Consider the following 144,179-nt stretch of genomic DNA (forward strand, 5'->3'; position numbering starts at 1 on the left):
TGAATTCCCTTCCCAGTTTAATGTTTCTTCAGAAACTTCTATGCAACAGAAGAAAACTATGCCAGAAGGGGAAGTTCTGTGTATTAGTGTCCAAGGAACCACTTTTATTCTCCAAGTAGCCAAAATGAGTAATAAAAATCAAGCATGAGTAGTAATATTTGTCATGCACCCTTTTTGTCCATTGCTAAAATAAAAGAGATCTCATTGAACTCAGATTAGGAAATAATTCTTCCTAAACACATAACTCATGAATTATTTATTGGATTTTCTTCTGTGTTTAATTTCCATTGCATGGCAATGAGTAACAGTATAAACCAAATAGAAAGTCAGTTCACATTGCAGATTCCATTTTTAGATGGGCATGAAGATTTCAAATTCTTTTATTCAATAAACCGGCTCAGTCACTGGAAAAAATTAAATTGAAATATCTGCCTGTATCAATCTCTCTACCAGCATATGGCCCCTTCAGGGCCAAATTATTATAGGCCACTCACATGCAGCCCTATAAATAACTCCTAGTTATGTGGTGGAATTTATACTTCATTGAACATGACTCTGCCTCTTTATCAATAATAATATCTTTATATTATTTCAAAATGTCTTAATATCTTGCCTTTTCTAAAAAGGATTGAAACTCTTTGTGATTTAGGACCTTAAACCATTTTGTGGACATCGAATTATTTTTTCTTTTTTCATTCAGCTTTTCCTTTTAATCAACAATGCATATCTGAAATATCAAGATAAATTCTCAGTTGGCCTAGCTATGTCTGGGTTTTTTTCACCCTCATTTACCCTTCACACCACAGCCAGATTAATTTTCCTAAAACACCTTGCTAGATCAAAGCCAAAGTCCTTAGCTGTGCTTAATATCCTTAAGCCTGATTTTGTCTCTCATGGCTTTCCTCCTCCCTGCTTTCCATTTTTTTTGGGCCTCTACGTGTCCCTCAATCTGTCTTGCACCCCTGAATTTATCTGGAATGTCATCCTATTCTCTTTCAAGTTCATCCTGTCTATATGAATTGCTTTTGATCCAACTCAAACCTGATAAACAAGATGGTGAGTGGGATTTTTCCTATTATTCTGAATTTATACCTGTGAACTAAAATAAAATTTTAAGGCTCACCCCCCCCCACTGGCTGACTGAGTGGACCCTCCTGTGGCCAAAAGAATGTCCTAAAACTAAATTATTTGCCAGGAGGAAGGAGGTCAGACATGCCTTTTCATACCACCTCCCCCCCCCCCCAACGGCTCTTAGAGACATCCTTTGTAACCCATTAACAGGCCTAAGGGTATGCAAGACAAACCTGCAGGTCCTCAATTGACACAACAAATCTATATCCTGTGGCTGGTCTCTGATTGACAGACCTCATTATCTTAAAACATTCCAAACGTTTTGACAAAGCTTCATGTCTTTAACCAATTACAAGCCAAAAAATCTTCAAACCCATCTATAACCTGTAATGTAATCTATAATCTATAACCCCCTTTGAGATGGCCCACCTTTTCAGCCCAAACCAATGTATTCCTCCCACCTATTGATTTATGATTTTACCTGTAACAGCTGTCTCCCTGAAATGTCTAAAACCAAACTGTAACACAGCCACACCGAGTCTGCCTTGAGCAAGGCTCCAGGTCATGGTCCTCAATGTCGGCTCAGAGTAAATCTCTTTAAAATTGTTTTATAGAGCTTGGCTTTTTTCCCCCCATTGACATACCAAAGGCCCAAAGCTGAGAATATAAGGAATGAAATAATTCACTTCTAAGATCAAAGAGATGCTAATAAGCCACTAGTAGTTTGCCTCCTTAAAAGAAAACCTTGCAAAAGAAGCAGGAACCAGATGTGCTACATTAACCACCTACCCTGTATGAGTTGATAGAAGAATAGGAATGAGAGGGAGAAAGTTGTGTGCTTTGAGGGTGCACAGTACTCATAACCACTCTTGAACACCAATACTGGAACATTTTTCCAACTGGAAAGTTATGAGAACTGGTGAAGGTTCTTTAAGGGAATTGCTAACCAGCAAAACAGGAGAACATGTGACAACAGTTACTGGAAAGAAAGAAAGTTACCTTTTATTTATGCCTCCAATGAATTGACACTTCTAAGAAACCAGTTACAAATATCCAAAAAAACCTGATTGGCTCAATCATTCAACAAATATTTATTAATTGCATCCCATGTGTCAGTCACTGTGTTAGGCACAAGGGATATATCTTTGACAAATCTTAAGCTAAGTCCCTTCCCTCCAGGAACTTGTAAGAGTCCATGAGTAGCGCTGGCTTCAGGCATGGTGCTCAGTGTCATCACAATTCTTTTTCCCCATCTCAGATTTTCTTTCCTTTGTGTAGACTTAAATCTTGGGCAGTCTCTTCCCTCTGGAAGGCAATGTGTAACAATCCTAATGGAAAGAGAGCCTCTTTCTCCTAGTTATTCTAGCAAAGTGCCAGGCGGCCTTATTGACTTGGCTTGGGACAGATACACATCTCTGAACCTGACTGGTGGGTCTCTTATTAGTAAGGCCACCACAAATATTTGTGCAGGTTGTTCATTGCAAAAGAGGATAAGCAGGGGCTGAAATCCAGCTAAAGCCATACCAAGACTTACCATGGTAGAGAACTATGTCTGCCAGGAGAGGGGGGCCTTTTTCTGATTCACTAAGACACAACAGTGATCTTGGCCATGTGTTCACCCTGGAGCAAAGGTGAGATGGACTTATTCCCACATGCACAACATGGCCTGAGGATGGGGAAAGGGCAGTCGGGATGCCATGGCCCAAAGTCAGAAACCTATATGCTGGGCAGGCAGACAACAGCTATCTACTTCATTCCTTAAAAGCATCGAAAGGCAAGGTGGTAAAGTGGACAGGACCTTGGACTTTGTGTTGAAAGGACTAGGTTCTAATCCTTGTCTTGGAAACTATGGGACATTGGGAAAATCACTTAACTAGTCCTCTAAAAGTTTGTTTCCTTTTTTTTTTATAAAATGGAGAAAATTATTATCCTACTTCCCCTACAGATTCATTGAGAGGGGGAGAAAAGTTAATGTATAAGAATATTGTTTGGAAACTCTAAGTTTTTTACACCTGGAAGGTATTATTATTTATTGTATCCTCCCAGATAGCACCTAGGTCATTGCTCTCCCACGTTGAAGGTGCTCAATGGGTGCTTATTAATTGGCTGGTCCATGATATGGAAGCTTATATTATTCTGAGTACTTTTGCAAAATCTTATACAAGCAAAATGTTTTGGCAAAATGTTCATTCGACATTAAAATTCAAATATTCCAGGAACCTGTGAAGCAAGCTGTCTTTTGACCTCATTATCCAGTCTCAATTTAAATACTGCTTCCTTGGGGAAAATTTCATGGGACCATCCCCCAACCCTTAATCAGGGCAAGCCTCCAACCTGCCTCACAACACTTAACACTGTCTTCCAACAATTGTGAAATTCTGTTTCATGTCTCTCTTTCTGGACCGACTGGGGACTCCACTGGCTGGGCACCCTGGCTGTCTTGTTTGCTGTTGTATCACCTTGGACATGGTACATCGTAGGAAATCAAGAAATACCCAATGAATGAGTAAATTTGTAGGATTCAATGGAACAAGGTCGAGTGGACTAGGAAACATACATCTAATTGTCCCTTTCTGTTCTCCTAATGTCTTTCTCCAAGCCCTCCACCGACCACATCCTCATGACTTCTACAACCTGTGCTAAGTAGAGAAAGAACGGGCAGTTGATTGAATGAATGTGCCCATCTAATCAATGGTTATTTGGAAATACAGTCCATTCACTCTGACCTATGTAAGCAATGTCTCAAAAATGCAGAGCAAATATAGTAATTTCAAGACTCTGTAATCGTAAATTTATTCTAGAATTATAGTTCTCAATGTCATACCCTTTCATATCCTGGTATGCCCTAATACTCCTATCTGACTTGAAACCATGACAGAACTAGGCAGTCATTCCCGGAAGCATATATATTACTCCCAAGCCAGAAATCAGATTAAAGTGGTTCAGAGGGGAAAGGAGATGTTAGAGACAAATCATTCTCTCTTCTTCCCCACCTCCACCCTGAATTTCATTTATATAATGCGGCTCTTAGCACAAATGAAATGAGTCAGCGTCAGGGAAGACAAACTGAAATATGACTTCCATATCAAGGGCAGTTATTTTTTTTTCTGTCAGCCTGCAGTGGACAAGTGATTTTCTAAGTAATAGAGATTAAAAAAAAAAAAATAGAGGCCAGTATCCAGTTAGATCATAAATACCTGTTGTGTGCAGAATTTTTCTTTATTTTTAATTGTGGTAAAATACATATAACATTTACCACCTTAACCAGTTTCAAGTGTACAAGTCAGCAATATGAGTGCAATTAATCGTGCAGTATTTACCTTTTTGTGATTGGCTTATTTCACTTAGCATAACGTCCTCAAGGTTCATTCATGTTCATTCATGTTCATTCATGGAGCATGTGTCAGAGTTTGTTTCCTTTTTAAGGCTGAATAATATGCCATTGTACGTATATACTACATTTTGTTTATCTGTTCACCCACTGATGGACACTCAGGTTGCTTCCTCATTTTAGCTATCGTGATTATTGCTGCTATGCACAGGGGTATACACATATCTCTTTAAGACACTGTTTTTGATTCTTTTGGGTAAATACCCACAAGTAGAATTGCAGGATTATATCATAATTCTATTTTTAATTTTTTGAATAACTGCTATCCTGTTTTCCATAGCAGCTACATCATTTTACATTCCCTTCCTACCAAATTTTACAGATTGAGTTTCAAAGAAACTTAGGGCTTACTTTTCCTGCTCGGTGGCATGCTTCCCAGGGATTCTTGTGGCGCTTTCTCTGTAGGTCCTCTGTGACACCTGCTGCTTTTCCACTTGCAGTGTAGTCGTCTTATCTTCCCCATTTGCCAGCACCCTGAGAATAGGAAGGATCTAGATTGAATTCATCTCTAAAGACAGGTACCTGGGTGAGTCTTCTAGCTCTCCTGGTTGCCTGTACATAGTATCTCAGCAAGTTATTACATCTCTTGTAGGTTTCTGATAAATATGGAGAACAACACCTCTCAATAGGTCACTAAGAAGATGAATCTAGATAATGTATTAATATCTTGAATGCTTAGCACAGCAGCATGGTACATGCTATTAACAATTATTTTATGAAGCAGGACAGCATAGTGGCGAAAGTGTGGGCTTTTAACCTCTATAAGCTTCTGTTTGTTTCCTCATTTGTAAAATGGGTTGTCCTGAAGCTAAAAGGAGGTGACCTATGAAAGGTTCATGCAGTGTCACATAGCAATTTGCAAGGACTCAATAAATGGCAGTTACCTTTATTTTAACCAGTTTATTGATCCATCTTAATTCAGTATTGATCCATTATGTTTTTCCTAACAGCACATTCAAATGTGCCCTGTCAAATCACTCTGGTTCATCCCTTACATTTTGAGCAGATCCCATAATCTTCCAGCCACTTTGATACTCTAAAGCTCAGTTTCTGCGGTCCAATTCTGTGAGCTCAATCCTATGTAAATTCCACTTCTTCTTCCCTTTTCCCCAACCCTGCCCCAGCACAGGACAGGCCTATTACTGAAGGGGCTCAGAGGGAGACCCCTCGGTCTGCTCTTTCATGATCACACAGCCTGGGAGGGAGGTGGGAGGTGTGGTCTTGTTCTGAGATCCTCTGCACCACCGCCCTCTTGCCAAGGCTTAATCGCTGTTGAGGGTTGGGCTGGAGTATAGGGGAGTCAGAGGCCTCCTCCTGTGAGCAGCCTTTGGCTTGGTGCTGGGAAGTGCTCCTTCTTCCTGCTTTGGTGTGGTGTGTGCTTGTCCTGAGCCATTTTTAGCACCACCCTGACCTTCCATTGTTCCAGGGGTTCCTTGGAGAGGAGTGCTTGATGCTTTCTGTCTCTACACCCTTTCCAGGAGGGGTGACTCAGCTTGCCCAGGGACCTTATATGCAACTCCCAGCTCCTGCCTCTCCCTCTTACCTCTGAGCTCCTTCTGATGGAGCCCATGGTGACCTTTCCCGGCCCTAAAGTCTGATTGAGACTCGGGTATCCCCCAGCCTTTCCTGAGCCATACCACATCACGGTTCCTTCTCATCTCTTGGTCCAGTCTGCTCCAGAAACCTCCAAGCACGGTGGAGTCCCCATCTCAACATTCACATACTTTCCCAAACTTGGGGGTGGGGACAATATCTGTCAGGATTTAGGGTCTCCCAGTAACTCTCTAGTTACCTTTCTACAGTGGAAGCTCCAAGAAAACTCTGAAGGTCCCCAGCTTCCCAGAGTCTCTGAAAGGGAGGGAGCACTCCTCCCATCCCACTTGCCCTAGAAGTTTCTGCCCTCCCCCACCCCCACTCCCTACTACTTGACTTTGCACTGGGGGGCTCGCAAGGCAGGTGGTAGTGAAGGGAACTGTGGAGAGGGAAGGGGGTAACATCTCACCAGGAATTCCCAGCTGGTCTTACTGTCCCTGCCTTGCCCTCTCTGTGTTCTGCTTTTATAGACTACTTGTGGGGGGAGGTGCAGAGGGAAAGAGGGCAGGCTGGGAGAGTCAGGATGATGGTTCAGAGTCAGGATGATGGTAACAGGGCCTAATACACTGTTCCTTTATAACCCATGTTGGCTTCTCTGGCAGAAACTTCCAGTCGCCTAGCTCACAGCAACCTCAAACTCCTGGACTCAAGCTATCCTGCTGCCTCAGCCTCCCGAGTAGCTGAACTACAGGCATGTGCCACCATGCTGAGCTAATTTTTTCTATATATTTTTAGGTGGCCAATTAATTTCTTCCTATTTTTAGTAGAGACAGGGTCTCACTCTTGCTCAGGCTGGTCTTGAACTCCTGAGCTCAAATGATCCGCCCACCTCGGCCTCCCAGAGTGCTAAGATTACAGGCGTGAGCCACCATGACCAGCCATATATGTTTATTTTCAATAAAAAGATTTAAAAAGAGAAGAGTTGACATAAATAATAATATTAATAAAAAAAAGTTAGTACATGGATATGAGAAAAATTATAATGGCTGTGTATGAATAAACTATGTTTGGTAATTAAGGGATTGGATGGGCCATGCAGCTCTATGATGCTAGGATTCAGTGAGGTGCTAAATGATTAGCACAGACAGGGACTACTGTGGAGCTGGCGAACACAAACAGAGAGAGAAGGGGAGGTGGTACTCAGCAGAGGCTAGGAGGACAAGCTCTGCAGTTCAAATGCCTGGAATAGAATCCTTGCTCTGTAACCTTGGACAAGTCACTTAACCTCGCTTCACTCAACTATCACGTCTGTAAAATGGGAATAATAAGGACACCTATTTGCATGCCTCTCTCCTAGCTTCTGGTAATAGAAGACAAGCCTTGCCCTTCCTTGGCTTGTAGATGCATCACTCCAATCTCTGCTTTTTTCTTCACGTGGCATTCCCTCTCTGTGTGTGTCTCTGTTTTCTTATAAGGAAATTTATATGGGATTACAAGTCTTCCCTAATGACCCCATCTTCATTGGTTACATTAACCAATAGGACAAAGACCCTATTTTCAAATGAAGTTACATCCACATGTACCATGGGTTAGGACTTCAACATTTTTTAGTTGAACATATTTTCAACCCATACATGTAAAAAAGTTAAAACAATAATATAATGTATACCCATAAACCCACCACCAGATTCAATCATTGTTAACATTTTGCCAGTTTTGCTTTTTCTATCAATTTTTTTTTTTGCTGTACCAGCTCATCCCTAAATACTTCTTCATGCATCTCCTCAAATTAAAGTGATTCTTCTACATAACCACATGACCATTATCATACCTGTAAAATTAACAATTCCCTATCAACCAACAAACAATTGCAGTAGATTGTGTTATGGTTCAAAATTATTCATTTTCCCCTTTCCTGGAGGTGGATAGTAGCCTGCCCTATAACCTTTGCACTTGGCCATATTGCTTCAGCAAACATAGTGTGAGCAGCAGGAGGCATGCTACACAGTGCAAATGCTTTTCAGTCATTTCCTGGGGTTTGGAATAAGAAGACACAAGGATCAAAACAACTACCTGGAATATAACCATAGTCAGCCAGCAATACCAGTGACTTGAGCAAGAAATAAACTTTTGTTTTATAAACCACTAAAACTTAGGATTATTTGTAATTGCTGATTTCCCCAGTGAATTTAGAGCTGTTTTTAATGGTTTTTAGACCAGTTTCCAGTCAAGATTTTTGAATTGTATTTGGTTGTTATGTCTCTTAAATCTCTTATTCTACAACAGTCCCCCACCAATCTTTTCCTAGATATTCTTTCCTCCCTCCCTTCCTTGTCCTCCTTTTTTTTTTCTTCTTGATAAAATTTACTTTTTGAAGAAGCCAAGTCATTCATCTTATATAATATCCCATATTCTGAATTTGTCTGATCATTTTCTTTTGGTGTGTTTTAACATTCCCTCCAAGCTAGTACTTTTCAGTCTTGACTGCACATAGATATCACCTTGGGAGCTGGAAAACACACTAATGCTCAGATCCCCCCTGCCGAAGTTCTGATTTAATAGCTTGGGTTCAGCCTGGGCATTGGAAATTTTAAAATATTCTGAGTTTATTTTAATGTGTGGGGAAGGTTGTAACTCATTGATTTAATAGATCAGTTTTAACCCATGATGTTGCGTTTGTCATGCTGCATCACATCAGGAGTTCCTATAGATTTAGGTCATATCACTATTAGTTGTACTGAATTTGATGACTAGCTTAAGGTAGTGACAGAGCTCTCCTTTGTAACTGTATGTTTTTCTCTTTGTAATTAGCATATAATTTGTGGGACAATCTCATAACATTTTGGGAATACCCTTTTTCCCATAAATCTAATAAGTACTGGTTTTAGCATCCATTAGTGACCCTTGCTTGAATCAATACTTTCAGAGATGTTTACAAAAAGCTGACTTTCTAAGTCTATCATTCTGCATTTAAAACTAGTCAGCATTCTTTTATAAAGAGCTTTCCCTCATGAAATGGGGATGGACTATAGTTCCACATAAAAAGGCAAGGTAAATGCCTAATTCTTTCCCTTGAATAACCAATTTTCAGAATAGGAAGTTAGTGTAACAACTATCTCCAACGGTAGCAAAAGAGCTTAGAAATCGTGAATTCATATTAAGTAATTTTTAAAAATTCTAATGAACCCTAATGAATATAGCGTTCCAAAACGAGGTAGGATTTGATTGTCTCCTGGTCAATCAAGGGAGGAGGCTGTGGAAGTTAAAGGTGAGGAATGATAACTTACAGAAAGCTGACATCAAAGCAACCGGAAGAAAGGAAGGATGGAGGATGTCATGGATTTATGTCCTGGCTCTGCCACATATGTGACCTTATATAAATTACTTTTCTTTTTTGAGTCTCAGATTTCCCTTGTCAAGTGGAGATACCAATTCCTCCCATGCTTCCCTCTGAAGTTATTGTGAGCATCAAAGAAGATGATGACTACCATTTGTGGTACTATTATGGAGATATATACACATACAGGTGTAGATATGTGAATCTTGAGTGGATATACAAGAAACTGGTAACAATAATTGTCTAAGGCACATGAAGTTAGGAGTTAGTGAGAGATTTTTCACCACATATCTTTTTATATTGTTTGAATATTTTTCTTGAGGATGAAAAAACAATGTAAGTAAGTAATGAATTTGAAAGAGCTTTATAAATCACAAAGCAGCACACCAATATTAGGGGTTTGTTGTTAATATTAGCCACCAGCAACAAGAAATCAAAACTGGGTCTTTGATTATTTAATAGTGTAAAAGTTGAGTAAGTTCATTTATTATGCCCATCGTTGGAATATTGAGTCCGTTTTTATTTTAAAAAACACACTTTGGAATAATCAATGACATTGGAAAATACTCAAGCTGAGTGGAAAAAATATAACAATTGTATAGGTGAATGATCCCAATTTTGTGTGTTCCCTGTGTAAAAACACACATGCACGAAGAGAGAAGAGATGGGAAGGAACCATCCACAATGCTTTGATGGGAATATAAAGCGTCACTTTTATTAGTCACTTTAGTGGCACATTAGTGGCACATTAGTGTCACTTTATTTAGTGACAAATTAGTGTCACTTTATTAGCATATAAAATGTCACTTTTCTTAATTACATTTTCGGTATATTCCACATTTTCTACAATGAATTAATAAATGCTACTTGGAAAGAAAAAGTTACAGTTACACTTTCTAACTTCGTCAGAAAGAATTTTTTAAAACTTCGTTGAGAGTGATTTGTAGCAGGACGGGAGGAGAAAGAAGAGCAAGCGTGGGAAGAGCACGGGAAAGAACGGAAACCGGCCGTCGTCCCCGCGTGGAATAAGAGCTCCAAGGAGAGGCGAGAGGGAATGCAGACCTCCCTACGGCTAGAGCGGCCACGATGGAAAGAGAAACTTCCGGGGCGGGGCTCCCCGTCCCTTCCTTTCCGCGGGGTTGGGGGGGGAATGTGGGCCGCTTGCAACATTAAGGTTCGCGATTGCTTGGCTGCAGCTTCCGTCGTTCTGAGACGGTGTCTAAGGGTGGAGGCGACCATGGCAAAAAGCAAATTCGAGTATGTCAGGGAATTCGAGGCTGACGACACCTGCCTGCCCCACTGCTGGGTGGTAGTGCGACTGGACGGCAGGAATTTCCATCGGTGAGCAAGGTTGGCTCGGGGCCGCGTGGTGCGCCCGCACTTCCGGGGACTCCCGGGCCTACTGTCGCAATTCTCCACCCCGCTCACGGTTACCGGGGCAACGCGGCAGCCAATGAGTGCGCGGCACTGAGCGTCACCGTATTCTGTCGGCTATCACTGTGCTTGAACGCGAGCTGGTCAGAGTAGTTAATTTGGGGGTGGGGTGGGGTGAGGAAGGGATGCTTCTCTGGTGAGGAGCGGGCCTGTAGTGCTCGTATTAAGTGAGCAGAGACCTGTTAGCAAGGATCCGGTGGAAAAAAGTCACTCCCCGGTGCTGTACTTAAGCTCTAGTTGGTTGCCCGGCTATGTCCAGCTATTCTGCTAGCCATCTTTTCACGCTTACTGCTCAGAGGTCTGTGTAAATCTTGCTATGGGCAACACTTTACAGTATTGTCCATTTTTCATTATCAGTCACAGACCACATGGACTGGATTCAAGAAAGAGTCGGAAAAAAGGGAGAAAGAAATGTAACAGAAAAAAGGAATTACTCTGAAACTATGTATATTCCTCAGTTTTTTAAAAGATAGGAATTTAATTTTTGAAAAGAGCTGCATTTTTAGTAAGGATTATTGTAACGTTTATTGAGCACTTACTAGGAGCCAGGCATAATTACATTTGTTTTCTTCTCCCTAACTTTCAGGACAACCTGATGAGGTAAATACTCTTTATCCTCATTTCACAGAAAGGGGAATTAAGGCTTAGCAATTATGTCCCTTCTCAGTTGGTCAGGGCAAGAACTGGAGTTCTTAAGAAAATGAATTAGGTTGCAGCTAGTGGAGTGTTTGGGTTCACAGTGCTGGTACAGTAACTTTATCTTTGAACAGTCTCTGTGATCTGTACTGTTAATGACAAACTGTCTTCCATCCATTCCCTACTCCCTCTTCTCCTTCTCCTATGAAGGTTTGCTGATAAGCACAGCTTTGCAAAACCTAATGACAGCCGTGCTCTCCACCTGATGACCAAATGTGCCCAGACCGTAATGGAAGAACTGGAGGATATTGTGATTGCATATGGACAGAGTGATGAATACAGCTTTGTGTTCAAGCGGAAAAGCAATTGGTTTAAAAGAAGAGCCAGGTAATTCCACGACCTAGTTCCATTCTTCAGAATATTTCCTACCAGCCTCTGCTTTTCTGTTTATCTTAATAGCAGACTTAAAGACCAAATATGATGTCTGCAGTGTTAGCAGAGTGCATGTGTATTTCCTGATTAGACTGTTGTACTTCCACCTGATATCTGAGCATTACATATGCATCTTTATCAGATTCTTTCGCCTTCATACCCATACCCCATCAACTAAGTTTCTAGACTGACTTAGCATTGAACATTAAAACAAGAAACAGAGACCATAAGAATGTAATATTAATGATTCATAGGTTGGCTTTAGCCAGTGACAGTCTCTACATGCATCGCAATATTATTTAAACTTTTAATTAAGGAGTATGTTAGTATAAAATAGACAAATCTGATACTTGCTTTGGCAGTATTTTAAAACTGTTTACAGGAAACAAAATCATATAATGAATTGGTATGTTTTTAAGTCTTCTTCCAAGACTAAAAACAAAACTCTTGAACCATAAATTCATATCACATCCTACAGAGAAAAATTTGGTATTGGTAAATTACTTAATAGGACTGGAAGGCGAGGCAGGCTGCATTCAAAATACATAACTGAAATCTTGAAAAGTTTTTCTTAGCCAAATGCATTTTATCTCTTCTTTTGCTGAACAGTTTGTGTAATCTCTCTGTTGCACCCACAGGCCCTATCTTGGTGTTCAATTAATATGGTGTGTTTTCTCTTTTCTTGCTCCACCCAATGTGCCTTACATTTGCAAGTAAGTTCATGACTCACGTGGCCTCCCAGTTCGCCTCCAGCTATGTGTTTTATTGGCGGGATTACTTTAAGGACCAGCCTCTTCTGTATCCCCCAGGCTTTGATGGAAGAGTTGTGGTGTATCCCAGCAATCAGACCTTAAGGGACTACCTCAGCTGGCGGCAAGCAGATTGTAAGTGGCACCAAATAAACAGATGTGCTAATACTGGATCTACGTTTCTACTTAGTATTAGACAGGGCCTGTGCAGAGGCAGCTGTCTTTACACACAAAGATATACACTTGCACAAGCCAGTGTGCCAGTCTCTGCCATTCCCTGTTGCTCCCTGGGGTCCCCCACTGCTTTATACATTGATGTTCATGCCAGGCTCAGTGGGTGTTTGAGTTGTGACCACTACCATATTGGTAGTTAAACCACCAATTCCATGCATTGAAGATGTTGATCTGATACAAGTTTGGCTCACATGTGTTCTTTGTTGTTTTTTTTTTTTTGAGACAGAGTCTCACTCTGTTGCCCAGGCTAGAGTGAGTGCTGTGGCGTCAGCCTAGCTCACAGCAACCTCAAACTCTTGGGCTCAAGCAATTCTACCACCTTAGCCTCCCGAGTAGCTGGGACTGCAGGCATACACCACCATGCCCGGCTAATTTTTTCTATATATATTAGTTGGCCAATTAATTTCTTTCTATTTATAGTAGAGACGAGGTCTGGCTCTTGCTCAGTTTGTTTTCGAACTCCTGACCTCGAGCAATCCACCCGCCTCGGCCTCCCAGAGGGCTAGGATCACAGGTGTGAGCCACCGTGCCCGGCCTCACATGTATTTTGTATGGAATGCAGTATTTAAATTTTTTTTTTTGGATTAGTTAAAAATATTTAAAAATTGGGAGATTTCATGTAAAAACTCCCTATCTCTGGGTTTTTTGGAAAAATCAGAAAATGTGCTAATACTGGATCTACATTTCTACTTAGTATTGGACAGGGCCTGTGCAGAGGCAGCTGTCTTTACACACAAAGATACACACTTGCACAAGCCAGTGTGCCAGTCTCTGCCATTCCCTGTTGCTCCCTGGGGTCCCCCACTGCTTTATACATTGATGTTCATGCCAGGCTCAGTGGGTGTTTGAGTTGTGACCACCACCATATGTTACTGTGATGATGTTTGTGAGGCTTTTACTCGTTTGGCATATTTTGATTTTGCCAGAGGAACTGGAAGAGAGACTGGAATAATATAAATAAAATAAAATAACTTTGAAAGTATTCCTAAGATCAGTGTACAGGTTAACAGATTTATGTAAAGCATAACTGAAATGATCAAATAAAGCTGTTGTTAGGACGTAAGTTTTTTCTGCCTACCCCTTTCTCTGTGTTCCCTGTGTAAGACTTTGGGCAAGTCACCAAATGTTTCTAAGATCTCTTTAAGAGGAGAGGGGCAGGGCTCTAAGTGTGAATATTGAATAAAGGTTTTATATTTATATATATATAATACACACATGTATTATATATATATAAATATTGTTATTTTGTTCTTCTCACAGGTCACATCAATAATCTTTATAATACAGTTTTCTGGACACTCATACAACAGTCTGGGCTAACACCAGTACAAGCCCAAGAGAGATTACAGGTATAACGATCTTACTACATTAATTCTTAGCTAGGGACAGTTTGCTCTAGGTTCTCCCATAACATTTTTTTAATGTTCCCTTTGCATTCTTTTTTAGCTCCCTTTACAGCTTTTTTTTTTTAAAAGATATAAAAAATCATAATAGTAGCAGCTCTGCTCTTGCCTGCTCTGTAAACCTGGATGAGTTACTACTTCTCCCTGAGCCGTTGTGTCCTCAGTTGGAAAATGGAAGTAATGACAGTGGCTCCACATTCCCACATGCCGAGGCGTACCTGGAACTGTGTGTTGGCCGCCTCGTGTAGGAAGGGCACGTGCTCTTGTTTGTCAGTCCTACCAGCCTGTTTCCTCATTGTCACTCCCTACTGGACGCCTATAGTTTCTTGGGTTTGTTGACCCCTGTGTGTGGTAAGAGTCCATACTCTGCAGGGCAAATAACCTTACTCATATCATGTTTCTGTTTAATTTTATCCACTCTGCCTCAGTTCTTTATAGGTAAAATGTAGAAAACAGTAGTCCCTACCTCATAGGTTTATGGTGAGAATTCAATGTCATGATACATGTAAAACACCTAGAATAATATGAAGTACATTGTAAGTGCTTAATAAATACTGGTTTTATTAGATAACAGTAATAAACACGTGTAACATGTAGAATGACTAACTCTGAAATGAGGTAATGTGTTGTAACCGTTCCTAATATTAATACAATGCCTGATACATTCTAATTACTAAGTAAATGGTTGCCATTTTTAATAATAATAATGATGAAGATTTATATATAGCAATAATAGGAATACCAGTGGGTATATCCAGGTTTGGGAGAGCCAAGTTCAGATTTTGATTCTTAGGAGAATAAGGACAACCTTCAACCTTGAGCAGTTTGTATAATCTTTTTAAGCTTCAGCTTTCTCATCTCTAAAATGGAGATAGTTGTGATAATCCCATAAGAAACATAAAGTACCTTGTACATGATAGGTATTCAGTTACTATTAGTTCCTCCCACTCCTTCACAATCTTGCCTAGTGAAGCCAGTGTTTGCTACAGAAGAGGATTTTATGAATGTAGACATCTAAAGATTTGAATTGCTCTTAAAATGAAAATTCATTAGTGCTTCTAAGATGTTTGATAAAATCATCCCATTTCTCGATTTGTTTGTGAAAGTTTAGATAGCAGATCAAATGGATGGTAATGCCAGGGGAGAAAGAAGACACTCAAAGCTTTTTATGTTTCTCTTTTTATTTCCTCAGGGAACTCTTGCAGCAGAAAAGAATGAGATTTTGTTTTCTGAATTCAACATCAACTACAATAATGAGCCGCCCATGTATAGAAAAGGGACTGTGTTAATATGGCAGAAGGTAAGGTTGTTACACTCAAATCAAAATGGAAGTCAGGAAAAAAGAGGGCCTGTGCCCATCCCAAGCATTGTCCTGCCTGCGACCTGTATGCTAAAGTGACTTTAGTCGCTAACACAAACTAGCACCTTTCCAAAAGGAGATGCTGTAGATAGATTCTTATTTTGGGTGCTCATTTTGTCGGTCCGTAGTGGTCTGGAATTTCCTATATGTAAGTAGAATTACAGAATATATTATTTTTCTGTGTCATAAGCTCTCCCTGTATCAAATAAAACCCTTTCAGAAGGGTATATATAGTACAAATAGGAGGAGTTTTGCATTCACAGAACATTTAAAAAATACTTCCCCCCATGCTGGGTAATACCATTAAGTGGTCCATCCATTGCATGACAACTATAAAATGAGGCACTAGGAGATGCTGTATATGATATTTGTAAATTACTTTCAGAAATTTCATGAGATTCCCCAGACATTCATACTTAGCCTTAATATTCTATAAGTCTGTACATTTACCTAAATGTTTAATTCTACCAATATTTTCTCTCTGTTCCAGCTCTTAAGCATAATAATTTCTCTAAATTTATTTCCTTCAATGTAAAGTAGCTTTTTTCTGAAATGAAGGTTTTCAAGTACTAAAGCCTACCTTTGAGAGCTAGTCATTCCACTGGCAATTTCACCTTCCTTATTAGTATTTTCAAAACACACTTGTTCTTTGGCACAAACTTAGATACTAGCTAATGCAAGTGGGAGAAGAGAAATACCTTTAATTCTATAGTTATTGCGAATGAGGAACGGAATGTCAAATCTCTTTGTTCCTAAGATTTCTTTTCAGAATATAGTAATGTAACCTTTTTTTAAAGTATTTTTAATTATAAAGAACTTCATGCACATATATGTATATACTTTAAAAAATCTGGCAGTCACAGGTATATAAAGTAAAAAAGTGAACTTCCCACACATCTTCCTCTTTTCTCCCAATCCTACTCTTGAGTTAACAATTATCACTACTTTCCTTTCACCTGTAGGTGGATGAAGTCATGACAAAAGAAGTTAAGCTGCCAGCAGAGATGGAAGGAAAAAAGATGGCAGTGACCCGGACCAGGACTAAGCCAGTGCCCTTGCATTGTGATATCATTGGGGATGCTTTCTGGAAGGAACATCTGGAGATCCTAGATGAAGAAAGCTGACCCTTTGCTCTTTAGTTCTGGTGTGCTTAACCATCCAAGCCCACCTCCACCAAGTCTCCTTGCCTTCAGTGGCCCTAACATCCCTACTGCCCAGAACACTGTGCCAGGAATGGCATGGAGTTGGGAGGGGAACAGGGAAAGAGGGGTTGGATGGGGGCGGTGTATCTTGTTCTGCTTAAGCAGAACACCTTTTTTTTTTTTTTTTTTTTTAAACAGTGTTGGAACATGGTTCCTTTGGTAGAAGTACATTTTTTAAAAAATCGTGGTACTATTTTTATAAAGCAAGAGCTGTTTCATGCCTTGCAGAATGAATCATTTTTAGATTGTGACATAAATCTTATAAAAACCCGTCAGCTCTTTCCACCTATGATAAAAGAGGAGACCAAACTTTATCACCCACCTGTTCTTAGCTAGAGGACCCAGTGACCTTGAAAATCTCACCTTTGCCACTCATCTACTTGTGTTCACCTTAGGCAGAGCTGAAGATAAATATGGGTTAATGCCTGCATGATGCCTCTGAATTCAGGAATTACAGGGAAAATCAGAGCTTTGTGCCAGTCTCCAGGATGGCAACTTTGGTTGAACAAATGGGTAGTGGTTTGCATGTCCTCGGGTACACATTCTGTGGATTGATTTAGTGGAGTTGTCAGGATGATGATGATCATCATCTTCCTGGGGACATGGTTTCCAAGGCCACTGTGAGAAGAAAGAATTATGTGTATATATGAGAGAGAAAACGTGAAAATGAGTGAGGATGGAGAACCATTTACTCCATGTCCTCCTAGATACTTTAGTTTTAAAAGTCATTTTCCTGTGGACTTTCTGAAAAAGATTTTCAGGTAGCCTCTATATAATCAGAACAATGACATTTGAGTTCAAGAGCAGAGGGTTCAACATGCCCCTGGGGGTCACAGGTAGCAGGTGTCAAAGTCATAATAAAGCCACCTGCTGCTGGGTCAGTGGAGGTGGGTGAGGAACAGTAGATGTCTTTGTTCCTCTTTGCCAAGGTGTTAGCCTCTGAAGGGGGAGTTAGTGGGAGTAGGTGGTGAGAGAACTCCCATTTCCTCTTGTCCGTGTTTCATATTTTAGAGGAAAAAGATTATCTGGCTCTATTAAGAATTCATTAAGAGAGACAGCCCATGTCCCAGTGCCTGGCCTTGCATTGCAGAATTTACAGCCAAGAAGAAAATGTATTTTTGAAAGGGCGACGGCTGGCCTCATCCTTCACAAATTGACACCCCATCTGTTGGTGCCATTTTTTTCCTTCCCGTTCTCCCAACTCTTCTGGAATAGGAGATACGGTTTTTGTTTGGTAATTGCTAAAATCTCCGAGAAAAAAAAAAAGTGTCAACTCCCTTGGTCTACTTTTTTGTTTATTTTTCTTATACAAATACAGTATATGAATCAAAATTTTGTGTATGTCTTTGGGTAAACCAGTATACACCATACCCTCATCACAGCAGTGGTCCACAGACTTCTGGATGCAAAATTATCTTAGAATGCTTGTTTTAAAATGCCAATTTCAGACTCTATGAGGAATTGGGGCTCAGCAATCTGATTTTTAACCCCAAAGGCTTCTGATGCACAGAGTTGTCAACATACAGCACCTTGGACGAGGCCCTCAGTATACTGTGATAGGTGAGCCAAGGCAATAAGATGATATTGCTCTTGATGGGCAAATTTAACTTAGTGGTAAGCTGGTAGCATTTTATATCAAAACTGTAGACATTAAAGTGCAAGTTCTCAAGACAAAACCATCCAGAAGAACTTTGTGCTTTCTGTGCATATTATGTGATACTGTAGGGCCTATCACTCAGTTTTGTCATAAGATATAAGGATAAGTACTTGTTTGTTGACTTGCTGGCAGTTCTGCAGCTTTGAGATTTTTGTTGAGGTGGAGGGTTTTGAACAAAGTGATAAACTGGGTTTAATAGTGTGCCATAATTAAACCTGTAACGCTATTACTTAGAAGCCATTCCTTGTTACTATAGTATGTATTCATTCCAAGGTACATGTCACAGTTGTATATTAATTTTCATCTTGCCCTCTAGGTACTTTATAGTATTCTCTTGGGCTTCCTTTCCAAGTCGTAAGGGAACTAAGATGTATGCAAAAGTAACTAGTGCAGAGTTAATACTAGCTGATGGCCCTCTGGGAGAGGTGGCAATTAGGAAGGTGATAATGTGCAGTCAATAGGTGAATGGCTATGCTGGACAAGGAGGTATATCTGGGCTTTCAGTCTAGAGTAGACTGTCGTAATAGTAATACCAAAACCAAACAGTATTTTGCTGAAATGAGGCTATAAAGGAACAAGTGATACGATCAGGCTTGTGAATCTTCTGGCATCCAAGAACTGGCTCCTTGTTTCCTCCAATTGTTTAGCCAGGCTTAGAAAATCAGTGATGTAATGAATTTTCTTTGACACTAAGGTCTCTTCAGTCTCAGTGGAAATTAATTTATGCATAGGGTGTAGGAAGTGGAGAACCGGGATCCACCCATCCTTCGTAGTTCTATTGTACACTTAACCATTATTGGCTAACACGCATCTATTATGTGCTCTATATGCAACATCTCTTAATCCTTAGGACAATTCTATGATGTAGGTACCATTTTGGTTTTTTTTTTTTTTTTTTTACTATTTCAGATGAGACAATAAAGGCCCAGAGAAGCTAAATAATTTGAGCCAAGTAGGCTAAGCCCCCTACTACCTCCGCCCGGTACTATTCTACATGAAAGCAAATTGAGACGTTCTGTGCCCTCTTCCCGCCAGCTCCAGCTAGGAATCGGTCAGAGAGCAGGGAAACACCTGGGGATGTTAAAGTGCTGATCCTGGGTCCACACCTGGGAAATCCGGAGTATTAACAAACACCCTAAGTGATGATAGTACAGAGAAACGCTGAATTGCAGCCCATTAACCATCAGCTACAGTGTTGTTAACCTGTCACCTGCGTGCGCCCGGGCCGGTCCGAGACGCGCGCCACGCCCCCGGGCAGGGGCAGAGCGCGGACAGATGCTGCCCCCCGGCGGCCGCGCCGGCGCAGTGCGGCCCTCCGCGCGGCTGCGCAGTGCCGCCCTCTGGCGGCTCCGCTGCTTCTTCCCATCGGCCTCGGCTTGCGGGCCTTTCAAACATGGAGGAGCGGGAGCGGGGGGCGAGGTCGGCTCGCGCCGGGAGCCCCGCGCGCCCGCCCAGCCCGCGGCTGGACGTCAGCTCTGACAGCTTCGACCCGCTGCTGGCCCTGTACGCGCCCCGCCTGCCTCCCATCCCCTACCCCAACGCCCCCTGCTTCAACAACCTGGCCGAGTACGAGAGCTTCCTCCGCACCGGCGTCCGGGCCGGCGGGCGCGGGCGGGCTCGGGGCGCGGCCGCGGGCTCGGGGGGCCCCGGCGCCGCTGCCGGGCCGGCGGGCAGGACCCGGCGCCGCGCGGACGCCCCCGCCCCAGACCCCGAGCGCATCCAGCGCCTCCGCCGCCTCATGGTGGTCAAAGAGGAAGGGGACGGGGCCGCCGGGGCGCGCCGGCGGGGTCCGGGCCGGAGCAGGAAGCCGCGCAACGTGCTCACGCGAATGCCCCGTGAGTCGGCGGGCCGGGCGGGCCGGCGGGGAGGGCGGGCCGGGCGCCCGGAAGCCGGCGGCCGAGGGGGCGTTCGCCGGTGGCGGCGGGTTGGCGCGGGTCTGCTCGTATCGGGAGGGTCTCGGCGGAGATCTGCTCGAGTAATGCGGGTGACGAGGGCGCGGGGAGGGTCGCAGAGAGTAAGGACGGGGAGCAATAGGGGAGAGTGGTGAGGCTGCGTTGGTGATAAGGTGCCGTGGGGTAACTAATGGGGCCCATGGCACTGTCTGCAGAGGTGGCGAACCTGCAGAGAGGGTCTGCGGAAGTGATGGCGATCTGGAGAAGTGGAGGGGCTCGGAGACGCTTACAGAGTTTGGGGGACATAGGGAGTTCTGCAGAGGTGGTGAGAGGTCTCGGGGACCACAAATGGAGGTAAAGGGGGGCGAGGGCATACAGGAGTTGTTGGGGAGAACACAGCCAATGTTAGGGAAAGGACAGTGGGATTTGAGCATGATCTGATGGAGCTAGGTGGATCTGTTCACATAGGGACATAATGTCATCACCCCTGCACATTAAGTGACAGCTCCTTCTCGCGTGCAATAAGCAGGAGAAGGGCTGCAAGGAAGTCTTTATACACATATGTTCACATTACTAAATCATAGGTGCTGGAATGTAGCAGGCACAAAATGCCACTAAAACACAGACGCTACAGCCGCTCTGCCTGGCTGGGTGCAGGACTGTGTCTGTCAGGCTCGTATCACCATATGCACAGGTTATTTTAAGTTCTGAAGGTGTAAATGGCACAAGGGAATTTCTTGGAGCCTCCTAATAGATCCTTAGAGTAAAGCTGTAAACAGCAGAGGTGCTGATGTGTGAGTTAGGTCTTGTATAAATGGAATAAAAGCAGCCCAGGGTTATATCTTTTGTCATCTGGCAACCAGGTCTGACATCTGCCCTGTGAACACAATGACCTACTTAGCCATTCAGAGCATCTGTATCCTGATAATTAAATTGCTACGTTTTTGAAATCACTGCTTGGAATGGAGGGGCGTGCTAAGCAAGGGACTATTTTGCTGTATTCCTAAAAAATTGTTTATTAAGAGAGAAACATCCTGAAAAGCTGTGTGCCGTCATGGGTGCCTTTGTTGGATGATTTGCCTTGCCATGGCATCCCTGCCCAAGCTAGGATTTACCTAGCTTGCTTGCCCAGCAGTAACACAAAGACAGGATGCATATTCCTAAAATGAGAGCAGTTTGGGGGATCTTATTTTGTCTGCACATTTTGCCACTGTTGGGTCTCTGAAATGCAGTACGAGTCTCAGATTATAACATTTATTTCTATCGTACCAGTTACTGCTTTGCTACCGAGACTGTCAAGGGAAAGAAATATTCCTATGTGGTGGGTGGTTTTAGCTTTACTATGGAACACTTTACTGTATTAGTATGATAGAGTGCGTGGAGACCAGCTTTGTCAACTGCTTATGATTAAATATTCACCCGGAACCACGATCTTAGAGGATGTGCACCACGCACTGAAAATTTTAATCACGACACTGGAAATAGTTGGGTGTACGTGATAGAGATGGGTTGACATCACAAAGAGTTGGTGACCTTCAGAAGGCAAGAAAACACCAGAAACATGGGTGAGGATTAGATTTATTCAAGAAAGAGTTCCTGTGAGAGATACGTTTTAGGTTTTTGAAGTTAAGGAAGGGCATGGTTGAAGATAATAACTTTTAAAATGAAGCTATTAAGGGGTAATTTATATACAGCAAAATCCACCCTTTTTAAGTGAGTTTTGAGAAATGTATAGAGTCTGCCTAGATTTGAACACTGGCTCCTCCATCTTCTAATCGTTTTGCTTTAGGCAAGTTACTTAAACTCCTTTGGGCCTCAGTTTCTTCATCTATAGAATGAGGTTAATAATAGTATGTACCTGTCATTGTGAGGATAAAATTGGTTAACGTATGTAAATCATTCATAACAGTATTCCCTAGCATATAAGAAAGTTTTCCATGACTGGTAAATGTCACTGTTGTGGGTTGTTGGTTATAGACTATCAAAATTAAAATCCCTAGGTCAGAATGCATATGACCTGCCTGTATTGAGTGTTTACTAGATAAATGCCCTTGAGCAAATTACTTACAGCTTTCTGAGCCTCAGCTTTCTCCAAGGTGAAAGAATAGTACCTATTTATTAGGGTTGTTAGGCGAATAAAATAAAATATGTAAAGTTACTACAAGGCCTGGCTCATACAAAAGGCCCAATAATGGGTGCTAACGATAATGATGATGTTGTGGATATGAGTGAGGAGAGCTAGAAAACCGAGTAAACCTGATAAAATAAATCTGATAAGGCTCTACACTAGATTGTGTTGTGGAGAGAAAAAGGAAAGGGCAGGTTTTAGTAATCAAGAATCTATTGTCTGTACCTGGATGTCTAGATTTCTGGAAAAAGAAAGAAAAAAATGTAGAAAAAATATTTAATTAAAAAAAAAAAGAATCTATTGTCTATAAACTTAGTGATGGCCACAGCAGGGAGAAGGAAGAGTGGAGCTGTCTTTGGAAGGGTGTGGCCCCAAGAATAATGGCAGCAGAGAAGAGGATTTGGAAGAGTAACTTTCTTCAAAGAGAAGGCATAAGTTATTCTTCTCATATTACATTTTAGAAGCCCCGCTCATATCTATTTAGAGTTTGTCACAGAGGTGGCTAGAAAGCGAATGTGCATTCTGATTCAGTATGGGGAGCTCATTTTTGCCTTGGCAGTTTGCCCTGGTAGGTGGTGCTAGTGTTGTATTTTTGATCATGTAGGAGAGAAATGCTGCCTGGAATTATACCTTAGTAAATCTTTGGAAGAAACAAATCAAGAGAAAGGTACAGATGTGAGAGTTGAAAGACCCAAGTTTGCCAATTATTTAATTAGAAGAAGGGATTATTAAGATGCATGCTTGCCCCTTCTCTCTGATTTGGGGGTGCAGAGGAAGAAGTAATGCCCTTGCTTTTTCTCAATTAGAATGGTCTTTCCATTCTTTGTGTGAATACATATGTTTGGGGGACAGGAGGCAGTGTGTATGTGTGGGCAAAGGGAATAATCCAGGCTTTGTGATCAGTTTCTAAGAAAATGAATTATAGAGACTTATTCCTGAATTATTTTTTATTTTTTTATTCTATTTATTTTTTTATATGCAGGGTCTTGCTCTCACCCAGGCTAGAGTGCAGTGGAGTCATCATAGCTCACTGTAACCTCAAACTCCTAGGTTCAAGCTATCCTCCTGCCAAAGCCTCCTGAGTAGCTGGGACTACAGGCATATACCATCATACCCGGCTAATTTTTCTATTTTTTGTAGAGATGGGGTCTCACTTTTGCTCAGGCTCAGAACTCCTGAGCTCAAGCAATCCTTCTGCCTCAGCCTCCCAAAGTGCTAGCATTACAGGCGTGAGCCACTTTGTCCAGCCTTATTCCTGAAATTAATCTACAATTTAATCTACCCTCATTTTATGAATGAAGAAACTTAGACTTGTAAAGAAAAAGTTACTCACCAAGGTCACACAACTAGTTATAATGACCTGAAAAGTTGTTTACAGTGCTGGATTTAATACAGCCTATAACAGCACATTTACAGATATATGTGTGCCTATATACACACACCCTTGTATATCAGAGATTCAAAGGACTTTACAATATTGCTAGAAGAGGGAAATAATGAAGGTCAGACCAAGGTTCTCATGTTCCTTTCCAGGGCCATTGTTTCTGCCACCCTGCCTCCAATTGTGCCTTATTGCTGAATCTTCAATCTGACGTGAACTACTTCTCATCTGCTAAATCGTTTTCTTCCAAGAGTATTTTCCTTTATTAATTGATCACAGCCATCATTTATAAGCCAGCCCATGAATGACAGATAAGGTGGCCAAGAGGAACCATCTTAGTTATACAAACTGACGGGCAGGACTGTTCTCTCTTATGCCACTAGAAACAAAGCAGAGAAAGATTTTTTTATTAGTTTACTGTCAGTGGCAAATGTTCTCTATAGAATTTTGCCATGCAATCATGGGAAAGATAGGCTGTGTATGCGTGAGAGTTTGTGTGTATGTGTAGTTTTCTTTTGGGAGGTTTTATCTTCTACAGCTAGCATAGTATGAGATCTAAGTTAACATGAGATAAGAAAAATAAAATTCCCCTCTGCTCCCAAGCTCTGTGGAGAGAATCCCTTGTAATAAAAGCTTATAGTCCCAGTATTCTTCCTGTGACTCATTAATACTGCTCTTTTCACATGATGCTTATTAGCAATCTCATAGGAGTCAGATGCTCAGTCGTTTACACCATCAAGGCTTAGAATACAACCACTACTTTTCCTGCTAGTGTCAAGACGATGCACGTTGGCACTAGTGACTCCAGAGAGCCTGTGCATGGAGTACTCAGATTGGTGGGGGCCCAAGGACATTCTCTCTGAGAGGATGGCACATGTTAAGGGCACATGTGTTACACCGTTAGTTTCCTTCAAACATGAACAAGGTTTTTGGTTCTTGGGAAGGCTTAAATTGGATATGTGATTCATGAGTTGTCTTAAGGAACAGAATTGAGAAGCATCTGGCTGCTGGATGTGTATATTTAATATGGTATTTTTTTGCCCCAAAAAGTTTTAAAATCACGGGGCATCTTAGAATCAGTGACATCATAAAATAAAAGGTATATAGATAGTAAAACATTTGGATGATATCCACACATAGGGTGTATCCACATTCTGTTGAAATCCAGTCTCATTCCAGCGTGTTGACTGTACTCACCATGTTGTCCATTGCCTTCCTGTTTCGATAGTGAGGTTGTCACCACGGCATGTTGCCTTGTATTGCTGGATGTGATTGGGTGGTCTGGGCTGTTAATTCTGGCAGTGGGGGCAGATGTCCATGCAGTACTGATTGTTCTCTTGTTTCAGTGCATGAAGGCAGCCCTCTGGGTGAACTCCATCGCTGCATCCGGGAGGGGGTGAAGGTGAATGTTCACATCCGCACTTTCAAGGGACTTCGGGGCGTCTGTACAGGCTTCCTCGTTGCATTTGACAAGTTCTGGAATATGGTAAGTAAGCCTTTCTCAAGGGGCCGTAAAACCTTCTAGAGATTAAATCTTGTATATATTTAAGGGATCTGAGTAACCTTATTAAGCAAAACCTACAGAATAACTTCTCAGAAGAATAGAATCTTTGCATACTCTTGTCATGGGCAACAACAAAAAAAGGTCTTTTTATAGCTTTCTTTCCCTTAAGGCAGTGGCCCTCAACGGTGGCAATTTTGCTCTTTCTTTCCTTCCAGGGACATTTGGCAATGTCTGGGGACATTTTTATGATTGTCACCACTGTGGGAGGGGATGCTACTGGCATTTAGTGGGTAGAAACCAGGCATGCTGCTAAACATCCTATAATATACAAGACAATCCCCCAACAACAAAGAATTATCCAGCCCAAAATGTTGTTAGTGTCAAGGGTGAGAAACCCAGCCTTAAGGAATAAATATTTAATCTATTTCATAATTTTAAATTGATTTTCTACCATCCATTCTTTCATTCATTTATTTATTCACTTCCCACTTTGGCTGAATTAAGTGCTAGGTAGAGAAGTTTCAGAAGAAACTTTCACTCTGAAGTGTTTGGGAAGATAGATGAGGATAGAGGTGAAGTAGACATTGATAAGCAAAGCACTTTGCATGATTCTTTATGAAGGAGTGTCCCATACCCCCTCAGCCTTCTAGAGGCTTACTGTCTCTTTTCTAGACAGTCATAGGAGGGAAGGGGTATGTTACAGCACAGCTATAATATGAGGTAGTTAAAAACCACCAGGGCTTTCTAGTGTTGCTTTTCTATGTGGTCTTTCATCTCCAACTTTCGTTTTCCATTGCTCTATCCCGTCTGCTCATTCTTCTGGATAATAACAATAGTTGCCAACGTTATTGAGCACCCTGGATGTGCCAGATACCGTACTAGGTGCTTTATATATTATCTCAATGGACGAGTGTAGGTGTTATTACTGTTCCATTTCACAAATGAAGAAATTTGAGTCTAGAGAGATTGGAAGACTGGTCCCAGATCACACTGTTAGTAAGTGGAGGTGTCGACTTTATCCTGGATGTTTGTGACTCTAAGAATATGCTTTCAGCCATTCTGGAATTTGAATCCTAGCTTCAAATCCTGTTAATTCCTGTCATAAGACATAGAAACCAAGGCGGGCAAAGCAGCAGCAGCAGAGTGGTGTTTCTCAAAGTGTAGTCTGACACCATCCTGTGTCACGATCACCTGGGGCTTCAAGTGAAAACAAGAGGTCCTGGGCTTCATCCCAGATCTACTGCACCAGAATCCATAGGACAACAGCCTTGGATTTATATTTTCATAAACTTCCTAGATATTTATGCACACTGAAATTTAAGGACTTGTACCATGCAGTCACAAAAGGCCTTACCATCCATAACAGAAACCCACCTTATATGGTACTAACAGCTTGAAAATCCTATAGAGAAGGCATCACCATTTTCTTCTGCCCAATAGCTGAGTCACCAAAGTTACTTGAGTTCTGCTTTGATTAAATGTTAGTCTGCCTTTTTTTTCCCCCCTGAAAAAGCTATAAAAATAATACTTTTCATCTTTTCTTTTCCCCCTTTGGGCTATTCCTCTAGGCACTTACTGATGTGGACGAGACATACCGAAAACCTGTTCTAGGCAAAGCGTATGAACGGGATTCTTCATTGACTCTCACTAGGGTAGGAGTTTCCCCTGACCTACTGAGTACCCATCATATTTTCCAGCTTAGGAATTAAGATCCCTGAGCCCAGTGACCAGGATTTCCTAAAGGGAAATCCCTATTCCTATAACCAGGTATTGCCTGTACCAAGGTCTTCAGTCAGTCTCTCTTCTTATGCTTCCAGCCAATCGCAAATGAGTCTGCTTCTAACCTGCATTTTATTTGAGTAGCAAGTTACCTCTTTTTTTTTTTTTTTCTTTTTTTTTGAGACAGGGTCTCACTCTGTCATCCTGGGTAGAATGCAGTGGTGTCATCGTAGCTCACTGCAATCTCAAACGCCTGGGCTCAAGTGATCCTCCTGCCTCAGCCTCCGGAGTAGCTGGGACTACAGGCGCATGCCACCATGCCTGGCACATTTTTCTATTTTTAGTAGAGACAGGATCTTGTTCTCACTCAGGCTGGTCTCAAATCCTGAGCTCAGGCCATCTTCCTGCCTCAGCCTTCCAGAGTGCCAGGATTACAGGCGTGAGCCACCGCACCTGGCCATCTCTTACAAGACTTAAAAGTCTTTCTGCTTTATACCACAGAAATAAGCTAGATGCCTTTTCTCTTGACATTTTTTTTTCTCTCTCTCTTTCTTTCTTTTTTTGAGGCAGAGTCTCCCTCTGTTGCCCGGGCTAAAGTGCCATGGCATCAGCCTAGCTCACAGCAACCTCAAACTCCTGGGCTCAGGCAATCCTCCTGCCTTAGCCTCCCGAGTAGTTGGGACTACAGGCATGCACCACCATGCCTGGCTAATTTTTTCTATATATTTTATTTGGCCAATTAATTTTCTTTCTATTTTTAGTATAGACAGGGTCTCGCTCTTGCTCAGGGTGGTTTCAAACTCCTGACCTTGAGCAATCCACCCACCCCGGCCTCCCAGAGTGCTAGGATTACAGGCATGAGCCACTGCGCCCAGCCTTGACATATTTTTTTATTTATCTGCATTATGGCTATAAAATTCATTACTAACTTTCAAAAAATGGTAAAGCAAGGAGTCCACAAAGCATAATGTAGGAATCTGGTCCTTTTCTGTATTTTGAAACAGGGATGTTGAAGGCTAAAGAGAAGACTAATATTTGTCCTTGTTTTCCTTATAGCTATTCGATCGGCTGAAACTTCAGGATTCCTCCAAGAAGGAAGCAGATTCTAAGTCTGCAGTTGAAGACTCCACTCTGTCCAGATACTCCCAGACATCCACGTGGAAGGTGGCTTCCGTGTGGGGAAGAGAAGACACCGACCGGGGCTCACGCAAGCGTTCCCGCTCTGTCCCTTCTTCCCTGCAGGCCTCTGCACGGGAGGAGTCCAGGTCAGAGCTGTCAGGGAGGACTACACGGACAGAAGGGTCCAGTGTGGGAGGTACCATATCCAGGGCTACCACCCTTTCCAGGGGCCAGACCCGTAAGAAAAAACGCAAGCCCAAAGTGGATTACCAGCAGGTATTCACTCGACACATAAATCAGATTTTCATTCGAGGTGAGAATGTCCTGCTGGTTCATCTTGCACAGTGACCAGCTCAGCCTCACTGGAGCTTTGGGTTTTAGAGGTAAAGTGCATGAATTGCTGCTATGCTGTATCCTAGTGTCCCAGTGAAACTCTGATTTGGAATGATTCCCCCTGGCCCTGCATGTGCAGAGGACGGAGCAGGCTCAGCCCTCTGGAAGATGAACTCAAGGGGAGGACAGGTGTTGGGAGAGTGAGTGTCTGTATTAATATTTATTATCTGTGAATATCTGCACAGTCTAGGAAAGGTACCAACTTATGCAGCAGTGAAATTTGGATAGCTGGGATCCTCAAAGCAGCCAGCAACGAATGCTCTGTTTTGATTCCTCTCCTTATTAGGGAAAGCAATTCAGAACCTCTTCAGTCTTCCCCTTATCAGAGGTACCCTCTGCAAATGGCATGCCAGATGGGATTATAAGATGCTTGTACGGTGGCTTCTTGTCCTTCTCTCTAACTTCTGTGGCATGGTGCTAGCGCATGTACCCTGTGGTATTGCCCCTCTGTCCGTAGTGTGAACTGTCCTGTGAGCATTATGGCAAGAGACTTTGACTTTCGTGTCTGGCTTCCAAGAGTTCTGCATGAACTCAGTAATACACACAGCACGTGGCTGAAAGTCCCCTTCCTAGGCGGGGCCAGCCTTGTGTAGGATTTCTTCCAGAATGGTTTTACCATGAAATGGGTTGTAGTTTTATTCCCTTTTGTCAGGCCAAAGAAGTCCTTACAAAGTACAGTGGGGACGTGTCTAAAGGGACACTCGTCACAGCCTGGCTCGAGTAACAGGAACACCGTAGTTCCCACGGATGCTTCTCTACTTGAATCATATTCTGTGCTTTTTTTAATCACCAGTGCAGAATAGTCTTGACACAGACTGTTAGGCAATATTGATTTTTTTGTTTTGTTTTTATTTGGTTTTATCTAAGATAACTTATGTTCAACATGAGAATAAGAAATAGGTAACTAGTTAAAATGTATGCAAAGAAAATTTTCCCCTGCTGTATTTGTTGTGTAATTTAAGCCTTCTGAGAAGCGGAGTGAATAAAGTTTAGGGAGCTGGGCCGCCCGGCCCTGCTGCTGGCTTGCCCACTGGCTCGTCCTGCCGTGGAAAGTGAGCAGACTTCACCCCTCTGTGCCTCAGCTTTTCCCCATCAGACACCTACCTCACAGGGGCATTGAGTCAAAGAATTTTAGGAAGGCATTTTACAGTCTAAGCATGTTTAAGTGCCATGAGTAATTTTTACTAACTCTCTTTCGTAGCTTTGTAAGAATTCTGTGTCTTATGAGCAAGGCAGGTGCTACATAAGAAAGTAATCGTCACAGGTGTCATAATTATGATCTTGTAACTATCATCAGAAGGCAGTAGTATCTTCAGGAACTGTTTTCTGTATTCCATTCCTTCCCCCTAAGGGGCACTGGAGGTTCTCAGCAGAGTATCTTCAGTAAAAGGAAAGTTGTCATTTTTTGCTTCTCCCTCCAAATCCCAGCCCCACCCTTTTCCAGTCATTATCAGCAAGAATCCCCTAAACTTTTCAAGGGGTTTATATGATAGTACTAAATAGAGTGAGCATCTAAAAATGGCCAACCATCCCCAAAGGGGAAATTGTGGAATTTGTTTTTTTAATTTTTGTTTACTTGTTTTCATTTTTAAATGCATTTTAAAGTATACTCTAGAGTCAGATCAGATGCACTAAAGTTTATAGTGGTTCCATGTTACAAACGCAAATGAACAATTATCTTTGGCATCTTCCAGTCTAAATTATTTTCTAAGTAGTGTGTTGGAAATCTGAGTTCCCAAATTAATAGTGTCCTGTGTTTAGTCATCAGGCCATGTTGCCTATATGTCTTTACCAGTCTCCCTGTGTGGCTGTCCTCATCTGTCCTCCTGTCTCTCAGTTAGAAGCAGTAATGGATACTATATTTTCCCAATAATGTAGAAATTTGAAATCAAAAGGAATATAATCAGTTTCCATTCATTCCAGCGACAATTCTGGCTATGAAAATTATTTCTAAACTGCGTATGATCTATTTTATGTACAATCTGCCCCTATTTATTTGTTTGGTTTGGACAGTGATTCTGGAATGAATACTATCTAGTAGATGTGCTGTAGTGTACAAAGCATGATCGTTATTACTGCCTTTTATTGTTGGAGAAAATTTTTTAAGGAAAAAAAGATAGTTTCAATAATGTATGTGCTATTCAAAAAATGTGATTATTTAGGACATTATTGTAAGTTGCTATGGAAATAACTGAAGTCTTCCTCAGGAGAAGGAAGGCAAAGGGGGAAGTAATGGGAGAGTCCCAGCAGCCCCCACCAACTCATCAGAAAGGCGCCCTATGCAACAAGACTAGTTTCTGGTATTCTCCAGGGATTTGTGCTTAGGAAACTTAACAAGAATAGTACTTATTTTTGAACATCCACCTTTTGTTCTTCAAAGAAATCTCTAGGCAGGGGAATATGTTATCACGACAATTCACAGAACATACCTATGCATTTGAAGTCAATACCTACCTTTGTTAGATGATAAAAAAGTGATTAAGAAATGGAAGAAATGGTTTTACATCCAGAACAATTTCATGTGTCATTTTTTGTACATAGGGGTGATTCTTTTCTCTACCATTAGTAGAACTTGCACTTTAGGTAGTTCTGATATTCGGGAAGTATTTGTGCTTCCTTTCAGGGACCATCTTACGACCAGAGGCAGGCTGTCTGTGAGATGGTTAGCCAGAGTTAACGTCTGAGACAGGTTTGGCTTTAGACCAGTCAGTACCTTGCTCTTTGTGCATGGTGCATGTCAAGTCAGAAAACCTAGAAAACGTAGCATTAAAATCTAGGTGCATAGAAATGCTTGTTATGAGCTGTTAGTGGATCAAGTGCAGCTCCATCTCTCCTTGTAGTGAACAAGCCCAGGAGCATGTTTAGAGATTGCCAGGTGATGAGAGCTATGAGCTGTCCTTAATTTCAGAAGCCTTACAGAAATCTAGGTGTACCACTTCTACCCCTTGAGAAAAAAGAAATAGAAACCCTAACTTGATGCAGAATGGATATTTATAGTTCTGTTTGCACTATTTTCATGGCAGCTGACATGGGCAAATTATGAAAGAGTCAGTTCTATAAATTGCTTCTTTAAATTTTCTCTAAAATTTTGCCTTTAGGAAAAAATTAAAATTATTCAATGACAGCTAGCTGTCACTGGTGCTGCCCCATAGCTTTCCAATCTTTAATGTATTTTTTATGAATGAAGTGGTTGCTGTAGGAAGGTCGGTCATCACGTAAGAGAAGAGTATCATGGTATAAATATAATGCTTTCACAGTTGTTTTAATTTTTCTTTTCCTGTGCCAGATATAGAATGCAGTCGACCCCTTTTCAGTAATTTATGTTCACCAGTCTGTTTTTCTTCTCCCAGAAGGCTTTTCTTAGGGGTTGTAAAGCAAGAAAGTCTTACCTGGGTTTGTGTTGCAAAGGTGGGCAGCCTCATTACTTTCTGGCAAATGGAGTTGATGGATTTAAGATAAGCCTTTGGGGTTCCTTTCAGTTTTCTGGGCTCTGAGGAAGGGTTGGGCCTCCTTTACTCTCAGTGTTTTGAGTATTTTTCAAATGTTTGTAAGTTCTCTTGCACTCTAATAAAAATGAAAGCTCTCTGTCAAGAAATGGCTTTGGATGGTTTGAAGATCTAGGGGAAGAAAAATAAGTACACCTGAGACCTTCAGTTGGTCTTTTATTTATTTAGAATAAAAAGTAGTTTGATAAGCTACCAGAGTTAGTGCTTCTTTCAAAACACTCTCTGAAAAGATAGCAACTATCCCTTAGGAAAGCTATAAAAGCTATTCCCAGTGCGTTGCAATTGCTTTTGATTTGTAGTCCTTTGGAGCAAATGTCTGATGTTATGTCTGATGTTATGTTTTTAGAGCTGTGAAAAAAAACGTCTGAAAAATTTTGAGGGGTATTTTTAAATGATGATTAGCTGGCTGAATTATGTGTGAACTAGGTTCTAGGGCAGCTGTCCACGTTTTTCCTATTGTCCTGACAGTAAAGCTGATAGGAAGCCATGTCTTGAAAACTGATCTGCCTATTTCATACTGACATCTAAAGACGTCAGCCTTCTGTTTGGCAACCCTGGGGCTACTCCTCTGCACCGTAACTTACTAATGTATTTTGAGACAAGGCTAAACCTGGATCACTCTATGTATCTATAGTTTCATTACTCATATATCAGCTGCTAAAAGAAAAACCGTGACTTGTAATCTCGTCTCTAAACTACTCCTAATTGTTAACTGAAACCCTTCCTGTTTATGGAAGATTGCTGCTAGTAACGTCAGTTTGCAGTGTTCTGCTGTAGATATGTGTCATACGGGAGTCTGAAAACTGGAATAAATATGATTGTATTCATGTACTTACTGACTGCTTTGCCTCTGATTTTGGGGGGTGGCAGGGAGGAGGCACCTTACCAAGTGAAGACACTGATCTAGAAAATTTAAACATTTCAAGCCTTCTGCAAGCTCATTATTATAACCTTGGGCTTTTTCTTTACCAAAGTGCACACATCTAGGTCACCATCCTTGAGGTAGATTTTTTTCTTCCAAGTTTATTTGAAGTTCCTGCTTAGAAAAGGAACTTGGCCCATCTTATGAATTATCTCTTCTAAGCCACAAGCAATTGTCATTGCCCTGTGAATTTTTATTTTTATTTATTTTTTATTGTTTTAGAGATAGAGTCTCGCCCTGTCACCCAGGCCGGATGATAGCTCACTGTAATCTCAAACTCCTGTTACTTTGTATGTTTATTCTCCCTAATAGCTGGTTGGCATTAGTCCACTCTCTTCACAATCTGTTGAATCACCATTGATTCTGCTCCCCTCTGAGTCTTTTACTGCATTTGGCAAAGTGATCCTCCCATGCGTCCACAAATATGTGAATTTGCCACCAGCTTTCCTCTAGGCATGCACAAGAAGTGGAGTTGCCTAAGGATTTGCCACATTGATGATTTGATCTCTTCCGTGCGCTTCCAGAACTGAGTCACCCGGTAAGGTAGACAAATAAAAATCACATTGATTCCTAGAGGCGGAGACCTCAAGTTAACCCAGTTCCCCCACTTTAAAGGATACATTAACTTGAGCTCACCTGACATATGTGACATTTCTAACCATCACAGTGGAGGAGGAAGAAGGACCCACACGCTCTAGGTCTGGTCCTTGCTTGTTTTCTATCTCCGAGACTTCTGATGAAATGAGAATGCCCTCATTAATCAAAATAAAGGCTGAAGAGTCAGCTAGCTTGACATTTTAAATGTACAGTGACAGATATTGGCAGGGGAGTGGAGGACAGTGGAATAAGACACGCTGTCTGGCCGGGCGTGGTGGCTCATGCCTGTAATCCTAGCACTCTGGGAGGCCCAGGCCGGTGGATCGCTCAAGGTCAGGAGTTCGAAACCATCCTGAGCAAGAGCGAGACCCCCATCTCTACTAAAAATAGAAAGAAATTAATTGGCCAACTAAAAATATATAGAAAAAATTAGTCGGGCATGGTGGCACATGCCTGTAGTCCCAGCTACTCGGGAGGCTGAGGCAAGAGGATCGCTTGAGCCCAGGAGATTGAGGTTGCTGTGAGCCAGGCTGACGCCACAGCACTCTAGCCAGGGCAACAGAGTGAGACTCTGTCTCAAAAAATAAAATAAATTTAAAAAAAGATGTCTATATCCCTCTTTTCCTATTTCCTGTGCTTCCTGGATAGGAGTGGCAAGGAGTTCTCTCCTTCAGTCTGCTCAGTGACCACTAGGTGGCAGTGGGTTAAAGAAAACTGCCTAATGAGAGGTCCCAGAAGGACCTGAGGCTCCAGGTCTCCAGTTACTGCTGCAATTTATCCTTAAATGCTCACCAGTCTGGGCTGAGTTAATCAAGTAAAAACAAGCTGTAATCAGCCTAAACGGCAATAGACACGCTTCTTTTTTCAATACTGAATTTACCTAGTTTGAAGCCCAGGAAGGCTGACCGGTGGCATTCAGGTAGGGAATGTGCTGGGGAGGGTGCAGAAGAGAGAGATTTCCCAGTGTCTGCTGTTTAAGGGAGTCTGTCTCCATTCTCACATCATGGGGCTCCCCGTTTCTTCTCAGAATGCTGTTAACTCCGTCCAGCCTCTTCCCACCTGCTGGCGAGGGGTCGCCCCAAGAAAACCATCTTGAAGCCCTTGTTTCTCAGCAACTTCGAAATAGTTCAGTTCCCCCCAGCGTTGATGCCCGAAAGCCCATTTGGGAGAAGGGTTGCAGCTGTCTTAGGACTCTATGACCACAGTGGAGCCTCCACTCCAAGACTGTTTAAGTGAATATGCTCGAGAGTGAGGGGAAGGTTTGTAACAGACAAGCCTGTTGTCTCAGGCTGGGACGCTGGGGACAGAAGGGGTGGGGTGGGCAGAGCTAGCCAGTCTCCTTGCGCGTCATGTCAAGGCCTTCCGAAGTCCTTCCCTCCCCAGCTCAAGCATAATTCTCCAGCAGTCTATGGTGAAGAGGAATACCATTTGTGAAATAATAACTGACCACTAGTCTCGAAATGAATAACTGAAAATAAAGTTGTAATAGAAAGCTTTATCTCACGTCTTTTTGGTCCTTGGCAACTTATACCACATTTCACTCAATCAGGCCTTGTGAAGGGGCAGAGGATAGATCATGCAATAAGAAATACTGCCATTCTGAACATTTCAGCCCTAAGCTAAGAATATTACTTGAATTACTGTGTTCAGATACTACTATGAGAGGAAGATTTTTATCCCTGCTATATATATAAGGGAGAACGACAGCTCAAAGAGGTTAAGTAATTTGCCAACATCTCTCTTCTAATCCAGGGTGGATTCAGAATTCTATCTGGCTCTCCCTTGACTCTTACATTTATTGCTAGCTGACTGCGCCTTAAAAATATTAAATTTCTCAGGCATTAACCAGGAAATCTTGAGGGTAAAGCTGAGCTGTCTGTCCCCTTAAACTCATCAGAAATCAGAATTAAGATGCGGCTTGGTGGTTTGCTTCAAGTGTCTAATCTCTTCTGACTCACACTGTCCTTTGGCTGGGTGGGAGTGGACACATGCACACAGGGCTTGGTGGCTTGTAGAGAGAACCAGGGAGGTGGGTACCCCCAGGGGCAGCAGGCCAGCTGCGGCTCTGGGAAAAGTAGCTGCCACGTGAATGCTAGGAGGTATTTTGCCCACTAGTTAGTCTGGCCCTGGAAGGGGATATTGATCCATTAGCCTCATTAGAAAGAAGATGGGGTAACTAGTGGTCATTCCAGCTCTCCAGTATGCATTGAGAAAAGTCACCATCCCTTTCTTTCCAATATTGCCCGGTGCTTGGGAAGGAAGCTTTCTCTTGGCCTTATCTACACATTCAACTAATTAAAGAAACTCCTCTCAAGGCTAAACTATGGAGGTGCCAAAGCTACAGAAAATGAAGATCACTTGAAGGCCTGTAGTCTCTCTCCTGAGATCTAAAAACAGGCACATGCCAAAAGGTTAGGCAAGCTGTCCATCGTATAAAATTGCCCTTTAACTTGATGTGTTAATTTCCAGAATATGGCAATCCTGGGAGGATCCTTGGTTCTTTTTACTACTTACATCTGAGCCTTGGCTTTCTGATCTCTAAAATAGGCATGATACCACCTGCCTCCTAGTTTTGTTGATGGAAAGTGCTTGGCCCACACAGCAAGCCAAGTCAATGTCATTTACGCTTGGTGAACTTGCTGTGCATCGCCAGCGGCTTTCTTAACGTCCCTGGGCTTCCAGTCTGTGTCCTGAGACTGGACCTGGCAAACAAATGGACGGAGCGGAATGTTGTTTTCCTCCTTTTTTTTTTCCCCAGCACACAGGTGTTTGAAAGATTGTTCCTAGGCTTCCTGAGTTCTCCAGGCGTCCTCAGTTGGCTCTCCATGGGTTAAAACTTCCGAATGTCATCAAGTTCTCCACTGCTGGGAGAGCTGTGTGCTCCCCCAGGAACAACATTAGGCTCCACGGGACATTCATTAGTTGGGGTTATGAGGGGGCCACGGGGCACTGGAATGGTAATTTCCTACATGGGACCCCAGTGACCCAGCGCGAGCTAGCTCAGCTGGTCTGAGCATGTGGCTAATGAGGGAAGGGTCACGGTTTCTCTCCTGTGTGGGCCAATTAGTGTCACGTGGAAGATGCGCTCCTCGGGCGTCAGGCTGCAGCTTACACGTGTGTGGCACTGGTCACCAGGGTGGCTGCGTAGCTATCATCACCATCAGAAACCCAACCCTACATCTTCTTTCCTATTATCCCACAGCTTATTGTTTCCAAAACTTGGGTCATTTACACAGGACCGTCACGATTTTTGCCCAAGAAGACCAGTGCATTTTTATGTGTTCAATATCATTCTATAAATTGACTCACTTTTAAATTTACACTTAAAAGGAAGCTGTGTATCACTACCATCAATGGAAAATCGGTAAATTTGCCCTGAATAGAAAGTCCACATTAAAATAAATATATATGGCTGTTGAAATGAAAGTGTTTTGTCTTCGTGTCATCTGCAAATAGATCCTATGCCACAGCGATCAATGTACTTACTGTGTTAATAAACGTTGCATGTATAGAATCTGCATGTGCTCTAAAACATGCATGCAGTTTGGTACCATCGGCAAAAACAGTATCATAAAACACCTGCTTTAGTGGGAAGAGTTGGGATCCGTGACTGGGGAGATTCACACTTGATGAAATTATTATTCTTGCAGGAATTTCAACACCAAGGGCCTTTCTAATAGCCTTAAATATGTGGCAATAAAACCTAAACTCTGAACAAATCTAGAGTTTAATTTACATCTAGCTTTTGCTCAACAGCCATGGCTTTTGTTCACACTCTCCACTGGCACTATCATTAACAAGGTGCTTCTTACCATCATTATCACCGGTTTTATGATAAACAAAGCACAAACATGCAAAGCAGCTGTGTTCGCGCTGCACAACAACTTCCTTCCCCTCCAGTCATGAGCCAGTGCCCGCCGGCCAGTTCCTTACGGAGATCAAGATAGAACCAATAGCGCTGTTGGTAATAAAAATGTATTATCTGATTACTAGAACTTGTTACATCCAACCCAGTTTCGAAAATGTGCATGGGAGGACAGATACACGTGAAAACACACACCACACTCGGGCCTCCTCGAGATTGACAGAGAGCCTAGCCACTTCCATTATTTTAGGTTTCCAATACAGTAAAAAAAAAAAAAAAAATGCAATGCCAAAGCAGAGTTGTAAAAGTGCTGGTGTATTTTTAAAATCTAAGTTGAACGATGGACGGCTCCCAATCCTCTCTGTGTGCCCGTGATTGGGTGTGCAGCCCCATTTGAGGGCGAGCCGCAGCGGGTGTATACGAGATCTCTGTGAACGTGAGCTCCAACACGTCCTCCCTCCCCTCCCCCGGGCCCAGAGATGAGCCCCCCGCCAGGAGCTTTGCCTTTTACACGGACCTGGGCTCAAATATTCCACAAAGCGGAACAGAACATTTTGGCGACGTGGACACACAGAGTCGTCTGGGCTGTAGGAGGGCCAGGAGGTGAATTGGCGACGCCTCCCTTCTCGTGTCTCCCTTACCTTGTGGATTCTCCCAGCAGCCACTCCTGTCATTTCGTTGCCGCTTGGGTTATCCCACTTTTCTAGCTTTCTCATCGTCTTTGGAAAGCCACTAATTGGTAGCAAGAGGACCCGGCTATTTTATAAGAGCCAGAAGACTTTCTCAGACTGTAAAAATCAAAATGTTAAGCAGCAGGAAAGTAGTTACAGCTTTTCTTCCATTGCTGGCAAACCCGATGACTACTTTAACCACAAGGACCACGGTGACTGCTGCGCACGCGCGACACACACACACACACACACACACACACACACACACACACACACGGTGACGAGCGTCTAAAGGACTGCACGACATTGACATCTACAATGTTCTTATAGCACGATACTTGCTGGAACTGTAAGATTGTGTAATTAGGGAGAGTTGTGTGTGTGTTTATGTAAAATGGTATAAACATAGTGTCTACTGAAAAATAATCCATTAGGATTCTGTCGGTATGGCTTTGTTCTAAGACTGACACACACATACTTGTGATCTTTGCCTCTGAGTCTGAAAAGTGGCGAGTTAATTTGGTATTCTGTGGGAGGACTCTGAGACCTGGTGCTGTGGCCTCTTCTCTACTATTGCCACAGGTCCAACTGTGCCTTGGCCCAGTCTCCTCTCTCCTGTCCCCTCCTCTGGCCCCAGAGCCAATCTAAGCATGTCTGTTGCACCACAAAAAGTGTTTTGGCAGGAGCTGCCTGCCCCTCCTCTGGGAGTCATTTGTCTTTACTGGCTTAGCACTGTTTTTACTTATATTTAAATAAAGTAGGTAAAAACATATCTAGACACACATCTATATATGCCATTGTAATAGAGACCAGAGTGAAGTTACGATACCAAACCAAGAATGATACAAAAAGCCCAACTCAAAAAATGGTTGGGAGAAACTTTTAAACCTCACATGCTGGTCGAGGAGCCCAGGATTGTGAACGTTTCCATCTAGTTCTACCTTCTGTTTCAGTCCCCACATATAACACTCCATGGTCATCCCTCATACCAACCTCTCTTGTATGGAGTAGACATCCAAAATCCAATACTTACTCTTCATTTTGAAACACACTTTAGCCAGGACCTGGTTGACCTATCCTAGAGGTCCCAGAGATCTCACCAGAAAGGGACATGCTTGAGGGTACACCCTACACTGCCCAAGTGGTAAGCCATGGCACCCTGAGTTATGTTATTGATGCCTCAGCTCTCAGGGCAGCTGGAACCTCTGCATCAGTCACTTCCAGCCACAAACATCAACAGCTTCCTCAGGGGCCATCAAGAGTGACCAAATGGAGCAAAGCACAAAGGTGTGGCCCACGGTCCCGTGAACATCAAAACTGATGGGCCCAGTGACTTCCACATTGTTATGTTCCATGTCAATGAGTTGAGTGCAGCTGCTAAGAAGTTGTTTCGTGTCTCAGATGCCAGTGGTAGCACGTGCCACTGTCCATCATGAGCAAGGGTACAGGGGACCTACCGAAGGAGTTCGTGTTCCAGTTGTCCAAGATGCCAGGATCAGCTACATACATTTCAGGACCCAGTAAAAAGGGAAAATGCAAGGCCCTTTGTTCAAAAATTATTAAGAATTGATTTCAAGATGGCAGCATCAGAATATTAAACTGAGCACGGAGTCCTTCCAAGTGTGGGGCCCTGTGCAATTGTACAGGCTGCGTGTTCCTGCAAAAAGCTCAGCACCAGGCCAAAGAAGAGCCGGTTGGAAGTTCAGCAGCACCAACGAGGGGCAGGGTTCTTGGTAGGCACAGCACTGAATCTGCCTTCGCATATATTGGATTCTTGCAGCTGGTTGTGACTGACATGTCCTTTTTGTGGTGTCCAAACTGGCTGTGATTAGTAGTCACTGTACCATGCGTGAGTAGACCACGAATTAAAACATTGTCATTATTTTGAAATACTTTGAGAAAGTTGCGTAAGATTTGAAAATCATTCACACGTTTGCAAGAAATTACAACATTGCAATTGTCAATGAAAGAAAAGGAAGAACTATCCAGTTCTTTTTAAATGTGACTCAGATGTAAAACTTGGAATGGTTTCAAAGACACTTTTAATTTTTTCATATCACTTGTGTGAACAAAGTTGATCATTAGTGATGACTATCAAGAACTTGAAGAGACTGTTGTTAAAAAATCTTGATGGGATTTTTAAAAGTCTGATCGGGAATTGCTATTTCAAGCATAAGACTTGATATTAAAAAGCTATGTTCATAAATGCAAATGCAAATTTCTCATTAAAAACCGAAGACGTTCTTGTTTGGGGATTTTGTAAAAATTTAGTATTTAATGTCGTCCTGAAATTTTGAACTTTATTTTCTTATAGAATATGAAGAATAATGAAGGCTTTGCCAAGTCCCATACAGATACCCCAAATCCCTTCCAATGTATCCCAGTGTGTAATTTAAAATATCAGTTTCCATGTGTGCTGTGAAGCAAAGATGTTGGAAACAGTACTCTTGACAGCAGCTGTCTTAGGGAATCTGAGGACTATAAAGACACTCAACTGCTTTTGTCCTCTGGTGGTGGGAGAGGCTGTTGGGGTTTAGAATTGGGGTATCAAGCCACAACTCTAACAGTCCAATTGTGGTCACAACTAATAGTACTTCATAGAGCTGTTGAAATGATTATATGAGATACTGCATGAAAAGCACTTCGAATATTGCATGGCACATAGGAAATGTTCAATGAATGATGGTTACTATTACCTGGATAGCTAAAAAGATGACAAATTCTGTTGATTCTGTGTCCACCATGCCTCAGCTCTGCTTGTGACTTTATTTTCCGTTCTTCCTATTCTACCCCCCCATAACTGAACATTTTATTACTGTTCGCCTAGAGTTATATTAGCTTCTTAATTTATCTTTTTGCTTCTAGTGTCTTCATTTTTGGACCCATTGGGTTCAATTAAGATGCTTTATGTTTCAAGTCACAGAGTACCCAATTAAAACTTATTATTTCATTTAAGACATCCAAAGTTTTCATAGTTGGTTCAGCAACCAAACAATATCAGGGTTCAGGTTTAGGGACGTGTGTGTGTGTGTGTGGTGTTTTTTTTTTTTTTGAGACAGAGTCTCGCTTTGTTGCCCAGGCTAGAGTGAGTGCCGTGGCGTCAGCCTAGCTCACAGCAACCTCAAACTCCTGGGCTTGAGTGATCCTTCTGCCTCAGCCTCCCAGGTAGCTGGGACTACAGGCATGCGCCACCATGCCCGGCTAATTTTTTATATATATATATCAGTTGGCCAATTAATTTCTTTCTATTTATAGTAGAGATGGGGTCTCGCTCTTGCTCAGGCTGGTTTTGAACTCCTGACCTTGAGCAATCCGCCCGCCTCGGCCTCCCAAGAGCTAGGATTACAGGCGTGAGCCACAGCGCCCGGCCCGTGTGTGGTGTTTTGTTTGTTAGTTTTACCTTCCTCCCTCATGGTCTCAATATAGCTGCTATAGCTCCAAGCATCCACTCTTGATGACACCCAAAGACACGAAGGAAAAGAGTGTTTTCTCCTTGTGTATCTTTTTTTTTTTAACCAGGAAGAAACATTCTTCCAGAAAGCCTCCTAGAGTTCCTCAGAACACATCCACCTTCCACCAATCAGAGGCAAAGGGGAACAGGATTACAACAACTGGTTTAGACTCTTCACCATTCATGCCTGTTTGGCTGACAGCACTAGCCCTATAGCCAAAGAACATTAGGAATCTCATACCCAGAAGGCATGATGGCTGTTGGGTAAACAACCAACCACTTCACCCAGTTCTTCCTATACACCACTGGCAGATTCATCTAACATGTCCTACTTGAACAAGAGTCCTCCATGGCCTACTGGGTAAAATCCCTGTTCCTTCCCCTGGAATTAAGTGTTCAGTTGCTGATCTAGCCAACTAGGTCAGATTTTGCCAGCAGAATCCTCTTAGAGCATCTTATTCTTTTCCTTCATAGCCCCTTATCACCTTTTGGAGTTCTCCATGAATTGGGGAACTACATGATAAGCATCTCTGTCCAACTCTAGGACGTCACTTCCGTTAGGACTGTGTCTGTTTTGCTCATCGTTATACCCAACACCCAGCATAGTATCTGGACGCAGCAGGTTTTCATAAATATTTGTTGGATGGGGAAATGTATATACCTGTCACACGGAGCAAGCAGCAATTTCAACAGTTAGATATTTAATTTGGCAAAAGCAGGTTTCTATGTAGCTATCAAAAGAGGTTGAAAGAATTCGGTACCTCAACATCACCAACATTTTGTTAAAGGACTAATTGCCAAGCCCCCTGTGCACGTGGGACCATTAGTAATTCTGTAGCTATGCAAATTAAAACAGTGATGTATGATTTATAGCTTTAATAACATTCTGAAGGCTCTTAAATTTTAATCACTTGCAACATCCTTTTTAATATTCAATTACTTTATTAACTAATTAGGTCACTTGCTGAAAAAGCACATAAAGCTGGTGCTATTTTAATATCAGCTGAGCCTCACAAAATACCTTTGAAATGGTGCAAATGGTTTATTTATTTTAAACAGATCATTAAGATGCTATAATTAATAAACCAATTACGAAAAAAGGCCCGATAGTGATAGATGCACAGGCACAATGGCAGTGTCCAATGGATTAGTCATTTTTATATACATACATCAAGGGGCAAAACTTAAATGAAAACCCACTGCAAAAAGTGCTTTCCTGAATAATTAATTTGTACAATGACTGATAATCTTATCACAGCAAACCTAACTTGAGGCTCGCTCATTACGCAAACCTGGAATGTGTACTTTCGTTTCATCTAATGACAGTCCGGATGGAAAATCCACGGCAAGCTCAACTTGGTATTCCTTGATTACTTCCAAGGGCCTTAATTTGCAGACAGAGGTGGGTGCTTCACTACTTATCAGTGCGTTGGAGTGAGGCGAGCCTCCCAGGAGAGACTCGGAAGGAGACCCCTACTGGGTCAGCAGCTTCCCTGCTTATTGATTTGTCAGCGCTGTGTTAAGGTCTTCAAAGCGAACAATGTGAACAAAGAGAGCTGAGGCCAATTCTGCAGGGATTGTTCACCCAATATTCTCAAAATAATCTGTGGATCGTAGCTCTAACCCTGCAGTGCTAATAATGCACAGAGATGCTGGGACTATTGTGGCAGGTGGCAAGGGGGGACAGTTTTCAGCCTGGGAGTAGAATTTTATTTCTGGGATTGGGGTGAGGTAAGAAGAACTCAATCCTTTTGTTGGTCTGGGAAAGAATATCGTCAAATCCTAGAAGCCAGGTCATTTTGCTGGCTAACAATACTAAAACTTAAAAAACATAATGTCTACCATTTATTGAAGGCTTACCAGATACTATGTTGATTACCTGTATTATCTCCTCGAATATCCTTACAAATATCAAAATCCACTGAGTAACTCTCTCTAGGGTTCCTTCCAGTTCTAAATCCTGTAATTTTTTCGGCCCCTATCTGTGTCTTATATATTTCAGGGTATTTGTTCCATCAACACCGATTTTACTAAGCCCCTTCTAGAATCAGGCACTGTTCCAGGCACCAGAGACGCTGGATGAACAGGACACCCAAGTTCCCCACTCTCATGGCCTTTACATTGTATTGGACAGGCCATCCACAAGGAAACAAAATTTAAATAAGAACTTTAGATAATGCAAAGAGCCATGAGAAATAAAAAGAAGCAGGAGACTGGGATAGAAGCTGTTTGGGGCAGCTGTCTGTGAGTGAGCCACAGGGAAGGTCTCTCTGAGAAAATGACATTCGCAAATGGACAGGAGGGTCTCCAACAAGTAAAAGCTTGTTCTTCCCCAAGTTGTACCAGTTATTTTCTGCTGTGTGTCCTTTTCAAGTGAGTGAGTGGGGAAGGCAGCTGGGGGGAAAGAGATAGGGAGGCTGGGTGTGGTGAGAGTGGTGGGTAAGCAAGAGGGGAAAAAAAATGGGAGATGGCATCATTATGTCACCATCATTTTTGTTATTGTCATTTTACGAATGTGGGCACTTGCTTGCCATCAGACTACGACACGAACTTGTGTGCATTTTGCTGTGAGCATGTGTCCAGGTAAGTGAGAAACTGCAGAGAGAGCAATTTCTCATCCCTTACTTCGTTCCTGCCACTGTCATGGTCTGCAAGTGGCAACAGCGATGTTTTATGTATTTCCAATCTGTTTTAGCACCTTCGTGATGTGTTGATGGAACTTTAAAATATTCATAAATTTCCTCATTGTCCCAGGGATGCTAAGTTCTTTGGAAGAGCAACCTAGCCCAAACAATAAATCCGATGTGTGCGTTGCTCAAGTATGTAGAAAAGTATCGTTCTGCCTGGGTCACTAAGGGAAAACACCAGAAAGAGCCCCTATAACCTGCTAATTGTGAACTAAACAGTGTTCTGGCAAAGGGTGCCCCTTCCCTTCCTAGACCCTTTGTCTGGTAGGCTCTTGGGACTTCTTTTTATACCTGTGGGGACCAACATATACCCAATTCCAAGCACAAGCTGAATTATGTCTCAGAGGTGTGTTAAGAACATCCTTTTCAAATGAGACAAGAAAAGGTTAAATATAAGCAGGCCCTTATATTAATGAATAACTACTTTGGTGAATGAAGTCCCATTAAATTCAAATAAATACAATTGGCCCTCCATATCTGTGTGTTCTGCAACTACAGATTCAACCCACCACAGATTGAAAATATTCAGGAAAAAAAAGAACAATAAAAATATAACAATAAAAATACAGTATAACAACTATTTACATAGCATTTACACTGTGTTAGGTATCGTAAGTGATCTAGAGATGATTTAAAGTACACAGGAGGATGTGTGTAGGTTTTATGCATAGACCATGCCATTTTCTATCAGGGACTTGAACATCTGTGGGTTTTAGAACCTGCAAGGGGTCCTAGAACCACCCCACCCCCCATGGATACTGAGGGACTATGGTGGTTCTTTCCTTCTTTACCAACCAAAATGGATCCAAACCATGAATCTAAGTGAAAGGGGTGTATTAGTGATTCTCTAGTATTAAGGAATGAGGGTGTACACATATCTGTCCAAGTCCCTGCTTTCAATTCTTTTGGGTATACACCCAGAAGTGGAATTGCTGGATCATATGGTAATTCTACTTTTAATTCTTGAAGAATCATGATTTGGCTCATTTTTGACTTCTGTTCTCCTTACCTTGATATAGGGCCTTTAATCAGATTGCATTATTTCCTCTTGGCCTTCTCAAGAGCAAAGTCCAGTAAGACCTTAGACTTCATTCTTTTCAATTTGTTTTCTTATTTCATGGCTGGAAAATAAACAAAAATGCACATTATGGGAATAAGTTTAAAAAATGGGAATTAAGGCCCACCTACTCCCCACAAAAGGAAAGCAATTTATAATAAATGTGATGCTCTATCACAAGCTGGGAATTCTGGTTGTCTCTGGAAGAACCCATGGCATCAGATACATTTGTGAAAGCACGTGAGCCTCAGTTTTGAGTGACTCCTTTGTTAAATAAAACATCACCTTGAATTCCTTACACAGAGATCATTTCATACTTGTAGATATGTATGATCCATTTCCTCCCAAAACTATGTAAAAAATTACCACCACAGCTCCCACCTTTTCTAATATGCTTGTATTACAGATGGAAGGCCAAACACCAAAATCTTAAAATGATGGATTGGCTCATGACAGAGGTAAGTGGTTTTGTAGGGAAGAAAGGATTGTATCATTCATGTAAACATGACATTATTCTGCACAACAATCCAGGAGGAAATCATATACTTGGATGTGCAATAATATTCTTTAATCCTTAGCAGGTGCAGGGACATTTATTTGAAGGAATTCCAATGCCTTACTTACTCAGGCAGACAATAGAACTCGGATCATTTTCAATACAAGTATGATGGAAAAAATGGTTTTTTAAGAAAAGTTCTGGAGATGGATGGCAGTGATGTGAATGTATTAATGCCACTGAAGTGCATGCTTAGAAATGGTTAAAATGGTAAATTGTATGTTATTTTAGCACATTTATTTGCATACATTTACCACATTATACACTTAAAATACAGTATGTGTATTTTATCACAATTTCAAAGGATAAACCAGGTAACATACAGAAGGTAGTTGAATGAACTCCCTGAGGTTTGAATTTCCAGTCTGGCTTCTTACTCTTAAAATTCTCCCCAAACATATCTGTGAGCACTTTGATGAGAGCAGTGACGGGTATGTGCCTAGTTGTGAAAGTGAGGGCTCTTCTAGGTCTAATCTTCTCCCACGTAGGATGTAATCTCCAACAAGGATCCTATGAATATGTCCCTCGAGATGTCTCAGCCAAGACACTGGTCATAATCACGCCACAGTTAGATGGGTGCATTGTTCCTCCAGGGGTCCCATTCAGAATGGTCATCAACACCAGCGTGGCTCCCCACACGAGAAATGACAAGTTTCCTCAGAAAGACCCAATAAATAATGTTCCCAAATTTCCTGAAAACACAGACGTTTCCTCCTGAGAAGTTTCGTTCTCTAATTCTCTGGACATCCATCTTGATCCTGACTTTCCCATCTGGAGATGACTCCTTTGTTTTAAGGAGCCTCAGTGAACATGAGGCTTAGTCAAACAGAAGGGAAGACATTTTGGAAACGCAGACACTGTAAGCCCCAAATCAGGCACTCAGGAAAAAGAGGTTGCACCTCGGAAATGTGGCCACCAGTTTGGGAAGAGTGTTGGCACAAGCGAAGAGATACAAAGACAAGAGGAGCTAACAGTTGATTGTTAACCTCCCAAACTCAATTCAATGTGACAGTGACACTTCACAGCACATTGCGTCCAATCTCATTTGAAGCTGACAAAGATTGTTTCTGCTTTACATCTATTGGTTTATTAATGGTCTACAGCCTCTTAAGCAGATGCATATTCATTAGGTAGCCAGCTGTTAGGAGGTTCCCAGATGTCGAATGTAACTGTGTCTTGGAACATATTTTTTTTTTCCTTATCATGAAACAAAGTAATTGAGGCCTTATTAAAGAACCAGTTAATTACTAAAGCGGTACCTTATGCCACCCTTTTTATCATTCATATCTGAGAACTCTAGGGACTTCTGAAAAATTGGGTGAAGAGACAATATTTAAGAGCCAACCTTTATTGTATATTTTTATATATAGGCAGATACCGTATGTATAGAGACACACATACATATATTTCCACACTGGAGGAATTAAAAGTATATGTAAGGTTTTTGACTAACACATTTTCAGCTGCAGTGTCCTTTCCTTGGCTCATTGCAGGAATTAGGTCTAAAGGACAAGACTGATAAACCTAGTAAATTAATTAAAATTAAGGCACCTTAATAATATTTCTTTAATTTTATTACTTTCCTGTAAAAGAGGACTTGAAAAATGGTTCTTTGTGTAACCTATGCCTCAAATCTCATTTTGTATTTTCCAGTAAATATCTTATTTTTTTTCCCTCGTCAAAAATAAAGAAGTTCAACTATTGGCAATCAAAGAAGAATTTTCAAAATGCCAGGTATCTCCAAATGTCCTTTAAAACCTTATTTTGAAGATGTCAATTCAGATAATCCCTTAAGAGCGCCTTAAATCTAGCAATTCCATTTCGGCTTTCAGGGGTGGTTGGGAATCTCAATTCTACTTCTTGAGCACAAGAATCGCAGGAGCAAATGAAGAATTGTCAAGAGCAGGCAGTCTTCAGAAAACGGAGCAGTCAGTGTGCTTTGGGAAACGGATTCCTCAACCTTGCAACCCACCGTTAGCCTTCGGCTTGCTCTTAACACAGCTTTTGATCCCTTGAGGTGCCTTTGTGTCACACTTACTCCAAATCTGCTGGATTTTTCTGCTTTCAAGATTTGGCTAATGTTGTATGCTAAGTTTTATCACCACTTCTACAAAACAAACAAAAAGGTTTCCCCTTCAGAAGAGATCAGTTTTGATTTGCTCTGTGGCTTATCTCCTGCTGTTGACCTTTAGACAATGCAAATAGATTACATAAACATTTCAAAATGTTAGTATTAGTTAACAACCATTACTAGCTGTCTGCTATGGGCGGAGCATTGCATAGTGTCTGGGGTCAACTGTGGTCAGAGCTCAGGGATACACAAGCAAAAGCTGACACCCTACCTGTATGGCAAACTCTAAAGTCAAAGGTCTGAAATGTTCTTTGAGGGGTAATGAGGAATAGTGGGAGGAAACCGAATTTGGATTGTAAGGCCCTGTCCTGGGAGACTCGGCCTTCCTAATGACCTCGATGTCTCAGAGCCTCAGTTTCTTCATCTGTAACAAGGGGCTAATAACTGTCTTGCCTTCTTAGCTTAGGGTTATTGCGAAGATCAGGGATGAAACGACCGTGAATCCACTGTGTAAGCTGTAACATGCAATGGCAAGTTATTACTGTTTAAAATATTCAATTTAAGCCGGGCGCGGTGGCTCACGCCTGTAATCCTAGCACTCTGGGAGGCTGAGGCGGGCGGATTGCTCAAGGTCAGGAGTTCGAAACCAGCCTGAGACCCTGTCTCTACTAAAAATAGAAAGAAATTAATTGACCAACTAAAAATATATATACAAAAAATTAGCCGGGCATGGTGGCGCATGCCTGTAGTCCCAGCTACTCAGGAGGCTGAGGCAGCAGGATTGCTTGAGACCAGGAGATTGAGGTTGCTGTGAACTAGGCTGATGTCACAGCACTCACTCTAGCCTAGACAACGAAGTGAGACTCTGTCTCAAAAAAAAACCAAAAAAAACCAAAAACAAAACCATTAAAATATGCAATTTACATTTATAAATGGCCCCTTGATATACAAACGATTTATATCTTTCACATATAACTATTACTGCATTTCGGCTTCAACAGTAAATACCAAACCATTGCCATACAATTTTCCACTCCAGTTTCTTAAAGTCCAAATGTGACGAGCCCTGTGTGACAACCATGGCAAGGAAAGCAATCGGAGCCTTGAGAATATTCCATTTCTGGTGGTGATAGTCCCCTCCCAGGAACTTTTCAAGAAAGTGAAGCAATTACTGATTCTCAGCATCCTAAACACCAATTGTAGCATGGTCCTTTCCTGTCTCCCCAAGTCTACTCCTTCTATGTGAAGCTCCAGTCACACCCACTAAACTTGTGGTGGTTCTTTCTCCACGTGGAGTCTTCATGTGTGTAGTTCTCCATGGCCGAATGACCCTTCCTCTCGCTTAGCATGGCTGCCTCCTTCTCATCATTCTTCAGATATCTGTGTAAAAGCTCCCTGCTGGGAGAGGACTTCCCAAGTGACTATGCAAATTAGGCCGCTCCTATTCTTTAATAAACAGCACCTTGACCATCTCCTCCGAAACACTCAACACTTGCCCACACTTGCAACGTGGTGAATTTACAGGTAAGTTTCTGTTGCAGTTATCGTAACACATAACCTGAGCTAGTGGGGTCCTCTCTGGTCTAGCGCCCCATCATTAATATTGTCACATTGCAATCTCACTTCCTAGCTGGGAAGGTTTGGGGTATCAATACAATGACCATGACACTTTTGATATTGTTTTCCTCGATTGAATTTTTATAAATGAAAAGCAGAATTATCGTGAAAAAGAAATCTGCGAACACTGCAGCTCAGTCCACTATCCATATTTCAGCTGCATTTAAAAAAAGAAAATACAGTTTAATAAAACTGGTTTCTAAATTGCCAGAAACAATCACATCTTCAACACTTCATTAACAAATGTTAATTGTGCCTACTCTTACCTACTGGTTTCCAAACAAAGCACTTCTGAGATGAGGAATTCTGTCTGAAATCTCCTTCCTCTTTCCATGACAAAAACCCCGCCAAATGGACTGACTGAAAGCTGGCCCTGGCAATCAGTCACTGGAAACCAACAGTCTCTGTTTCGGGGAACCTGCAAAACAATCTTCCCAAAGCTTCTTTTGGCTATTCTGCTTCTGACTCTCCTGTTCTGTATCTACCACACGGAGGTCTTTCCTAGGCCAGGAAGTCTGTTGATGTATATAAGGTGCGCCGCCCAGAGCTTGTTCGTATTGCCAATCTGCGAACTGGATGGAAACCTTGCTAGAATATTCCTCCAATCTTCGGGATCAGACTCATCTAGGATTAATAAGGAACACTATGAACGTGGATGCACTATTTTTACCTACGGTCATATCCTTCTGTGAACTATCTGCCAGTGAACACAAAGTATGCAAAGCTGCCCCCTTGAGAACAGGTCAGAGGCCTTTAGGTTTGACCCATTTTGCTCTGTCTTCTCGAAGATCGGAAATGGAGGTTTAAAAGACTGACAACTCACCAAACAGCCAGTCTCTCAGTCTATTTTTTTTCCTCAAAAACCCAAAGTGGGTAAGCAACTTACTCTTCATAATTATAAAAGCTACTGGATATGCACTGTGTATTGGAAGACATAACCTCAAAAACTGAGCAAAGGCTATGGTGTCAGTAATTTTTAATGTCCAGCATTCAGAGAGCAATCTCATATGACAGGCGTTTTGCTCCTGACTGGTGAAAGGCTAAACTAAGTTCTCTGTAACTCAAGAAGATCACTTTATAATAAGAATAAATCAGGCAAATGGATACATAGTATACGAGGGAATAATCTCACCTGATAATTCTTTATAGCTACAGTTGCCAAGTACAGTCTGAGGACCACTGAGGATCCCTGAGACCCACTCCCTGAAGCTGCAGGGTCCACCTTTTCCAAACTCCTATCTCTGAGGCCGGACTTGTTTCGTAAACTTTCACCAAAATAGCAGATCACAGCAGACTGAATGCAGAAGCAGATTAAGAGAGCCCAGCTATATTTTATTAAGCCAGGTATTAAAAAGATTTGCAAAAATGTAAAACAATGCCACTCTTCTCAAAAATTTTTATTTTGGAAAATATAGCTTATAAAGTTGCAGTTTATGTTAACACGTAATGGGTTTGTTATTGTAAAATCAGTATTTTTAAAGCTTTGCAGTTTTCATTTCACATACAGTAAATGTCAACAGATATAACCCACATAAACAAACGTGCTTTGGGGTTCTCAGCTCTTAAGGGGGTAGAGAGGGTCCTGGGGCCAAACTGCTCCATACCCCAACTATAAACACTCTTTTACCTCATTACAAAATAGGGAAAAGTGTGCTTGGAGTATTTAAAGAACACAACTGCAAGATACATGATTAAGAAAAATCAAATGGAAAGGAAAAGTAGGATTTCATAGTTCAGAACTCAGTTATTTAAAATGACTTTTTTAAAAAAAAGTAGGAAATGAAAGCCGTTTTGGCCCATCAGGACTTCAAATACCTTCCAAATCCCCAGGAAGCTAGGCACTGAATGAGCCAAGCGCTGATTCCCCCTCACTGGGGTAAAGCAAGCCCGGTGTAGAAGGGTCCGAGAGCTGCTCAGGTCTATGGGAAACAAGTATCAGCAAGGCTGCCGTTAATAAAGAAGGAAGGCACATAAGAATTAAGGTCCTACTGAGTTGAAAGTAAACAAAAAATCCCCTTTTATGGATTTTTTTTTTAAGTCTTTATATCTGATTGCTTATCTGGGTATTAGAGGAATAGCAAGACCTTAGTCAACAAAACTGCAAGAAGCCAATCAATAAAAAAAAAAAAATGCGATCTGTACAGCTTGAAGAGGCTGAGAACATTCTAATGAGAGTTATTTGTGTGGCAAATCCTATAGCAAGAGCTCACTTTACTAGCTCTCCCCCTCATGTCTGCACTAATGTAGTAAGTAGAAGTGAGTCAATACATTCACAAAACAATTCATTTACAATTTCCTTGACAGTTAAAAAAAAAAAGAAAGCCGAGTTAAATTCATGTAGATAATAAAGTCTTCAATTAGAAACCAACTTAATGGAATAGTCTTTCAGGCTTCTTAACTATACTCTGCTTTTAGGAATAAAACAGGAATATGTACTTGAACTTGCTGTGTCAATTAGATGATATTCACGTTAAGTGTTCAGCACACAGTGATAGTACAAAGAAAGTTGTTGCTACGTAGGCATTTACATTAAAAAAAGGGAGGCAAAGAAACATTTATAGCAAGCACGTGTCAGTGCTAGTGGATCTCACTCATCAATTTTATTTAATTATCGACATTTCAAGACAAGTTCATTTTAGAAAAAATATATTAGGGCCCAGAGAGATAGGGAAATGGATCAAGGTCACACAGCGAGTGAGTGAAATGGGATTTCATCTCTCTGCTTCCAAGCACGTGTTCTTTCCACGATGCAATGCCGTCTCCCAGGAGAGCTGAACCAATATGGCCAGTTTTTATCAGAAATCCACTTAAAATAGGTACATTCCATGCTTAGCACAGATTCAGTTTTATTTCCTAATATCTCAGCCAGACAACTACACCATGATGCATGACTTCATGAGACAACATGAAGTTCAGAAAGAATGTAAATCTTTAATTCATCTGCTAAATACTACTACTGTTTCATAAATATATGAGGGAAAAAAGTATTAACCCTTCCCTCCACATATAAGTGGCTATATACATCTATAAATATATATATACAACACATACTATAGGCCCCACCCCAAAACCAATAGTATTATGGGTATCATTCAGGCAATTTATTTTAAACAAAAAAGGAAACATCTAACCAAAGTACTCTACAAGAACAGTGTGTACATTTACGGTGCTTGAAGATATCAGAAAAGTAAAAATAAAAAAAATCTAGAGGGAAACAAAAATGAATCTGCAGTGGCTATGTAGGCTTACTCACCAGATGTAAATTGCTAGAATGGTAACATTTCCCTTACAATACTGGGCAGGATAAAAAATAGATACTAACAGAAAGGCTCTGGTTTAAAAGGGTAAAGGGTAGACGCAGGGGTCCTCAAACTTTTTAAACAGGGGGCCAGTTCACTGTCCCTCAGACCGTTGGAGAGTGCAGCGCACGTTCCACACATGCGCACTGTGGGCCCTGGATGAGTCGGCTGCTAAGCAGGACAGGCAGCGGTGGCAAAAACACACCTGGCGGGCCGGATACACGTCCTCAGTGGGCCCCATGTGGTCCACGAGCGGGCTGTAGTTTGAGGACCCCTGGTAGAGGATAGGTAGATGGGAACGAGTATTTTCTTGTCAACTTCAATCGATTTTGGGGTATTCTTGCCTTTCTTCGAAGTTATCACTTAGTAATTCCTTCAGTGACAAATCACGTAATTGGGCAGACCCTTAGTGAAGCCACTGTTTTTCTCTTTCATGGGCTCAGAAACAAAAAATACTGATAACAAACTGTAACGTTGAGGTTCAATAAAAAGGAGATACAATGTAGAAAGGAGCATGATACAGAAAATGCTTTAGAGATAAATCTTAGAAAAAAGTTTAAACACAGGTTTAGATACAAAATATTTACTTCCTCTAAGAACCATATTTATATGAGAAGGTGGAGATTTCCTTCTTAATTTAAAGAAAAAATTTATTTAAGATTATAGGTTTTAAATATCAGGAAAGATATTCTACTATGCTGCCACCAGAGGTTGGTTTGATTGCTCTGAAGTAACAACACTTGAAAGCTCCTATTCTTTGAAACTAATTTAAACACATTGAATTGTTGAAAGATTAAAAACCGCAGTCAGCTAATTACACTCCCTCTCATCTCTTATTCAGCAAATGAATCACTTTTCATTACCACTTAGCTGAAGTACATGAATTTCTGCCTAATTAGAAATGTTGTAGATGGAACATTAGCAAGAATGGAGCAGGTCAGGTTATCTTTGCTGCTTCATTTTTAATTCCTAACAGTAGAGTATGATAGGGAAAGAATAGAGAAGTCATTAAATAATTTTAAATTATTTATAAAAATTACTTTGCCCAAATCATAATTATTTTTTCCCCAAATGGTCTCAAATGTCTAACAGAATGAAAGAAAATGCAGCTCAACATTGATTTTAATGAACATTTTAATGTTATGTATAACAGAACATTATGAATACAATGGAAACAAAGTTTTATCAATTTAATAAAAAAATTTTCAACATAAAGTGGGGAGGTAATAATCTGATATCTATATTATAATATTTATTTTGAAAAATATTCCCAGCTTGAGGGTGAGACAATTAATTTTGCATTCCAAACTCTAGAATCATGATTTTCATGTGAGCTTAATGCAGAATTACAGCAGAAAAACAAAAACATTTTAATTAATTTCCTTTATTTGTCATTAAATCAATAAAATCTTTGACTGCTACAGGTCTCCTTTAATAATATATATTTGACTCCTCTCTATTGGAACCATATTGCTAATGCCATATTATATACACTCAAAACCAAAACAAAACAAATACTGTATAAAATCTAAAAGTGAACATTCAGTTCTAGCATTTATATTTAACTTAAGGTTTTAATGGATTTTTACCTTTTCAGACACCAAAAAAAGAAATAGTAATAAAATAAATATTTTTCTTTTTTGACTGTTCCTGACTTAAATGATGGCTACAGGGATAAACACGGAAGGAAAGCCTTGCCAAGTTGATCACTGCAAATTGTAAATAATGACTGCTGAAAACAAACAAAAATACTGAGGTTTTTTTTTTTCTTTTAAAGGAAACCATAGAGCAGTCCTGAAAAAAATATTTTTTCCATTTTGCACAGGATAATTATAGCAGAAGACATGGGGAAAGTCCCATAGCTATCACCAATTGCTTAAAGAGATTTTGTTACAATAAAAATTTGGATAGTATAATAGCAGTGTTGCTGGAACATTAGCAAAAGTATATATACATTCCAGTTACCTTTGATTTAGCCATAATCACATATGTATGCCTTTTTTGGACAAAAATATATATTTTTATAAAAAACTGATCATCCAACTTTAATGATTTTATATATGGACTCAAGAGTGGTAGTAAAAGGAACAGACCCAATTATGACAAGGCGATTCAGGGACAGAAAAATCAAGTTCCTCAGGAAAAGAAAGTATAAAATTAGAGATTCAAACACATTTATTCAGCCCTATTCCAGTTTTCCCACAAATTATGTTATTAAATGGGTTCTTCAATTTATAAAGGCTTTCAATGGTCTCACCACCCCATTGTGGTCTATTCTCACTGGAAAAAAAGATTCTGACTGCCTCATCTGAAGCGCTCTTGCCTGGCCTTCTAAAATACTAGATATTTCACTTTTATAAAACAGCCTTTTTGGTTCTTTATGTAGATTTATTTTAATTAATTGATAAAGGGGAGCTGATTAGCATTTTCCATCCCGACATCACCTATCTGCACAGCTAAAAATTCTTCATTCAATCTGCTTCTTTACAATCTCTTATTTGCTAAAGTTGGCGAAATTTGCAAAGGCATCTTGCTTGGGTTGCACAGTTCCAGAAGTCATGGCTATGTTGGGCATGCCCATTCCCATCGTGCCTGTCAAGCCCATCCCAGCAGCTGACATCCCTATGTTCATGTTCATGCCCATCATGCTCTGGTTCATCATCGGAGTATTTCCAAGAGGGGCCATTCCCATGGTGCCAGTCATCACATTGGGCATGCTCATAGGCATGGGTCCCCCCATCAAAGTGTTAGTTTGGGGCCGGACAGGAAGCATGTTTGATGGAGAACTGAGGTTCACGGCGCCAAAACTTTGAGTCATCACATTCATAGGCTGTTGCATATCTACCAGAAGAAAACAGACAACTTTACCACAATGAATTCTTAGATTCATAAAGCAGAAAACAAATACAATCTTCCTGACTATCAATACCTTTAGCCCCAGCAAAATTCCTTTATAGTCATTTCATAAGAGAAGTCAATTAATTTGCACTGGTTACTTTTGAGAAATATTCAGTGGCTCTTGGCCCCTGGTTTTCCAGAGATATAGAAGCAGTGGGAGTGGGCTAAGGGAAAAACATGAGGCAGTTTAAAATATTCTTAAGAATTCTATCGTTAAAGCCTACATAACAAGTTGTCAAGAGCTAATGTATATCAAAGCCTTTAAAAAGTTTGTATCTTTTGACTTACTCTGTTTTTAGAACATTACATTAAGAAAAAAAAAAACCCTTAAGTACAAAGGTTTATGCAAAATCCTGAAGTTATTTATAACAACTAAAGGCTGGAAACAATTTAAATAATTGGCAAGAGGAACAGCACACTAATATGATAGATAACTACGAAGATCTAAAAATCATTTTTTCCTAAGAATACTCAACACAGGAAAAATGATAATAATTTAATGTTTTTTTTTCATTTCTTTTCTTTTTTTCCTGAGACAGAGTCTCACTTTGTTACCTGGGCTAGAGTGCAGTGGCACAATCTAGCTCACTGCAACCTCAAACTCCTGAGAGCTCAAGTGATCTTTCTGCCTCAGTCCCTCAAGTAGCGGGGACACAGGTGCATGCCACCATGTCCAGCTAATTTTTTCTATTTGTAGTAGAGATGGCGTCTCACTCTTGTTCAGGCTGGTCTCAAACTCTGGCCTCAAGCAATCCTCCCACCTCAGCCTCCCAAAGTGCTAGGATTGCAGGAGTGACTCACCTCACCTGGCCTCATAATTTAATGTTGAATGAGAATAGCAAGAAATAAAATACAGACAGAATGATGTCAAGTGTTAAAAATATGCTTAGAAAAGACTGAAATAAATATGTATTAATTATCCCTAGCCTGTGGAATTCAGATGATTTTTGTTTCTTCATATTTGCCTATATTTAAAAAAATTTATGTAGCAAATATTTTTATTTTAGTAATCAGGGCCCCAAAACTCACAATACAATAAATGTTATCATGCCGAGAGTAGAATACAAAGTAATTCAACGTGCCAGAAGGGCTATGAAGTGAGTATTACGAGAAAAGATCCTAGTTAACTGTTAGTTATAGCTCATGTCATGCATTTTATCTCATAGTCTGTAGTCTTGGCATTAGGGCAAAAGATTACAAGTACACAAAAAAGTGGGACTTCTTGAGGTAACTTACTCTGTTGCTGAATCATCGTATTAAGTGATGGCTGCTGGGGTTTGGAAGGCTGCATACCAGGTAGTAAGTTGTCTAGGCTGATGTTTACACTGGGGTCAGACCAAGTAGAGGGCAGGGTTTTGTTGACTGATTTCTGGACCATATCTGTATTCTGATTATAGAGAGGATTAGGCTTCTGCAGCACTGTGCTAACATTTTGCAAAGGCTGAAAAATAGAAGAATGCTCTAAAAATTAAGCATCTGTTCTATAAAGATTTATCAGATGGCAATTTAATCACAGTAATGAACTTCTGAAACCAAAAAGAACCACAAATGTTCTATGCAAAAGTCTTTAATACTCTGAATCATAAGCTTCCCAGAGAGGTTCCTCTAAAGTTTCAATCAGGTTTGAGGTGGAAAAAACCAACAACATATTCCTGGATGTGTATTATAGTAAAACAAAAAACAAAAACCAAAAACAAAAACAAACAAACAAACAAACAAAAACCAACAACATGTCTACACTAACAGTTATTCTCCCACCACCCAAAGTCTAGAAGCCACTATCCCTAGCAAATGCCCAGGGCAACTACCACCTTCAGGTTAGTACAGCTTTAAGGAGATAATACAAGTGGAATTTTATTCTTATAAAACAAAATTCAGGATATGACTTCTCATGTTATAAAAAGGCCGAACCATCAAATAGCAGATTATAGTTCACACATTCTGATTGACGTTTCCCTGCTCTGTGTACACTTCTGCCTAAAGTGAACAATACTAGAACTTGATGGACCAATTAAGGAGAAAAAAGAAATTCAGGAGAAAGAAGCAGAGGTTCCTGGTGGTTATTAAGAATAACTGTGAAAAGGACAGAAAAAAGGAATAGGAACATGAAGAATAAGTATAAATGTAGCAATGCAAAGAAACACAATAGTTACAATTAAGACCACAAATAAAGTAGAATGACTTTATAAATCTTAAATTGTACGTTAGGCCTAATTTCTGTTATACAAAGCAGTCACCTTTCTGCTTCTTTCTTCTCTTCCTTCATCCTAACACCTCAGAGAGGAGAATCTACATATTAAAATCAGTAATTAGCATCATCAACAAATATTCTTAATAGCCTGAGTCAAAAATAGCAAGTTTCCGGTACAACTGAGACATATATTTTCCAAACCTGAACTTGTTCAAATTCTATACTAGGTAATTAGGACTTAAGAATAAAAAAGTGAATGAAGAAACTCCAATTTTAATTGTTTTCCTTTATGAAAAGGAGAGTTGAAAGAAGAGTCTCTATAATATAGAGTGGGCCCAGAAAGGGGAAGAACAGTTACTATTTGAAAGAACAATTTTCCATATCAGCAATGACTGTTGACTACCAATGAGTGATATTTCTTTAAGGGCATGACCAGAAACTTTACTGAGTGAATGGTTAACATGGGTGAAGCAGTATCTCTATTTCTTTTTCTTAAAAAACAATTTTAAAAACTATTAAATACCAATTTATTATAATTCAATACATTTTTAGCATGTCCCTCCTCTGAATAAGGCACCATGCTTGGCTTTACAGTGACTAGAAGATGGGTGAGAAGGCCTTGCCCTCTAGAGCTGAATGACTGTACTAGGGGAAAGAGTGTAAAGTAAGTACAATGTGCTAAAGTGGTACACACATGGGTTGCTTACTTTCTGTTTTATGCTAGTCTATCATTAGAAGAGTTAGGGTACCTCAAACATTATGAACCACAATTTCCAAGGGAAGCAGACAACTTACCTGTGATCTTGACATGGGCAAACCAAGCCCTACAGCATTAGTGCTCATCATAGAGAAATTCATACTCTGGGAAGATGTCATGGTTGCCTGGGATGAGCCCATAAGATCAAACAGGTCTGAAGAATTTGAGGCAGCTGGAGATGGGCCTAAAGCTGGTTGTGAGCCACTAACAAGTTCTACAGCTGGCTGTGAGGCACTGCCAAAAAGCTCGCCACTGGAAGCAACAGGGCCAGATGGGGCTTGGTTGAAGGCACTCCAGTCACCAAAGTCTCCATTCCCACTTGTTGCTGTTACTAAGACAGAAAGAACTGTAAGAGTAAGAAACTTTCTGAAACGCAGAGAACAAATGTAACAATCTATGAACTGAAACAAATTAGAGTTGATCTGAGTCCATCCAGATTAACATCTGCAGGTACCATCTCCATCTGGACGTTATTCTTTCTCATGAATATTACACAAGAGTTAACAAGGTGGCAAAGAAAAAAAAACCCTCCTAAATATAAAGTAAAACCCGTCTCTTGGCAGGTCTGTAGGTGACACATAGAAATTACCATAAAAACTTCCCTTCAGCCAAGTCTGTATATCAAATATGCTTCCACCTGAACAAATATGATCTAGCCTGGGACTCTGAAAAGCAAGAAGAAAACTCTAAATTGGTTAAACTTTTGCTGGGAGCTCCAGAATCCTCATGTGAGGAGATATTCAGTAAAAACAGAGAACTCAACTCATTTAGTTCATTCATTATTTGGAAAGAATCAGGAGAAATCAAACTACAATTGTCACATGTAATTTTTAAACCCCTAAATTCATGAGATTAAATTTATTTTTTTTAAAAAACCCACAAAAACCAGAAAAGCATGGAGGAAAAAGACCTAATAAAATTAAGGGTAGGGTCAGTAAACATCTTTAACAAGTTCTCACTCATTTTGGCCATGCTTCCATTACCAACATAATGGCTACAGCCCCGACATAACTTGAGTACGGTTCAATATATTTAAATTAAAAGAGGAAAAGGAAACTCATGCTAATATTAAAAAACAAAACCAGGGGAAAGGGCATTTATTGAAACCTTAAAATCTGTACCCCCATAATATGCCGAAATAAAAAAACAAAAAAAAAAACAAAACCAACCAAGAAAACAAAACCCTATCTATCACTATAAAGTATAATTACAACAAATTTAAGGTTGAATGAATTCAATATAAAACTCAATGATTTCTATATTTTAATTTGATATGTAATTTATAAATTAAATATAATTTAATTTGAATATTTAACATTCAAATTATTTGCATAACAGGCAACTTATACATACATGAAAACTGAGAATTAATTGATAGACTGTACTGGTTAAGAGCATGGATTTTGTATCTTATTAGTTTTGTAACCCTAAGCAAATTAGCCTCTCTGTGTCTCACTTGTAAAATTTAAGTTGTGAGAATTAAATAATTTAACATGTAGTAAGTGCCATTTAAAGTTTGTTATTGTTACTTTGAATTAATTGTGAAAGCCCAGGTGAGAGCCACAGCACTGCACTCTTTCCTTTAGGTATGCTATACAAAAGTGTAAGTCAAGCTTTGGTAAATTCTGTATTCATAATAATAACTATGTGGAACATAATGATTATAAAGGCAAGTGATATTTTTGTAAAAAAAAAATTTCACTAGGCTACACATATATCTAAGTAAATAAACCTTTCCTTAAGAAAGGGACAAACAGATAAATATGAATAAATGGAAATTGAAAAAGCAAAAGGTGAAGAAAGAGCTACAAAAAAACCTGTCAGCTGAAAGCGAATAGTATGTATTTCCAAGTTAATTAACACCAGCTCTTTGCACTCCATGTTCATTTACAACTTGGAAATACATTTTGTCTAGCCTAAAAGGTAACCAATCACTGCAATACAGTGTCTCATTATGCTAAATATCAAAAGAGAATAACATGAAGTCTTTAAAATTATATTCTTCTATAATTATATTAAAATATAAGCACCCTCAAAAGGGAAAATAATTCTAATTCACTTAGAAACCCCATGCTCTACCAACAGTTTAATATAAAAACTGGGCTAATATTTATTACCTCAGGGTTTTACTAAAACACGTCTTTGATCTTCTTTATGAAAGAGACTGCATTAAGAGTTTTACAATTCTATATATTAAACAATTTAAATTAAATTAAGCAAGGCTACTGGATAAAGGTAAATTTCATGCTGATTTTCTATTTGCTTGATCTATTAAGTAGAATATGAATGGGAACTGGGGCAAAATGTGTTACCCCATCTGAAAACTTCGTATCTGAGATGATTAATCATGGAAGGAAGAGATTTCTAGTGGGGCATATATTGTTTAGAAATGATTAATCATTGTTACAACAGTTTCAGCCTCCTGCGTAATGGTGATCAGGTTATATTAATCACATGCATACAGATGAAGAGATGTATTACTTAGGCAATATTAACATATTCAAATTATTTGCATAGTAGGCAACTTTACATACATAAAAACTTTGAGAATTACATAAGGAGTATATAAAATTAGAACAATGTTTATCTTCCACTTTGATTTGCCTCAAGTAAGGTATCAACCCTTAGAAGGCATAAGCATACTTTCAAAATGAAGCAGTTAATTACTCAATAATTCTGGTTTCTGGGAAGTACTTAGAATTTACCAAAGTAGGCTGTCAATATAACCCCCAACTACATTAAAAGTTTTACATCTTTCTTCCCATCTCCTCACAAACCTAAACCAGACATTACTAAATATAAATTTTAATTTAGTTTAATATAACAGCAATAGATTTTACTTTTAATGAATAACACTAATTCAGTTAAATTACATTCTCTCTCCTCATGTTTAAGATAGCTAATTTTTAACTACATGTCTCAAACTTCAGACTGACCAAATTTTATAAAACAAACACAACCCATTTACTACCTAAAAAAGAAAAAGAAGACACTTAATAATGAACTTAGCTCCCTATTCTACATCCTTCTACAGACATTACTTTATCCTCATAAAGAACTGTGAAAAAGTAGCATTATTTCTAGTTTTAGAAAGTTGGAGGCTTTCTGAAAGTTAAAAAGCTACCATACTATATGGTAGAGGTAATAAACAAAAATATTAATTCAAAAAGGAAAGAAGACAAGCCCTTCACCTCAATCCTTGATGTTTAAGTCTACATTCTACTTCAATGTTTGTATTTTTAAAAAATTTCTATTTAACACAGAGTGAGAAAGATTTGTCTGAGGTTCAATTGCTCAACTGTTTTAGGGTATGTCAAAATGAAGTTCAGTTATTTTTCACAAAAATGCTCTTAAGATATCTAAATTACAAAGGAATGAATCTTTGTACGATGGTTTTCCCAATTGCAATGTCCCCAACTTTCATTCGTGAAAATCATATAAGCCAAAAACTAAACATAAACCATATTCTTGCTAATACAAGATTACTTATACTGATTCACAGCCCCTACCTCCAAAAGCTAAACGAGTCACTTATGAATACAATTTTCTATAGGTAGTACCTGTGTAGCCTGCAACCATATATTAATTCATTTGGCACATTTAAGACACTTGCCTAATAAAACACCTTGTGAACAAACTCTTTAGGAATTATAAATGATAAGTACTATAAAGAGAAGAAAAAAGACAAAAGATGCCAATTTGAGGGGCAAGGAGTTTTTTGTTTTGATAATGTTTACACCTTCTGGCCAATCAAATTGCATCATACCTTGGGGAGGGAAATTATTGCCTGATGCAGCAGCTGAGCCAAAGTCAGCAAATCCCCCGAATAAATCAGATGATCCTCCTAGAAGTTAAGAATGAGGAAAAAGTTAAACTGTTAGAACTAGAAAACAACTGTAAATGATTTCAGGAAGCCATTTTAAGCACGACACAAAAAATAACCAATATCAGAGGCCCCACATTCTTCATAAAAGCTTAAATTTGCTGACCTAGATTTTCATGTCACTATTTTCCCTGTAAGCTACCACAGACTCTTATGATCCTTAGTTCTATATGTAATAAATGACACTACATCTGTGGTTAAAGTTATCTCTCGCTAATATTTCATGAACATAATGTGGACATACGGTTTATCCAGCTGGTGATACTCTTTATAAGAATCTTCAATGGATGCTAAAACCTGACTATAAACATTGCTAGGGAATAAGACATTCACAAGACAAACAAATGAAATGCATAATCCTTGATAGGACATGGGATTTTAAAAAAATGTGCTATCCTGACAGAATCAAGACACTGTGGAAATCTGAATATGGTCATATATTAGACATAAATATTGTTTTAATGTTGAATCTTAAGTATAACTATATTATGATTATAAAGGAAAATATCCTTGTAAGGAGATATATGAAGAAATATTTTTGGGGAAAAATATCATGGTGTTTCCAACTTCCTCACAAACAGTACAGAATAAACCAATCACACAATAAATAAACAAAAAAGAACTAGAAAGTGAGAGACAAATAAAATAGGACAAATTTTCTGTTTAAAATAAAAAATTAGAAGAACAAATCTGAAGTTGATTTGTGTAAAAATCAACTTAAATGGATATAGAGGAAAAAAAATCAATGATTATGGTGGACTATTTATTCTCCTATTGTTTACTCCATGAGAGAGAGTAAGTACTTGTATTTTAAATGCATGGAAAAATAATAGCTTCTTGCTACTTCTAGCTTGTTGTTTTTTAAAGGGGTTAGATCCAAATCATAAGTCTGCAAATCAATCTGTGTGCATATTATCACATTCTCATACTAATTTTTATTTGTAAACACTACATGGGTAAGGATATTTACTTTGATCAACAATTTGAGCAATAACATTATTTAAAGCTTTAATATTCCATTTTCTCCAGCTCAATTATCAATGAAACAGCCAAAGATCTAAAAACCTTAAATAGTTGTCCTTATTTTTGTCTGTCCTTAAAGATTTCACCTCTTAAGAGTCACAACCTTAGAAGTTTACAGCAGCAGTTCAATTATGGTGCTTTTAGTGTTATGTGAACATTATATAGGTTACATCACAGATGCTTAGCCTGCAGTGCTTAGAAACTAGCCAGGTGGGACTGAAACATCTGGGCTGCACTCAAACACCACCAGGGACAGCTTCCAACATCTGGTGCCATTTCTGAATTGTCTTATCGCTGCAAGACATTCTGCCCCATCTGCTACACTCAACTGGGTTAATTAAACTAGAACCATCTCCCCTTCTTAATAAATGGCCAGCAGTAATAAAAGGAACAAATCAGTTTCTGATACATGTGTACCTGGTATTTCTTTTTAATGCACATTTACTGTAGTCAACTATCAGCAGGCATAATTCCTCATTCCTTTACCACATTATAGATGCACATGTTCACATATATTTAAATATCCTCACTCACCAAGAAATAATGCCAACCAAAGCAAAGGTTCTCCTGTTCTACTAACACTACAGCTTATAGTCAAATTCTACATCAGCTAAAAGATAGTATCCCAATGATTTGGTTTTTCTTCTGTAAAGTACATATATTGTGATAAAATGTGACAAGGAGCAGAAAAAATCAATGAGCTACAGTTTTAAACTATATAAACAAGCACATATATTAGTAAAAAACTAGCACAGAAATGAATGTTCCTATTCATAAGTTGTTCTCTGTGATGTTCCTTCAAGTTAAAAATATTGGTCAATTGGACTGAGGAGATCTTTTGGAAAAAAAAAAAATATTGGTCAAAATATACTGTTGGGTAATACAATGATAGATAATCGATTACATCATTAATGGATTTGAAAATTGGGGATCATTTTAACTTCCTTCACACAACCAGGGAATAAGCATCAATATGTAATTTATTATGCCAAACAAGTTAGAGATATTCAATTCTTATACAGTCTAGGCTACAAAGAAAATTCATGTTGAAGATAAAAGCACTGAATGCTGTAGATCACAACTTCAAAATGGGTAAAATATTTTGTTTTTGAAATATCCTCAATTTAATATATCAGGTAAATACCTACTTTGGTTATTTTGCTGCTCTACCTTCCACTACCTAAACTGAAATTATATGGTGTTCACAAGTTATCTATAGCAAATATGTACTCCTCTTCACCCATACTACAGGGAGTTTGATTTTATCATGTCTAATTTAGAAATAGGAATAATGAACAGAAACATACACATAACTATTTTACAAATAAACGGCACCTTTCTTGAAAAGGATTTAGCTTTTTTCTCTATTTTTTTCAAATGCCACACATTATGTTTCTATTGGTACTTCACACAATGTGATCTTCAACTTTGAAAACTGTCTCAAAAATTCAAAATCTCTTTATTTCATTTAGAAAGTTTCTCTCTCCTGGGACTATCCATATCTATATGTATGATCTTCATACCAAATTCCAAAGAAATTTTCTACACTTAAGCATTTTCCCAGAAAACTTCTATCTAAGGGAATGTAAATAAAAGAGTCTACCAAAAATTGCTACATGTGGAAGACTGCTAATTTTCACAAGAACTATCCTTCAAGATTCCCACATGAGAGCTGTCATTATAAATGAACCATTTCCATCTGCCTTTTCAGGGCAGCAAGGAGGTTATTTACAATCACCAGCTGGGAACATGTATTTTCCAAAGCAATGCTGCGAACAAGAAAATATAGCTACACTAGACAGTGTTTAAACTACAAATGAAAATTTTCTTCAACAAAGAATTTGATCTAGATTACATTAAGAAAAACAAATTTTACATGAAGAATCCTAACATAAACCAAATTAAAGAAATGACAAAATGCAAAAGAATTTATAAATACCTGGCAAATAATTATTATCTATAATATACAAGAAGTTTTAAAAAATCAATGAGGATGAATACCCTCAACAGGAAAAATGGACAAAGGGAATGAATAGACAAGTCACAACTGACCTATAAAAATATAAAAAGTTCAAACTCAGTCATCAGATACAAAATAAGATGAAATACTATTTTCTCCTTACCAAACTGGGAGGTTTTGAAAAGTGCTGTTATGCTATTTTATTTGTAATAGAGAAAATTTTGGAAAAAAATTAAAACAAAACCTAATGTTTAGAAAACAAGGGACTGATTAAAGAAATTATAGTATAGACATATAATGTAAGATCATAAAGCAACGAAAAGTTTTGTAAAAGAACACCAATTATCATAAGGAAATGGTCATGAGCTCTTGGGTGAAAAGTAGTTTACCTCCCCCCTAAAAAAAAAGCCCATAACTAACAGCCTGAAAAAGATTTGCCACATAATAAATACTTAAATAAATGTACTGATTTAATATAGAGAAAATCTATTCAAGAAAGAATATTTTTAGTAATTAAGTTAACTTTATGTGTCTTAATTATGGAATGAATCACTTTTTTCCACCAAATCGAGCATGCTTTACTTTTAATTATCAGTGAAAAGGGGAATATACTTTAAAATTTTTATTTTTAGTAAGCTTGGCTTAAAACTAGCATCAACTCCCATCCAAATTCTAATATATAAGTTGGTATGTTGAGGATGTAACAAGGTGAATATTTGCATATTTATGTAAATAGACTACTCCACTAAATAACATATTTAGTTATGTAAATATCCTCAACTAACTAGAAAGTACTAGGTACAAAGCAACAGGTTCAAATGTAAATATAATAAACATTTTGCATTTGATAAACTTTAATCCTTTACATGTTTTTTTAACTTTAAGAATTCAAAATATATTACAAGTATTTCTATTTGCACTGATCATGGTATATTTTCAACTTCATTTACTATACTAGAAATACCTCGTATAATAGTATGTTAATTAGACCTAAATTTCTTAATTACAAAGAAACAAAGGAGACAACTTGGACTTCTTTTTAAAGGAGATATACTAAAAAAACAAACAATGGTTTTTGACATTCTATTTCTAATTGGCTTATTTTCTAAATATAGTCATGTATCACTTAAGGATGAGGATAAGTTCTGAGAAATGTATTAGGTGATTTCATCATTGTGTGAACAACACAGTGTACTTACACAAACCTAGATGGTACAGCCTACTCCTAGGCTACAAACCTGTGCAGCATGTTACTGTACTGAATAGTGCAGGCAACTGTAACAAAATGGGAAGTATTTGTATATCTGAACATAACTAAACATAAAAAAGGTACAGTAGAAATACAGCATTATAATCTTATAGGATATGATTGTATAAGGTTCATTTCTTAAAATGTTTACTTAAAAATGTACGATATGTAAAAGCTACCAAAATATCATTTGAGTATAGATTTTAAAAGAATATCAGCACAATCGGGCATTTATCAAGATAGTCTGAAATAAATCTTGATAAATGATTAGGTTTCCCCCCCTTCCTCCCCCTCTCTCTCCTTCTCTCTCTCTCTATATATGTAAATATATATATATATATATATTTTTTTTTTGTCTAAGTACTCTTTCTCTGGTATTCACATACCTATTTTTAAACTTGGTAAGATATTCTAGAAAGATTTTATCAAATATACTTTTGAAAATGCTAATAAGAAGAATGTAATAATACATACAAAAAAAGAAAATCTGAGCATTTTCTCAGAGGATATATTTATCTTGTGAGTGGTACAGATGCAATATCTGCTTAGCTTTACAGCTTGTGCCCACATTACTTGCATGACGGTACTATTATAAATATAGGCACATCTGGTAAATGACACCCAAATGGCATACCAAATAGCAATGTTAATATGGTAGATTCTTACACCTTCTCATGTGTAGGTGCTAAAGATTTAATATCCAATTTTCTTTCGCTGCTGAATTCAATTTAAAATATATTATTAAAATATTTAAAGAGATTGGGGGTAACTAAATTTATATACTAATTGGAGGGGGACCTGCATAAGCTAGTTAACTATACTGTTTCAAATAGGAGGAAGCTTTAAAAAACACTTCTGATGTCAATCCACATTCAATGCTTTTTATTAAGATGAAATACACCTTAAGTCAAGAAACCTTCAGATTTCATTCAAACTTTGTCCCAATTACTCTATTAATATTAATTGCTACTTCTATTTAATTAGACAATCTACTGTTTGCACTGGAGAAGAAAAACCACTTGAAGGTTTCTTGCCAAGCAAAGGAAGCATGTTTGTATTTAATAATTCTGTTTGTTCAAAGCAATCCTGGTATCACCAAGGAAAAAAGTTACATCCACTCATCTGACCTTCCTAGTTAATTCTTCTCTGATTGCTCCATTAAAACTTCCCATAAATGCACAAAAGGGCCCCTTTAATATTTCATGCCTAAAGTCCAACATAGTTGATATTCTGTGACACTGTGTCTGTGTTATATTACAACATGCTAACTACCAGTTAATTCTACAGTTTAAATCTCAAACATACAAAAAAGACATCACATAAATTGTTAAACTAATGTAATTGTTTGTAACCTTATGCATTACAGTCCAATAAAAGTTTAAAGAATAATTTTAGGAACAGTTACAGAAAAAAGGGGAAGAGAATTAAAGAATCTCAGAAAGTAGCTCAATCCAGATGTCCTATAAGTTCATTCCCAGTCCAAGAATTTTATGATAGCAGGCAAGAAAAAGGAAATAATAAAGGACTTATATATTATATTAAATATACTATACTATCAATGAAAAGTAATTTCCATCAATGACTTATACTTAAATGCTAATTTACAAGCTTAAAAACAATTCACCTTTGAAAAACCATCACACAACTGGGAGAAACATTTACTTTGCACATTAGTTTTACCTCCATCTTGCTGTCTACATTTTAATGTGAAATGAGGCTTGGAAAGATTGTCTTTAAACAGAAGCTGTATTTCTTGAGCTGTTTTGACATATAGCACAGTAGTTTATTAAAACTCCATAATCATCATATGCAACCCTAAAAATATCAATTTTCTTGAAAACATTTATCAGGAGTTACTCAAAATCTAGCACATTTTGGAAATCAAACTGAAGAAATCATTAATCACATCTATGAGAAAATTGTGGTAAACTGTTCTTTTGCTATAGCTCTCCTAAAACATGTTTCTAAGGAGTTACACACTTTTACAGAAAAGCCCAAAGCACTTGGCATGTTGATAAGTAGGTAACTATTTGTGACTCTGATTAATGATTACTTCCTCCACTTGACCTTTCTGTGAGGGCAGGAGTTCTGTTTTACAAGCACTGGACCAGTGCCTGGTTCAACAAATATTTGTTGAATAAATGAATGAAAAGTTAAATGAACTCTAGGCATGTCCATGCTGACAGCCAGAATTAAGATTTAGGGAAGACAGTAAAATGGGTAAAGCAGTACATTTTGCTTATAAAGAAAGCAAAGGAGGCAGTTTTAATGCATTTTTTTACTTCTCCAAGTTAATCTTAAGAAATTAAAAATGAGAACTACTGACACCAAAATCTGTGATCATGGAAAATTTCAGAAGTACACAACACCTTAAAATACCACTTATTATTAATTAGGGAGGAAGCACTACATCAGATAAAGAGTAATTAAAATGCAAGTATTATAGTGATTTGAGAATACTATTATTACTCTCCAATATTTATTGACTATCTACCATAAGGTTTTGCTAGGTCTGAGGTACAGAAAAAAAGGTATAAAACAGAGTGTATTCCTTTTAAGGGATAACTTACAAAAATGAATGCATGTATAAAAAGATAAACAAAAATAACAACACAGTAGTTCCAAAGAGTGGTAAAGGCCATAGGTACTAGAGAAATTAAGAGACAGAGAGATTACCAAATATCAAATTTTTAAGCACTCTTCTTCCTTATTTTAGACAATTAAATAATTTCCCCCAAAATAAAGCTCAAGGTTCACTAAATTCACATACAAAATAAATCTAGTATAAATAAATAATTTTATCTTTTATTTGGCATTTTTAAAAATGACTATGAAACCATGTTATTAAAAAGAAAAAGCCAATGTGGAAGCTTACCTGTTGATTGGCTGGTGCCATCAAACAGATCAACAAGGTCACCAGATGACTTGCTGCTAGGCACTGAAGTCTGAAAACAAACACATAACTAATAAGCTTAGAAACATTTCTACTGTTTTTTCTAAAATCAGCTCTACCCATCTCTAATTCCCAATTTAGACACAAATACCTATAATTACCTTAATAAGGAGATAATTCAGTTTTCTGGGGGGGAAAAAAAAGAGTACTGACCTTGAATGGAGAGACAGTAAGCAATTTTAAGTCATTCTATTCCCAGCAGTGTAAAAATCCCTAACATTCACACTCTTTTTTCCTAACTCATTTCTTTTCATACTGCATTCCACTCTAAAAACATACCTCCCAGATTCCACTCAAATTTTTATGCTACATATCAGAATCATTTAAGAAAAAAATGCCTCAGCCCCGTATATATATATTGAGTCATAATTGCCCAAGATGAGACCTTGGCCTGTTAAAATCTTACAGAGCTCCCCAGATAAGTCCACGGATTGAGATCCACTGGATTAGAGGCCAAGATCCTATCCAGCTCTAAAATTCCATGAACTTTAGCAACACTTATTGTTTGTATACTATAAGTGAGTATAATTCCATGTTGTCGTATATACTTTGACATCTAATTATTTCATACTTAGTTCCCAAACTGTGGGGCCTGTACTTGTAATACTATTTTTGTCTTCTCCACAGTACTAAGTTCCCTGGACACCTATGTCCTGTATGTTCAATACATAAACATGTTAAATTAGAACTCAATTGTTAGTCAAGAGGGAAACACTAAGTTCCTAGGCATGTTAACTTAAGCATTGATTAAAATATTACATTGCGGTTAAAAAAACCCTTTAAACTAAAAGAGATCCAAAGTAGTTGGGTATCTTTTGAAGAATGTCAGCCTTCTAGATACCTCTTTTATAATAAAAAAAAAATTTTATACTACAGATATAAAATCTTTATGGCAGAGTGAAATATCTTCAAACTATACTACAAATTGATATTTTAAATCCTTTAAGGTATGAGATAAAACTCTTAATTTTTAAAAAAATTACACAGTTTGAATAATTGTCCTTATGCAACCTTAAATGAGTTCTCCATGACAGTCATTATAACTATCTACCAGACTCTATACAGCCACCAGTGAGCTAACTGTATCTATAGGAGAGGAAATCTAAGACCACAAATAAATAACAAAGGCCGGGGACAGTGGGTCACGCCTGTAATCCTAGCACTCTGGGAGGCCAAGGCGGGCGGATTGTTCGAGGTTAGGAGTTCGAAACCAGCCTGAGCAAGAGCGAGACCCCGTCTCTACTATAAATAGAAAGAAATTAACTGGCCAACTAATATATATAGAAAAAATTCGCTGGGCATGGTGGCACATGCCTGTAGTCCGAGTTACTCGGGAGGCTGAGGAGGAGGATCACTTGAGCCCATGAGTTTGAGGTTGCTATGAGCCAGGCTGATGCCACAGCACTGACTCTAGCCTGGGCAACACAGCAAGACTCTGTCTCGAAAAAAAAAAAGAAATAACAAAGCCATTTTTCCTCTTTAACTACAGCTAAAGTTGTTACAATTTTGAGATTTTCATTAAAACTAAAAAGCTCACATCATGACCAAGTGTGAAAGCTCATGCCCGTAACCCCAACGCTCTAGGAGGCCAAGGTGGGAGGATCACCTGAGCACAGGAGTTCAAGACCAGCTTGGGAACACAGTGAGACCCCATCTCTACAAAATATTTTTTAAAATTAGTTGGGTGTGGTGGTACATGCCTGTAGTCCTGACTACTTGGGAGGCTAAAGTGTTAGGATCACCTGAGCATAGAAGTTTGAGAATACAATGCTGTGATCATGTCACTGCACTCCAGCCTGGGCAACAGAGCGAGATTCTGTCTCTTTAAAAAAAAAAAAAAACCACATCATGGGTGAAATTATATACCAGTCCAGAAGGTATTAGTATTTGGCAAAGGGTGACATAGTACTTATTGCCACTAAGTGAGCCTAGCTTTATTCTTAGAGTCACCTACAATTTGCTGGATATATTAGAAAACTTTTTCCCAGCTTTTAGCTACTTTGTTGCAGAGACATCAATTAGCTCAACAGTAGTGGGGGGAAAGTGACAAAATAACAATTTAGACTTCTGGGGCAAATCTCCCTCTTTGGCAGATTTCAGTCTAAAAAACCAGTACTGGGCCAGCTACCTAGAAGGTTGATTTCATTTCTGTGGTGAATAAAAGCAAAGATGGTACAAGAAGCAGTGCTCTTGATACTGATCAGCAGTGGCTGCAAGGCAAATAAGTCTCCCTTTAGAGGCATCATCTCTATGTTAAATGAGATCATTCCCCTTCCATATCTCTAAGTCCTCTTTTGTTATTTTTTAAAATTTGCAAATACTTCCAATGTTTTTCTTAGTGAATCTACTTGAGCTTGGTAACCAATGGTGGTGTCTAGAAGGAAACAGACGCACTGCATTCTAATTCACAACCTTCCTTGAATGAACCAAGAGTGTCATTTCCACTTTCACAGAAAGTGTATAGACAGGCCAAGCATGGTGGCTCATGCCTGTAATCCTAGCACTCTGGAAGGCTGAGGCGGGCAAATCGTTTGAGCTCAGGAATTCGAGACCAGCCTGAGCAAGAGCGAGACCCTGTCTCTACTAAAAATAGAAAAAATTAGCTGGGCATGGTGGTGCCTGCCTGTAGTCCCAGCTACTCGGGAGGCTGAAGCAGAAGGATCGCGTGAGCCCAGGAGTTTGAGGTTGCTGTGAGCTAGGCTGACGCCACGGCACTCTAGCCCAGGCAACAGAGTGAGACTCTGTGTCAAAAAAAAAAAAAAGTGCATAGACAACCATTCAGCAATTGGACACGTTTCTTCCCCCAAAGAGATTTCTTATTATTAATGACTCTGAGTAATACATGCCAGATGATCTATAATTAATATGATTGCCTAGAAATGCTCAAGCCTACTAACTGCAGGAATTCTAAAGGTAGTTTATAAAAATAAAACCATGTATAATGTGTAAACTCCTGCCACTTCCCACCTTAACTGAAGACTGAGGTGTATGGGTTGAAGGATTCTGATCTGGACTTGCTTTGTCCCCTGTGTAATGTGCTGCTGCTCCAAGATCAATGGTTTTGGAAGGATTTGCTGTACGCTTGTGTCTGGTTGTGGTGGTCTCTGTGGCCTGTGTGATATGAATATGCTTTGTCGTCACAGTCTCCTCTTCATCTTTGAATTCACCTTTGGGAGACCTGCCTCTTCTTGCTTTCTTTTCCTCATCGCTGTCGCTAAAAGATATTAAAAATGAAGCAAAATAATAAGACTTGAGATTATTTTAAAATGGAGTCCTCAGTGATTTCAAAGGATTTCAAATGCAGTAACTCCAAAATTCCGTACTTTGACTATTTGACAGGGATCAACAGAATGTGCTAAGCTGCCTGAATAATGATATGTGTGTGTTGGGGAGAGGAAGTAGGAACACACAGAATTCTCCTTTAGGTAAGTCTTAAAAAAGTGCTACAAAAAGTATTTACATAAATGTGTACAAATAAAAAATGTCTGAAATAACTCAAGGTTTTGTTGAGTACCGATTTAAAGCTTAATTAAAAATAAAATAGCAGGATTATTACATCAGAATCAACTAATAAGACCCTAGTAGTTCAAACATATGCATTTGATGACCATTTTCTTAAAATGGTTTGTGTGCAAATGGCTATATTTCTGTTTTAATAACACAATTTTGTCATCAACTTTCATATACAAATGCACATATATAATGCTACAATTTCAATGGGTACTTTAAAAAATATTATCCTATCTGAATTCAAATGATTAAACTTTTGTTGTAAGTACAGAAAAATGTGAGGTAATGCACTTTACAACTGAGCTCTATTTTACTATAATATCAGGAGATCAAACTTTCACATAACTATGGAAATCACTTTATAAAAAACTTAATTTAACTATATTTAAAATGTTTTTTAAGTAATTCCCTTTCAGTCACATTCAAAAATTTTTTTTTCTTTCTTTTTTTTAATAGTGTAAAAGAAAAAAGAAACTGAAGAGTAAAAAACTGGGGTTTTTCATATGCTAGGAATGAAAATATCAGTACTAGTCTGTTCACCAGTAATAAGCTACTGGGTTTTTTTTTTCCTGGTACAAGTAGGACAGAGAGAGAGAAATTACTTGAAATATGTTCCATTACCTATATTACTTAATTTTAGAGTAGGTGGTTTAATTTATAAATATCTTGGAATAAAATGCTTAAAATTCTCCTTTCAACTATGACTATTACTGATGGAATTTAACTCAGACTCATCTAAAGCAATTTTTACTCAAATATAAACCAATTTGGAACTTGTATAAATCAAGGATCAAAAAGAATGACTTTCCACACAGAGTAAAGGGGTTAAATACATTTTTAGGGATCCTACAAGTTCTGATAAGTATTCAAAGAAAAGCCCTAATCTCTCAACAACACATGACCTACAGATTCTATTAGTCCTATAAGTAAAACTGAAATTTCTTACCTTTTTGATATCCAATTTTATTTCAGTACAACATTATTTATAAGTTGAAAATATAAATCTGACTAGTACTCCATGAAATGGAAGCTTCATATCTGATCAATGTTCAAATATTTCTGAATCTAACAATGAACTAAAAAGTCAGAAATTCTGGTAATATGCAGAGGTCACATGCAACTTTGTCTAAAAATTTACTCTTCTATCACAAATACTCCAAGATGAAAATCCCCTATCATTACTATGATAAATCATATTTACCATATCTTCACTTTTTTAAAAAACCTAAATACTCTATATGAAAGATCTGGAAAGTCTAGGAGATTCTGTCTTAGAGGCAACATAGAAAAATTAATTATGAGAGAAACAGAAATATAAGGGAGTAGAGAAACAAAGCAGGAAAACCAAAACTGAGGACTGAAGGACAACGGGAGCAAAAGTAACAATACAAGAATATACACAGTGATCTCTAACCAGTCTACCCTACCTGATTCCCACATTTCTACAGGAAATATGTAGAGTGGACAGAATACATGGCCACTATGTTTTATAAACCAACCCAAAAACTTATACATACAGGCCACAAAAACATTAATGAGGGAAAAATAGCACAGAATATTTGAAGTAGGTACCATTTTCCCCAACGTTTAGTATTTATAATTATTATATTCATACTTTTTCAATATGAAAAAGCTACAAATATAGTTGTAAAATAGATATATTCAAAGTGCAAGAAATAAGTTCTGGCTCTTCAAAGATGACATTCCAGAAATAGTCTTGACAAAGAGGCATTCTAGGGATTTAATATGGAAACATACTGAAAATACAAAAAATTTAAATTATATTTTTGGGGTTTTTTTTAGTGATCCCTAAATCTTAACTATTAAGATATTTGGGGGTGGGGGGGGAATAGATGGTATTTAGTTACAAGAATTCACCTGAAGGCTCAGTTCCATCACTAACTGGTTTACTTCAGGCAAGTCCGCACAGTCTGATTGAGTCTTAGGTTTTACTTCTAAAACATAAGGGTAAAATTCTTGCTCTACCCTATTTAATAGAGACATTGTGAGGCACAAATGATAAAAGCCTTATAAAACTTCTTTGCAAATTAAGCATTATACACACTGCCCTTTAAATTGGCAGAAAAATCAGTTAATATTAATAGCTATATTGGTAAGTAAGAACAAAAGGTTAATGCTGCAAAGTTCCAAGTATTGTTTTAACTAAATACAAATGCCCTGCCATCAGAAAATGTAGTTAATAAAAATACAGGTCTACACTCAAAAACTTGTGGTTCAAATGCCACTTGGATTGTTTTTCTGGTACACGCCAGCACAGAATCATAATGAAATATCATGGGAAGAGTTAAATTTCAAATCCTTTAACTTTTGTTCAAATTTAATACATAAACATTATTATCCCTCAACAGTATCTTAGATCCCTAGATCATCTAATATCCAAATGCAAAATAATCTGCAGAAGTTTTTACTGGGGAAAAATATTTCAAGGAAAGACTACATAGCCTGAATAAAAATATATAGGACACATGATCAACTTTAGAAATAAGTGGACACAGGCAACATGGAAGATATGTTAATACTAATTGCAAATAATGTTTGACCTAGCACCTTAAAAACAGCTGCACACTGCTTGCTTCAGTAGCACATGTACTAAAACTGAAACGATACAGAGAAAATTAGCATGGCCTCGGAGCAAGGATGATTTGCAAATTCCTAAATTGTTCTATACTTTTGCATAGGGCATTTTTATGGCAGTGAAACTATTCTGTATGATACTGTAATGGTGGATACTACGCATTTGTCAAAACCTATAGAACTGTACGACTCAGTGGGGCCCAATGTAAACTATGACTTTATAGTTAATTATCATATAACAATATTGGTTTTTCAACTGTTAACAAATACACCATATTGATGTAAGATGTTAATAACAAGAGAAACCGTGAAGAAGGGGAGATGGGTACATGGCAACTGTGTGAATTTTATCCACAAATTTTCTGTGAACCTAAAATTGTTCTAAAAAAAAGTCTATTTTTTTTAAAAAAAGAAGCCAAACTTCAGGTAATGCGTTAATACCCTAAACAACAAAATTCCCCAAACCCAGCTGCATAAATTTAGCACCCTTTCTAAGAGACCCAGGAGGCAAAGTGTTAATACCTGCATCTTTCTGGAGAGTCTTCTCTATCTTTCCTCCGGAACTTGCTGATGGTGTCATCAATTGTGCTTCCAATTTTATCACTCAGTTCACCTAATTTATCACTGAATGGAAAAGCACTCTTGTTTTTATCCCACTCCTCATCCCATTTTGATTTGGGCTCAGGATCATATCTTTCACCTATATAAAACATTAAAAAAAGAAGCAACTCTAAGTACATTAAATTCAAAAGGTATCTACAGTCCTAGTCCTTATTTCTGAGGCTTTTCCTCATAATAAAATTGTTTTCAAAGGAAAACAGAAAGCTCCCACAGTGCTGAATCAACACAATTACAGCAAGGCACAGCATGTAATGCCAGTCATTAAGTGGCAGGAATGCAGATTCAAAAGCTTTTGTTTATGAAAACTTACACAACCTTAATGCAAAGCACAGCATATCAGGAAGTTCTTAAAGGTTATTCAAAGTAGTAGTGGAAAACACAAAAACCAACACAAGCTATACAAGGAAAAGAAAAATGAAAATCTTCTTGTTTTCACGAAAGTCATTTAATGCATTATATTTCATTCCTGTCCTTTAATGATTTTTCACTTTTTAGAAAAATATTGGACCGCAACAATGTCTTAAAAAATACAAACTAAAGGAACTCCACTCTGAATGTTGCATGTCCCAATAAGCTGAAAGGAGTCAGTAATTGTTACTCTTCAATATCAAACTAGAAAAACAATTCAATGAATTTTCAGGGAATGGGAAAGCATTTTGTAATTACTGTAAAAAGAAAAGAATATTCTAACTATTAATATCAAAAAACTATACATGCTAGAATGATGAAGCAGTTCAGAATAGTGACAACCTACTCAAACACCAATTTGAAATATATGCTGAAACTGGCAAAACCAGAGCCTCTGTGTGAATTTGGGGATGAAGAGAATCATAGCAGTGAACAAAATACCCAGAATGTCAAGATTTGTTTTAGTTCTTGCCTTTAGAGAGAGTAGAATTATGGACACAAAACGCAACCCTTCCATTTCCATGTCCAAATTCAACTTAAGCAGCAAGAGTGGGAGATACAGAGAAATCACCTGAGTTTTTTTTTTTTTTTTAAAGAAAATAATTGAAAATGAAGGCCAATTGGGAAGAAAAGGAAAAGGACAATGAAGAACAACAAAATCAAAAGGTGGCAAATAGAGCTTTGGTTTTAAACTTTTGTTAACAAGTTCTGATGGCACACATGGCATTTGGAGATTGAATAAAACCATTTTGTTGAACTGCCTGCTAAAACTGCAAGGCTAAACTTTTCTGTAAGAGTTTAAGGATTTTAAAATACATCTACTGAATCAGGAAATGACCATCAACTTAAAGAAAACATGGCACAATGAAGTTTTCTAGACAAAATTTAAACTAGGACGTTTTTAAAAAAATAAATGATTTCTCAACAATGTGTATATATACATTAACAACAATGTGATGAACTAGACTTTGAAAAGAAACTTACAGGAAAAATAAAAGTGGATGAACAGCTAAGTTGTTAGAGTGGTAGGCATCATAATTAGTGCTAAAGATACTGGATATTTGTAAGACATTAATGTTAGAATGAAAAAACATACAAAATCACTGAAGTTGCTTAGTTAAGTCTGAATAATATAGATACTGGATATTTGTAAGACATTATTAATGTTAGAATGAAAAAACATACAAAATCACTGAAGTTGCTTAGTTAAGTCTGAATAATATAAGACGTGAAAAATAATTTAGCAAACAATATAATACAAACACACAGATGTTCAACTCTACCTCCTAATGCAGATGGTGCAGTTAGTTCATTGTCACTGAGTCTGAAAACCTACTCCATTTTCTAAGTTTACCTGATATAATTAAATGTGCTGGAAAGAAGAGGGATACAAGCAAGTAGAATGGGAAAATAAGTTGCAAGTAGCAATTTCTATTCAAAAACATATTAAATTGCTATAGGTACTTTGAAAAAGCTAAAGAATAACTACTTGGGTAAATAATCCAAAAACTTAGTCCCCCAAACAAATAAAACCCCTAAAACATATTTATTTCTAAGAGAAATATTCTTGCCCAATTCAAGAACTGACTTTTATGTTAGGCTTCAACATAAAAAGGGATTTTTTTTGCTGTTAGACACATCCTTTACTAGCTAATTAAGTGCAGCATTTTTCTTTCAGGGTAGGAAAGCAGAGGAGCAAATGAGTAAAGATATTTTATAGGTAATCACAAAACAATATAAGATTTTTACATAGCTCCATTGAAGAAGTTACAAGGTCTCAACATAATTCAGATATAAACAAACTTAGATATAGGTAGGGAGAGCTGGGGAGCCCCAATTCACAGCTGCTAAGATACACAGCATTGTACTTTCTGTATATACACAAAATGACCAGGAGATTGTCAGAGCTCACAGAAGACAAGAATGAGTCCAAAGGGACATGCTGACACAGAGTTCTTGTTTTATGTATTTGCGTCAAGCATTTAGTACCCTATTTTAGAAAAACTACATTCTACTATTACATTAAAAATAAACACAAGAGATGAATGTTCTAGTTGCTGTTAAATGTGTTAGGAACAATAAAGTGATAGGCAAAGATGAAAAACTGATGGTATCGACAGTCACTTTTTTCCATGTTAAAATCAACATTGCTTAAATAAGGGAAGAGAGACTGAGGCTGGACTGACTTATAGAAGCTTATCTGGTTTGGGTCAAAACTAAAGATAAAATTGGTTTCAAATTAGAAAGATGATTCTCTTGATCAAACTTTATATTTTCATGCTCTAAAACTGGGAGTTAAAGAAATCTTTTTTCCCCTTCTTTTCTAAAAGATGGTAACCCTAAGAGGGAAGATTATACAGTATACATTTGTTTTATTCTTCATACATCACCGCAAAGTTTGCAGTCATTTAATTAACCATTAATGGTTAAAATTATATTCTTGAATCCACAAAAGTTAAAAATAAACAGATCTCAAGATCCATGTGATAGAAGTCAAAATGACTATTATGTACATTTTAGGATTCTATGTATTCCTGGAAAAAGAAAACATCATTTTGGTTTTTGGTATTTCAGTAATTCTTAAAATATACCCAAGAAGCTATACTAATGCTTAGGTGTCAGCCTGTCTCTGATACTCACTGTATCTGAATCCTCCAACACTGTCTGAGGAAACCCCAACATATTTGTCTTTGTTCTTCTTTGCTTTCTTTCGCTCTTCACGAAGCCTGTCGTCATCCTGGGCAAATTCAACCAATTCCTTTACCTTCTGTCGAATATTTATACCTTGATCCTTGCCATGCTCATCTGTGAGGATGGTAAGGGAGAAACAAAACCTTAAGAATTCAGTTAATATGTGACAATTATGTCTTTAAGACAGAAACACAGATACAAAAACTTCAACATAAAAAAACAACTTCAATATTTAATAATAAAAAGAAGCAAATTGTGCCATTTAACTTTGTCATTTCCTCTTTAGCAAACTCTAAGTTCTAAAATAAAATTTTGGCTTACAAGAGCATGTCAAGATAAACTATAAAGGATCACAGATAATGGTACTATGCAAGGTCAATTAAAGAACCACTAAAAAAGGATCACTGATGATGACCATAGGAAATGGACATATTCATAAATGTTATTTTTTCTATCGTATTTTAACAAAACAAAAACCACTTTAAGATTTTCATAACTCAAAAGCACCCAAATGTCCTGGTTTCCCCAATACAAGTCTGGGAATACTAATTACCACTAATAAGCTTTAGTGAAGCTTAAAAACTGAAATTTTCAAGTGCTCACAATTGGGGTACACTACAAAATGAAATGTGCTTCATTCTCTAGCCTCTTTCACATTCAAAACACACTCTGGCCTTGCTGCCTTTGCACAGTAAATATTATTTGGTGGGAGGGAAAAAAACCCAGCTTCAAACAGATGTGTGTGTTTTGGAGCTCTAACCTTTTCTTCCCATATGATTAAAGCTATTCCTTTATGGACACCACAGGGGACCAGTCTCCAGCGCATATTTTAATATAAACCCGAACACTCATGTTGTGTTGGTTCTGTTGTTATTAGCCAGTCTTTTCTGCAAGTTCTTGTCTTCACTAATTAATACTCTAGGGCCCCACGTCTTGGATTCTGCACTCGTCACACAACCAGCAACAGTCACATTCTAATTAGAGCAGAGAAGCTTCTAAGCTGGTTCAGGTGACTGACAACTCCAACTACTGTTTTAATTTGCTTATAAGGTTTTTCTATTGCTCACCTACAAAGTGGTAATTTTCCAGGGATCGCAAATCATAAATGTGTTCTCTGGCACTTGTAACAACACGCTCTGATCCATTCCTTATGAGGTAAGCTAGGAGCAGCAACGACTGTAAAAATACAAAGCACCAAATGATTTAACGAAATAAATTCTGGTAGAGCTTTTGTAAATGGTTAAAAAAAATATTTCCAACATTAGCAAATAAATAATCTTCATGTTGGTGGTGGACGGTTTCTTTACCTTACCTTATACTTTAAATACATAGTCTAATGCTTAATCTGAAATGCCTCTTATATTATAGTAAGCATAGTAAATAATTATAAATTGCCCACTAGGTACTAACAAAAGATTTTTAAAAATCAGTAATTCTGATGGTCAAAAATATTTTAATCTATGATATAAATGAACAATAAGGTTTTAGAAGGCTGACTCAACTTTTACTTTTTATCCGAGCATAATAATAAATAATTATAAATGCCCACTAGGTACTATCAAAAGATTTTTAAAAATCAGTAATTCTGATGGTCAAAAATATTTTAATCTATGATATAAATGAACAATAAGGTTTTAGAAAGCTGACTCAACTTTTACTTTTTATCCGAGCGTTACGGAACTATGAATTGTTAGAACATCAGAAGAATTATTTGGTAATTACATGATCCCACAGCATTTTCCCCAGATCAAATTTAATTTTGAAGTTAATGATGTATAGTTTGTTTCAAAAGGTTGCTACCAACAATTAAAAGAAAAAAACTTAATGTTTAAGAAAAATTTCTTAAAATGTGATTTTAGAATGACTGCTAATGGGCATGGAGTTTTTGGGGTGATGAAAATGTTCTGAAATCATACAGTAGTTACTCCTGCACAACTCTGTGAATACACTAAAAATCACAAATTGCACATTTGGAACTTAACCTTGCTTGGAACAAACCTCACTTAAAGATGATTAGGCATACAAAACTCTAGTTTGGTGAAATTAAGGGGCACAAAATCTTATCCTTCCTGTAATTTACAGTCATGCATTACTTAATGATGGAGATATGTTCTAAGTAATGTGTTATTAGGCAATTTTGTTGTTGCACTAACATCATAGAGTGTACTTACACAAACCTGTATGGTATAGCCTAATATACACCTGGGCTACAAACCTGTACAGCATATTACTGTACTGAATACTGTGGGTAACTGTAACACAGTGGGAAGTATTTGTGTATCTAGACATATTTAAACATAGAAAAGGTATAGCAGAAATACAGTATAGTCTTATAGGACCACTGTCATATATGCAGTCTGTTATTAACTAAAATGTCCTGATATGGTGCTTGAGTATATTCTTTAAAAAAGTAATTTGCCCAAGAATTAAAAAAAACAAAAAAACTCTAATTTAAAAAAAATTTAATTTATACAAGCTGAGGGAGTAACAACAAATGTTTTCAGAAACAAACAACATAAAAAACATGGAACTAAAGCATAGACTGTCAATCCTGAAGCCAGAAATGTTGCTTTCCAAGTTTTACATATAAATGTTTTATGTCATTTTGGAAAACAGAAACACTGAGTAGCAAGAAAATATGGTGAGTATAGAAGAACAGATGACTAACTATGTTGTTTTAGAATTCTGCATTATATGAGACCAAACTAAATGAAAGGAATCCAATGAAGAGTACACAATCCTAAGTTTAAAATGTTAGAATTTAAGTCTAGTATGTTTTAGGATCTTCTAATTATAGTTAATTGAACTAACATTTTTGAGTGCAGAATACTGTGATAATGCTATTATAAATTAGGTAAATTTTTAAATAGAGATGACAAACCTATTAGACTATAGTTTTCACCTTAATCGCTCATACACTAAACATGCATACTATTACAGATTCATTACTTTTGTCAAGCATAAATAAATTTTAGTAGGAAAAATCTTAAATAAAATAAAAATATTCAACATTTAGAAGTATTAATTTTAAATATTTTCCATTAAAAATAGCTGTCTGTGATGACTAGAAAACAGAACACGAATAACAAATCTACTTCTTTCATCTGTTTTAGAAAATTCTACTCTAGGATTTAATGTGCTTCAAAAATCATTTATGTACATATACCTTAAATTTTAAGCATTTGTTTTTACCACATCAAGTAATTAAAACAGACTTATGTCCATACCTTATACACTCTTCTCCAGTTTTTTTTGTTGTCTTTTAACATTCGTGACCAAAGCATGTTCATAAGTTCTGGAAATTGTTCATACATAAATGTGGCCCTGAAAAAAGAATAATTTTCCTTAAGAATTTGCAATATATTAATTTTGACAGTAGATGGCAGGCTTGTTCTAATTTACTGTGTTTCTTTGAAGGATTTTTAAAAATTAATAAGCTTAATTCAAAAAATTTAGATGACACACTTTCTGGAAAATGTTTTTCCTATATTTTATATATTACCTAGCGCAAATGTAAGTCCCACTGATTACTATCATATTTTGTAAACTCTTCATTCACTGGCACGGTAGCCCAGATATTCATTAGGAAAAAAATTTTTGTAACTTTACTTCAAGTTATTTTCTATTCATTTGTCAAAATTTTACATGGTAAGCTATAGTAGGTCTTGAAACAATCACTGAAAAAGAATAATTCTGTTCTGTTTTTTGAACAGAACAGAATTTTAGAAATTCTCATTTCTAAAGGGAATGGACCTTGCATAAAACTTTCTACATTATTATCTTAAATGATTATGCAAAATTTATATTTGGCAGCTACATAGTTTAAAACTAAAAGCAAATTTCACATTTCTGTCTAAAGATACTTTGATTTTTTCTGCACTGCTGAGTCAAATTATCACTTACTTGGCAATCTCTCCCATGAGTTGCCCAGAAGGTCCCCAAGGATCATCATTCGTTGCTTCTCGAACCTTAGACTCAATCTCTGAATAATTCATAACCACATTGGTGCTGCAGAGGAAAAAAAATGCACGCACATACGCACAAAGATTAGCATCAAAACTGAGAAACACATGAAAACTTAATAATGACACTACTGGGTGTCCTAATGAGCTACCTCTACAGGGTGGGAAAGAAAACATCTTTTGTGCACAAGCTACCCCAAGGACACTATATAACACATTTAAGTTATCCTTAAGAAAATTTTACTATTCCATTAGCCTTCAAGAATACAGATGAGGGATTGCATTAAAGCTGGCATTAAGTCCAGTAAAAAAAAATGGCTTTGGGTCAAATTAAAAAGAAACTGAACATGCTAGAGTCTATTATAAAACTAAGTGGTCAGTTTCCTGACCTAACCTGGTTTACATCAGGCTTATGTTTCTGCTTATAGAAATTCTGTAAATTAAGTGAAATTATGTAACAGCTGAACACTATCTATATAATGTTTTTAAAAAAGGAATGATAAATAGAGCCACTATGAACATTTACTTGTAATCTCTTCTTACAGCACTTCTTATAAATTTCCATGTCATTATATAGTCACCACAACCCTCACTATTATTGGCCACATAATATTCCATCAGAAGATCGTATAATGTCTTCAACTTTCCCTTAAGATTTCAGCAATGATCAAGAAAGAACATGGGTAGTAGAAGTCAGAAAGATCTGATTCCAATCACTTCCTTTTATAACCTTTGGCAAAATTATTTTAATTATCTTAATCTTGGTTTTCTCAAACATAAAATGGGAATAAATTAGAATACTACCTCAAAGGATAGCTTATCAAATGGTGTTTAGCACAGTTTCTGACATATAGGAAGTACTCAATAAATGTTAGCTATTATTATTAAATATAATAACCACCTATTAGGGGAATTTTAAAATATTAAATACTATTTTGTAAGAAAGGATCATCTTTGGAAAAAATACCTTAAAATATGTAAGACAGTTAAATATCTGGTTGTTAAAATGGAATTTCTCATGCTTATATGAATTTAAGAATTCAAAGACATTCTGAGAAGAAATGAGATACTGGAAAAATGTGACATACTATAGTACTATTCATCTGACATCTAAAATTCTAATTATTACTGAATAACTGTTATAAAAGACACCTGTGAATATGGTAATGCAAATCTTCCACTTAAAATTAAATCTTAGAAATGGGTAACTATTACTTACACATACCCCACTTTTGCTATATGGTTTTTCAGCCATCAAAAAGTTCTATTTTAAGCCGGGCGCGGTGGCTCACGCCTGTAATCCTAGCACTCTGGGAGGCTGAGGCGGGCGGATTGCTCGAGGTCAGGAGTTCGAAACCAGCCTGAGCAAGAGCGAGACCCCGTCTCTACTATAAATAGAAAGAAATTAATTGGCCAACTAATATATATATAAAATTAGCCGGGCATGGTGGCGCATGCCTGTAGTCCCAGCTACTCGGGAGGCTGAGGCAGAAGGATTGCTTGAGCCCAGGAGTTTGAGGTTGCTGTGAGCTAGGCTGACGCCACGGCACTCACTCTAGCCTGGTCAATAAGCGAGACTCTGTCTCAAAAAAAAAAAAAAAAAAAAAAAAAAAAAAAAAGTTCTATTTTTAAAATAAAGAGGGTTTGGTTGAAACTGGCACTCAAATTTCTTAAATATAAAGAAATATACATTTCAAATTTATTGCAAACAATTTAATTTCTTTACCTTTAAAAAAGAAACCAATGAACACGTGTGGGTCAAACTTTAAAGGAACCATTATTCACATAATTGTGACTTGCCAAATTACTGAATAAATCTGGCTTCTAGATTTAAATTCAGAATACTGTTCCACTAAGGAAAAAAATGAAATCCTATTATTTTCTTTCAAATCTCAGAGAAAGCTGGCTCTTAAAATATCCACTAATTTGATAAAATAAATACACATTCTTTCTCTGGTACTAAAATAAATCCATAATTCCCACTGCCCTCCCCTTCAAAATTTAAGACTACTAATGAATGAATTTTCATAAAAACCCAGTATGGTTCTATTGACAATGATTTCATGTATAAATGTAGACGAATAATTTTCCCCCTAATTTTATCAACAATGGAGTCAAAATAAAACCAAGGCAGCCAATAACAATTAGGATTAGGATTAGCAATTTAGGATGCCACAAAATGATGGATTTCAGAATGCTTTTATTTATTTTGGTGGCTGAAAAATGTGTGGCTTAGGCAGTTAAAAGTGTCAAAATGCAGCTGTGAAAATGAACAATAGCAATTAGGATTATAATTCACCCAAGCATTTCATTACCAAGAATGCACTTGAAATCTCTTTGCATTGTTTAATTTGTTGGAGAACAAGATGAAAGGAGTTAATCTCCAGCCCATGTATGTGAAATATTTTTACCAGAGCCTTCACAAATGCTGTAGCTTTCAAAACACTACTTTCCTTGTTCCAGCTACAAAGGCCCATGGGTCAAATGAGAAAGGTCTTGTTTCCGTAACCCTTCACAAGATTCTTAGCTGAAGGCCTGTGGGTTTGAATGCTGTGTGTTTAGAGGAAGAGGTGGCGGACAGCCAATAATTTTTCTCCTTACTTTCTTTGGTCGACAAACAATGGGAATCATCAGAACATACTCGAATTTTAGTTATAAAGTATATCCACAGAAGGATATGGCAACTATTAATATTAATGTAACAACCAAAAAATAACAGAACACTTCCATGGAGAGAATCAGGCTTTATTTGAAAGCTATTTTCTAATGTAATTGTTGCTTTCAGAAACTGGAAAGAACTCTAAGATTAGATCTGATGGCCTAAAGAATCCCAAAACAAAGTATTTTTAAGCTTCGCTTAATTCAGAAACAAATCTAAACTAAACTAAAACAAAACAACGCTGTATAGTTTGGCCTTATTCCAGGTCATTTCAAAAATAAGCATTTCTAAAAAGGTAGAAATGGTATTTGGCCCTTCCTTTCTCATGTTTTCTATTGCCATTAATCCATGCCCTACCCATATTCCAGTGACCTTTTTAAAAAAGGAAAACAATCCCCTCCCCTTCCAAGAAAAATAAAAAAATTTATGTCCAGATGTGAAAGGAAAAAACAGCTAGTTTAATTCTTAAAACTTCCTATGACTGACAGGAATGTCTTAAGACTACACATTTCAGACGCTAGAGGGAGCTCTCTCAACAGGTTTTTTTTTTTTTAAATACACACAAAATCCAGACAAAGGTCTAGAATCTGTTCTGAAAACAAAATTCTAGAAAAAGACCAAAAAGTTTCACACCGTTTAGATTAATACTATAGTCAAACAGTGACTTCTGTATTTTCACCAATCCTAGACTGAGATTCCTCACTTGAAATTTTTAAAAATTATCTCCTTATACTCAGTTTTAAAAGAATAGTACAAGGCAACCATTAAGACCTTTTGTTAAACACTCAGTCTTTGAATACAGACTTTTCTACTTACATTTCCTTTCACATAAATTATCATTATAACACTGAGAGAGCAACCAAGAATACTCTGATCAAAACCAAAAAAGTTTCTGTGTATTATTTTAAATCAGCCTAACAGTGGTATCAAAAAAGAACTTGACTCACAAAAATGTCCAATGGTTTTTAATTATTTCTGATGATTACCACCAATAACCACCTTTTATCTATAGGTTTTTCCTCAAACATAAATAGACATGAGAATGTAATAATGGAGAAAGGAAAAGTAAAAGAAGAAAAATAATTTTAACAAATGTGGCTGTATTTTTGACATTTCTCTACTAGCACTCATTAAAAAGTGATCTAGGGCCAGGCATGATGGTGGCTCACGCCTGTAATCCTAGCACTCTGGGAGGCCAAGGCGGGCGGATTGCTCGAGGACAGGAGTTTGAAACCAGCCTGAGCAAGAGTGAGACCCAGTCTCTACTAAAAATAGAAAGAAATTAATTGACCAACTAAAAATATATATACATAAAATTAGCTGGGCATGGTGGCGCATGCCCGTAGTCCCAGCTACTCGGGAGGCTGAGGCAGCAGGATTGCTTGAGCCCAGGAGAGTGAGGTTGCTGTGAGCTAGGCTGATGCCACTACACTCACTCTAGCCTGGGCAACAAAGTGAGACTCTGTCTCAAAAAAAAAAAAAAAAAAGTTATCTGTAATTTTGAGAACAATCTAATAGTCACCAGAAAGCACAAAATGAGCCCTCCCCACATGTATTCTAGGTTTATTCAATATGTAAATTTTCTCTTTGCTGAAAACAGAAGTCTTAAAATGGGTGACTAGAGGAAGAGGTTTCTCTGTCCTGATAATGACAGATAATGATGAAGATTACACTGTTTAAAGGTAGCAGTAACTACTACTACTACTGGATAAGCAGTATAACTGGTGACAAATAACAAAACTTAAGGGACTCTAATATTAGGTCAAAAAGAAAAGGGAGAAAGAAAGGGAAAGATGGAGGAAATGACCAAAGAGTAAAAAACATAAGGGCAAAAATCCACAAATACAGCCATTATATTTGTAAAACTGTTCACTGCTTCCACAGTGCTTTTATCCACTTTCACATTTGCTCTTCACAAAACCCCCAGTAACAGGTAGGACAGGATTGAGGACTTAACTCTGCATAACCAAGCACCACACACTCACTGGATCTTTATGCCAACTGCTAAATTACCATCCTTAAGTTCTGCACATGTTTCTATAGATGTGTAAACATAGATAACACTCAATTAGTCAAGGGTCGATTATTCAGTCTATAAGCTACTAGTTTTCATTGTGGTCCTCCTCTTTATTCCCTATTTTCTGCTTATTTAACTACTTGATACTGATAAAATACCACGTTATTTTACTTGAAAAGTTTGGGTCCAGCTTTTAGAGGCAGAATGGGTTAAGATAATCAATGCCTCTTCTGCATTAATAATAATCAGTAAAATGATTAACAAGAAAAAAATGAGCAGTCCTTACTACTGACATTTTTCTTCTTAAAAGCTCAAGAATATGCTTTGCTAAAACAAACTATACACCAAGAAAAAAGGTAACGTATAAGTATAATGGGGTCCTGCTAATAAAGGAGTAAGGAAATTGAAATAGATGGATGCAGTAAAAAGTATTTTTCCCAGCTTGCCTCTTTTTCTTTTTCAAAAAAATGAAGTCCAATGAGTCTGTATTTTTCATATAGTTTCTTCTTTTTGTTTTAAGCTTATTATAAAGACTTTACTCACCCTGAGATCAGGGAATATTTTCTTTGTGACCTTTAAATGCGTTTTGTCATACATATGCATACACACACTCACACTCAGACACAGAGACAGAAACAGCAAGAGACAGACACAAACACAACTTAGTTCCAAGCAATAGTTTTAAATAATGGTATTTTTTTCTTTATTTTTCTGTCTTTTCCAAGTTTTTTTTACTGTTAGTATTACACTGTAACCAAGAGAAAACCATAAAGACCATTAAAAATATAACAAGTACTATATAATCGTTAGCTAGATTTTAACTATTTATAGGCAAGACTACATGAATATTATTTGTACTTCCAATAGCTTAGCTTGTTTTATCAGGCTAAGTACAGCAAATTGATAACTAAAACATAAGCATATGTACTAAAATATGTACACCAAATGCTATGTGTGTAAAACCTCCAGGAACAATTTAAGTACCTAATTTTCAAATTACCATGATTTTTAAAAAACTGCTATGGAAGAATGATTCTTGATATCAAAACCTATATTTAAAAGTCACCTCTTGACCTCAATGCCACAAAGATTTCAGAAAAGATACTTTTATAATGAAGTTTTATAAAATAATTATGCTGCCTATTAAGTATGAATTAAAAAAAATCTTTTTAAACCATAAAACACACATAAAATGAACACTCAAGAAGAAAGTTTCCTCAGGTAACAAGTCACTTAAGCTGGAAATATTTGTTCTTTCTTTTATGTTCCTTGCCAAAACATTAGAGAAATAGTTTTAAGAATAACTCTAAAAGCTTGATAATGGACCTCGTGATATTCATTTTTTATCAGGGGATGACGTTCACCATATTACCCTTATTTGCAAGCTGAATATTTTACAGGTTTAATATTCACATTTTAAAACCAAGTTACATCTCATTACAGTCCTGTGAACAGTATCAGATTTATGGTCAAGAGTCACAAAGTCTACTACTCCGAAATTCAACAAATACATTACTTTCATTGTTAGAAGAAAATCTGAGCTCTATAGAAATGCTGTGAGGAGGTGGAAAAACTGATAGTCCACATGGATAGATATTTATTACCCATCAAAAAAAGTCTTATTGATCTGAAAATAAAACATAAAGCAATGAAAAATATCTTAACACAAGCGACAACATGGCTCAATAGAAGAGTTAATTTTGCTATAGCAAATATTATATTTAGTGCTAAAGCAATAGCAAACTACAGTACTTCCTCTGTATCATAAGAAGAAAACCAATAAAATAAATTTCAGAAAAGTACAGAAGAACCGAATACAATACAAAACCTGGCTGCTTTCTCTCTAATGCTGCCCTCTCTACCAAAAAAAGATATACATAAGTAAATAAAAAGTGAGAAGAGAGGAAAAATATATGTAACAGCAACTCCTTAGTAAAGAAGTGAAACAAACTCACTTAGAATCCTACAACTAGAAGTGGCAGATGTTAAAACTTGTTAGGTCTTTTAATTCCAAAGTCCATTTTCTATTATGCCATACTGCCCTAAAATTGGGGGATTAGTATTATCAGATCTAAAAAGGCCTATTAGTTAAGGTATAAGAGAACATCAAATATCAAATGCAACATCACAAATTATGCTACTAAAAGAGCTAAATGTTGAACTAACATTAAGAAAAAAGATGTATTTTCAGTCGTGGAAATTACATTTTTTGGTTTTAGCAAATACTAATACAAACCATCCAACTGAAATGGAGGAAACCAATGTTCTTATCTCACACATGTACAGTTAAAAGCAAAGAAAACACCCATTTGATTAAGGAAAAACTGAAATCTCAGACATCTAAAATCTGAGGCTCTCTTTATCTGTTCTACAATAACAAGATTTCAGAAAAGAGTAGCCTGGTTCCTTAAAAAACATCTAACCTTTTTCAATCCAGTGATATAACATGTATGTGGGTTGCTCATGTGCATATTATTTATGACTTCAATTATTTACACAGAGGACTATGCCGGATTATGCACCTTCTGTTTCCCTCTTTACTTTTCAAGAGGGAACACTAAAATTCTAAATGCTGAAATATGAAGCTTTCTGCTATTTAAAATAACCATCAAGAATTTACACTGAAATATTATACCTCATCTTTTAGCTATCTCAGTCAAAAAAATTACTAAGATCAAATAAAGGAGCAGCTTATTGCCAAGCTTTGAGGGAGGAGGGGAGATCTACAGTCCTTTTTAAATCTACTTTAGACTAATTCTGGACAAAGAAAAGACCAAGACAGTTACTATAACTGGGTAACTAAAACATCTTAAAAACATAGTACAGACAAAAACCTGCCTAAGTCCAAACTCAAGTTGTCTGCCTGATAGTAAAATCACAGAAAATGTATTAATGTTCAAAAACACCACTTCCAGTTATTCTGTTCTTACATGATGTAAGACCATAGAAAAATACCCCTAACTGGCATAACTATTTTTGAAATTCTAATTGTTTTGGTGTTGTAAAATAATTAAGGACTGTACTCTTTTCTAAGCCAAATGCCATTCTCATATCAATTCTACTAAAAATTCTTTGCTTCATTCTGACAAATGCTGGCCTTCAATTTCAGTAATAGTTCAATCCAGTATTATCATGGGGGCAAAGAACTGAACCACAGAATTTTAATCACTCTAGGTGTTTTCTTACTACTGAATGCTGTTGATTGATATGGCTCAATACTTTTATAACCTTAACTCATATTTTTAGACTGTGTTTGTACTGCCCCTATAAAGTAGAAAGATAAATATTATAAAGTTGTTTCCTAGAAAAGCATTTTTCAGTTTTGGTGGAAGGAAGGCAGAGGAGGAAGGGGGAGCAAATGAACACTGAACATTCAAGTAGAAAAAAAATAAAACTACAGAACAAACGCATAGGCCAGGTGCGGTGGCTCATGCCAGTAATCCTAGCACTCTAGGAGGCCAAGGTGGGATGACTGCTTGAGCTGAGGAGTTCAAGACCAGCCTGAGTAAGAGCAAGACCCCACTTCTACTAAAAATAGAAAAATAAGTTGGGCATCGTGGCACACGCCTGTAGTCCCAGCTACTCGCCAGGCTGAGGCAGGAGGATCGCTTGAACCCAGGAGCCTGAGGTCGCTGTGAGCTATGATGACACCACTGCACTCTAGCCAGGGTGACAGAACAAGACTCTGTCTCAAAAAAACAAAAAAAAAAGAACAAACCTTAACATTCTTGTGTATCTAAAATGTCTGTACAGATTGACAATCACCCAGAGACAATCGAAAGTTAAAGTATCCTGTGCATATTATATTTCCTCACCACAGGGTAACCAATATATAGAGTTACCAAAGTTTTATTTCTAAGGTAAGAAACTTTTGCATAGCAGAACACTTTTCATAATTACTGATTCCACATAGATTTGACTGTGTCAAGCTACTGACAAACTTGATGTGTTCCTCTCTAAATATATATAAATACTTGCTTTCTGTCTTTGGACTGTCATTTTCTTACTCTATCATATTCACCACTGGCACTAGAGTTTGGCTTTCTTTGAATTATTTTTTTCACAAAGAAATTAAGTTGTTACCACAGCCCCAGAGCTGGAGAACAAAGCTAAGTTATGAGGTAGATGCCAAGACTGGCTTAGTTAAGCAACCTGTTCCCATACATGCATGTCAGATTTGGATCATGACAAAATTATAAATTATGTTCTGTTAAAAACATTTCTGGATCTATTTTAAAAAGTCAAAACTTTGAACAGAAAAATCTATCAAGAACCTAGTACTTTAGAAAGGATGGTTAAACAGAAAATGTAATGCAAAAGAAATTTAATCTGGAAACTTTGATCTAGTAAGGGACATTAAACAATTTATAACACACTTTCTCTTCTAATCTCTAAAAATACCCATTACAGATTATCAGTATTACAAATTGTCTTTATCTAAATATTTCAAGCTTAAAAACCAGCATTTCAAAACCCTACAATTTCAAACTGTACACTAAAGACATACCTTGGTCTCTTTCTTATATTAGAGTTTACGTAAAATTCCAAGAAAATTTCCAGTATTGATTCAATATCAGTTTGGATGGGGCAAAATTAACCAAACTCACACCTAGAATTTCTAAGAGTCCTAACAACTGATGAGTTTGTCCCAAGTATAAAAATGTCCTAAAATATAATTATCAGAAGTAATTTTAAGAATTTTTTTTCCAAAACAATCATTCCAAAAAACCCCAAATCATTTCCAAAAACCCCCACAATCATTCTTTTACAGTTTATATAGAATTCAAAGTCAGAAAAGACTACACTAAATGAATAATCTAAATTGAGTTTCAAATGATAATCCTTTCAAAAGGATTAGAATGTATATATAAGTTGATCATTAAAAAGATATAAATTTATAGAAGCAGGGACTAAATAACTTTTATATAAAAGGTCATTGAATGTTTATAGCCCAACATACAGTCTTCTGGGAAACACTAGAAGTCACATATAATTATTTTAATGCCTCGAAAAATACAGGGATTGATCCAAAAGTACTTAAAACAGGGTAATAGTGGGATTTCTGCTCCTTAAAGTCTGTTCTTTAATTCTTCTTTCCAAAAGGTACCAACCTCTTGATTGTTATTAAGCATGACTTAAACTGGCAACTTTTCCAAAATAGTTTAGTAATTTATGTAACAGATGTTCAAGGAAAACTGCATAAATAAGATAAGCCAAGAAAAACATCCTGATGTCCACAACTAAATTATGACCTGTGGGAGGAAGAAACTATAAAACTACTTCCTCTTCTTTACAACTTCAGTGGTTAGCAATACCAAATAAAATAACCTATTTGATAGCAGCCCATTTTCAGATATTAAAATAGGCCTAGACCCCAGGAACTATTCCAAAACACAAGGCTATACTAAAGAAAAATATTGCACATTTATGTATTTTCATAAATTACTTCATCTATTATGTCAATTTTTATAAAAACAGAGTAACGTGTATTACTGATCAATAATTTATTAAAGATTATTAGGGCCTGAATCTTATCTCTGGCATATACTAACTCTGACCCCTGGACAAATAAACCACTGTGTGTCTCAGTTTTCTCATCTGAAAGGTCTCTATGTACTATTATTATTATGGAGATTAAATAAAATGATAATATATGAAGCATTTAGCATTTATAGTGTTCTGCTGTTATTTTTGGTTTGAAAATAATCAACCTAAATATGGCCCCTTATGAGTCAACTGGCATAATACTTATTACTTACCCACATTTTATTCATTGTAAAACTTTACAGTCATGGTAACAAATCACCTATTTGACCCAGTGCAGACACTAAAATTAAGATTTCAGGGAAAGAACTAGACGACAAGGCAAAAAACGACTCTACTGCTTAAGAAATGGCTGAAGAATTGAAAACGAATATTACTAAAGGCAGGAATCATTAATGCAAGTCACACCACAGAAAACTCCTAACAACTGATATGTTCCTCATTAGTATAAAATTATACTAAAATACAACTAGAAATAATAAATCCTAAGAATTTTTAAACACCCACAGAAAATCTTAGAGTTCATATTTTGAAATTCACTCTCCTTAATAATCTGATGCACCACCAAATGTGAGCAAGGGTTTTATTTTATATTAGTGGCAATTCTCATTCAGTGGTAGGTCTGATAAAGTAAGCAAAAAGTCTCTAACTTTTTGGGATTCACTAAAGTAACTCATTTGCATCAACAACTGGAGTTGCATACCCCATAGCAAATTATACCAAAAATAAAGACTTTTAAATTATTATTTAAATTATTAAAACATGAAGGGAAATTATCTAGCATGAAGCTTATATTTACAATTTAGGAATATAAAGAGCAGAATTCTGAGCTTTCAACATGCTGAAAATAAGGTCCTTATAATTTATTCTGAGGTGTCTGGCTGCAAAAAGGAAGAAGGGCCATGATATTTAGTTTCAGTACTGTGTTTCCTCCACAAAACAAAAACCACTATACTAGGAAATGGCTGGACGTTCACTGGGTCTTGATGGTTTATATGGAAGTGCTTCTGCTCCCTCTCTAGCACAGGTGCTGCTGCTATTATGACCTGGGTAGCAGATGACAGGCTTACAGAAAAGCTGTCTCTACACAGGCTAGTCCCATGACGCTAAGGAGTTATTATTTTCCAGAGAGGCACTCTGGCAGCAGTCAGATCGGGGGAGGTGTTTTATGACAAGCAAGAGGGAAGAATAAACTGTGGTTAAGGGAAGTAGGACGCAAAGTAGCTTCCAAATGTGGCAGCAATGATACTTGGAACAATGTAAGCAATGGGCAGAAGGCAGAGGCAGCTACCACTAGAAAATTCCTTTCCTTCCATGGTCACAGAAAAAAAGCTCTCACAAAATTGTATGAATATTAACAACTATATAAGAACACATGTGCATGTAAGCAAAGCCTGGAAGGACGATAAAAACCCACATGAAAACAGTTGTATTAGGGTGGTGGTAAGTAGAGTGGGAATGGGAGCTTTTGTGTGAAATTTTAAAAATATTTTCTGTTTATACAGTGAAAAAAAATCAACCTTTTTAAAAAAGAAAAGGAAGGAAAAGAAAACTAAAATAGTGCTTGTATGAAAACTTCTCTCCAATTGCTAGAGAAGTGTCCCATGACTGGGCTGAATTAATTCTGCTGGAGACCACCCCCAATTGCCCTGGCTCAGCAGTCCATGTTCTACCAATGCTCAGTTTGCACAGATAAAAGCAGAAAGACAGCTTTGGGCAGAGGAAGAACCAGAAGGGTGTCAAGTTGCTCCCTGCCCCTTGGCTAGATGCAGAACAATGCTGCTTCAACAGAAGACTATTCCCTAGGAATGCCAGCCCCAACCCCAAACTATTTTTCTGTTTCCAGCTGATTTTTTCCCTCTTTTACCATGTTTCTCTATACTTTTAAGATTTTCATTTTTATTTTCTTCTAAAACAGTAGTCTAAATGGTGTTTTGTGGAAAATATTCTGGGAGACACACTATAGGTGCTATGTGAGAAAAGGATTCCATGGGGAGTTTGGAAAATGTTAAACAAAGGTAACTTTATTACTGCAACACTTCTCAGAGACTTCATTATTCTAATGGTAACACTGTGAATCTCCAAGAGGGATATTGTACACTTCTAAAATTTTTGAGACAACTTATTTCTTTCCTGGAACATCTTCTAAGTGTCCCAAGAAACCCACTTTGGTATATGCTATTCTTAAAAAACTACCCTTTTCTTCAAACTTCCAAAAATATTGTTAATTTATAATACTTTTCATCTCACCACCTTTGTTTTTAATATCTGTTATTTCTTATTTTCTACCCAATGGATAACTTTTCCTTTAGTCTTTTATTTTTATGTTTTTCAACTCTTTTTGACTAGCTTTATTATGCTTTAGATCTCATTTTTTAAAAATCTTAGTTTTTACTGTTGATCTTAGTTTCCTATCTTATTTTAAATCATACTTGTTTTATATTTTTTGTGCCTGTTTACATTGGAGTTTAAAAAAAATAAACTTTATTCCAATCCCTTCAAAATTCTCACTTATTTTTAGCTTTAAATTTTTAATCTTCATTTAATATAACCTTATGTTAAACATCTTTCTTTTTCCTTCATATTTTACTTATTTTATAATGCATAGCTGAGCAAACAGAGAAACAGGGCAAAAAGCTGAGGGAAAAAGATGGCCTCTCTCCAGACTCTTGCTCTCACTCCAGCAGCTACTTCCTTGGAGAAGTAACATTTTTCATGTGAGCTAGTTAAATACGTATACAAGATACTCAAAAGAAACTAGCTTCACTGATTCACAAGGGTGAAAATATTCTTACAAATCAGAGTTGCTTTTTAACAATAACATATTACTTTTTATGTACTGAGAAGTAGCAACATGAAGGCAGTTTTAATATTTTTCATCCTAAAAAATGATCTCAGGGCATATCATAAAGCTGAGCTGGCTGCATGCAGTCACTGGGATATTCGGAGTCATCCATTTGGGGACTTTTTCCTTCAGTGTCTACCTCCCATTAATTTCCCAAACCTATTAATTCTGCATTAAAAATACAGGCATTTACCTCTAGCCTAGATTCCTACAAAAGCCATTTAACAGTTTCTCCATTTCTGGTGTATCATTTTTTCATTCATCTTCCAAACCATGACCATATTCATCTTTCTAATACTCAGTGTTGGCCATTAACATTAGTCCACCACAAATTCATCACCACCTTCCCACAAACATCTTCCTTCTGCTGCTGTGTGAGAGGACAGTACCATCCTGGATAATGGCTTGAGCCATCACTGTTGATTTCTTCTCTCTCTTCCTCTCCCATTCAGCATTCAATCTCCTCCCAGGTCTCTTCAATTCTTTGCCTAAGTACCACACAAATGTCTATACGCTTCTCCCCCTCCCCTCCCCACACCAATCCTACCTTAGACCAGGGTCACCACAATTTTTCACCATATTACCAAACAGCCTTGTAACCAGTCTCTCTGCTTCTACTTATCTCCCACCAGGCTAGAGCCAAAGGGAGCTCTTGCTAAAATACAAATCCCAACTAACTGAGCCACAATTTTAAATTTAGCAAAGGCTCCTTCTTACTGTCTTCAAGATGAAGTCCAAATTCCTTAACATGACATAAAAGATCCTTAATGTGAGATATCAGTTTACTTCGTCAGTCCCATCCGTGCATCATTCTCACCTCCAGACCTTTTGCACAGGCTGTTTGTTCTGTCCTTGCTCCCCAGCTAACTCCATCTCATCATCAGGTTTTAACTCGAATGCCATTCCCTCCAAGAAATCTTCCTTTAACTCCCAAAGCGGTTGGAGGTCTGTGGACATGTTCTTCATAGCACCCTGTGCTTTCTATTATCCTGAACTCAAACTAAAACCAGTGTATTGTAACAGGCATGTTTGTTTACTTGCCAGTCTCTCCCTCTGGATTGAATACACCTAGAGGACACAAAATATCTTGCTCACTTAAAGATTCCCAGCACCTGAGATAGGCTTGGTAACAGCAGGTGTTTAATAAATATTTATTAAGTAACGGAACAAAAGGACTAGAAATCTTAAATAGCTTCTTTCTTAAATAGCTTCTTTAGGCCTAAAAATAGTCCTGATTGAACTGGTGATCAGAGAACCTGCATGATTTGGCCTCAACCTACCTATCTAGCCTTTCTCCCATTACTTGTGTTTCATTTCCTTTATGAATAATTATGCTGCTTTACTAACTGATTAGCATTACTGCATCACCAACATGCCCTGTATGTACTTTCTCATCACAGTGACTGTGTGCTCCTGGAATCCTCACCCCACCTTTCAAATCTAGTTTTTAAGAAAGATGCAAAAATGAAGACTTCTTGTTCTTTCCAACCCACAATCTCCCCTTCCTATGATCCAAGCTAACATTACATTTATAACTCTTATGTATTATATCCTTCCTTATACAACGGCTATGTATGAAATTCCCTTAATACATTTCAAGTTTTAAAAAAGCAAGTTGAGTGATCCTCCTTATTTATGGACTCTATATTTGCAAATTTGCCTACTTACTAAAATACATTTGTAACCCCAAAATCAATATTCATGGTGCTTTCATGGTCATTCATGAATACATACAGAGGAGCAAAGAATTGAGTCATCCATCATATACATTAACAGCAGAGGTCAAACAAGGTGATACTCTGCCTTCTTGCTTCAGTGCTCATACTATAAACAAGTATACTTTCTGTAGTTTATTTAGTATAATGCTGTTCTCATTTTTGTGCTTTTCACTGGCAATTTTGCTGTACAGAATGGCCCTCGACCAAGCATAATGTTTAAGTGCTATCTAGTGTGTTCCTAAGCTCAAAGTTGTGATGTACCTTACAGAGAAAATATTAAATATGTGTTAGATAAACTTTGTTCAGGCATGAGCTATAGTGCTGTTGACAGTGAGTTCAATGTTAATGAATCAACAACATATATTTATATATATTAAATGTCTTTAAATAAAAACACACATAAAATAAAGTTATTATTGATTGGCTGAAGAATATGTGACCAGAGGCTTACAGGAACCTAACCCTGTGTTTCCCCCTAGGTACAACAGTTTGTTTTGCTACTTCTGGGTTCATAGTGACTTTTTAAAACATAACTTCTTCAAATAACAAGAAGTGATCATATCTCATGCAGTTTGTTTCTCTCAGTGCCTAACAGTGAAGGCCTCACATAAAATGGGTACTTAAAAACTGACTAGTGAACATATAAATAAAATCTATGATATCTTGAGAATAGAGGAGGATGAAGGGAGGTAAGGAAGCTGAGACCAAGATATGAATAGGAGGGACTGAAATAAATGCCCTCTACCAAACAAACACACAGAGAGAATGACATAATAAACATTATCCTCACAAAAAACAGGTTTTTAAAGGCTATGACAGACTAATGTCTCAATCCCAGGACTTCTTTCTCGGGACATGGTTAAAAAGATATATTAATTTATTACCTCATCCTGGGCAATAGCAAGACCTTTTGTCTCTACAAAAAATAAAAAATTAGCTGGGCATGGTAGCACTCCCCTGTAGTCCCAGCTACTCAGGAAGCTGAGGCAGGAGGGTCGCTTGAGCCCAGAAGTTGGAGGCTGCAGTGAGCTGTGATAATACCACTGCACCCCAGCCTGAGTGACAGAGCGAGATGCTGTCTCAAAAACATAAAATAAAAATTTACTATCTCCTCTAAAATTAACTCACTGACCCCTAGCCAACACTTAAAAAGTTAAGATAATTTGGCATATGACTTCTGTGTCCCACAGAAAGATTTTAAGAACTAAATATGAAATCTAAGGTTAAAAAAATACATCAAAAACATTAAACTTCCTCCTACTCATATTCACTGTCAACTATGGATTTGGAAGCCAGCACAGATTTCACTTCTATACATGGAGTAATTCTTTTATATAAGCAATTTTCACTTTGCATGGCATGTTAACTGAAACTTGTACATATTGGAACTGTGTCCTTGCTTTGCACAATCTGTTACCACAGAAGAACTGTGTTTGCAAAGCCAAGACTGCCTGTACAGCAGTATATCTTGTGTGTCCCCTCCAAAGTAAGGCAAATAGCAGAGGCAAATGAACACATTTCATCCCATACTTCACATTCTATTCTAGCAGTATTTGTTTGTTTACTGGTTTTTAACCATTTAACTCTAATGGGCCAGGCATTGTCCTAAGCCAATGACATACAATTCACTTAACCCTAAAAATTCTATGAGGATACTGTTATTATCCTCATTTTATAGATGAGAAAAACTGAGGCACAAAGAGGTTAAGTATCTCATTCAAGGTCATACAACCATTTAGTGTTATGCTCAGTTTTGAACCCAGGCAGTCTGACCCCAAAGATGAAGGAAGGTCCAGAGATCATGCTCTTAATTGCTATGTTATAATCATGATTTCAATCACTATTCCCTTCTACTCATTCTCCCCTCCCATCCATTATCCAACTCAGCACCAAGAATAAGCCAAAAATAAATATATATATATATATATATATATATATATATATATATATTTTTTTTTTTTTAGACAGAGTCTCATTCTGTTGTCCGGACTAGAGTGTCGTGGCATCAGCCTAGCTCACAGCAACCTCAAACTCCTGGGCTCAAGCAATCCTACTGCCTCAGCCTCCTGAGTAGCTGGGAATATAGGCATGCACCACCATGCCCAGCTAATTTTTTCTATGTATTTTTAGTTGGACAATTAATTTCCTTCTATTTTTTAGTAGAGACGGGGTCTTGGTTCTCAGGCTGGTTTCGAACTCCTGACCTTGAGTGATCCTCCTGCCTCAGCCTCCCGAAGAGCTAGGATTACAGGTGTGAGCCACTGTGCCCAGCCAAGAATAAGCTATATTAATGAGACCATTTCACTTTCTTATCAAAATTCCTCATCAGCTTAACACACTTAGAATAAATCCAAACTCCATGCAATGGCTTACAACCCTGAAACTCTCTCTCTTCTCCCATGCTATTCCTTACCATACTGCTCTCTCACTTTCTTACCAGCCCTTTCCCTACTCAGAACCCTTGGTCATTCCAGAATATCCTCTCCCTGGAACACTCTTTCTTCGACTCTCTGCACTCTACTTTTCAGTCTTAATGTAGATGCCATATCCTCAGAAAGGCCTCCTCTGGCCACCCTATTTATAGCTCCATTCATTATTTTCTACTTTAGCTTCTTTTCTTCAAGACACAGAATGTATCATTATTTTGTTTATTTGTTCCTTTTAATTACCTCTTTCCACCTAAACTTGTTTACAGCTGTATTTCAAGTACTTACAAGAGTCGCAGATGATCAATAAGTATGCATTAAATTAATAGCCAGGTTATCCGGTGGTTTCCTATTACTGTTTGTTACAATACCTTGTTCCCCTTGGGATATGGGTATCTGACCTGAGATACACACCTATAATTTGACTCTTCTTTATCAAAGATTATATAAGCAGTAAGAATGTACTTTAACTAATTCACTAAACGATGTTTATCATCATATATTCTAAAAACTCATACTTGAGAAATGTTATCAGTCTAAAGAAATGTCAATTATGTATTATTTTCAAGTTACTCCTTATAAATCTCAAGAAGGCTAAAAGAATATTTGTAAATTCAAAACCAGTGTTGTATCTCCAACACATTTTTCAAGCTCTTTTACACTTAATATTCAAATTGAGAACTTATATTTGTTTTATTTAAAATTGTGTAATTTTTCAGCTTCTTTAAGTTATTTTTAATTGATGGAAAAATGCCACTTTTAACATATGGCCAGTTTTTTTCAAATTTAGGTCAAAAGGATTTCATATTCCAAATGAATTATATATTTTCTTTTAGAGTAAAGCCTGCATAAATCCACACTGAAGATAATACATCATAAGATTATCTACAAATGCCACCAGCTTCTTGGGAGGCTCCAGGGGAAGGATCACTTGAGCCCAGGAGTTCAAGACCACCCGGGTAACATAGCAAGACTCTTTATCAATTTTTTAAAAAGCAATTATCCGCAGATAAATTAATCCTCAACACTTATCTCTACAAATTTTGAACACATAGGTATTTCACACTTCTGTATGCTAAATTAAGTGCCTACATCTAGCATTCTAATTAGAATAGTACTGCCATAATTGAGACTCTTAAATTACTAAGTAATCAGCTACTAGTATAAACAATTCAAATGCCAACTGGGGTTGCATTATAACAGAAGTATGAATTACAGGTGAAAGACTATAATGGGAAATACTATTAGGAAGTATACATTCTATGGGAGCATTTTATTAACATAATCAGAATAATTATTTACAATATATATACCTGTCTAGCATATGCTTTAATTCTTGTCTGTTCATATTTAATTGATTTAAGAAAAGAAATGAACATTGCTGGACATATGGAAAACAGAAATATAGCATTCTTTGCAAATCTTATTCTCTTACGATTTAAAAATATAAAAACAAAACCTTAAACTTTAATTATCTAAAAGAAAAATACCATCACCATACTTACAAAGAGCTTTGTCCCACCTGCCAACTCTTTGAACTACAGGGGCTCTTGTGTACTAAGTAGTTCTAGCAATGTCATAATTATGACAAAAATCTCTCTCTCTCTCTCTCTCTCTCTATATATATATATATATATATGTATAAAATTAGCTATATAATCTCTATTTTAAAAATCCTCTTTACCACTAAATAGAACCAAAACCAGGGGTCCTTGGAGAAATGGCTGATTCCAAGGCTGAAGCAAGTGAAAATACAGGATAAGCCTGAAACTTGTGCCAGAAACTGAGAAAGCATTCAAAAGAAAAAGAAGGTGGGGCATGTCAAAAACACAAAGGCTGGCTTTACTCGTCTCCCACTGACCAAATCTGTGACAATTTGGCTATCAAAATAATTAAAGGCAGTAATGGATTACAACTCATTGAATAAAATGAAAATTCATGGAGGAAGGAAGAGAAGACAACAATGAGGCCTTCTGCTTACAGTAAACTGATAAATAGGGAGAGAATGGTAGAGTTGGGGGTGGGGATCACCATTTTGCAATCATAGTAAAGAATGGTTGAAACAAGAAGCATCAGCTAATGCTAAACCTAGAGGGGACAGTTTGATGACAAGAGGTCTCAGAATGTCGCCTCACAGATTGCTTATTAGTTGCAATGAGAAAACCAGTAACTACATGGTAGAGAAACTAAACCTCCTGACCTAGTTAGTGATCAAAATTAACATCACCAATTAGAGGCATATTGACACTGTGTCCTCCTGAAAAAAGACAGAGAATCACTTAATGCAGTATTCCAGCTTGGAATATACAACCTGAAGAAACATCAGCTAAACCTAAATTCCATAGAAAACTTGTAGTTTTCAAAAATGCCTATGTAATGAAAGAAAAAAAAGGTTAAGGAACTCTTCATTAAAGGAGAATAAAGAGTCATGGCAATTGAATGCGACACATAATCCCGGACAGAATCCTGTACTGGAGTGGACAATTGACAAAATTAGAATATAGCCTACAGAGAAATAAAACTCCTGTTTCAATGTTCAATTTTATAAATTTGATAACTATATTAAGGCTATGTGAGAAAATAATCCTTGTTCTTAGGAAATGTACACTGGAATACAGAAGGGGCAGGATGTGTGTAACTTACTTTCAAATGGATCACAGAATATGTGTGTGTGTGTGTGTGTGTGTGCGTGTGTGTGTGTACAGAAAAAGATGGGACCATGTGAAGGAAGAATGACAAACAAATATGGCAAAATCTTAAAAACTGGTGAATATGGTTCAAGGGTATACAAGTATTCCCTTTACTATTCTTAAAACTTTAATTTCAAAATAGAAAGTTATTTTAAAATCTGCCTCATAGCACAACATTGTGAATGTACTAACTGTTACTGACTTGACCACTATAAAATGGTTAAATTTATGTAATGTGACTTTCATCTCAATACAAAATATATTTTTTAAAAATCTACTTCAATAAGTAACATACATAACTTGGAACAAAGTCAAACTTTATGAAAAGGATTGGTTGGTATTTCCTTTTCATTTTGAGCTGTCATTTTCTTAATTTTACAATATGAGGAACATTTATTTGGAGCTGAACCAGGCAGTAACTACCTCTCAAGTGCAATCACTCTTCCATTAAAGCAATGAGGAGTTAAGAGGCAGCATGAACATTATGCTTTTAGATAAGGAATAAGTTTTAACATAAAGGAAATTTTACCAGAGTTAAAATACACTTATTTTAAAATTTAGGCTTTCCTGATTTTTATAATTAATATCATCTTATTTGATAGTTAAGTTGTAATAAAATGAACAATCAGTATTATGTAAGTTATGCAAATTTTATTTTGAGGGGGATACCCACTACCCCCACCCTCCTAAAACCATGATAGTCAAGCAATCTTAAGTATTTATGAGTAAAAAATCTTAAGTCATTTTACTCAACAAATAAATAGACCAACAACACCCTCCAGGAAACTTAAAATTTGCAAAGTTCTTACAATTATCCTAATTAATAACCAAAGTTAATAAAAGGTAACAAAATGTTATACTTAGATACAATGGTAATAGAGTACCTATGACTCTAAATAACTGAAATACCCATCCCATCCCCACTTGCTGGAAAAATTTTTAGTAAAATATTTAGCATAAAATATTTATTTTGAAGTTGCTTTTTTGCAAGCACTATTCATTACAAATTCAACTGTATATCCTGTGGTACACATTATCAATTCAAGTAAAGTTCCTCAAATGCATTTTAAAAACCTAAGCTCCCAAGGTGAATTTTCTTAAAAGTGCAAGAGTATTATTTCTATTCAATAACTCATAACCAAAACCAAAACACTCCTATTCTGTACTTTATGCACCTTCACACTCATATTGTTTTGTGCATAAGTTCAAGTGAAATATTTTTTCTTATTATTGGCAGTTGCTTAAGACCACTTGCACAGGTTATTTGCTTTTTAGTAGATCGATTTTGTTTTTAAAAAGAAAGGACAGTGGGGTGTTTTTCTTGCCAAGAGGTATCATATGCTAGACTGGTTTCACAAGATGATCAAATATACAATGTATTCAAAAATTAGTACAGTAGTTTTACTTGCATTAGATATCCTAATTCTATTAATAGTTTTCATAGGTATGATAAAATAGCCACTAAAATAATTTTTACAGTAAAAATTTTACTATTAAAGGGGTTTAACATTTTATAAAAATATATTAGCCAACTTTTAAACTATTAATTAGAACTAACCTACAAAATCATCTTTGTTCATCTATCACTTTTAACTTTTGGGTTACAACTTTTGAAGCTATCTCACAAAGACAAAACTAAAATAAAGAAAAGTAAAAAAACAAGAATTTATTGATCACCATGTTAAACATCTTCATAATATGTTAGCTCATTTAATTCTCTTAAGAGTCCTAGAAGGTAGACGTTACCCTCATTTTACATGGCAGCAGTAGAGGAAGTATCCTGACTCATGTCTCCCTTCCAATTACCCCTCCTACTCATCATTTAAAAATAAAATAGAAACTCAAAGAAATTTGATCAACTTTGGCACACTCACAATCAGTTATCTTTTTAAATAGGTGGTATTCTATTTTAAACACTCTATTAAGGTAATTTTATCAAATGTATTATCTTATTCTTTCAGGAGAAAAATCTAAAACAAAGTACTAAGTTAACCTTTTAAAAAAAGGCATAAAACCTTCTAAGAGAATGACAAAATGAGGTATCTTACACTGGCACAATATGTGAAAATTACATCTTTGTACACAAAAAAACTTGATACTGTACAGTTTTATTATATCATTTATAAATTTTTTCATTTTAACCTGATTCAATTCAGATGTATAGCCAAATATCAAACACTAATTGAAAGTATGTATCTCTTAAAAAATCCAGTCAACAAAATGATAAAATGAGAAATACTGTACTTCAGAAATGATTAAGTTGGTAAGATCACCCCTTTGTAAACTAAAATACTTGATATTTTGTTTAAATTAAGTATAGGCTATAGTTTTTTCATTTTCACAAGTAACTAACCTTAGATGCATTACCAAATCCCAAAAACAAGACTCAACTTTTCTGACATGAAGGAAACTGTTTCTAGAACCTAACTACTGAAATTTTGAAAACCTTTATAATTTATTTTCCCTCGAATTCTCAAAAAAGAAACATTTAGATTTCAAATGATTTAATTTGGACTATTTGATTGGGCTAGAATAGGTAGCTTCTTTCTTTTGCAACAGAATTAGCTTCTAAGAAAGTATTCAGTGATGTCAATCTATGCTTGGAACCCTTTGGGAGTGAGTTGTCAGCGAGCCTACATCATTTGGTCTGTGCTTCAGTTTTTTCACTCCATGTTTGATATCTTATTTGTCCTCACCTTCCTCTCAGTAAGTATACATTTTTTAAATACCAGGATCTAGCTCCTTAATAATGTTTTTGCTTAGCCTTGTCTTTTCCATTCTCTGAATTCCTACAGTATTTACAGTATCCAAATTTGGGTATCATATCATCTTGTATCATTCTCTATTTCCTTTTCATGTGCTTTTCACATGCATTTGCTTTAAAAAATTATAAGCTGCCCACCAGAACCCTAAGGTCTCTTTCATGGCTTATAGGACTCTACAGGGCTCATGGTAGGTATTTAATAAGCACTCATTGAAGGGCCCTTACAAGATACAACTAAGATTAATAAAGATATCAATAATGTAGTTTAAGTTATTATATAACATTTAAATATTTACAACTTCTGCCAACAATATAGTACTTGGATAGGTACATAAGGGACTAAAGAAAATTAGTCTTAAATGATCCATTTTAAACCTTTAAAAAATTGGAAAAGTTGTACATAAATCACAGATTAACATGACATATCAAACTGACCACAACATATGGAGACCATAGGATTATAAAACTTTTAAAAGCTTTAAAAGCTGGTTAGAGAGGACCATTGATTCTTTATTTTTGTTTGGAGACAGGATCTTGCTCTGTTGCCCAGGCATAGACCACACAGTGGTCTCATCATAGCTAACTGTTAACCTCATATATGTGGCTTTAAGTGATTCTCCTGTCTCAGTCTCTCAAGTAGCTGGGACTACTGGCACGTATCACCATGCCTGGCTGATTTTTCTATTTTTCTGTAGAAATGGGTTCTCGCTCTTACACAGGCTGGTCTCGAACTCCTGGCCTCTAGCAATCCTCTCCTCTCTGCCTCCCGAAGTGCTAGGATTACAGGCACGAGCCACCTCATCCACCCTTTAAGGACCACTGATTGCGAAGCATCTAAGACAGCTCATGAATGTACAACGTTTTTAGGGTTGATTACAGAGAGCATCTTTGTAACAAAAATAGTAATGATTTCCATTTCACCTATGGAAACATCTGTTTGCTTTCCTTTCATTGAGGGTCATCCAATTTACAGACATTTTTCAGAGTACTTACTATAAGAGGTCAGAAAAACTCCTTTCTATGATAGGTACATATGGGGGGAAAAAAGAATAAACATTCTCACTGCATTTGGTTCAGAATCTTAAGTACTATGAATTTTTACCAAGTGATTTTTTATTTGCATAAAGTATATACTAGCAATTCAACTTTATGATAGTGAAATGCAGGCACACCTCAATTTACTGTACTTTGCTTTACTGTGCTTTGCAGATACTGCTTTTTTCCCCGCACAAATTAAAGGTTTGTGGCAACCCTGATTGAGCAAGTCTATTGGTACCATTTTCCCAAAAGCATGTGCTCACTTCATGTCTCTGTGTCACATTTTGGTAACTGTTGCAATATCTCAAACTTTTTCATTATTATTATATTGGTTAAGGTTATCTGTGATCAGCTATCTTTGATGTTACCACTGTAATTGTTTTGGGGCATCATGAACCATGCCAGTATAAGAAAACAAACTTAATAGATATATGTTGTGATTCTGACTGCTCCACTAATTAGCCATTCTCCCATCTCTGTCCCTCTCCTCGGGCCTCCCTATTCCCTGAGACATAATACTGAAATTAAGCTAATTAATAACCCTACAATGGCCTCTAAGCATTCAAATGAAAGGAGGAGTCACACATCTCTTACTTTAAATCAACAGCTAGAAATGATAAAACTTAGCAAAGAAGGCATGTTGAAAGCTAGGCCTCTTGTCCAAGTTAGCCAAGTTGTAAATGCAAAGGAAAAGTTCTAGAAGGAAATTAAAGGTTCTACTTCAGTGAACACACAAATTATAAGAAAGCAAAACAGCCTTATTACTAATATAGGGAAAGTTTGAGTGGTCTGGACAGAACACCAAACTAGATACAACATTCCTTAAACCCAAACTCTAATCCACAAGAAGACATTAACTCTTTTCAATTCTATGAAGGCTGAGAGAGGTGAGGAAGCTGCAGAAGAAAAGTTTGAAACTAATAAAGGTTAGTTCATGAGGTTTAAGAAAAGAAGCTATCTCTATAACATAAAAGTGCAAAGTAAAGTGGCCAAGTGCTGATGTAGAAGCTGAAGCAAGTTATCCAAGATATCTACCTAAGATAATTGATGACGGTGACTACACAAAAAACGCATTATTAACGGTGCTGGAACAAGCCTTCTTTTGAAAGATGCCATCTAGGACTTTCATAGCTAGAGAGAAGTCAATGTCTGGCTTCAAGACTTCAATGCCTCAAAGCACAGGCTGACTCTATTGTAAGGGACTAATGAAGCTGGTAATTTTAAGTTAAAGTTAATAGTTATTTATTGTACCAAAAATCCCAGGCCCCTTAAGAATTATGCTAAATCTACTCTGCCTATGCTCTATAAATGGAACATCAAAACCTGGATGACACCACATTTGTTTACAGCATGATTTATTAAATATTTTAAGCCTATGGTTGAGATCTACTGCTCAAAAAAGAGAGATTTCTTTCAAAATACTACTACTCACTGACAATGAATCACTCAAGAATGCTAATGGAGACATAGAAGGAGATTAATGTTGTTTTCATGCCTGCTAAAATCCATTCTGCAGTCCATGGATCCAGGAGTTATTTTGACTTTCCAGTCTTATTAAGAAATACATTCTGTAAGGCTACAAACTGCCAGATAGTGATTCCCTTGATAGATCTGGGCAAAGTAAATTGGAAATCTTCTGGAAAGGATTCACTTTACTAGATACCATTAAGAACACTAGTAATTCATGGGAAGAGGTCAAAATATCATTAACAGGAGTTTGGAAGAAGTTGATTCTAATTCTCATGAATGACTTTGAGGGGTTCAAAACTTCAACGGGAGAAGTGACTGCAGATGTGGTAGCAACGGCAAGATAACTAGAATTGTGAGTGGACCCTAAAGATATATGACAGAATTGCTGCAATCTCAATGAAACTTGAATGAAGAGTTGCTTCTTCTGGATGAGGAAAGAAAGTGGTTTCTTGAGATAAAATCTACTCCCAGTGAAGAAGCTGTCAACATTGTTGAAATGACAACAAAGGAGTTAGAACATCACATAAACTTAGTAGATAAAGCAGCAGCAGGGCTTGGGAGGATTGACTCCAATTTTGAAATAAGTTCTACTGTATATAAAATGCTATTAACAGCATTGTATGTTTCAGAAAAATCTCTGGTGAAAGGAAGAATTCAATCAATGTGGCAAATTTCATTGCTATCTTATTTTAAGAAATTGCCGCGGCCACCCCAATCTTCAATAATCACAACCCTGATCAGTCAGCAACCATCAACATGGAGTCAGGATCCTCCACCAGCAAAAAGATTATGACTTGCTAAAGGTTAGCATTTTTTAGCAATACTTTAAAATTAAGATATGCACCTTTTTAAATACACAACACTACTACAAACTTAACAGACTACAGTATAACTTTTACATGTACTGGGAAACCAAAAAATTGGTGTGACTCTCTTTATTGCAATATCCATTTTATTGCAGGGATCTAGAACTAAAATTGCACTACCTCATATGCCTACTCAACAATTTTTTGTTTAAATAATGTCTTGTAGGCCGGGCACGGTGGCTTCATGCCTATAATCCTAGCATTCTGGGAGGCCGAAGTGGGAGGATAGCTCAAGGTCAGGAGTTCAAGACCAGCCTGAGCAAGAGTAAGACCCTGTCTCTAATAAAAATAGAAAGAAATTAGCTGGACAACTAAAAATATATAGAAAAAACTAGCCGGGCATAGTGGCGCATGCCTATAGTCCCAGCTACTCGGGAGGCTAAGGCAGGAGGATTGCTTGAGCCCAGGAGTTTGAGGTTGCTGTGAGCTAGCCTGATGCCACACCACTCTAGCCTGGGCAACAGAACAAGACTCTGTCTCGGAAAAAAAAAAAAAAGTTATGTCTTGTAAAAGATTGGCAAAAACTGTTTTATATATATTCTGAGAGTAGATCATCTAGACATAAATCTAGACTATTTTACAGATGCATTTCCTGTGGCAAGTTCTTGGATTTCTCTGTGCTCAGTTTCCTCATCAGAAAAACGAGACTAGTAATAGTGCTGTCACCACTGTTCTTGGCACATAGCAAATACTCAATAACTAGTAGTTCTTATCATTAGAAACACCTGGATTTAAAGGATATACTCTGTAATGAATATCAATTTACCAAATTTAACATTCATTCAAAAATATTTATTGAGCACTTACTATATATCATAACTTTTCTAGAAGTTAGTAACAGCAGCAGCAGTAAACAAAACAAAGTCCCTGCTCTCAAGGAACTTACATATCAGAGATAACAGAAGAATACATGTAAACAGAGGAAGACAGGCACAGGGAGGAAGAGTGATGTGTGTGAGTACATGCTACGTAATATATGCAGTCACTGATCAGAACACAGAAAAGAGAATGGTAGGAGATGAAAAGCTAATCACGTACAGGCACATAAGCAGTGAGAAGCCACTGGTGGTGGGGGGTTCTGAGCCAATCTGATTTTGTATTTTAAAGAATCTCTCCTGCTGCTGTGTGGAGAGTAGATTATATGGTTAAACATTTGATATGGTCTCATGAGAGATGAGCTACACTTCAAAAGCCCATTCAGTACCAAATTTATAACTATAAGCCAACCACATCAAACTATATATTTAACCATGATAGTTCAACTACATATTAAAACACAAAGTTTAATGCATATAACCTTAAACCTCTTTAAAAAATGACAAATGAAGAATATGAGAAAAATTAATATGAAAAGGCTAAGTATGCTTATTTGCATTGTTCTTTAATGATTTACTAAAAATGCATGAAAACAAATGGCAACAAATTGAATTTTCAATGCTTTTTCCCATTATAAAAGCATAGGCTATCTGAATGAGAATTCTAAGAGTGAAATATTTCACAAGCATATATGCACATTTACCACACAATGGTGAGTTTACGTAAAAGTTATAAAGAAAATGATCTATATTAGAACTATGCAGAACTTAAATACTGTCCTAAGAATTGAGAAACTGAACAAAATTCATGTCAAAAAATATTCTAAAATAACTGGCTAAGTAGATTTTAATTTTTATTATTTTTTCTTTTTTAGAGATGAGGTCTCACTATGTTGCCCAGGCTGGCCTCTAACTTCTGGGTTCAAGCAATCCTACCTCCCACCTCAGCTTCCCAAATAGGCACTAGACTTTTCTTAAGTGAAGTACAAAGCATGTATGTCTATTACTGCACATTAAAAAAAATCACTCATATTTAGTAATTCATTAGCCAAATCTATCCACAAGTCATAAATAGCTACAAATTGGCTCCAACATGAGAATATATTATGTTCCTTTACCTACATTTAATTTGCAGGCAAAAGGGCCCTGGTAAGCCAAAAGAATTTCTTGCCAATTTGGAAGAATGGGCTAGGTAACTGGAAAGCCCTTTCTGAAATGTGCTTTCATTATATATACTGCTCATGTATTGTCAGAGACCATGAATTTGGTATTGCATATTTTAGTGGATTCTTTTTCTTGATATTGTTCAGTCTCTTAAGGATAAACTGTCAGCTTCAATTTGCACTCATAAAATAAATCTTTTTATGTTTTAGAAGAAATGTTTTACACAAGCAGTTACTTTAAAATCCTGAGAAAATACAAAACAAGCTGAACAAAATATTAAGAACTGGCAGATGGAAACAGCAATATGTCTTTCCAAAGACTTTATTCCTCAACATGTCTTTTGAAAGAGTATTTCTGCAATATGCTTTATAATAATAAAGTAGAAGCCATTTATGATTTGGTAAAAATAATACAAGGCACAAGCAACAGAGGTATTTAAGTGAGTTTTCCTATATGTAGGCTGTCCGTTCAGCTTAAGAGTTTTAGGAGAGAGTGCCCACTATAAATGAGTTCATGGATGAAGACATGGTTCTTACATACTTGTAGTAGACCTAAGATTTCAATCCAGTTCTCATCGTTGAACCAGTTTTCCAGATCCATTAAATACCACCTGGAGGTGCCTATGTATAGTGGGAAAGTATTTGACAAGTAAATTACTATAAAAATGCGAAGATGGACAAACACACATAATTAGGCTAAAGAAGCAAAGCTCATATGAAGTGACATCTTAAAAAAAGTCAAGAAATAAACAGTGAAATATGTTGTTTCAGAAGGTAATTGTTCCAGAAGGTAAATCGGTCTACAGTGAGACTAAAAGGAGTTAACTCTTTGTATATAAGAACCATGAGAAGTACTAAAAATGTTCTTTAAATTTGTGATGTAGTCTTGCTCCCAAGACTGGAACTTGAATTTGATTAAGTGACTAGATAAAATTGCCACTTTATAGGAAATACAGAGAATAGAAGAACAATTAAGTAACACCAGGGGGGTGTAATTAGTAAAATCCAGATTGAAAGAAATGCAAATAACTCAGTTTCTTCAACAAATAAACTGTGTGAGGGGGAAAAAATAAGACGAAAGGTTGAACCTATAGATTGAGGGAATCAAGAGACATACCAGTCAGAAACATCAAAAAGGAATTACGAGCCAACTGAGAAAGGAATACTGACTGGACATCTAATATCAAGGAGTTACATTTTATTTAAGGCACAATAATGGTATTGTAGTTATAGTCAAAAAAGATGACTCCTTACCTTTTAGAGATTGATATTTTTAATAGATGAAATGATAAGTTTCTGGGATTTACTTCAAAATATGGAATGGGGGTGGTGGGAATACAGCTCATGCAAAATTAGCTAAATTGTTGAAGCTGGGTCACGTGTCCATAGAAATTCATTAGAATAGTCCATCCATTTTTGGATATATTTAAAATTTTGCATAATAAAAGCTAAAAGTTCCAGTTAGATGGTAGATCTAAAAATGAAAAGTAAAACAACAAAGCTTCCAGAAGATTAAAATACTTAGGAACCTATATGCTTTCTTATCTCTTAAAGGAAATATTAAATACTGGAAATGAGTAAGAAAATAATATAGGAGTACAGAAAAAAATTCAACAGTGGAGTCATACTGTAAAAATTGAGGTACTAGTAAGTGGTACTTAAAATAAAAAAGCCTAAGTACTTTTAGTGGCCATATCAGTAAACAGATGAAATACTACTTGTAAATACTGAAGGGCACAGGAAAACATAAGAGGCAGCTAAGTGCCTTTTAAAAACACACTGACAGTAGTACTAAATAGACTAATTTAAACTACAGAAAAACCACCCTTAAGAAATGCTGGCAGAAGATAAATTAAACTCATCTTTCTTCAGAATTAAATTCTTTTTTCTTTTTAAGTTTTTTTTTTTTTTTTTGAGACAGAGTCTCACTTTGTTGCCCAGGCTAGAGTGAGTGCCGTGGCGTCAGCCTGGCTCACAGCAACCTCAATCTCCTGGGCTCAGCGATCCTACTGCCTCAGCCTCCCGAGTAGCTGGGACTACAGGCATGCGCCACCATGCCCGGCTAATTTTTTGTATATATATTTTTAGTTGGCCAATTAATTTCTTTCTATTTTTGGTAGAGACGGGGTCTCGCTCAGGCTGGTTTCGAACTCCTGACCTTGAGCGATCCGCCCGCCTCGGCCTCCCAAAGTGCTAGGATTACAGGCATGAGCCACCGCGCCCGGCCCAGAATTAAATTCTTAATATCTACTTGTGTCCAGTTAGTAGGAAAAAAGAAGGATAATTAATTCCTTGTTTTAGCAATAACAATTACATACAATTGTTACAGAGAAAAGTTGATATGGGGAAATTAGAAAGCGGACAATCATCTCATTATCTTTGTTTTTAAGTTCCAAGAAGCAAACTGAATAGAGATTTACTTGTAAGATAAGGAAAATAAGGGGAAAGACATCTGAAGAGTGAAAGAAAAGTAAAACCCAATTATAAGTTCAAGGTGTGGCATATTTAAAGTAGCAAGGTTCTTGAAGGCACATATTATACTTTTCAAATTCAGAAAATAGAGTACTAATCTAATAAATAAATGTGTTATCTGTTGAAATAACTGAATGTATTATTCTCTATAAAAGGTTCTCCTTATGAGGTCGGATAGACTAGAACAGTAGTTTCTATAGTTCTATTACATTATTTAAATATTTAGGAACTAAAAACAAGCAAATATACACCAACAAAAATCGGAAAAATGCAAGATATGCTGAAGAGAATAACTTATTATAAAATGGATTATCTATAACAGCTGCCTTAGGAACCTAGCCACAGATGTTTGAATCACTATCCTAAGAAGAAAAAGGGCCGCTGATAAAATAGATTTACCATTAATATTACTCCCTGCAAGGAAAGAGAAGAGTTAGCTAGTTTGAACAATAAGTAGTTTTGATCTGCTACTACTGTGTCACCTTCACTACACTCCCCAAATTTGTAAAGAAAATGAAACAGAACTGCAGCAACTTTCAATTTATACCATGAGATGACAAAATATAAACACGTTCAATTTTATTACAGTTCCACGTAAAGGGAGATGGGTCATAGGATAACAATGGTCAAGCTAGTCCTAGTTGGTGGGAATAGTGTCACTTATCCTTTCCTGCCACAGCTGCCTTCTAAGCAACTTGACTATGAGTGGGAGGAAACTGGCACTCCAAACTCTGGTTGGCCTTCCCAGCTTTATCTGGTTTCCTGTAGTTCCACAATGTTCTGCAAAACAGATCCACTTATTACCACCAGGAGGTGCAATAAATGTGGAAAATATTCCCCCACTTCCAGAAAGTCTTCAAGGCTTCAAAAGCCAATGTTTGAAATATATCATTATATATACTTAAAAACTGCTAACTTACTGAATCTAAGAGTGGCTCAAGACAAACATTTTGAAAGAGTACATTTTTCTTTCTGAAGTAAACCTCATTGGGTTGGGATACATAACTAAAAGTTCTAGTTTTCCTGAGTCATGGGCTATATTTATTGTATAAAACATTTAAATATAATATTCATTGATTTCTACTTTTTAAGAATATTTCCCTTTCCAGCCTAAATTGTCTCTGAAAGATAATGACTTTCCAAAATTTGTCTGCCATTCTGAAATAATAGTTCTAAATATTTCTCCTTGATGGAAACTCATTTTTTAAATAGCCAACAAAGCTGAAAAAAGTCTTATTCTAGCCCAGTCCTCTCATTTACAGACAAGAAACCCAAAGTCTGGAAATTCATGTGATTCTGCCTAAAATCATACATATGGCTAGTTTAAAAGGTAGTGTCAGAATTTGAACCTAGACATCCAAACCCCTTAACTAGTGCTCTATCATACAAGCCCTCATATCTATTAATATCAGAGCAATCCTTAATCACCTCATTGTTTCCTCATCTGCAAATTTCCTCATCATTTTACCCCTCTGATAATCAGAGCAGTCATTCTATGGATCTGCTTCCTCTCCATTATGGCATTTTAAGGTGCACAGTCTAACTGGACACAATGCCACAGGGACATGGTTCTGCAAGATGCTTACATTTTAGAGGAAGAATTTCTTCTCTTCTTGCCAGTGAAAGATAAAAATTAAATCCTGAATACTCATCAGTAAAATAACCTCATGTTCTAATCTTAATATGTGTCAGACACCCACGAAAGCTTTAAAAAGTCCTTGGTGGTAACATTCTTGTATGTTCTTGAATAACTTCGTTCAAATCTACATCCTAAATTGTGTAGTAAAAAAGAAAATGGATGTTATTTTCAAGAAGAGTAGATTACTTGGTAACTACTTACACAACAAATTCAACCTGAAGTACTTCAAGATTAGTAACATAGGTGATTAAAACAAACAAATATGAAAAGAGTAACAAGAACAGGAATATTGCCTTGATTTCTATCTTCTGAAAAATGTACATCTTCTTCAAATTTTTGGATACTACAAATCTAGTCCTCTAAGATAATAAGGTGTTTCTTAGTGGTTTTGTCTGCTGTCCTCTGACTTGGAAATAAAGAGGTAGTTTTGTAAGGTCTTCTTCTGGACTTTTAAAAACTAAGTCGGTATCGTAGTCTATACACAATATATTAACTCAATATCCAATGAACCTGGATCCAGAAAAGAATCATTATTTTATTTCATCTTTGGTAAGCAAAATCCAAGGGTATATAAATAGCAAAATAGTCAAAAATTAATATCTGAAGGCTTAATGGCCAAATGAATAGTTGGAAAATTATTAAAGCAAATCATTTTTCAAACTTGGAGCTTCTCACTTAATAGTTTATCCCACTATAAATGCAGAACATTTGTTATAGTTTCAAAAGTATACTGATTTAAACAAATTGTGTTAATAGCTTTATATGCAATCTAAGCTCTTAGCCATTAATCCTCATAACGAAATTCTAAGCTAGGTATCATTACTGTATTTTCATTTTGAACCAGAGAAAACCAGGACACTGTGAGGTCCAGTAACTTGCCCAAGGTTACAGAACCCAGCTTGAACCCAGCTCTACGGGTTCTGAAACCCACGCTCCTTAGGCACTCTACAGCTTTCTTGATAGCACAGGAAAACCTGAAAATACAGTCAAACTCTAAGTTCTATCTGATGTATTATCCAAGTCACTGAGAATTATTTTGTTTTCTGGTGTCGAGAAAACAGTTTGCCATCTACACTTCCTGATTTTAGGTTAAGGTGGGTGGCACAAATGAACTGTTTTTTTCACCACACTTATTGCATAATCACTGAAACCCAGAAGGAAGAGGACTGGTTAAATTTTTAAACTTTATTTCCTGCTGACTTAGAGGATCTTATTTAACCACTGTTATATCTGATCTTATCAATTTAAATGTTAAGGTTTTCCTAATGCAGTAAGACACTAAAATTACTTCAGTCTTAAAGAAAATCAACTATGCATTGATCATTTTACCTGTCAGGGAAGTTAAAAGCAGATCAACAGGATGTCAACCTGGGTTGTTGTCTTCATTAGGGGAAATTTCATAATGACTTCTTAATTAAACCGAATGGAACAAGTAGCCCACCAAACATGAAGTATAGTGGAAAGGGAAACAGAGGAAAAGAACTACAAGAAGTTATATGATCTACTTTCACTAGTGTTAGAAAAGCAAAGGATGAGTCTCCTCTTGAGTAACTTCAGCCTGACCACAATGGCCACTTGTTACACCTACCACCCACTCCAACACTTCAGGTTCACTAGGAATTAAAAGGTGCCCAACAAGACATACCCCAACCAGGCCTAAAGTCTCTCCGTACCACACCCTGAGGGACACAGAGGACAGGTGCATTGCGTCCCCCACCCTCACACCTTCCTAGCAGCCCACGAGGCAAAGCTCACAGCTTGGGGCCAAGACAGTCCTCCGGCCAAGGCAGTGACCCAACTCCAGACAGCCCGCCCCTTCCTCTGACCAAAACGTCCGCACCCAGGGGCTGAGGTAGTGGCAGGGCCAGGAAAGCCTGGATAGGAGAGAAGGGGGCCAAGAGGACGTTTTGAGATGAGGGAGGGGTCCCTCCCCAGCCTCGCCCGTGGGGACGAGGCCCGTGGTCGCGGAGGGAGCCGGCAGCCGCCATGATGGGGCTGGCTGAGCCGGGGGGCGTGACGAGAGAAGCCCCCCGCGCAGGGCCAGCTCCCTTTCACCCCTTCCCCCTCCCCCGCGAGGGCCTCGGCCACAACTGCCCCCGATACTCACGCTTTGTCCACCAGCTCCCGCACCTTCCACATGTTCAACATCGTGCCCCGAGCGGGCCGGGCCGCCGCCTCCCTCTCCTGCTCCCCACGGACCCCGGGACACTTCCGTGCCGGGGCAAGTCCAGGCCAGGGTCGCAGCCGCCCACCGCCTCGAACTCCCCCAGTCAGCTTCTTCCCCTGCCACAGCCGCCCCGCCGCCGGTGACACGTCGAGACGCGGCGGCAGAGGCGCTGCGTGGAGCGGAAGTGCCCGGCTTTCCGCCGCTGCGCGCGAGGCACGCCGGGACTTGTAGTTCTCTCTGCGTTCCGGGCGGGCCGGTCAAGTTGCCAGAGTGGATCTGCTGACCCAAGACGGGATGCTTTCTCTTAAGTCCTCGTCCCTAGCCCTAGAACTACTGAGCACGAAATTCTGGGGGTGGGGCCTATCGATCGGTGCTTTAACAAATTCTCCAGGAGATTCTTATCACACGCAAGTTCAGGACCACTGGTGTAGGATCTAGCCACACTCAAAAGTTCTTTTCAAAAGTCAAGTATTGTTATGTTATTAGTAATGATTACACGGAAGTGTGAATGACTTATGCATTCTTCATTGACAGATACAACGCTGTATTTATTTCCAAATGTCCACATATACTTAAATCTCTAAGCCTTAGTTTCCACCCCTGTACGTTGAATTAGTTCTATTCTAAATCCTTTCCACTCTAATTCTGATACAATGATTTTATGGACCCCCTACTAGATACCCTTGTTAGATATTTTATTATAAACCTCAGAAACTCAGTTCACGCTCGCTCCATGGGAAATTAGAAAGACAACACAATATACGGACACATACACATATATATGTATTTTGTATATGATGCACCCAAGAACTTGGCAAGTTTGGGTTCTACACGTTATACATACTGCTTTCGGTTTTTTGTTGCACTGGCTGTCATCACTTCATTTTTCCCTTATTCATTTTTATCAATGTTCATGGTAAAGCTTCAAGCAAACTTAAATTTCATTTGGTCCAACTGCTTAAATTTTAGAGTTCTTTTCATTCTACAAATATTTATTGAGCATCTTTTATGTGCCAGAAGTAGGGAATACAGCTGAGGCTCTATCTCTCTTGGAGCTTAAAGGTTGTTGGAGGAAACAGGTAATAATCAAGGAAATACTTGAGATAATTGCAGATAGAAAGTTCTAGGAGAAAACAAAATGATATTTAGAAAATAATGTCAAAGGAAAAAAACACTAGGAAATGTTTAGGGCCTCTCTGAGGACATTGTATTTAAACTGAAACTTGAATAATAAAAAGTAGCTGACCAAATGAAAAGATCTGCAAGAAAAGAATTCCTGGTAGAGGGAACTGATGAAGACTCTGATTCTCAAACACATGAAATTGATGGTTGCTAATCATGAAGTTAGGTAATCATAATCTCAAATCAATTACCTAGGAGCTGATTCCTAGCTGAATACCTGTAATCCCAGCTACTTGGGAGGCTAAGGCCTGATGATAGCTTGAGGAGTTCAAGACAAGCCTGGGCAATGTAGGGAGACCACATTTCAAAAACACAGAAAACAAAAAACCCAGAACCTCTGATCCCTCAAGTCAAGCCACCTCTTCAAATAGTATCCACTTAATTACTGAAAGCAGTTTTGGAAGGGGTTTCAATAAGGCTTTGGGATTAAGGCCTCAAGAGAATCAAGTTGAGGGAATTGACAGGCAAAAAAGTACAAAAAGCAGAAATCAAGACAAAGCTATCTCAAAGCTTTTCAAGATAGGAGTGCTTAGGCTGACACAAAGTGAATTAGAGAGGTGGGGGGAGGGGCAGGTAAAGATAAGCAGAGATTAGTAGAGGAATAGGGTTTTCAAATGAGAAGTTTGTGTTTTATGTTGAAAGAACTGTCCAGCCCAAGATTCAAAGGATGGAATGTGGCCAAAGGAGATAAGAAACAGAAACTACTTTGCATAAATAAGAGCTCAGCAAGTTAACTTTCAAACAAGGGAGTCCAGAGTGCACCTGCAGAATGGGCCTGGCACAAAAACAACCACCTTCCCTGCCCTGGCCTATTTGTGTGTTCACAGTAGTGCATAGTCAACCTCATCAGAGTTATCCAAAGGATACAATGCTATTGTCTAGTTTGCTCATTCCAACACCAAGTTTGGGTGTACCCAGACTTATTCCAGAGATGTCACCTATGGCATTTTCATAGTCAGCTGGGGCCATCTAGAATGTAAATATCCACCTTTAAATTCAAGAGAACCCCTAAAGGACTCAGAAAAACCAGACCAGGAGAGTTTGTTAAAAAGTGGTCTCCAGAGACTAACCATTTGCCTGTCAACAAATCGTTCCATTTTTACCTTTTATCTTGCAACTTTGAGAGCAGTTTCCATAGTAACTTCTTTGTGGCAATTCAAATATGTCCATGGTAGAAAAATAAATGAGAAAATGCCCCACCCACCCCTCTTCAGAAAAACATATTTTTTCACTAAATGAGCTGACACTTTTAGTAAGGCCAAACCAACATGTTTTGAGGGGGAAAAGAAAAACATACTCAACTTTGTTAATTACATGGGAGAAGCAGTGTAGACAATGGACGGTGACTGCTTATCTCCTGTGGTTGGTTCCCTGGTGTTTCCTTAGGAGGAGTTTAATTCACTGTATACAGGTATGGCAGCCATGAGCAAGCACCGTCTAGACCTCCTTTCAAGAGAACCAGTTGGGAGGAGTGTGGTTGGCTGACCGCTTCCCGCCGTCTTTCTCTGGGACCATTTATGCCAAGGCCATGCTCTCTCTGGGCTATTCTTGGCAATGACTGAGCAAGGTATCCTGGAGCTGGCCCATTTCACCCCAGTGCTGGACTCCTCTACTGGCAATTACTGACCTGGGCTTTTTGTCACCTTCACCCAGATTTCCTTAGAGCTTTGCTGCAGCTGGACACTCTTCCTAACTAATCCTCCTTCCTTATCTCTCTCCTTTGACAGGTATCAGAACTTCCTTGTGGTCTGAGGCTCTCCCCACCTACTCTTGCTCTCCCTTCCCTTTTTTCCTGCATAGGCATGTCCCCTGATAACTCTTACACTTCTGATTCCATCTTGGCATCTGCTTCCTGCAGTACTGAAACTGACCCAGCAGGCTAACATTTGCACCTTGGTTTCAGACAAGTTTCAGGAGCCTTGTTTTTGATCACACCTGACTGCTCATATCTAGAAGTCAGGATCCTTGGTTTCTAGTCATAGTATGCAGATTGCCACAAAGAGCCACCCTGATTAGTGTACAACCCTGGAGGCACCATTTAGCAGGACTGCTGTGAACTGCCAGACAATTAACCACAGAGGAGGAAATGCAGGGTAGTGGTTAAAGAGAGAAGACTCCACAGTCAGACAGACCTGGGCCCAAATTCTGCACCTGCTGTTCAGCAGCTGGGTTGTTCTGAATAAGCTGATTAAACCAGTGTAGTGCAATAGTTGTGAAGTGGGACTCTGGAGCCAGATTGCCTGGGTTTGAGTCTTTGGTTTGCTACTTACTAGCTGTGTGACCTTGGGGAAATGACTGGACATCTTTTTGTCTCAGTTTTCTTGTTATAATGAAGAAACCTACATTACAGGCTTTTTCAGATAAGTAAATGAGACAATATTTAAAAAGAACTTGGAACAGTACCTAGCACAAAATAAACACTATGCAAATGTTAGCGATACTGCTACTACTATTCTGCTACTACTATTAATAGTAATTATATTAATCTGTGAATTTTATTCAATATTCAACAAGTATTTAGTTGGCTCCCATTATGTTCTGGGCAGCGTGATAGGTGAGGATATATAGCTGTAGATAAAACAGACACAGTAAACAAGTAAATGGATGTAGTAAACATAAGTAAGAGCAAACTGACATGCCGAGGATCAAATGAAATAATGTATGTACCTCTCTTTACATTGGGTCCTAAATTCTACCTCGTTAATATCAAAGCCCTCATATGGATCTCAGCTTTTTAACCCCTATAGCCTGAGGGGTTGGTCTGTCAGAGTACCCTAAATCTAGCCATGGATCAGAAGTTCATAGACATCTGTAAAAATTTCAGATGCTCTTGTCCAGCCCTTGAATTCCTGCTTCCATTTATTCCCTACACTCTTGGTTGCAAGTGACAGAAACTTGCTTAAAACTAGTTTAAGCAGAGCAAAGGAATTTATGAACACAAGAGACTGGGGAGTTTACCTCAGGACTTAGCAAATATTGTTAGAACTCCCTGATTCTCATTTTCACAGACAGGTTTCTCCTAGTTGGCAGGAAATAGGGCTACCATTTTGTAGGAACGAGTACCGTTTTTTCAATTAGTTATCCAAGGGGGAAGAGACACTTTGTTTGATCTTTCGTCCCAAGTCTAACGTCACAGGGAGCAACTCTGGCTCAGTTTGGACCGTGTGCCTATCTTGGGGCCAGTCACCTCAAGGCAGGCGTGTGTTACAGAGTTGGTAGCCCTGGTAGAACCACACGGAGTTGGGAAGGAAGAGTCCTCTGAAGGAATTCTGAAGAAAGCCATGCCCTGGCAGACAAAAGCAACCATTGTTTCCAACTCTGAGTGTAAGGTGGGGTCTAAGAATCGTACTGTGAAAACACCTCCTGAGTGATTTTGCCAGGGTTCAGGATCCCCTGGGCTAGATGACACAGGTCTTCTCTAGCTCTACAAATTCCGCAGCAGTAGCTGGGTTGGGAGGAGTGAAACAGAAAAGACTATCATGGGGAATGACAGAAAAGGAAAAGAAGCAATGAAGAAGGAAGGAGTTAAGTGGTGGGAGGCGTGGAGTTGCCAGCATTGCACAGAAGGTAAGTTGATACCGGGGCATGCCCTTGCTCACTCTCTGTTCTGCCGACAGTTGGGCTTTTCCTGGCTGAAATTCAATCCCCTTTCAGGGCTGTCAGCAGGGCTCAGGTGGGCCTGTTCAGAAAGCCTGGAAGGTGCTCTAAAGGGCTAACACATTTATAGTCCTTCTGTGAGAATGGGCAGGCGCAGGCAGGAGAAAAGATAGAGGCAGAAGTGTTCTTGGAATCATTTCCCTGACTCTCCGATGCTCTCTCTCTCCTTCTGTCTGCTGGGACAGATGAGCCCAGAGTGGCCATGCTACTCCCAGCGTCTAGGCCTCTGAAAACTACTCACAGGAAGCCAAGGTAGAACCCAAGGTGTCAGTGAAGCCACTAGGCAGCTTGTGACTATGAGAACCGATCCTGCAAAGTCAAGTCAGATTCAGGGGGAGTGGGGTGGATGTCAGAAAGGATGGGCTGGCTGGTTTCTGAGGCAGGGTCTTTCTAGCCAGGGTCAAGTGTCCCGAGAAAGCCCTCCTCATGTGACCAGAGTTCACACTGAGGCTCCACTGGTCCCTGAATTCTATCAGTTCATCAAAAGAATTTTGCTCTAGAGGAAGAGCAAAAAGAGTTTGATAGACCACTGCTCTTTATTAAACAGAATGTATGTGGTTAAAGACTTGGGGCTGGGATGGCTTGGACGCAGTGGCTCATCCCTGTAATCTTAGTACTTTGGGAGGCCAAGGCAGGAGTTCAAGACTTGGGGGTGGGAGGTCGGTCAGCACTAAGCTCTCCCGGTGGGAAAGAGTCAACATTTGACAATAAGTGGGCACCAGCAGTGTGCAGTAGGTTTAAACAGAAACATAGTTAGTGTTACTCAAAGAACTTACAGTCGCAAAGGAGGAAAAAAAATTCTTCCTCTACCCTCTTACGTCTGTACCCAGGGGACTGTGAATTAAACTGACAAGTGACAGATTAGCAGGGAAGAGTTTGTTCATGTGTGCAAGGTGCATGTAAGCAGGAGTGCTCAGTGATGAGTAATTCAAAGGGTCGTTGGAATTTGGGGCTGATAGACTTAATAGGGGAATATCCCCCCTAATAGGGGAAGAGGAGCAGGGAAAAAAGGCTCCTATGGGAAGAACAAATGGGTTTCTTTAGGAAAGACAAGTAGGTTTTTAGGAGAACAAATGGAAGAGAAGAAAGTTTGTGATGTTTTTCTATATAGGTATGAATGATCTGTCTTCTTTAGGGTCATGAGACTCCCCGGAGAGGGGATTTATGATAGATTTACTCTTGGTCTCTCTCCTGGGAGTAGAAGCTGCCTGGAGAGGAAATTTCTGGCAGTCTTCACATCCCAGAAGTTTCTGCCCTGAGTCAGATAAGTGAAACTCTGACAAGGCTTCTTTCTGCATCTGTTGAATCTCAGACGTCTTCAATTTAAAATAATCCTTATGCCAACTCTGAGGTTCCAGGTGGGTCCCTACACAGTCTAATATGGAAGATAGGCATAAAAACAAACAAACAAAAACCACAGAGGGATATTTAAGGAGGCCGTGCAGTACACAGGAGAAGTTCAGAGTGCCAGCTTTGGTGTCACCAAGACCTTGGTTCAAATCTAGGATCTACCAGAGCTGTGTGACCTTGGCTAAATGACTTGACCTCTCTGGTCTCAGCTCCCTTATTGGAAAAATGGGGCTGGTAAAAGTCTCTGTCTTCTCAGGCTGTTTTGAAGAGTAAATGAGATGACAGACACTAGATTTCTAGCATAGCACTTGACATATAAAAATGACTCATTAAATCGGACATATTATTGCTAAACTGTTTGTATCCCGAGCTCTCAGGCAATGCAGAAGAGAGTGTTAGAGCAGGCTCATTAAGTCTTGCAATGAATGTGTATTTGGTCATTTACCCATTGCCAAGAATTATTATTGTTCACAATGTCAAAAAGAGACACAATTCTTGTTCTCATGGAGTTTACAGTCTGATGGAGGAGATGGATATTAAATAAATAATGCCACCAGGTATCTATAAATGCAAACTATGACAAATGCACTATGATAGAAGATGGCAGTGGCATTTCACCTAGACTAGGTAGAGGTGAGGGCTGGGGAAGGCCTCTCGGGGAAAGTGATATTTAAGGTGAGGTGGAAGGCTTATTTTGAGTTCATGAGGAAAGGAGTGTTCCAGATCAACCTGTGCCCAGGCCTGAGGTAGGATGCGGCTCAGTAAGTTCCAGAACCTGCAAGGGTGCTCCCTGAGGCAGGAGAGAGAGGAGGAGCGTGGGCAGAGAGGAGCCTGGGAGGTAAGCTGGGACGTGCTGGCTATTTGCCTGCTCAAGTCATTCTCTCTCTCTGTCCTGTTCCATGCCATTCTGACCTCTGTAGACATTCTGACCTGCAGCCTCACGGCTTCTGGATTCTGCCAGTTTTGTGAGGGGTGATCAGAAGGTGGAAGAGAGAGAGGTTGTGCTATCTCTTCCCCCTCGTCCCTGCTTTGGCACGTGCTTCTATGGTCACTGCTGGTGTCGGGCGGCTCCAGCTCTCTCTGTTTCCTTCCCCTGCTTCTTCAGGCTTGGGGTGGCAATATCTTCACCCCGATGCTAACCTGGGATGCTGCCCCAAACGTTGTTGATTTCCTTGTCCCACCTGCACAGTCATACATTGTCCCTTTGCTATACTGTCTTTAGCTACACTCCCTGAGTGTGCCCGTGTTTGCTGCTGGGTCCCTGACTGGTAAAATACAGACAGACTTGTACATCAAGTTAAGGACACAGCCTTTTGAGATTATTATCTTAAGTGCCACAGGAAGCTATAAACATCCAACGGTAGGCTGTCTTATGAGAAAAAAAAAAGAAGCAGCAGCAGCTACAAACATACTTTATTTACTTCCTTGTCACTTCATCTCCCAGCGACAGCCCCATTTCTCTGTTCCCTGTAGCAGAAGGTCCTCTTCTTCCCAAATGGGCCCCTCTTCATTGTTTCTTCTTCTTTCTTCTTCTTCTTTTTTTTTTGAGACAGAGTCTCACTCTGTTGCCCAGGCTAGAGGGCCGTGGCGTCAGCCTAACTCACAGCAACCTCAAACTCCTGGGCTCAAGCCATCCTCTTGCCTCAGCCTCCCGAGTAGCTGGGACAACAGGTGTGTGCCACCATGCCTGGCTAATTTTTCTAGTCTTAATAGAGCCAAAGTCTTGCTCTTGCTCAGGCTGGTCTGGAACTCCTGAGCTCAAGCAATCCTCCTAACTCAGCCCCCCAGAGTGCTAGGATTACAGGCGTGAGCCACCATGCCCAGACTTTTCATTGTTTCTTAAGCCACGGTTGACTGCTTCTCCCTTTTCAAAACGCCTCTCTTAGCTTTCATCACCCCATAGTTTTCTGGTTCTTCCTGTATTTCAGGCTCTTTGGAGAACCTTTTTTCCTCTTTCCGCTTCCAGAAGTTGAAGGAGTGGTGTCTCTGTGGCTTACTTTTCTCCCTTTCGGCTGCCCATACCAACCATAATCATGTCTTTAGATACCCCCCAAAAATTTCAAATCATAAATTGGACCCTGTTACTACCTGCACAAAATACTTCAGTGGCTTCCCATGGCACTTAGAATCCAAACCAGGTGTCTACCCTGGGCCAAACAGCTGTAGCCAGGACGAAAGAGCGATACTGTGACCCTCCTGTGTGTTAGGACTCAAGACCAGTTGTCTGAAAAAAGAGTGGTGGTTTATTAGCTCTTGTTAGATGTAATAAAAGAAAAAAAAAAAAAAAAAGAGTGGTGGTGGCCATGGGTTCAGCAGTCACTGGTAAAATCTATCATTGACAGTGTGGCAGTACAGGGGTCTCCCTTACCTGAGGGGGATACCTTCCAAGAGCCCCAGTGGACCCCTGAAACCACAGGTAGTATCAAACTCTATATGTACTATGTCTTTCCCTGCATATACATACCTATGATAAAGTTTAATTTATAAATTAGGCATAGTAAGAGATTAACAACAATAATAACAAAATAGGACAATTTTAACAATACATTGTAATAAAAGTTATGTAGATGTACTCTCTTTCTCAAATACCTTATTGTATTGTACTCACTCTTCTTGTGATGATGTGAGATGACAAAATGCCTAAGTGTTGAGATGAAGTGAAGTGAACGAAGTAGGTATTACGGTGTAGTGTTTGGCTACTATTGACCTTCTAACGATATGTCAGAAGGAGAAGCATCTGCTTCAGGTTGTCCTGGATCATCGAGCCGTGACAATGTTGATGGCTGGACGGTAGGAGCAGACAATGTCCGTGACTAACGGGTGGGTAGCGCAGAGAGCATGGATCCACTAGACAAAGGGATGATTCACCTCCCAGGTGGGATGGAGCTGGATGGCATGAGATGTCATCACACTACTCCGAACAGTAGGCAATTTAAAACTTGTGAATTGCTCATTTCTGGAATTTTCCACTTAATATTTTCAGACTGTAGTTGAGCGTGGATAACTGAAACTGCAGAAAGTAAAACTGTGGATAAGGTGGAGGGGGCTACTGTACATTCTTCTTTTGTAGTGTATTTATATTCCAGCCAATCTCAGGAATCTTTCCTAAGAATAGGTCTTCATGGTGTTGGATGGATTTTTGGACTTTCAGTTTAGATTTGGAAGTTACCAAGGTTTGGTTCACAATTTGCTTACAAACCCTCACTGAGGTTGAGGTTACTTCTGCTATTCTCATTCTCACTGTGTTGATTTGACTAGTTTCAGAACATACTCTCTTCTTCTTTTTAATGTCAAGTATCTATGCCGGTGACACCCTGTTATTATGGAATACAAGTGTCATGAATTTTATTTTGTTTGCAAGTAGTGTCTGCCTACAGAAGCTGATTTTCCTGTGTGCTAGCAGTTCTCTTGAGTTTTCACTTGAGTCTTATGGTTTCTGGTGGGTGGTATCAAAACCTAGTTCCTCCTGGGCAGGTTTAACATTAGAATTTCCCCATGTTTGATGATTCACTCTGAAAAGCAGTTAAGTTGCTGACCTGACCTGGAAAGTCCTAGATCTGACAGATTTAAATGAGTGTCAGGAGGGCAGGGAGTGTAGAAGAAGGTAGCGAGTATTAATATTATTATTTTTCATACAAATGTATTCTCTTTCTTCAAAATATTTTTCTTTAAAATGTTCTTACTAGGTTTTTCCTTATTACAAAAGTAAAATATGCTCATTCATCGTCATCTACGTGCCCTTTGACCCAGCAATTCAACTCCTAGGTATTTATCCAAGAGAAATGAAAAGCTATATCAAAATTCTCATGCAAGAATGCTCATAGCGGCTTTATTCAAAATAGCCACACACTATAATAGAAACAATGCAAATGTCCATCAACAGGGTATAAACAAATCGTGGTATACATTGCAATGGAATAGGACTCAGCAACAAAAAGGAAAGAATTACTAATATATGCAACAACCTGGATGAGTTTCATAGGCATAAGAATGAATGAAAGAAGCCAGACACAAGAAGTTATGACTACATTTATGTAAAATTCTAGAACAGGAAAAACTAATCCAAGGTGAAAAAATTTAGAACCATGTATGCCTGAGGCAGGAGGCATGGAAACAGGAGAATTAAAATTAAAAGTAATATACACTGAAAAAAAGGTAACATGCACTCATTTTAACAAGTAAAATACTCCACAACTGTGTAAAGAAAAAGTTAATATTGTAATTTTGTTAAAAAGCTAAATATATATTTTTCCATACTCCATGCTCAGACAGATAGAAATCAAAATATGTGCACATATGTAGGTTTTGTTTTGGGGGTCATGTTATGTATGATGTTTGCTTTTAAAAACATTCGATAATATATCATGGATATCCCTCTGGTTCAATAAATATAGGTTCAACTCATTGTTTTTAATAATGATGCAGTACCTTAATATCAATGATCATAATTTATTGAAACATTCTCCTGTTGACGGATAGTTTATTTCTATGATATATTTTTGCCGCTCTAAACAATGTTGCAATAAAATAGACTTTGTATATTTATTTTTATATATGGGATTTAGAATAGATTCTCAAAAGTGGGCACAGGGAGGATCCGCATTTTTTACTTAGTTGGATATTGGCAGATTGTATACCAAAGAGGTTATAGAGTAGTTCTCACTCTCACAGGCAACATATTGAAGAACCCGTTCTGTCACATTCTCACCAGCACTAAATGCTAGTGCTCTTTTGAATTTTTGCCAACTGGATTGATAAAAACATGTTGCCTTGAACTCAAAGTGCCTTATAATTGAAGCAAAGCTGTGCTTTCATACCTTATATAAAGTCACTTTTAACATCTCTCCCAGTTTTCTGTTCTGTTTCTTACTGGTCATATGGCACAGACTCCTTAAAATTGCACTGTCCAGTGTATTGGGAGATGGAGGGCAGGTGACCGGGGAAGGAATCATTCCCACTGTTTGTTTGTTTCTCTTCTACTCCAAATATTTAGCCTAGTAGGAAGAATGAAGTGAGTGACATGCACAGAGATTCAAAAGCAGTTGCAAGCCCTAGCTCAGTGGCCTATGGCAGAGAGGCTGAAAAAGGGATGGCTTGCACATGAAGTGGATTCTTCTGCTGAAGTTGCCACCACCTCGCTTCCTCTCTCATCATCCTTCCATCAGCCTCGTTGCTGTAGATGTTAACTGGCTCAGGCGGAGTGAGTCAGAAAGGCCTTCCTAACTACCCTGCCTGAGGTTGGCCCTCTGTCATTTCCTATCACAGCAACCTTTTTTATTTCCATCCTGGTACCAACAACAAGAACCCGTGGTTGTCTGATTTATTTGTTTGCTTGTTGTTTTAGGCAGGGCCACAGCAGAAAACAGAACTCAAAAGGGTTTCATTGAACAGAATGAAGTGAAGGGACCATTTATGGAGTCAAGGTTAGAGTGAAGGGAATTAACCAGGACGTGTAGGCACCTGGGACTAGCCGCAATGAGAAGCCGTTACCACCCGTTTGTTCTCTATTGCTGTGTAACAGACCATGCCAAAACGTAATGACTTTTAAAACCAGCCATCATTTATTTGCTCACCATTCTTTGATGTGAGCGGGGCTTGGTAGAAATGGCTCATCTCGACTTGGCTCTTGAGGCCGTTGGCTGGAACAACCAGACTGGAGTTGTAGGATCCAAGACCGGCTGGCTCACACAGCTGCTGCCCCAGGTAGGGTGGCTGGAATGGCAAGGGGTGGGCCAGGAACCTTCTCTCTTTCTCTCTGTGTGGCCTCTCGTTATTTAATAATTTAGCCTAAACTCGTAATAAGTGGCTGGATCCCAAGAAAGTCAAAGTGGAAGCTGCCAGACCACTTACAAACTTGTTCCAGAATGGACAGGGCATCACGTTTGCCATATTCTATTGGTCAAAGCAAGTCACAAGTCAAGTCCACGTTGAAAGGGAGGTGAGATACCATTTGAGGAGAGAAGCAGCATGTACATATAGGGTTGAAATGAATCATGAGTGGCTGTCTTTGCAGATATTCTACCATTGCGGTCCCCAACCCCTGGGCTGTGGACCAGTACTGGTCCATGCCTATTAGGAACCGGGCCACACAGCAGGAGGTGAGCAGTAGGCCAGTGAGTGAGGCTTCATCTGTATTCACAGCCGCTCCCATTGCTCGCATCACTGCCTGAGCTCCGCCTCCTGTCAGATCTGTAGTGGCATTAGATTGTCATGGGAGCGTGAACCCTACCATAAGCTGCGCATGTGCGGGATCTAGGTTGTGGCTCCTTATGAAAATCTAATGCCTGGTGATCTAAGGTGGAGCTGAGGTGGTGATGCTAGTGCTGGGGAGCAGCTGCAAATACTGATTATCATTAGCAAAGAGTTTTTTTGTTTTTGTTTTTTTTGAGACAGAGTCTCACTCTGTTGTCCAGGCTAGAGTGAGTGCCATGGCATCAGCCTAGCTCACAGCAACCTCAATCTCCTGGGCTAAAGCGATCCTCCTGCCTCAGCCTCCTGAGTAGCTGGGATTACAGGCATGTGCCACCACGCCCGGCTAATTTTTTCTATATATGTTAGTTGGCCAATTAATTTCTTTCTATTTTTAGTAGAGACGGGGTCTCACTTTTGCTCAGGCTGGTTTCGAACTCCTGACCTCGAGCGATCCTCCCGCCTCGGCCTCACCGCGCCCGGCCTAGCAGAGAGTTTTGACAGCACAGTAAATGCAATGTGCTCAAATCATCCTGAAACCATCCTCCCCTCCCCCCCAATGGAAAAATTCTCTCTCATGAAACCTGTCCCTGGTGCCAAAAAGGTTGGGGACCACTGCTCTACCACACATGCCTAGATATGAAACGGCAAAGGAAGAAAATAGAATTGCCAGTAAGTGCTGGAACTATGGAGGATGGTCTGTCCCGCAGGAGATGTAGCAGTTGGAAGAAACTGCTAGAAATGTAGTGCTGAAGGAGAGCAGGAATGGCAGAAGAAATACCATGACAGGTCCCTGCTGTCTAAACTCCTGCCAGTGCAAAAGAGCCTGGGTGACACAACTCACATAGGTCAATCTCTCCAGGACACAGAGTGGGTCAGAAAAGACCATAGAATGGATAGGGGGTGGGTGAGAAATTAGAGAACTAGCATACTTTTTGTCATTTGCCTTTTGTATTAGAATATAAGCTCCATGGAAGCAAGTACGTGGCCATCCTGATCGCAGCTGATTTCTGTGTGTGTAGCAACTGTCTGGAACTTCCCAAGTGCTCAGTAAAAATGTGCTGAATCGGATTCAATGATCTGACAATGAAACATAAACTTGACCTTCTTTCTTTCTGATGCTGCAGGGGAAACGCTTGAAAGATTACAGGATGGAGATTACTGAGAAAAAAACCCACCTTGGTCCTGAGGCTAGATTTCAGCCACAGTATCGCTTTGTGGCTCGTCATGGTATAAAGCATGACTGCATGCTCCCTAGGGACTAGCGTGGAGTACTACTAGAATACTTCTAGGGTTATTACAACCAATCTGGTCTCCCTAATGACTTGCTGAACGTTGTTCTTTTCTTACGTGGGTCCCTGATGATCAGCTTAGGTGCCCTGGGTGAGATGACTTGTTTTTCTTAATGTAGCACCTGTGAGAAGCCAGAAGTTATTTTTTTTTTAATTGAGATATAATTCACATAGGATACAATTCACTCTCTTAAGATGTAAATTTAGTGATTTATTTTTAGTACAGTATATTCACAAGGTATGACACCATTCCACTATATAATTCCAGAACAATATTATGACCCTCCCATCCAAAACTCATATCCATTAGCAGTCACTTCCCTTCCCTTTCTCCCCACAACCCCTGCAACCACTCATGTACTTTCTGGATATTTTATACACATGGAATTATACAATACCTGGCATTTTGTGCGTGGCTTCTTTCACTAAGCATGATGTTTTCAAGGTTCATCCCTCTTATAGCACATATCAGTGCTTCATTCATCTTTTATGGCTGAATATTATTCTATTGTATGGATATACCATATTTGGTTTATCCATGTATCAGCTGATGTACATTTGGGTGCTTTCTATTTTTTGGCTACTGTAAATAATGCTGCTGTGAATATTTGTGTACAAATTCTTGTGAAGACACTTTCTCAGTTCTCTTGAGTACCTACAAACAGAATTGCTGGGTTATATGGTAACTCTGTCTGTGGTTTTTGGTTTTTCAGAGACAGGGTCTCCCTGTATTGCCCAGGCTGCCCTCAAATTTCTGGGCCCAAGCAATCCTCCTACCTCAGCCTTCCAAGTCTGTGTTTAACTTTTGAGTAACTACCAGACTTACAAAGTAGCTGTTCAATTTTACATTACTCCCAGTGATGTATGAGGGTTTCAGTTTCTCCACATCTTCATTAACACTTATTATTTTTATTACATCTTTTTGATTATAGTCATCTTAGGTATGAAGTGGTATCTCATTATAGTTTTGATTTGTGTTTCCCTGATGGCTAATAATGTTGAGCATCTTTTTATGTGCTTATTTGCCATTTGTATATCTTCTTTGGAAAAATGTCTATTCAAGCTCTCTTGCCCATACTTTAATTGAATTATTTGTCCTTCTATTGTTGATTTGTAAGAGTTCTTTATATATTTTGCATATAAGTCCCTTATCAAATAAATGGTTTACAAATATTTCCCCCCATTCTGTGGATTATCTGTTCATTTTCTTGATAGTGTCCTTTGAAGTGTAAAAGTTTTTAATTTTGATGAAGTCAAATTTATCTATTTTTTTCTTGTGCTACTTGTGCTTTTGGTATTATATCCAAGCAACTATTGCCTAATCCAAGGTCCTGCAGATTTACTCCTAGATTTTTCTCTAAGAGTTTTGTAGTTTTAGCTCTTGTATTCAAGTCTTTGATCCATTTTGGCTTAATTTTATACATGGTACAAAGTAGAGACTCAATTTCATTCTTGTACATGTGGATATCTTGTTGTTCCAGCATCATCTGTTGAACAGACTATTCTTTCCCCAGTGAATTGTTTTAGTACTTGAAAATCAATTGATGATAAGTCTTCAGAAGTTATTCCTAATGTCAATGATAATGACTAGAATTGTTGCTGGCTCCTGGTTTATATCAAGAACCTTTGCCTCTACCCCTTTAAGCACATTTGTTTCAGAGACCATTCCAAGATCTCAAGCTTGTAATCTTGATTGATGCAACATTGAACATACTAAGATGCTAGAAGGGCAGTCCAGGTATAATTATATAGGGGTGCATGGGTAAGTAACTTTGTAAATTTTCCTCGTCTATAAAATGGGCATATTGAGAGTACTTACTTATAGGGTGGTTGAGATTGAGTTTTAAAAGGTGTCAGTAGAGGCCAGGCGCAGTGGCTAATACCTGTAATCCTAGCATTCTGGGAGGCCGAGGTGGGAGGATCCTTTCAGGTCGGGAGTTTGAGACCAGCCTGATTTCTGAGCAAGAGCGAGGCCCTATCTCTACTAAAAAAAAAAAAAAAAAAAAAAGTAGAAAAAAATTAGCCTGGTATGGTGGTGCTTGCCTGTAGTCCCAGCTACTTGAGAGGCTGAGGTAGGAGGATTGTTTGAACCCAGGAGTTTGAGGTTGTTATGAGCTAGGCTGATGCCACAGCACTCTGGCTAGGGTGACAGAGTTAGACTCTGTCTCAAAAAAAAAAAAAAAAGAAAAGGAAAACAATTAACAAAAAATCTAATGTCAATAGATAGAACTATGCATTAGAGAGAATAGTTGTAAAATGCTTTACAGATATAGAGAAGGCAAACTTCAATGCTTTGGCAAGAGTTGGACTAGGGTGTCAGGAAGCAAGGTTTATTCTGTGATTAATTAGCTGGGTGACCTTGCTTAATCACTTAAACTCTCCAAGTCTCAATTTCCTGGTCTATTGAATGTAGGTAATGATGCCAAGTCTAATGACCTTTCTAGGTTATTGTGAGATTGAAGCCATATAATAGGTGTAAAAGTGCTTTGGAACACTTTTTATTCTGGGCATTGTGAACAATTCATAGAGCATTGCTTGCTTTCATTCTAAAAACTGCCTTTGAATTGTTTACAGTGCCCAATATTCCTCTCCTTAGGGCCAGCCCCAAGTGATATTTACCACAATAGAACATTAACATGAGATTTCTCACCACTATCTGGGTGAGGGCCAGAGCCTGACACTTAGCTCAAAGAAAGCAGTTCTACAGTGTTTAATAACAACCAGGCCCTCGGGGAACTCTCGATAAATAGTTCTGGTGCTGTGCTAGAATGTGCCCAATGAATATTAACCACAGTCTCTTTTATTGATTACTTAGACTGTAGATGAATAGTGTTTAATAAAATCTCAGGCGACCTTATTTCTTTTGTGGTGGAACTGGAAGACCTGAGCCCTAATGCTCTCATCCACCCCCTCACCCCACTCACATCCCAGGCAGTTATGGGGAGAATAAGCAGCTTCTAGGAGCAGTGTCGAGAAGGTGATTCTGGAAGGATCCTGATATTCATGGAGGAAGTAAAAGTCTGGAGAGAGAGAAATGCTGACATTCTATTAGCCTGAGTAATGCCCAGTTGTAAGGTATGGCAGGAGAGCCGAGCTGCGGTTTCCTGGTTTGCCCAGGAGAACACAGTTTGAGGGGAGGGGACAGTGAGCCAATTGAACTAACCCTAGTAATCCAAAGCACTAACCTCATTGTTGAAGAAGACACATTTGCAAATTGTAAAGCATTTAGGGAAGTTTCTCTACATCCTTATGGGTTGGCCAAGACTCAACTGCCTCTGACAATTGATGCTAATCTCTGGGAGACACAGGTATGACCCAATGGTTATTGACAGGCTGTGATAGAATAAAGATCTCTAACTGTCACCTGCCATGTCAGAGACACGCTAAAGAAGACCATACTCCTGGAGTATCAACCCTGCTACACCCTGCCAATTTTCTCAGTGTTATTCTAGACTGAATAACACAGACCTTGAGGTTTTTCACCTATGGGGAACCCATTTCATTTGGAAGAGGAGGAGGGCTGCCCCTGGGGCAAGAACAGTCCTTGTGAAGAAGGGTGGAATTTTCCAGAGAGTGGTAGAGAGGAACGTAGTGCTCTCTTATATGAGAATATAAGGCTCAAGAAACAAAGTTAGGATTATGGGACTTCCAGAAGGGAACTGCCTTTATGAAGGGTTTAACGTTGTAGGTGCTTTTCCCTTTAACCACAAAAAGTTATATTTTGTATGTGGTGTTAGACCTTTTCTCTCATACTCTGTAATTCCCTTTAGCTTCCTACAACAATGCTCCAGTGAAGTGTGATATACAGCTACATACCAGCCGTGTCTCAGTTTCCTTATCTGTAAAATGGAGATAATGCTTTCCTCATAAGGTTGTTGTGTGAAGATTTAATGAATTAGCACATGCTAAATATGTTAATGAAGTTAAGTTAATGTGAGTTAAGTTAGGGCACCTGCCAATGCCTGGCATGTAAAAATGCTCTCTGTGTTTTACTGTTGTTGTTGCAACTATTAATACCCACAATACCTCCTCCTCTTCTTCCTCTTCAGGAAGGCCTTTTAGATGTTGAGATAGCTTCAGATTATCTTTCTTGAAGCCTTTCAGATATTTAGAGAGGCCAGGGGGCACTTCCACTTTTAGTAGCTACTAGTGTATTAAAAAATAAGGAAATTACAAAATAAGATTGCAAAATATGGTGGTATGTCTTAAACATTTACATATAACAAATTAATGCCTTGCCATACACAAAGATACAAGCAGCGAAGCTGTACTATTCACGGGGTTATTAAACAGGATATGAATTGTGTACTGTAGACTCTGTAGCTCAGGGATTGGGTACAAGCATAAAGCTGAAAGGTGAGCATTCAGTTTTATCAGCCTATCTTTCTATATATGAACTATATATAATCTTGTTTGGAAATAACTTTAAAGGCAAATTTTTAGTCCTCTCATAAATCAGAGGCTAGACCAAAAGGCTCTTTTGCACCCCTCTATGCAGATTCATGAAGGGAAGCAAAGGCCTTCCTCTCCTGAGGCCCCTCTCCCCCACCAACACACACACACACACACACACACACACACACACACACACACACCCCATTCTTTGCAGAGGGAGCAATGGCCAGAGAATAAGCAGCTTGAAGGTGCAGTGTCAAGAAGATGATTCTAGAAGGGGCAAACTCTCATCCCAATATTCATGAGGGAGGTAAAAATCTGCAGGGAGAGAAACGCTGGCATTCGAGTAGCCTGAGTAATGCCTGGTTGTAGAGTATGGCAGGAGGTCCGAGCTTCAGCCTCCTGGGCTGAGACTTTCATTTTTATCTGTTTGATGGAAATCTTCCTAAAGTGGAGTGTCCTTTCCTACATTATTAAAAACAGCAGAGTGAAAATACAAAAACAGGACCAAAGCATACTCTCCAAATGAAAAAGATCGATGTTATTCTATTTGAGGTACCCTGTGCGTGAACATGCCTGAGGAGTTTCATTTCGCTGTGGGGCAGTTTGTGGAAACTCACCGTGGAAGATAAAGAATGCACTCGCCTTTCCACACTCTCTGTGTTTCCTTCACATTTGCGTGCCAGTATTATAACTCCACCTGTGTCATCACAGGGACAAAGGGAAGGTTTGGTATCCATTGCTGGAAAAGTAAACCTGCAGAAGAGACGTGACTGTAAGCACTTCTATTGGATGAGGACCACTTTTAAGTGCTTTATTTATTTTTAAAACAAATGAATAAAGAGCACTAAACAGGAGACAAAGCAAGGCAAACTTTTTCTTTTTTGAGACAGAGTCTCACTTTGTTGCCCAGGCTAGAGTGAGTGCCATGGCGTCAGCCTAGCTCACAGCAACCTCAAACTCCTGGGCTCAAGCCATCCTTCTGCCTCAGCCTCCTGAGTAGCTGGGACTACAGGCATGCACCACCATGCCCAGCTAATTTTTTCTGTGTATATTAGTTGGCCAATTAATTTCTTTCTATTTATAGTAGAGACGGGGTCTCGCTCTTGCTCAGGCTGGTTTCAAACTCCTGACCTGGAGCAATCTGCCCGCCTTGGCCTCCCACAGTGCTAGGATTACAGGCGTGAGCCACCGCACCCGGCCAGCAAGGCAAACTTTTAAAAGCAAACAAAGGAAACCAAAATGTTCATTTCCAGATGGAGGCCACTCACTCTTTATTCAAGGGTCTGCCTTTATTTCATCCCCTTTTGTGCCCCAGAGGCAGAGAGGGGGAAGGAAAGATCATCCAAGTTGTAGGCCAAAGTGCTGGGTGCTGCTCTATCTCAAGACCTCATCAGTTTATGGTTTGAGGCATCTGAGTCTTGAGTTCCCTAATTTGTAAAATGTGGATGAACCAATTTCCTCCCTGCTCCAGGAATGCATGAAATGCAATAGAGATTTGGAACTATAAATATAGCTGGATAATGTTGCCTAGGGCCTGTCCTGGAATCTAGCTGGTGCTCTGCAAAGGGCAGCTGCTATTATTTTATTTCCAGTTGTGCTCCTTTAGGACATTAGTCTTCCCCGTTTTCATCTCAGTGGTTTGCTCTTGCCCAGTGGGATGCACGGCTTAGCCACCATTTATCCATTTATCTATTTACTTATAAACTTTTTATTAAGGAAAACTTCAAACATACATAAAAGTAGAGAAAATGGTATTATAAACCCCAGTGTACTCATTGCCCAGATACAATCATTAACTCGTTGCTGCTTCTGTTTTGCCTATACCCCTTCCAGTTCCTTCCCCTCTGGATTACTTTGAAATATATCCCTGACATCAAATCATTCATCCGGAAATATTTCAATGTGTCTCTAAAAGACGAGGACTACTTTATATAACCACGATGCCATTATCACATCTAAAAATAACAATAATTCTAAAGTATTGTAAAATAATTTAGAACCAATGTTCAGATTTTCCAATTGTCTCATAAGTGTGTCTTTAAAACAAGTATTTGTTTTCACTGGTATCCATATAGGACCCACACATAGCATTGTGTTCATATTGTTCTGAAGTCTGATAATGTACAGGTACTCCTCCTCTCTCTCTCTCTCTTTTTTTTTTTTGTCCTTGCAATTTATTTGTTACAGAAACAGGTCAACTATCTGGAAGAGTTTTCCAAATTCTGAATTTTGCCGATTGCATTCCCATCGGGCTGTTTGACATGTTTTTCTCTCCCCTCCCCCGCCATATCTCCTGTGAGTTGGTATTTTGTTCTGGAGGCTTGCTCTGATTCACATTCTAGTTTTTGGCATTAATATTCCATGAATGCTGTTCTGGGCTGAATTGTGTTCCTCCAAAATTCATATGTTGAAGTCCTAACCCCCACTATCTCAGACCGTGACTATATTTGAAGATAGGGTCTTTTAAGAAGTAATTTAGGTAAAATGAGGTCATTAGGGTAGGCCTTACTCCAATATGACTGGTGTCCTTACAAGAAGAGGGACATAGCTCACTGCAACCTCAGACTCCTGGGCTCAAGCGTTCCTCTTGCCTCAGCCTCCCTGTAGCTGGGACTATATGCGCACACCACAGTGCCCAGCTAATTTTTCTATTTTTAATAGAGATAGGGGTGGGGGTGGGGAATGTCTCACTCTTGCTAAGGCTGGTCTTGAACTCCTAAGTTCAAGTGATCCTCCTGCCTCAGCTTCCCAAAGTGTTAGGATTATAGGTGTGAGCCACCACACCTTTTTCATGTTTTAAAATAAAATTCTTTTAAAAAGACAATTTTTTTCCTGTCATTGACTGTTTGGAAACTCTTAAAACAAGGATAATTTTTTTTTTTTTTTTCAAGACAGAGTTTCACTTTGTTGCTCAGGCTAGAGTGGGTGCCATGGCGTCAGCCTAGCTCACAGCAACCTCAAACTCCTGGTCTCAAGCGATCCTGCTGCCTCAGCCTCCTGAGTAGCTGGGACTACAGGTATGTGCCACCATGCCCAGCTAATTTTTTCTATATATATTAGTTGGCCAATTAATTTCTTTCTGTTTATAGTAGAGACGGGGTCTCACTATTGCTCAGGCTGGTTTCGAACTCCTGACCCCGAGCAATCCACCCACCTCGGCCCCCCAGAGTGCTAGGATTACAGGCGTGAGCCACCGTGCCTGGCCAAGGATAAATGTTTGATCTTCTCTCTCTACTCATCAGTATTCAGAATTATGTGTTGGTTCCCTAGCATCTTGCAAAAGTGTGTGGTTGTTTTTTTTTTTGTTGTTGTTGTTTTTTAAGAAACTCATGGAATTTGATACATTTGACCTGTTTCAATCAATTACAGTATTTCCCTTTTTGGTCTTCAAATTCACTCGATTTTGGCCAGTGGGAGCTTTTTCATCATAGCTCCTGAGTCCTTTTGATACAACACAAGTTTTCTTTAATATTGTTTCCTTGCTTTTTATCATGACAAGGTATCCAGGATCATCAACATTTTCTGTCCCAACATAGAGTCAAGCATTTCCCCAAGGAAATGGTATTTAGGAGCTATGATCTGAGTATTAGCAATGCTCATTACGATTGAGCTTATTATTGGTTCCAGGACTTTTTCGTGGACAGAGCTTGGAAATACTTTTTTTTTTTTTTATTTTGAAGAGAAATGACATGAGTTGGTTTTTTTTTTTTTTTTTTTTTTTTTTTTGAGACAGAGTCTCACTGTGTTGCCCATGCTAAAGTGCTGTGGCATTAGCCTAGCTCATAGGAACCTCAAACTCCTGGGCTCAAGCAATCCTTCTGTCTCAGCCTCCCAAGTAGGTGGGACTACAGGCATGCACCACCATGCCCGGCTGATTTTTTCTATATATATTTTTTAGTTGGCCAATTAATTTCTTTCTATTTTTAGTAGAGACAGGGTCTCGCTCTTGCTCAGGCTGGTTTCGAACTCCTGACCTTGAGCGATCCTCCCACCTCGGCCTCCCAGAGTGCTAGGATTACGTGACACGGGTTTTGAATAATTCAAAGTTTAGTATTACAGGGCATTACTAAACTTCTTTGATTTTTATTTGTATTTCTTTTATTCTGAAAATCTTAGTTCTTAACAACAATGACTTATTTGCTTTACTCTACAATGAGCAGAACAACTTTACAATAATAATAGCAATATTACTAACAGTATGATTACTGGAAATAGTTTAAGATTGTTTTTGTAGTTCTTTTTCTCCTTAGGGTATATTCCTCCAGGGACATATAGTCAAATTATTAAGGCCATGCAAAATCATTCCTATCAATATACTGTTAGTTTTTGTTTTGTTTTTGTTTCTTGAGTATTTTTATTTTTGTTAGCTAATTATTTAAACATTTATATGATTGAAATTCAAATCTACAAAATGTTGTTAATATATTCAGGAGTCTAATGTCTCACTTTATCATCTCTATCCTGTTCATTGGGTAATATTCTGTTTTAAATAGATATAAACATATTATATGTATATATATTTGTGCGTATGTGTATATATACATACATATAATGTATATATAAGTGCATGTGTGTTTAGACAATAGCTTAGTAAAATAACTTTTCTCAGTCTTGCTTTCTCACTCGTTGTTATACCTTGGATGTTACTTCATAGCATTTTTATAGCTTAGAGAACTCATTGCAGGCTTGTACTATTATGTATTCAGTTTCCAGTCCTTTGCTATTTCAAATAATGCCATTTTATATTTTGGCATAGTATACATGCAACTTCTCATATTTCTGAAAGTGTATTTTTGGGATAGATTCTTGGAAGTAGGATTTCCTGGTCAAAGAGAAAATGCAAGTGAAAATTTTATAGACATCACCAATTCTCCCCTGCAGGAATTGTACCATTTTGCCCTCCCGCCATCAACAAATGAAAGGACCTATTTCCCCAGAATATTATCACAGAACATGTTGTCAATCTTTCAGATTTTTTGCCAGTCTGATAGGTGAGAAGTGGTATGTATCTCAGCATGGCTTTAATTTGCATTTCTCTCGTTATGAGCAAGAGTGATCTTTTTTTTTTTAAGTACAACGAAGATATTTTATTATCCAGATTTATTCCCTTAACATGGAGTATACTTTATTGCTCTTTTTCTCAAGTTACAATGACATACATTTTTTTTTTTAGACTTTTGGACTTCAAGAGTGATCTTTTTGTGTGTTTCAAAAGTCATTCACATTTTTTTATGACCTCTGTTCATACCTCTCATCCATTTTTCTATAGGGTTGGTGTGTTCTCTGTGTTTAGCTCTTTATATGTGAATGAGAAGCACACTGGGGGCCATCATAAACCACTTGACAGGGTGCCTTTCCCAGCTCCTCCCTGGCTGTGCTCTCCGGTCCTTTCAGGTCCTTGGTGGCCCCTGCTCAGTCCTTAGGCCTTTAGACACAACACTCAGTGGTGCACTTCCTGCAGCTGTGGCCAGGTGGTGGGAGAACAGCAAGAGAAACAAAAGCAGCAGATGTTCTTCCCTTCTTGGGACTACAGCCCTTCCGATCAGGATCAGAGAAGAACGTTCCCCTCCTTAGAATGTGGGGCACCTAGAAGCCCCCACTGCTGTTACTGTCACCATCATTTCCACCCATTGCAACCACTGGATTGCTTTGAGCTGGTATGTGAGAAAACAGGGAAAAGAAGAAGCCCAAAGAATTTTTCCATTCTACTTAGCCTCAGGAGTTCCCTCTCCCTCTCCTGGAGCCAGAACTTGAGGGCTTCCCTGGGATCTCTCCTCTGCTCGGTGCCCAGCTCTGAGTATCGGGATGTCTTGAAACGAGGTTGGGGACACCAGGGAAAAAAATGGGAAATTCACAGCTAGTTCAGTGGTACTTCAAATTTTGGTCTTCTGCAATCTGCTTTTTAGCATTTAAATGAAGAAAGCTCCATGTTGGTCTCTCCCGGAATTTATAGCTACTTCCCCTGGGAGAGACACGACAGAATATGCTTATTCTATCTTACCTGGAGCTGGAACTGCTGCCTCAGGGGGTTTGCATTTATTTTCTTCCCTGCTCGAAATGTTTTTCACCTGGATTTTTTATCATCCAACTCCTACTCTTATTTTGGGTTCTAGCTCAAATGTCAAGTGCTCAGAGAAGTCCTTCCTCACCACCCTCCCTACAGTGGTCTTTCTCCAACCCAGACAGCCCTTGCCACGCCATGCTGTTCTACAGTCTTCATGGCATTTGCCACTACTCGAAATTATCTGGTTTATATGTCTACTTGCATCTTGTCTGTTTGTCTCCACCCCACAAAGAAGGCAAGCACTTATCTTGCTAATTACTTTCTTACCTGCATTTAGAACATTGACGAGTAGACAGTGCCCAGTAAGCATGCGTTGAGTTAAGGAATGGAAAGAAGCAGCATTGAGTGAAATAATGTTTGTTGGCTGATGCCTGAGGAAGGTCATTTTACTGCAGAGGGGGCCACAGACATGGGGCAGTGGGTGGGTGGCAGTGCCGTTTGCTCTACAGGGACAACTGGAGGATGGTCTTGTGGCCCTTGTCTTGGCTCTGCCACTGACTTGCTCTGCGATTCTGGAAAAGTCACTTTATCTCTTTGGGACTTCATTTCTGCAGCTGAGAGATAACTAGAATGAGATTTGTTGAGCCCTAAAGTCCTTCCAGCTTCAGCACCTTGGAATTCTCAAACGTTTCAGTCAACAGTTTGGCATGCCTTTAAGTTTAGTTACGAGATCCAAAAGGATCAGTTATGCCAGAAGAACCTGTCTCTCTGCAATACGAAATCTTCCTTTGGCAAGAAAGTGAATGAGGTAATTATGGGAAAAGAGTTCTCCTTAGATTCTGACGCTAGAAGGGCCTGCTTGCTCCTAGCAGTATATATCTATTTCAACAGTTGTTTTTTTTTTTCTTCTCCAATTTCAGGTATAACATCTACTCAGAATATAAGGCCCAACTTCTGTACTGTGGTGTCTGTCCTTTGACTTTGGGAACGGCTGGGTGTCTCATTTTCCAGATTCCCAAGTCACACGGCACACACAGAGAAAGAGGGAGTTGCCTGAAACTTTTGGTACTACCAACCTGTCTCCTCCCTGAAATGTTTTCCCCAGTGTTGGCACTCTCATTGGGTCTGGAGTATTAAGAGTTACGCCTCTCCTTCCCACTGGAGTAAGTGTGGACACAGAGATCCTATTATTTTTAGCTTGCAGCAGACATCATGGGCCCCTCCAATTTGGCTCAAATATTTTGGTTTCCTTCAAAGTCTCTGGGAAATGTGTTTGGGAGACAGGCAGGCCAAATCCAAACATGCTAAGGCCCTGGAAGGCTATACCAGGAATGGGGTAGTTTATAAAGGAATTGCTTTGCTATTTATATTTCACACTGTAGTTGGCGTGTGAATCATATTCAAGTTATTTGCCACATGGAACAAATAGCCTTTCTCGGCAAGGTCAGGAAAGAAGGCCTTTTTTCTCCCTTTTTTTAGTTTCCTTCGTATTTACTGGGCCTTAACATCTCACAAGGCATTTGCTGTGTTTTAGACATTGTCTAGCCCATGTGATGAATCTGCCTTCAAGGAAAGCTTTTGTTTTTCTTCATAAATATTTTGACCTTTTATTGCTACTCAGTTCTTCCATTACTGCATTTCTGAATCTCTGATGATACAGTGCCAGGGGTTTCCTTCATATAAAGCTAATAAAATTGTCACTTGAAATATTTTTAAATGACCTCTGTAATTATCAGAAGCGTTGCTGTTGGAGAGTAGGGTATAATTTGGTTTCACTGTCATAAAATATGAAAGTGAGAAAGTTTATAGACTGCATGTACTGTTTGGATAGAGTTTTTTTCATTACTTAAGTGTGCTCGTGTGAAAGAATGATGCAGGGTTTTAAAACTGAAGTGCATAATCATTGTGCTTTAAGTTCAGAGATGTTCATTACAGTGCTGTTTACCACACAAAACGCTGGGTATGATCCGATTGTACAACAATAGAGAATTAAGTAAATTAGAAGAAAATGCAGGTCAGACGTGATAATTATTTTAGAATTGTAATATTATTGGAATGTACTTACCATGTATTATTAAATAAAAGAATTAGGTTATAGCAGTGTATGATCTGACTTTCTTTTCTTTTTTTTTTTTTTTTTTTTTTTTTGGTTTTTTTTTTTGAGACAGAGTCTCGCTTTGTTGCCTAGGCTAGAGTGAGTGCCCTGGCATCAGCCTAGCTCACAGCAACCTCAAACTCC

At 38.4% G+C, this 144,179-nt stretch overlaps 3 protein-coding genes and 1 non-coding gene across 8 annotated transcripts; 3 read left to right on the forward strand and 1 right to left on the reverse strand.

The window, feature by feature from the left end:
* The first annotated feature begins 1,236 nt into the window (after nucleotides 1–1,236).
* Nucleotides 1,237–18,114, forward strand: THG1L (tRNA-histidine guanylyltransferase 1 like). 3 transcript variants are annotated; one of them, XM_012781566.3, is made up of 6 exons: nucleotides 1,237–10,673; nucleotides 11,613–11,789; nucleotides 12,549–12,718; nucleotides 14,078–14,166; nucleotides 15,413–15,520; nucleotides 16,543–18,114. In XM_012781566.3, exons 1-6 carry the CDS (start codon nucleotides 10,387–10,389, stop codon nucleotides 16,702–16,704), a joined length of 993 nt encoding a protein of 330 aa, XP_012637020.2. In that variant the 5' UTR covers nucleotides 1,237–10,386; the 3' UTR covers nucleotides 16,705–18,114. The 3 variants fall into 3 exon arrangements, with proteins under 3 accessions (XP_012637020.2, XP_020139275.1, XP_020139273.1); XM_020283686.2 differs by having other exon boundaries at nucleotides 10,537–10,673; nucleotides 12,644–12,718; XM_020283684.2 differs by lacking the exon at nucleotides 1,237–10,673 and having other exon boundaries at nucleotides 11,687–11,789; nucleotides 12,553–12,718.
* A 1,718-nt stretch (nucleotides 18,115–19,832) lies between these two features.
* Nucleotides 19,833–32,912, forward strand: LSM11 (LSM11, U7 small nuclear RNA associated). The gene is made up of 4 exons (XM_012781561.2): nucleotides 19,833–20,274; nucleotides 25,187–25,326; nucleotides 26,913–26,996; nucleotides 28,120–32,912. Exons 1-4 carry the CDS (start codon nucleotides 19,833–19,835, stop codon nucleotides 28,528–28,530), a joined length of 1,077 nt encoding a protein of 358 aa, XP_012637015.1. The 3' UTR covers nucleotides 28,531–32,912.
* A 21,078-nt stretch (nucleotides 32,913–53,990) lies between these two features.
* CLINT1 (clathrin interactor 1) lies at nucleotides 53,991–118,051 on the reverse strand. Of its 3 annotated transcripts, none has more exons than XM_012781560.3 (12): nucleotides 117,809–118,051; nucleotides 83,517–83,621; nucleotides 82,841–82,937; nucleotides 80,681–80,789; nucleotides 79,563–79,727; nucleotides 76,416–76,593; nucleotides 72,756–73,002; nucleotides 69,711–69,780; nucleotides 62,487–62,564; nucleotides 58,759–59,051; nucleotides 57,009–57,159; nucleotides 53,991–55,715 (listed from the first exon to the last, which is right to left on the reverse strand). In XM_012781560.3, exons 1-12 carry the CDS (start codon nucleotides 117,847–117,849, stop codon nucleotides 55,369–55,371), a joined length of 1,881 nt encoding a protein of 626 aa, XP_012637014.1. In that variant the 5' UTR covers nucleotides 117,850–118,051; the 3' UTR covers nucleotides 53,991–55,368. The 3 variants fall into 3 exon arrangements, with proteins under 3 accessions (XP_012637014.1, XP_012637013.1, XP_012637012.1); XM_012781559.3 differs by having other exon boundaries at nucleotides 57,009–57,213; XM_012781558.3 differs by lacking the exon at nucleotides 62,487–62,564 and having other exon boundaries at nucleotides 57,009–57,213.
* Nucleotides 75,889–75,991, forward strand: LOC142863416 (U6 spliceosomal RNA). The gene has a single exon (XR_012914184.1). It is a non-coding gene; the product is annotated as a U6 spliceosomal RNA (small nuclear RNA).
* Nucleotides 118,052–144,179: the final 26,128 nt, after the last annotated feature.

This window comes from Microcebus murinus, chromosome 21 (assembly GCF_040939455.1).
Source record: "Microcebus murinus isolate Inina chromosome 21, M.murinus_Inina_mat1.0, whole genome shotgun sequence".
NCBI lineage: Eukaryota > Metazoa > Chordata > Mammalia > Primates > Cheirogaleidae > Microcebus > Microcebus murinus.

Coding starts and splice junctions, on each gene's coding strand:
- THG1L (XM_012781566.3), top strand. CDS start 10,387: ATGCAGACCTCCCTACGGCTAGAGCGGCCACGATGGAAAGAGAAACTT. Junction 10,674..11,612: donor GACGGCAGGAATTTCCATCG/GTGAGCAAGGTT, acceptor TCTCCTATGAAG/GTTTGCTGATAAGCACAGCT. Junction 11,790..12,548: donor TGGTTTAAAAGAAGAGCCAG/GTAATTCCACGA, acceptor TACATTTGCAAG/TAAGTTCATGACTCACGTGG.
- LSM11 (XM_012781561.2), top strand. CDS start 19,833: ATGGAGGAGCGGGAGCGGGGGGCGAGGTCGGCTCGCGCCGGGAGCCCC. Junction 20,275..25,186: donor CGTGCTCACGCGAATGCCCC/GTGAGTCGGCGG, acceptor CTCTTGTTTCAG/TGCATGAAGGCAGCCCTCTG. Junction 25,327..26,912: donor TTGACAAGTTCTGGAATATG/GTAAGTAAGCCT, acceptor CTATTCCTCTAG/GCACTTACTGATGTGGACGA.
- CLINT1 (XM_012781559.3), bottom strand. CDS start 117,849: ATGTTGAACATGTGGAAGGTGCGGGAGCTGGTGGACAAAGC. Junction 82,938..83,516: donor CTCATGGGAGAGATTGCCAA/GTAAGTGATAAT, acceptor TTCTTTTTTCAG/GGCCACATTTATGTATGAAC. Junction 79,728..80,680: donor GGAAAATTACCACTTTGTAG/GTGAGCAATAGA, acceptor CCATCCTCACAG/ATGAGCATGGCAAGGATCAA.